Source organism: Crinia signifera, chromosome 6 (genome assembly GCF_055691185.1).
Source record: "Crinia signifera chromosome 6, ASM5569118v1, whole genome shotgun sequence".
Taxonomy (NCBI): Eukaryota; Metazoa; Chordata; class Amphibia; order Anura; family Myobatrachidae; genus Crinia; species Crinia signifera.
The window spans coordinates 20,038,295-20,175,611 of record NC_139222.1 but is presented as its reverse complement, the minus strand read 5'-3'; the positions used below and the strand labels follow the sequence as shown (position 1 = coordinate 20,175,611).

General features: G+C 46.9%; 2 protein-coding genes across 2 annotated transcripts; one reads left to right on the top strand and one right to left on the bottom strand.

Moving 5' to 3' along the window:
• Nucleotides 1–18,820: 18,820 nt before the first annotated feature.
• LOC146010059 (uncharacterized) lies at nucleotides 18,821–42,105 on the bottom strand. Its single transcript, XM_083150920.1, is given in 9 exon segments — nucleotides 18,821–19,582; nucleotides 19,584–20,484; nucleotides 24,125–24,296; nucleotides 24,425–24,522; nucleotides 25,048–25,171; nucleotides 26,698–26,889; nucleotides 37,781–37,931; nucleotides 40,105–40,389; nucleotides 41,743–42,105. Coding segments are annotated over 8 exon segments (1,998 nt in total). The 5' UTR covers nucleotides 40,203–40,389; nucleotides 41,743–42,105; the 3' UTR covers nucleotides 18,821–19,320.
• LOC146010111 (uncharacterized) lies at nucleotides 41,912–134,795 on the top strand. The gene is made up of 8 exons (XM_083151033.1): nucleotides 41,912–42,303; nucleotides 43,872–43,994; nucleotides 45,696–45,887; nucleotides 48,297–48,420; nucleotides 53,895–53,992; nucleotides 58,959–59,193; nucleotides 76,258–77,665; nucleotides 127,677–134,795. Exons 2-8 carry the CDS (start codon nucleotides 43,890–43,892, stop codon nucleotides 129,271–129,273), a joined length of 3,759 nt encoding a protein of 1,252 aa, XP_083007159.1. The 5' UTR covers nucleotides 41,912–42,303; nucleotides 43,872–43,889; the 3' UTR covers nucleotides 129,274–134,795.
• Nucleotides 134,796–137,317: the final 2,522 nt, after the last annotated feature.

Sequence of the window (137,317 nt, the reverse complement as noted above, 5' to 3'; positions counted from 1 at the left end):
TAAATTTACATGATGCAAATCAAGATGGATCCAGGTTAATTTATACGAGGAAAGGGGCAGGTAAAAGAACACTGAAGCGTTCGACACAACTTCCACCTTGGTGCATGCCCCTTTTCAACAAAAATAGGAGCAAGAGCAACTTAGACAAAAATGGAAACCAAAGCGGAGGGTTGGTGATATTTTTTTTTAAGCATGTCTTTTATACACAAATCTTTGGAAAGTGCAAAATCTGAACTTGATCTTTTTGAAGCAAACCAGCATAGAGAAAAATCTATACGTCCAAGTTCATCGTTTAGCGGCGTTATCCCAGACCGCTCCACTTGAATTCTACATAGAGGCCAGCAGGGAACACCACTATGATCTGAACACGTCATTGTACATGACCTGTAAGATCCTGCGGGCCAATAATATGGCAATACTGCAAATGGCATGGGTCGCCCTGATTAAACCATAGGGACTTTTTTCAGCCTTGTTAAGTGACAACACGAAATACGCGATTGATCGTGTTGGTATAAAAAATCTGAATCCGCTTTATCGGCCAGGTATAATTGCGTACACTAGGAATTCCATTTGTATTGCTGTGCAACAGCCGGCAGAGACAATACAATTATCACACAGGGAACACACACCCGCCGAGCTGTACAGCACCTAGATAGCCAATTCAGCGGCGCCACTGGTCATTGCAGCAGCCAGGCAGTTAACAATACAAGATGAGACCGTACATTTATCACACAGGGAACACATACCCACCGAGCTGTACAGCGCCTAGGCAGCCATTGCAGGGGAGACACAGGGGTACATATGGCTGAGTGGCACAGTTCCTAGACAGCCATTTGCAGTACCATTTTGGTCATGCTGCTCACGGGCAGCAGCAGGAAGGGCTCAACAGGCCATCTCCCCTACAGCACACTACGGGATGGAGCCTTAGACTGTAGGAGGCAGCACGTCAGGGCCCTGGCTTGGGCTAAGGTGGGGTGGAGCTCCAGTGTGCAGGGAGAGGGGGCGAAGGACAGTCAGAAGAGTCATTCAGTGAGGCCGTGGGCCAGTAGTTGGAGTCCATAGGAGTTGTTGGAGCCTGCAACAACAGGGTACGCTGGGTACTTGTGCGGCCAGAGGATTTTGTTGACCCACTGCAGCAGCAGGGGATGTCCTTAGGGCTGCCTGGTTTGGCACCTGTTCCAGGCCACCCGCTTCCTCCATACCCACCTGGGTGCATGTGCGGTGGTGGTGTGGCTTTGAGGTCTGGGGTACAAAGTCCCACTTTACGGCGCAGGGTGTCAGTGAACGTGAGTCATCCGCTTCTTTAGTCTCCTCTCACCCGTGTCACGTCTCCAGGCTGGGTGGGGGGCGGGGTGCCAAGGGTCATCCGCTTCCCTCCGTTTCAGCTCCTCCATCACCTCTCCTCGTTCTTCGCCTCCTCTCCCCCTGCATGGTACTGAGTCTCCCCCTCTCCGCTTCTCAAGTGGGGCCGGGGATGGGAGCCGGGAGCTCACGTGCATGCGACTATCCCCGGCCCCACAGGATGTGCTGTATAGCGCACCAGCAGGAAGTGGAGTATTTAATTTAGAAAATCTGTTTTTAGGCCAAGTACCAAAAACTGTTATAGCTGTGTTTGTAGACAATGAAGCGTTTTCAGGAGCCTATGACAGGAACGCTCTATGTTTTGAACATAAAAATGTACACTTTGCATCCCTTTATCTGGATGTAACCCCGCATCTGGCTAAGCCGTTTCAACCAGACTTTGAAGACGACAATATTTGATAATATCATCGAAATTAATCAAAGGTATGCTGTGCTTTACGATCTATAAATTAAATAAATTGTAATATTTTTCGCATATTTTAACAATCATCATTACACAGCAGCAAGATGAACAGATTGCAGATAAACTGCATACTGTACGCAGACCCAACGACGCAGCTATTCTTTAAAGGGACCCACTGGAATTTGATGATTTGAACAGATTCAAAGCTCGCAGAGCAGTCATAGGTAAATTGTGAGTACAGCAAAGGGCTCAAAACACAACCTTGGGGAACCCCTGTACTGACCGTCACTTCACCAGATACTTGGTCTTTTATCCTAACAGCCTGTGGCCTATTTGACAAAAAATCTAGAATCCATCTACACATACACCAGCTCAACCCAATGTTGGAGAGTTTACCAACTAGCGATGTTGGAATTACCGTGTTAAAGGCCGAACTGTAATCTATGTATAGGATACGAGCAAAAGTACCCTTTAATTCAAGGTGGGCTAGAACTCGATGTAATAAAATGAGTGCTACATCATATATGCATGCTAGTGTATATGAGATATTTTCTATATCACCTTCAAAAAGAGAAATCTTCCCTCTGGGTCTGCCCAATTTGAGAGTATTGACTAGTTAAGAGACTTTTTGAAAATGATCAAGACCCCCTGGATTTTTTTTTTTTTCCAATATGTGTTTTATTGAGAACTTTGCACATTTAAACACAATGCGTTCAATACAAACTGAATCATTTTCAGGCATCACAGTAAGGATTGTAGTGATTCGGTGATACAAGTCATTGGTGTGAAAGTTTCAACTTAAGCTATAACCATATGAATACAACAAGTCCAGTGATATCAGTAACCCCGAAGTTTTACTTAGCTAAAAAGAGAGGGAAATTGAGAGCTTAGACGAAGAAAGAGGGACTGTCAACACATGCTACATATACAGTATGTTTCCATCCGGCGGTCGGCCTGATGTGCGCAAGGTAGCATACGCTGTCTGTTAGCTACATTCAAAATAATCATGTGTCAAAATGCAACAAAATTAGAGCTTATATCTAACAGATTTTTTCTATTTTAATTTTAAACTAGTAACAATAATCATCTACTACTACTATAACCTATTGCCTACCCGCGTCCAGGAGCCGTCGATCCATCCACAGAGTATCCATCTAGTCAAGGTCAGGTGAAGGTATAGGGAAAGTCAGGGTGATCAGTCAAGAGGAATAGGATTGTGATTAGCAAGGAGTTGGTAAGAGTACCATGTAGTGTGTTGGAAACAGTTTTGTATTGCTGTTTTAGTGTGGGAGGTAGAGTCTGTATGTATTTTTCCCAGCATTGGAAAAGGGAGGGTGTTAGTTTTTCTTTATGTAAAGTCATTTCTAGCCAGTCCATAGTGAACAGGAATAGAAGCCTATTGGTTGCCATATGGACAGTAGGTGCAGAGTCATGTATCCATTGTTGTAGTATAGCTTTACTGCCCACTGCGGACAGGATGACCACAAGTTTTTTGCTATATTTTGGAATTTGGGGTTGGTCGGTCTAAAGAGTGCCCAAGAGATAGTACAGTTAAACGATATGTTCAGGGTTGTGGCGCTGTAATGACAGAGGTCGTTCCAAAATTTCTGTATGTGGTGGCAGTCCCAGAAGCAGTGTAAAATGTCTGCATCATCTGTGGAACATTTGGGGCATTTTGTCCCTTCTGCGATACCCATTAAATGTCGTTTTTTAGGTGATAAGTATGCTCTATGGAGCATTTTGTATGTCATTTCTTGGTAAGAGCTTGCTGGGATAAGTTTTAAGTTAATATTGAAGGTTTTCATGAGGGTCTCGGGGGAGAGGGATTTGAGTTGTCCATTTGGTTATCTCTAGGAGTTCCGTCTCTGGATCAAGTTCTGTACGTATCCATGAGTATATAATAGAGGTGGAATAGAATGTGGTGCGGTGTAGAGAGTCTAGAGGATTTGTAAAATCTTGGTTCTGCAGCACGGAGAAGACAGAGCGCAGATAATGGGATGCCTGAAAATATGCAAAGTTATGCTGGGGTTGTAGGTTATATTTCTGTGAAGCCTCCGCGAATGTTAATGGTTTGTTAGAAGTGTTCAGCAAGTCCCGTAGGGTCATAATGCCCGCGGGTCTCCACTCTGTGAAAGGTGTCGTAGCCAGGCCTTTTTGGAAATCTAAGTTGCCTACCAAGGGAAGGAATAAGGAATGGCGGTGTTGGAGTTTTAATGTTTTCCTAGCTATCTGCCAGGCCTGCACAGTTGTAGTCAATAATAGATTATCTTGCGTTCGGGAGCGCAGGACAGAGGGCTTGGCATGTAGCAGGTAAGTGAGGGAGAGAGGAGTACATAGTTGAGACTCTAGTGTTACGTCTGTGTATATGTTAGATGTCTTGATCCAATCTATCGCAAAGCGTAGAAGGCAGGCCAAGTTGTATTGTTTAATATTGGGTAGGTAAGTTCCTCCCCTATTGACCGTTTGTGTCATTTTCTTGTAACTAATTCTCTGCCGTTTTTTGTTCCAGATGAAACGGGAGATGGCAGTGTTCAATGTTGTGAGGTCTGATTTGGTTACTAGAAGAGGGGTCATTTGTAGGATATAGAGGAGCTTGGGGAAACTAGCCATCTTGACCAAGTTACAACGACCCAACAGGTTTAATGGCAAATCCTGCCAGAGGTTAAGTTCAGTTTGTATTTTGCGAATGATAGGGGTGATATTATGGGAGTAAAGGTCCCGGGTGTGCGGTGTAAGGGCTATGCCTAGGAAGGTGATGTTATTCGTCGCCCATTTGAAGGGAAAAGGGGTGGTCTGGGAGAACCTTGCTCGCCCGAACATGGCTAGTGCTTCCGAATTCGCAAAGTTGATCGAGAAGCCAGCAAAAGTTGAGAATCTGCTAATGGCTGAGGTTAGCTGGGGGACGTCTCGGTTTGGGTTAGACATAAAAATCAATAAGTCATCTGCAAAAGCTATAATTCGTAGTTCTCTGTTACCTATAGTTATCCCAGAATAGTCTCGCAACTGTGTGATGTGCCTAATGAACGGGTCTAATGCTAGGTTAAAAAGTAGCGGGGATAGGGGGCATCCCTGCCGTGTTCCTCTCTCCAGACAGAAAGACGAGGATAGCATGTTGTTGACCAATACTTGTGCTGTGGGATTGGTGTAAAGGGTAGAGACAAGCCTGCAAAAAGTTTCCCCAAAGCCTTGATGGCGGAGTACTCTGGTTAGGTGGGGCCATGCAATTTTGTCAAAGGCCTTTTCGGCATCAAGATTAATTAAGATGTTATTTTGCATCTGTTGGGAACAAGTATGTGTGATCGCAGCTATGGCTGCGCGGATTCCCTGTACTGACTGCCTACCCTTAAGAAATCCCAACTGAGCGGGTGAGATTAGGCGAGCTAAGGGGTCTTGTAGTCTATTGGCCATAAGTTTAGTCCGAATTTTAAGGTCCTTGGTTCAAGAGTGATATTGGGCGATAGGAACTTGTGAGCGAGGGATCTTTTCCTGGCTTAGCTATCACTATGATTCTTGCTTCGTTGAACCTAATTGGGGTGGCCCCAGAGGATAGGATGTGATTGTATAATTTAGTCAACGTGGGGGCTATTTCGCTATTGAGCATTTTGTAAAATTCCGGGCCAAAACCGTCTGGGCCAGGGCTCTTGCCATTGGGCAATGATTTAATAGTTGCCATAGTTTCTGCCTCAGTGATGGGACTATCCAGAAGATCTTTCTCTTCCTGTGTTAGTGTTGGTAAATTGGCTTCTTTTAAGAAAGGGGATCCCTCCGCTTCGTTGTCTGGGTCAGCTGTATATAAGGTTTTGTAGTAGTGCATAAATTCTTCACATATAGCAGTAGGGTTGGTGACAATCCTGTCTGAGCTATTGATGGCACTGAACCAAGTCTTGGGCTGTGAGCCCTTGGCGAGGTTCGCCAACAGCCTACCGGATTTGTTACCCCAGCTGATTGTGTTGAGTTTGAGCTTGCTCCGTAAGATAGGTGTCATCATTTTTTTTGCTGTGAGGTAAGCCTCTCTGTGGGTGGGGTCATCATGTAGTTTATAGGCTCTATAGGCCGATGTAAGCTCGGAGCTTAGACTGTGGAGTTGGGTTGAGAATTTTTTCCATTTAGAGTGAATATATGACATTATGTGTCCTCTAAGGAGAGCTTTCGAGGCCCCCCAGAACAACGAAGGGTCATCTTCATGCACTGAGTTGTCTGTCGTATAATTACGCCAGTTCTGTTTTAAGTGTAGAAGAAAGTCTTCGGAGTGTATGAGATAGGCGGGGAATCTCCAGCTCTTTGAGAAATATTGTGGCAACGTAAGGTGAAGGGTTAAAGATATGGGAGCGTGATCAGAGATAATGATATCTTTGATAGAAGTGTGGGTGATCTTAGGGAGCAAATGCTGGGAAGTAAACATGTAGTCTATTCGTGAATGAGTTGAATGCGGGTGTGAAAAGAAGGAGAATTCTCTATGTAGTGGGTGGTGTATTCTCCAGGGATCTACAAGATTCAGTTGGGAGCAGAAGGAGAGAAGAATGCTGCTGTCAGTGCCAGTGGCATGTGAGCTTACCTTGGATCTGTCTATGGATGGATCGACGACTGAGTTGAAGTCTCCCCCCAGAATCAGATTCTTGTTTCCCCAGGACAGGATCTTCTGTAGGAGTGCTGCATAGAAAGTTTTTTTAGGAGTGTTCGGGGCATATACATTAACCAACAGGTAATCTACATTGTCGATGGATGCTTCTAATAAGATATATCTTCCCTCTGGGTCTATGAATTTCTTCTTGCATATATATTGTAAGTTTTTCCGGAATATTATGGCTACACCTCTGGTTTTATTAGTGCAAGGGGCGGATATGCATTCTCCGATCCAGGGGGCTTTTAAAGAATTTCTAGGGTCTGTGGTCCAGTGCGTTTCCTGGAGGAATAAAATATGGGGTTTAAAGCGATTAAGGTGGGAAAGCACTTTCTTTCGTTTCACTGGGGTATTAAGTCCCTCTACATTCCAGGATATTAAATGATATGCTAGTAAAGGGGCATTCCCTATAGAGTCTTGGTGGGGGTTGTTACGGTCTGTTATATTAACCTATGCCAGTGGATAACATCACAGTAAAAGTGAAGAAGGTATTAAAGCAGGGCCTCTCTCCGTCCCAGCGAGCAGAGAGAGAGCACCCCGGGGTAGATCTAAGCTCCAGAGCTAGGCAGGCAAACATAACATTAACAAATACAATTACAAAAAAGGAAAAAATTAGGAGAGGAAAGGAAAAAAGGGGAAAAAATATACTCAAGGTACATTGTGTGAACATACACAGTATGCCGAAGCATATTCACAGTGTGGCCCACTGTGCAGGGTAAGATAATGACAAACAGCAGCGCCTCAAGCCAGTTCAAGTGTCAGGGCGGGAAAGATGAGCTTGCGCAGCGGCTGGGTCTCCGAAAAAGATCGGTTTTCCATTCTCGAAGATTCGCAGGCGGGCAGGATATAACAAAGAGAACTTGGTCTTGCTTTCAAATAGCTGCTTGCAGATAGGGGTGAATTCTTTACGTTTGGCTGCAACCTGGTTGGAGAAGTCCTGGAATATAAGTAAGCGTTCACCTTTGTAAGACAAGTTGGCCGTCTTGCGATAGTGATCTAAGAGCGCTGATTTATCTGCATAGTTCAGGATTCTCATGATGACGGGGCGTGGGCGTCCAGAGGTGCTTTTTCGATCCGGGCCAATACGATGCGCCCGTTCAATGGCCAGAGGTACGCCCCTCATATTCATAGCTAGTTGTTCCGGGATCCAGTTGGAAAGGAGGTCAAGTAGTTTGTGACCTTTTATCGACTCTGGGATGCCGATCACTCACAGGTTATTTCTTCGACTACGGTTTTCGAGATCGTCAAGTTTGTCGGTGAGGTTGGTGATGTCCGCGTGTTGAGTCTCGATTGTTTCTTGAGCTGTATGTAGGTCGTCTTCTAGGTTAGAGACTCTCTGTTCTAGCTCTTCTATGCGGCTAGAGTGTTGGGTTAGCTGTGTTAGTGTGTTAGTGTTAGTGTGGAGTCTATGGCCTCTTTAATACCGGCCAACTTTTCATCCAAGAGGGGGCCCAGCACCGCGGCGATGTCTGTGGGTTTCATTTTCGGTGGGCGGGTGGTAGATGTAGATTTGCGCCTACGTCTGGACCCGGAGCGAGTCGAGGATTCTCCTGAATCTGAGGAGTTGCCTCCCTGGGTGCTATCTCGTGTAGAAGAGCTAGTGGGGGTCATGGATGAAGAGACCAGGAATCTTTTCATATGGCTGAAGAGATAGGCTTTAGGATCAAGTATGTGCTTTGAGACACGGCGTAGCATGGATTATAGGTGGGCCACGACTGTGAGAATCAGTCCATTAGTTACATCATTAAACAAGAGCTGTCACTTCTTTTCCTAACTGCCAGGATATTTCTGCAGCAGGTAGTATGTTGAAGGCAGCAGCGAAGCAGTGTATATCGGGTGCACAAGTCTCTCTCTCCAAGCACAGAGGGGCACACTATGTACTGTGCTGTAGGATAAGTAGTCTGGGGGGCGAGTGCCAGTCGGCAGGTGTGCACAGGTGCTGAGTGGTTTTATGGCAGTATTTGGTTGGGACTAGTGGGGAGCATGCAGGACTTCCTGTGGTGCCTGGCTCAGGCTGATATTTGTGGTAAATGTGGCCTCATAGCCACTGCCAGTCAGGTCAGGCTATTGTGGGGTTATTGGAGATATGGGGAGGCCAGTCTGTCTGTAGTGTGGCAGCAGGTCTTAGGGGTACAGCAGTGTGTACCAGGTGCTGGTCTTTCTCTCCTGCAGGCTCTGGCAGAGCAGACAGGTGTGCAGCCAGTAAGAAAGATGGTGCCCACCCAGCGCTGTGCTGTTCTGCCGCTTCAGGCCTATATAGCTGGCATGGGGGGTGGGGGTGGGTAGCATCAGGTGGGTATGGTATGAGTCCCCCGCTTACCTTCTCGGCGGCGCCGGGCCAGGAGCACTGTGCAGGGCTGTCTGGGTGTGTGGGGGCGCAGCTTTCAAGATGGCGCCCGGCCAGTAGTATGCTGCGTCCCAGCCCCGGCAGCCACGTCTCAGCCTCCGCTGGGGGTAATGTGGAGAGGCGAGGGTGGGCGACGACAGGCGGGTGTATCCTGTGTCCCCGGCTTGCTCCGTGGCATCAGGTCTCGGCGCAGGGCCGGCGGAGTCGGTGGGGACGCAGCCTCCAAGATGGCGCCCGGTCAGCGGTGCGCCGCGTCTCAGCCCCGGGATCGGGAGCAGCGCAGCGTCTGCAAGGTTGGCGTGGGGAGGCGAGGGTGGTCGGCGTCTGGCGGGTGCTGTCCGCCGTCTTCTCTCTCCCGGCTTGTTTGCCTTCCCTCTTCCTCTCTCCTCTGGTCACCGCCTCCGGCGGATCGGGTCTAGTCTGAAATTTAGGCCGCGGCTTCAGGGAGTGGGCTAGGCCGCAACCCGCGGAGGCCACCTGGTGACCTCCCGGCTCCGCAGCACACAGCCCGGGTTGTGGGGGTGTAAGGGCAGGGTAGTTTGTAGTGGTGGTGCCTCCAGGGGCCGATGGTATGGCTGTCGAGGGGGTCAGCAGCAGGAGCTCAGCAAGCACACGTCCTGCTGCCTCCCCCCCTGGATTTTGTTAAGTATGACGCTGATCTATATTCCCCAATCCATTTATCCCTAAGGGTATTTGGATCTGTTATTTTCCCATGCGTCTCTTGTATGAATGTAATATCAGGGCTAAATGTCTTAAGATGAGATAAAACTTTTTTTATTTTTCGAAGGTGTAGTCAACCCTTCTACATTCCAGGAAACCAGAGTAAAACTAGTTTTTACTGAAGTCGTCTGTAGGTCTCTACTGGATAAATTCAAGGTCATCTTATTCCTTGTCCGGGGTACTCAGCAGCCCACATATCATCATTTTCAAATTCCCACCTATCCCAGCAAGTAGGTGGTAAACCATGTATTAAACCCTCGATTGACAATGGACTATAATTATATTTGATGTAATCTTAACACTTTAACTATCCTATAACAAACATTTCTATCAATGCATTTATATTTTAAATAAACCCAGAACAACTGCCAAAAGGCAGTTGTTGTGTCCTGTAGCAACTTTCAAGGTGAGAATGCTTGTGATATAAGTGATACTTTCATGTAAAAAATTCTTAACAACTTTCCTAATTTTCCCAAAAAGCTAAATGGAAATTCTGGTACTTGTTTCCTAGCACGGCGCCCATCGGGTCCCATCGCCTACCTTAACTTAAGGTAGGCGATGGGACCCGACCAACCCGATTTCAGGCTTTTTTTTTTAGGTTTTCCGACAAATGTAAAATCGGGTCCATGCGACCGACCCAATTTTACATTGAAAAAGAAATTGGGTTCCTCTTCTTGCTGTGTGGCAAGGGAGGGATACCCTAGGGGCGCTAGATGTGACCTGCTTCACTCAAGAGCAGCTGCAATAAAATCAGGTATGTCAGACCTGAAAATACAAACAATACAAGACAACAAAGGTTTGCAGCGCTGAAAATTCAAAATTCATAAAAAACCAGTTGGCAGTTGGATTGACTTCACAATTTTATAAGAAAAATTATCATAACAATTTAATAGGCCACATGGCCACACATATACATAAAATGTAGATAAAAAGCATGGGTATGGTAGCAGAATGGGGATAGACTGGGGTAACTGTCCGTTCCTATATTGCCTAGATTGGTGTTATTAGGACCGCCTTTGATGACCAGAGCAAATAAATATAATTACCGTCCACTTTGCTCACTTGAGGGGGGGAATGGATCCTGATGGAATAGAATTTCCCTTGGTATGTCCAAAGTCCCTTCTGAATCGAGCGTGGAGTGCGGCTTGCCACTTGGTGTTGAAAAATGCTGGTGTTCGGGTCCTTTTTAGGCTGGTTCGGGCAGTTGAATTGGCAGAAAAGGGGGAATAGGTAGAGCCAGTGCTCCTGCTTCTGCATCCAAGAATAAGTGTCCACCTGACGCGTTTCGCTTGAAACAAGCTTTATCAAAGGTATAATGGTTAAAAGGACCCGAACACCAGCATTTTTCAACACCAAGTGGCAAGCCGCACTCCACGCTCGATTCAGAAGGGACTTTGGACATACCAAGGGAAATTCTATTCCATCAGGATCCATTCCCCCCCTCAAGTGAGCAAAGTGGACGGTAATTATATTTATTTGCTCTGGTCATCAAAGGCGGTCCTAATAACACCAATCTAGGCAATATAGGAACGGACAGTTACCCCAGTCTATCCCCATTCTGCTACCATACCCATGCTTTTTATCTACATTTTATGTATATGTGTGGCCATGTGGCCTATTAAATTGTTATGATCATTTTTCTTATAAAATTGTGAAGTCAATCCAACTGCCAACTGGTTTTTTATGAATTTTGAATTTTCAGCGCTGCAAACCTTTGTTGTCTTCCAATTTTACATTGTAAGCATTGTATGTAATGTTAAATTCCTATGTAAAATCGGGTCCATTGTATTCCATTATAATGGCATACAATGCAACCAATGCGATGGACCCAATTTTACATAGGAACCAATGTTAAATGGCCCCCCATACCCAATTTTTAATTGTATACCCACCCTGATGGATAATTTCTATGTCAAATGCCCCCCCATTGTTAACGCCACCCCACGATAAACACCAACCCGAAGCGTGGTGAGTGTCCTCCGACCTTTTCATACCACTATCCACTTCGGCATGGAGTTGATTTCATATAGTGAAATACACCGGTCATACACCGAGCCCGAAGCGTGGCGAGCGGACGCGTAATACCTGTAAAGTAATGCGCGTCCCCTCGCGGGGCTCGCCACGCTTCGGGTTCACGTTTATCGTGGCATGAAAAATGGGGTCTGGGGGCCATTTAATATTAGGGCCAATGTAAAATCGGGTCTCAGGGACCATTTAACATTGGTTCCAATGTAAAAAATCGGGTCGGTTGGGTCAATCGCATTGCGATGCGATTGGCACGATTTTTGCAACCCGATTGCATACGATTAAAATCGTTGGCGACGTGCTAGGAAACAAGTACCGAAATTCCCATCCTCTTCTAAAACCTACATACTGTATATAGGCCTTTTAAATATGTAATTTTAATCATAAAGACCCAGATATTAAACCTGCATTCTCATTTTTCCTTAGCAACCTTTGTTGAACTTTGGGCAGCTGTTTTTAAGAACTGAAAAAAGTTCTGGGCCCCTTCTGGGGTATCAAAGCGATGGACCTTTCCTTCATAAATCACTCGTAATTTAGCCGGATACAATAGAGCAAATCGTATCTTCATGGAAAAAAAGTTCTTTGCACAAAGGAGAGAATTTGCGTCTTTTGGAGGAGACTTGGTATGAAAAGTCTTGAAACAGAAGAATGCGGGAGGTTTCATAATTTATAGAACTGATTTTGCGATATGCCTCCATAATTTTCACTTTATCCTGGTAGTAAAGTACTTTAAATATCACTGGCCTAGGGCGTTGTTGTTTATCTTGCCGATCAGGCCCAATTCGATGAGCTCGTTCCACGGCAACAGCCCCATTTGTTGCTATGCCCAGTTTATCCGGTAACCACTCTGAGACAAGGTGTGATAAATCCTTGTGTTTCACATTCTCAGGTAAACCAATAAGCCTCACATTGTTCCTTCTATTGTTATTTTCCATGTCTTCTACTTTTTTAAGCAGAGCTGATATGGTATTTTCATGTGATTGTATTTGTTTAGTAGCTGTGTGGCGGTCGTCTTCCAGTGTGGATATTCTATTTTCTATTTCAGACAGCCTAGCAGAGTGTTGTGAAATTTGTTCCACCATTTTATTAATTGCCTCAGTCAGTAGGGTCAATTTGGCATCCAATAAAGGTGAAAGTATATCAGAAATTTTGTTAGCCCTTTGTGCTGATGTATAGGGAATTTGCCATACTAATATTTCCTGGCAAGGAGGGGGCAGAGGTCGTGGACAGAGGTATTGCTTTATCTTTTTTATTTTGGTTTTGAGAGCCTCTAGGGCAGGCATGAGCAAAGTCCGGCCCGGTGTGCAGTGGTGAGAGGGTGACGGCAGCCACTGTTAGGCGTCTTCATGTAAGTATGTGTCCAACCCCCGTCCCCCGCCCGGGCTCCACTCCATCTTCCATCTGCAATCTCTCCACCTGCTCGCGATCACAGTATCCCAGGAGGAAGGAGCAGTATGCAGAGCAGACTCAGCAGCGGAGGGCGACGGCGGGAGCGGTGAGCACAGGCATCTGTCTCCTCTCTTTGTGGTGCCTGCTTGGCCTCTTTATCCTGTGGCTTACAGAAGGGGCCATACAGACAAAGAGGGTCAGGCAGGGGGAATATACTGTGAAGGAGCAGGCTGGGGGAAATACACTGAATGGGGGCAGAGTGGGGGACATACAGAGAAGCAGAGGGAGCAGGCTGGGGTAAATACAATGAATGGGGACAGAGTGGGGGACATGCAGAGAAGGGGGGAGCAGGCTGAGGGAAATAGATTGAATGAGGGTAGGATGGGGGACATGCAGTGAGCAGGCTGGGGGAAATACACTGAATGGGGCAGAGTGGGGGACATGCAGAGAAGGGGGAAACAGGCTGGGGGAAATACAATGAATGGGGGCAGAGTGGGGGACATGCAGGGAGCAGGCTTGGGAAAATACACTGAAAGGGGGCAGAGTGGGGGACATGCAGAGAAGGGGGGAGCAGGCTGGGGGAAATACACTGAATGGGGCAGAGTGGGAGTCATTCAGAGAAGGGGGGAGCAGGCTGGGGGAAAATACACTGAATGGGGGCAGAGTGGGGGACATACAGAGAAGGGGGGAGCAGACCTGTACTATTTACTGCAGTCAAGATCTCAGTATCACCCTTCACACTGGAGCAGGTAAGACAAGTTATTTGTTTATTCTTCTGATGTGATTAATGGTTCAGGCTGAATTGTCAGCCCCCACGCATTTTCACCTCACCAAATCTGGCCCTCTTTGCAAAAGAATTTGGACACCCCTGCTCTAGGGGCTTTTGGCACCTTTGCAACATATTTCTCCATTTTACCCCATATAGGTTCACCAATGTGATAAAGTGGAGAGAGATAAAGATAAGCAGCTTGAATAGTGCTTTTCCTTGGGACCCAAGTATTTTACCTAATCGCAGTTCACTGTAATAGTGTCAGTCCCATTTAGAATAGTATTGGGGTTCAGTTCACTGTTTTCCTATATCATATCTCAGTTTTACTTTTGCCCCAATTCACCTGTTAGCACTTTTACTCCTTTTCACATGAAATACACAGAGTACCAGCTTCTCTCTGTATATGCAACTAAGTGCAAAATATCTGTTATAATATGTCCTTAGCATTTTACAATTTATTCTTCTCTTACCCCATTCTGCAGTCCTTTGTGAGGTGTAAACGCTAGGCAGAGAGTAAAACAGAGATCCTCAGCTTGCTTCTTCTACCTCCAATATGGCCCCCGTCACTCAGCAATCTCTCCTCCTCTTGTCCCGTCTCCCCTCTACTGTAAACATGCAGAGCGTCCAACACAGCTCTCCCCACCAGTCTCCTCCGACCTCTCCTTAGCCACCAGCTCTCCCCAAACAGCCTAGAAGGATAGGTATCGCCTTTTGGAATATGTGCTACCGCACCCGCCTCTCCCAATATGGCGCTGGTTTCACCACAGCACTTATGAAAGTGCTTCAGAACTCTGGGGTTCAATTCAGCGGGGGGCCGGGATATTGACCTCCTTGCCCGCTGCTATCTCCGGTCCTCTCTCTCTGTGTCTGCTGGGTTTTTAGCCGCTCAGCAGGGAGACACAGAGAGCCCAGTATACCGCGGTCGCTAGCTGGAACAACGCCCCACCGGCAGTCCGCTGTTTTACACTTTTTATCATTAAAAACATATTGCACCATGATGTCTCTCCTATTCTTTTAAGTGATCCAACCATAACTCTGGGAAGGAAAAAAGAGGAATCCATTGCTGGAAGATTATTCCTCTCAATCAAACGCTTGTGTCTACTTTTTTTCTGTAGACTTATAATATCGTTACGAGTTGAAAACCATATTACATATTCTGCATTTGAAGGTGTTACAATATCACACTATTGTTATTTATTTCTTCTTTTTGGGGTTAACAACCTTAACGAGAGAAAAAAACATCACTCCTAGCGCTTTGGGAATGGTCTGATACCCCTGTGGTATTGTTTGTTTTGTTTGAAGTGGTTCTCCAATTATTGGACTGGTACCTGTAGCTGCTTAAAGCGCATGATACAATAGTCTGAATCCATCTATGTTAATATGGTTAAAAAAACTACCTGAGACCAAGGGTGGAATGTATCAGGACTGATGAATATATTGTCATTGCTCATTTAAGTCTGATGTCAGGTATTGTTGCTTTTGTATATAATATAATCTTTAGAAGTAAGGTGGGTGTTTCTTTCATTAATGTAAATGGTGATAGGACAAGAAGGGATATCTATATATTCCCTTATGAGCTGATAGAGGCGGTTTTAGATTCTAAAATGTTTTTCCCAATAGACAAAGGTCACTGTCTGGTTATTTTAGACTGAACTAAGTCACGTGTTTTACATAGTAGGTGAGGCTGAATAAAGACTTGTGTCCATCTAGTTCAACCTAGGTTTATAGTAGCTTATCCCTTGTTGTATAGTATGTTCTGATCTTTTAAAGACAGATTATGTTATTCATACCCGTGGATGTTTTTAACCAAAAAATGTTTATCCAACCTTATTTTAAATTTATTTATAGTGTCTGCCGACACCACTTCTCCAGGAAGAGAGTTCCAAAGTTTGACTGCTCTGACCGTAAAGAAATTTTTTCTTCCAAGGGAACAAAATCTTTTTTATTCTAATCTAAACTCGTGCCCCTGTGTCCTAGATTCCTGTCTAGTAGAAAAAATGGTGTTTGACAGTTCCTTATATTGGCCCCTAATATATGTATACATGTTGAGCATATCCCCTCTTAAACATCTCTTCTCTAATGTAAATAGTCCCAATTTGCTCAATCTCTCCTCGTAGCTTAAATTCTCCATTCCCCTAATAAGCTTTGTTGCTCTTCTTTAGATTTTTTCTAATTCTATGATGACTTTTTAATAGTGTGGGGCCCAGAATTGTACTCCGTATTGGAGGTGGGGTCTAACCAATGATTTGTACAGAGGCATAATTACTTTTGAGTCCCTAGTTTCCATGCTCCTTTTAATACATGCTAGGATTCGGTTACCCTTTTTTGTTGCAATATTACAATGGGCCCTACACCCCAGTTTTTTGTCTATTTGGACTCCTAGATCCTTTTCAAGTACTGAATTACCCAATTCCTCCCCGTTTAGGTTATAACTAGCACACTGGTTATGTCTCCCAAGGTGCATGACCTTGCATTTATCCACATTGAACCTCATCTTCCACTTTTTTGCCCACTCATCTAGATTGTCACGGTCATTTTGAAGCGTGGTGACATCTTCTGGTGATTTAATAACTCTGCTCAGTTTTGTGTCATCTGCAAAGATGGATACATTGCTGAGTAACCCCATCCCAATATCATTGATAAAAATGTTAAAAAGAATGGGCCCTAGAACCGAACCCTGTGGCACTCCACTTAGTACTGGTATCATATTGATACGGCACTGTTCACAACCACTCTTTGTTCTCTATTACACAGCCAGTTCCCTACCCATCTACAGATATTTGCCCCTAATCCCAGGTCCTCCATTTTATTGATCAACCTCTTGTGTGGTACTATGTCGAAGGCTTTAGCAAAATCTAGGAAGATCACATCTACAGCGTTTCCATTATTAAGGTTTTTGCTAACCTCCTCATAGAAACCTAGTAAATTTGTTTGGCATGAAGGATTTTTCACGAACCCATGCTGGTTAATACTGAGTAAACTATGAAGGGCTAAGTTTTCCTGGATACCGTGCCTCAAAAATCCTTCAAATATTTTACCCACTATTGAGGTTAAGCTGACAGGTCTGTAGTTAGCCTGTTCATCTTTTTTTTTTTTTATATTGGCACTACCTCTGATATTCTCCAGTCTTTTGGTACCTTACTTGATGATAGTGAATTATAAAAAATGTAATGTAGAGGGGTCGCTAGTTCCTCCCTTAATTCCATTAGTACCCTAGGATGAATCCCATCTGGCCCTGGTGATTTGTTTGTTTTGATTTTACTGAGCCTCGATATTATTTCCTCGGACGTGAAGTCAATATTGAGATCCGGCTTGTTTGCTCCTTTTGTGGTACATGTGTGTTCCACTGTCTGTTCTCACCTAGTAAACACTGATGAGAAGAACCCATTTAACAGTTCTGCTTTTCCCTTATCCTCCGTAAAACTTTTACCATTGATTAGTGGGCCTATGTTCTCTTTAATTATTCGCTTACTATTTATGTACTTGAAAAACTTCTTGGGGTTGGTTTTGCTCTCAGTGGCTATGCGTTCTTCATTCTCCCTTTGAGCTACTTTGAAAACCTTTACAAGTTTTGTTTGATTCTTTGTACTTGTTGAACTCCTCCTCATTTACGTTATTTTTATAGAATTTAAACGCTCTTGTTTTATTGTTGATTGCTGTCCTTACTTTTTTTTTCTAACCATGCTGGCTTTTTTTATTGAATTTACCCTTATTTACTTTTGGAATGTATTTAATAGTTACTGAATCGAGCACATTTTTTTGTTGTGTATCCCACATTTCCTCTGCATTTTCCCCCTCAAAAACCATTTCCCACACAATTTATTTTAGGGCTTCCCTGAATAATTCATAGTTAGCTTTTCTGAAGTTTAGTATTTTTGCAGGTCCTCTATGTTGTAGTTTACAGAAGTTGATTTCCAGTGAAACCATGTTGTGATCACTGTTCCCTAGATGTTCAATTACTTTGGTGTTTGAAACTAAATCTATGTTGTTAATACTAAGTCCAAGAGTGCCTCATTGCGAGTTGGAGCTTCTACCGTTTGTGTGATGAACTGATCTTTGAGTAAGCTTAGGAACCCACTGCATTTTGCTGTTTTACATGTTTCGTTTTTCCAATCAATGTCCGATAAATTAAAATCCCCCATAATTAATACCTGCCCCTTATCTGCCCCTTGCTTCTCAATCCTGGGACAATGCATTCACATTGTGTCTTTAATCCCGTACACCTATGTACACATTTGTCAGTACATTCATAATTAAGGCAACAGTGCCCTCTACTGTATTACTATATTACTGTCTAGCCTTTGCACTTCTAAAACAGCTTACTCAGGAGTTCTGTAGCCTCTGTAACCAGGACCCTGTCAGTGTTAGGGTAGCCTCTTTAGCCTATATAACCAGGACCCTGTGAGTGTTAGGGTAGCCTCATTCTTGGATGAACACTGACTGCAGAAGTGCCAGGAAGAATTTAAACCAACTCAGCCTCTTGATACAGGGGGCGGGGCTCCTGAGTTTGCTGATGTGTATGCTGTATTGGAAATCCTGCTGATAAATAAGTATACTTTAATAGGATTCGTACTGGCATTTGTTGAAGTACTTTTCTGGGAATCCAGCCATCTTGGTCACCTCAAAATTTAACCCACCGGTAACAGAATACAAATGGATACGACATTGGAAAACACAAATGAGAAGATGACAGATTTGTAAATGTATGGTCCATTCGTATTATCGGGTCGTACGCGGCTGATCTAATTTCTTTCCATTTGTCTCGGGATCTGCCGTATACGCCCATCTTAGTACATTCCCCCCTATGTGTCTCATGTTATATAATGGGGGCAGTTGTACAGATCCTGCCACATAGCATCAGACACCTGCACCTGCCCTGTGGGAACACATTATCTCCCAGCTCTGACCCCAGTGACAGAGTAACAGATCCCACATTATGGGGCTCATGTGGAGGTGGCCGGGAGTTGTGTCTAAGTACCGGATGCCAAATGGGATCCATAAAGCTGCATGGTGCTGGGCTCGTGGGCTGTGAGTACCACGGAACGTGGCCGGCTCGGCAATCCCAGCACATGCACCTCCTACATAGGTGCCCGGGGTGTGACAAGAGGCGCAGAGTCATAGTGATGGCCCAAATATCAGTATACACCACACACATTACAGTACAGGATCACACTGTGTATTTATTACATATATATTACAGAGAGGCTGTTATACATAAAGCACAGGTACAACAATGCGGTTATATAATGACTCAGTAATACATACACCAGCTGCTTTCCCATATACAGTCAGACTAGGAGACATGGAGTCTTATTGCACACTGATCGCTCATGTCACTGTAACCATGGGAACACATCACAGCAGCAATAGAACTGGAACATCAGCATAACTGACAGATGCGTTCAGCCAATCAGATGTGGCCGCCTGTATTACATGTGTGTAACTTGCACCAAGGGTGGAGAGGGAACCAAGAGGTTACGCTTTACACTAATTGGGAGTCCAGGTCAACATAGACAGCAAAAAATGTGAAAAACTCATGTCGACCTATTCAGGTTAAACCGTCCTAAGCTGACCTTTAGTGTCGACCTGTTGAATGTTTATCTAGACAATGTCTATCTAATAATCCACATACAATGGTTGATAGAGGAATTTAGTATCGATGCTTCCGTTTCATGTAGATCAGCTCATTGAAATTCTATTTTGTGTGTGTGAGTTTTCTGGTGTCTACGAACAGCTGATTTATCTCTAAAACATTTCCCACATTCAGAACATGAAACTAGTTTTTCACCTGTGTGAATTCTCTCATGTCTAACTAGATGTGATTTACCTCTAAAACATTTCCCACATTCAGTGCATGAAAATGGTTTCTCACCTGTGTGACTTCTCTCATGTTTAACAAGAGATGAATTCTCTGTAAAACATTTCCCACATTCAGAACAAGAAAATGTTCTCATCAGTGTGACTTCTCTTATGTCTAACAAGAGATGAATTCTCTGTAAAACATTTCCCACATTCAGAACAAGAAAATGTTCTCTCATCAGTGTGACTTCTCTTATGTCTAACAAGAGATGATTTCCTTCTAAAACATTTCCCACATTCAGAGCATGGAAATGGTTTTTCACCTGTGTGAATTCTCTCATGTCTAACTAGATGTGATTTATCTCTAAAACATTTCCCACATTCAGAACATGAAACTGGTTTTTTACCTGTGTGAATTCTCTCATGTCTAACTAGATGTGATTTACCTCTAAAACATTTCCCACATTCAGTGCATGAAAATGGTTTCTCACCTGTGTGACTTCTCTCATGTTTAACAAGAGATGAATTCTCTGTAAAACATTTCCCACATTCAGAACAAGAAAATGTTCTCTCATCAGTGTGACTTCTCTTATGTCTAACAAGAGATGAATTCTCTGTAAAACATTTCCCACATTCAGAACAAGAAAATGTTCTCTCATCAGTGTGACTTCTCTTATGTCTAACAAGAGATGATTTCCTTCTAAAACATTTCCCACATTCAGAGCATGGAAATGGTTTCTCCCCTGTGTGATGTCTCTGATGTAAAACAGAAACTGACTGATGTACAGAACTCTTACCAAACTCAGAACTGGATGATATTGTATCATCTTTATGATCTGTACTGTGTGTAGTAAGGTCTGAATGATCAGGAGAAGGTTCCTCATGACTAGAGGGACCAGATGAAATCTCTGCACTGTGAAATGTTAGGTGTGTATTGGGGATAATGGGGGTTTCCTCTGGAGAATCTCGTCTGATGTTCTTATCTTCTAGTATATAATCTGGAGACACAATGAGATCTCCCTCCGAGGTATTCCTGCTTGTGCGCCCATCTACAGGAAACAGATGAATGACAACAGACAGAATTGTTTACATTAAAAAAGCAAATGTGCATGGATGTTTTAGTACTTAAAAAACAAATTAGATACTGTATACATGCATAGAGATTTACCCCTACGCATATAGATCAGAGAGCGCCACACAATTGGATAAACAATATAAAATGTATTTAATTAATATAGACAATATAAATGGTACTTGTGTACTAGCACGGCGCCCACGATAATTAGTTGCCCGATTTTTTTATCGCATCGCATGCCATACACCCGATGACATGCGATGCGATTTTGACCCATATACGATGTTAAATTGTATAAGCACCCTAATGGGTGCTTACAATGGTTAAATGCACCCCCACGCCACCCCCCAAGTATAAACGTGAACCCGAAGCATGCCGAGCGCAGTGAGCCCGCGAGGGGTGGCGGTACGCGTCCTATGACCTTTTCATACCCCCACTTATCCACGTGGAGTTGATTTTATAAAGTGTGGCGAGCGGACGCTTATACCTGTGAAGTTCTGCGCGTCCCCTCGCCACGCTTCGGGCTCGCTGCGCTCGCCACACTTTATAAAATCAACTCCACGCCGACGTGGATAGTGGGGGTATGAAAAGGTCATAGGACGCGTACCGTTGTGCTCGCCACACTTCGGGTTCACTTTATACTTGGAGGGTGGCGTGGGGGTGCATTTAACATTGTAAGCACCCATTAGGGTGCTTATACAAGTTATAATCGCATTTTATCGCATGTATGCCATATACAATGCCATGCAATTTAAAGATATGGCCTGCGATGCGATGGGCGCCGTGATATAAATGGCTCCTGAGGTATGAGATACACCAGAGAGTGTGGAGAGGAGACTGGTCAGATCTCTGGGCTGGTAACACACAGTGACATGATGTGAGGGGGAGCAGGAATATAATAGGGGCTGATAGCTACTGATGTATGAGATACACCAGAGAGTGTAGGGAGGAGACTGGTCAGATCTCTGGGCTGGTAACACAGTGACATGATGTGAGGGGAGAGCAGGAGTATAATAGGGGCTGATGGCTCCTGATGTATGAGATACACCAGAGAGTGTGGGGAGGAGACTGGTCAGATCTCTGGGCTGGTAACACAGTGACATGATGTGAGGGGAGAGCAGGAGTATAATAGGGGCTGATGGCTCCTGATGTATGAGATACACCAGAGAGTGTGGAGAGGAGACTGGTCAGATCTCTGGGCTGGTAACACAGTGACATGATGTGAGGGGAGAGCAGGAGTATAATAGGGGCTGATGGCTCCTGATGTATGAGATACACCAGAGAGTGCGGGGAGGAGACTGGTCAGATCTCTGGGCTGGTAACACACAGTGACATGATGTGAGGGGAGAGCAGGAGTATAATAGGGGCTGATGGCTCCTGATGTATGAGATACACCAGAGAGTGTGGAGAGGAGACTGGTCAGATCTCTGGGCTGGTAACACAGTGACATGATGTGAGGGGAGAGCAGGAGTATAATAGGGGCTGATGGCTCCTGATGTATGAGATACACCAGAGAGTGTGGGGAGGAGACTGGTCAGATCTCTGGGCTGGTAACACACAGTGACATGATGTGAGGGGGAGAGCAGGAGTATAATAGGGGCTGATGGCTTCTGATGTATGAGATACACCAGAGAGTGTGGGAAGGAGACTGGTCAGATCTCTGGGCTGGTAACACACAGTGACATGATGTGAGGGGGAGAGCAGGAGTATAATAGGGGCTGATGGCTCCTGATGTATGAGATACACCAGAGAGTGTGAGGAGGAGACTGGTCAGATCTCTGGGCTGGTAACACACAGTGACATGATGAGAGGGGAGAGCAGGAGTATAATAGGGGCTGATGGTTCCTGATGTATGAGATACACCAGAGAGTGTGGGGAGGAGACTGGTCAGATCTCTGGGCTGGTAACACACAGTGACATGATGAGAGGGGAGAGCAGGAGTATAATAGGGGCTGATGGTTCCTGATGTATGAGATACACCAGAGAGTGTGGGGAGGAGACTGGTCAGATCTCTGGGCTGGTAACACACAGTGACATGATGTGAGGGGGAGAGCAGGAGTATAATAGGGGCTGATGGCTCCTGATGTATGAGATACACCAGAGAGTGTGAGGAGGAGACTGGTCAGATCTCTGGGCTGGTAACACACAGTGACATGATGTGAGGGGGAGAGCAGGAGTATAATAGGGGCTGATGGCTCCAGATGTATGAGATACACCAGAGAGTGCGGGGAGGAGACTGGTCAGATCTCTGGGCTGGTAACACACAGTGACATGATGTGAGGGGGAGAGCAGGAGTATAATAGGGGCTGATGGCTCCTGATGTATGAGATACAACAGAGTGTGTGGGGGGGAGACTGGTCAGATCTCTGGGTTGGTAACACACAGTGACATGATGTGAGAGGGAGATCAGGAGTATAATAGGGGCTGATGGATCCTGATGTATGAGATACACCAGAGAGTGCGGGGAGGAGACAGGTCAGATCTCTGGGCTGGTAACACACAGTGACATGATGTGAGGGGGAGAGCAGGAGTATAATAGGGGCTGATGGCTTCTGATGTATGAGATACACCAGAGAGTGTGGGGAGGAGACTGGTCAGATCTCTGGGCTGGTAACACACAGTGACATGATGTGAGGGGGAGAGCAGGAGTATAATAGGGGCTGATGGCTTCTGATGTATGAGATACACCAGAGAGTGTGGGGAGGAGACTGGTCAGATCTCTGGGCTGGTAACACACAGTGACATGATGTGAGGGGGAGAGCAGGAGTATAATAGGGGCGATGGCTCCTGATGTAGGAGATACACCAGAGAGTGTGGGGAGGAGACTGGTCATATCTCTGGGCTGGTAACACACAGTGACATGATGTGAGGGGGAGAGCAGGAGTATAATAGGGGCTGATGGCTCCTGATGTATGAGATACACCAGAGAGTGTGGGAAGGAGACTGGTCAGATCTCTGGGCTGGTAATACACAGTGACATGATGTGAGGGGGAAGCAGGAGTATAATAGGGGCTAATGGCTTCTGATGTATGAGATACACCAGAGAGTGTGGGGAGGAGACTGGTCAGATCTCTGGGCTGGTAACACACAGTGATATGATATGAGGGGAGAGCAGGAGTATAATAGGGGCTAATGGCTTCTGATGTATGAGATACACCAGAGAGTGTGGGGAGGAGACTGGTCAGATCTCTGGGCTGGTAACACACAGTGACATGATGTGAGGGGAGAGCAGGAGTATAATAGGGGCGGATGGCTCCTGATGTATGAGATACACCAGAGAGTGTGGGGAGGAGACTGGTCAGATCTCTGGGCTGGTAACACACAGTGACATGATGTGAGGGGGAGAGCAGGAGTATAATAGGGGCTGATGGCTCCTGATGTATGAGATACACCAGAGAGTGTGGGGAGGAGACTGGTCAGATCTCTGGGCTGGTAACACACAGTGACATGATGTGAGGGGAGAGCAGGAGTATAATAGGGGCTGATGGCTCCTGACTCCCCTACTAGGCAGATGCATCGTCCTCATTAGTTTGGTCGGACAGAGGAGAGTGTAGGATAAGAGAAAGCTGTATTGGCAGAACAATGAAAATATGTAATACGTGATTATTCCTCACCTGTGCTGATATCTGTAGGGATTTCCTCCTTCTTACACTGCTGATCACCCCTCATATATGTGTCTTCTGTGTCTGTATCCTCCTCATCTGTCACAGAAGATTCTTCTACTTCCGCCTTAAAATCAGTCACATACATTTCTTCTTCTACCTTAATATCAGACAAATCTTCACACTGAACCAAAAAAAAAAAAAATCACATTAGTAATGACTGACTATTTAACACACACACACAAACACACCCTGCAAATTATATAGTGACAGTCACTTCGGTATATTGGGGAGACCTTAAATCCCACCTACCTGATCCTCCTGTGGGGTCCTGTGAGTCTCCTCTGTACAGTGCTGGGAATACAGAGGACGGGGACATCTCTCTGGGGTATCTCTGTTACTGGGCCCATCTGTAGGAGACACGCAGTGACTGAGGACATGGTATATATGTGATTATCCTGGGAATACAGAGGACAGGGACATCTCTCTGGGGTATCTCTGTTACTGGGCCTATCTGTAGGAGACACGCAGTGACTGAGGACATTGTATATATGTGATTATCCTGGGAATACAGAGGACGGGGACATATCTCTGGGGTATTCCTGTTACTGGGCCCATCTGTAGGAGACACGCAGTGACTGAGGACATGGTATATATGTGATTATCCTGGGAATACAGAGGATGGGGACATCTCTCTGGGGTATCTCTGTTACTGGGCCCATCTGTAGGAGACACGCAGTGACTGAGGACATGGTATATATGTGATTATCCTGGGAATACAGAGGACGGGGACATCTCTCTGGGGTATCTGTGTTACTGGGCCCATCTGTAGGAGACACACAGTGACTGAGGACATATGTGATTAGCATATGTGTGTATACAGGGGGCCCTCATAACTGGTCTACCAAGTGCAATAAAATGAAGTCTCTTCTTACCCAGTGATGTGAGGGGTCGGTGATTCTCCATCATTACGTCCTTGTACAGATCCTTGTGTTCCTCTATATACTCCCACTCCTCCATGGAGAGATATACAGTGACATCCTGACACCTTATAGGAATCTGACAAACACAATGATACAGTCATCACCCAGACACATCCCCCGGTGTTACTGTATATTGTCCAATTCTCAGCAGTCACCTTCCCGGCCACATCCCTCGTGTTACTGTATAATGCCCCATTCCCAGCAGTCACCTCTGCGGTCACCTCCCCCAGTGTTACTGTATAATGTCCCATTCCCAGCAGTCACCTCTCCGGTCACATCCCCCCGTGTTACTGTATAATATCCCATTCCCAGCAGTCACCTCTCCGGTCACATCCCCCGGTGTTACTGTATAATGTCCCATTCCCAGCAGTCACCTCTCCGGTCACATCTCCCAGTGTTACTGTATAATGTCCCCATTCCCAGCAGTCAACTCTCCGGTCACATCCCCCAGTGTCACTGTATAATGTCCCATTCCCAGCAGACACCTCTCCGGTCACATCCCCCGGTATTACTGTATAATGTCCCATTCCCAGCAGTCACCTCTCCGGTCACATCCCTCAGTGTTACTGTATAAATGCCCCATTCCCAGCAGTCACCTCTCCGGTCACATCCCCCGGTGTTACTGTATAATGCCCCATTCCCAGCAGTCACCTCTCTGGTCACATCCCCCGGTGTTACTGTATAACGTCCCATTCCCAGCAGTCACCTCTCCAGTCACATCCCCCGGTGTTACTGTATAATGTCCCATTCCCAGCAGTCACCTTCCCGGTCACATCCCTCGGGGTTACTGTATAATGCCCCATTCCCAGCAGTCGTAATGCAGTCTCTTTCCCGGCGGTCGGAATGCCAGCGGTCAAAATCCCGACGCTGGAATCCCTACCGCCGAAATCCCATCACTTTGTCCCTCTGTGGTGTCCACAACACCCATAGAGGGAGAATAAATTAGTGTGCCGAGCGTAGCGAAGGCACCGTGCCCGCAGTGTGGTAAGCGCAGCGAGCCCACAAGGGCGGGAGGGAGCGATCCACGTCTACCCCTTGTCAGGATTTCGGTGGTCGGGATTTTGACCGATGGGATTCCATACCAATCCCCAGCAGTCACTTCTCCGGTCACATCCCCCGATTTTACTGTATAATGTCCCATTCCCAGCAGTCATATCCCTGGGGTTACTGTATAATGCCCCATTCCCAGCAGTCACATCCCCCGGGTTACTGTATAATGCCCCATTCCCAGCAGTCACATCCCTCGGTGTTACTGTATAATGTCCCATTCCCAGCAGTCACCTCTCCGGTCACATCCCCCGATGTTACTGTATAATGTCCCATTTCCAGCAGTCATATCCCTGGGGTTACTGTATAATGCCCCATTCCCAGCAGTCACATCCCCCGGGTTACTGTATAATGCCCCATTCCCAGCAGTCACATCCCTCGGTGTTACTGTATAATGTCCCATTCCCAGCAGTCATATCCCCGGGGTTACTGTATAATGCCCCATTCCCAGCAGTCACATCCCCCGGGTTACTGTATAATGCCCCATTCCCAGCAGTCACCTCTCCAGTCACATCCCCCGGTTTTACTGTATAATGCCCCATTCCCAGCAGTCACCTCTCCAGTCAGCAGCTGGATGATATTGTTGGTGAGTTCCAAGATCTTCTGCTCATTGTCTCTCCCATGTATCAGCGAGTGAGGTGGGGTCATCATTATAGGGATCGGTGTCCTTTTCAGTCCTTCTGACACACAGGGACAACCACTGGGTGTCTCATGCTCACTGGATGTCTTCTTCACTACTGTGTAACCCTGTGTATTAGAAAATGAGATTTATGTTTTACCTGGTAAATCTCTTTCTTCGAGGACGTCAGGGGCCACAGGGCTAACGCTGGGTAGTGGGAGTGGTGAGAGCATTCCAGCACCAGAAAGATTAAACTTCTTGCTGACTCCCAGACAGCCAGGCTCCTCCCCTCCTCTACCCCACCTCCAGGCCAAGAAGCTCAGTTTTTAACAAGCCAAGGCAGGAGACAAGTGAGAAGGAAGAGAAACACCACACAGAACACATTCTGAACATATGTGAGGTCACTCAATGGAGGAACTAATAACAGTAACATAACTAAAGCAGGCACGGCAGGGAGGGATCCCTGTGGCCCCTGACATCCTCGAAGAAAGATTTACCAAGCAAGACAAATATAATTTCTCCTTCGGGAGACATCAGGGGCCACAGCGTTACAGTGGGTAGTAAGGAGATGGGAGAGCACCAGCACCCTAGAGGTTAAACTTGAACTGCCTCCCAGGCAGCCGGGCTCCTCCTTTTGGACATGTCAGGGGCCACAAGGATAATGCATCGTAAAAGCAGCAACCTAAGGGTGGGGACGCACCTGTGCCGCAGCGAGTATACTCTGGCCAAAAGCCGAGTCTTGGGAGGCAAATTTATCAAATGCATAGAAGCACAGAAAGGTATTGGCGGACGACCAAGTCGCCGCTCTGCAAAGTTGCTCTGCTGTTGCACCGCCCCTAGCAGCCCAAGATGCACCCACATACCTGGTGGAATGAGCCCAGACCCCCGAAGGAACCGGGAGGGAGGCGCCCAAGTATGTGTATGTGTGCTTGATGACAGATCTAAGCCAGCGGGCAATTGTCTGCTTAGTAGCCGGCCAACCATTCTTTTGAATTCCATAGAGGACAAAGAGAGAGTCGGATTTCCAAAGAGCCTTAGTGCGGCACACATAGATGCGCAAAGTACGGACAACATTTAGGGAAGACTGTTTAGTTAGAGGCATCCGGTTGCTGAAAGGCAGGGACTACAATCTCCTGGTTGACATGAAATTTAGACACCACTTTGGGGAGGTGAGAAGGAACGGTATGAAGAACCGCCCTGTCAGGATGGAAGATTAGGAAAGGTGACTGACAGGACAAGGCCGTCAGGTCAAACACCCTCCGGGCCGAAGCAATTGCCAATAGAAACACTATTTTCCAAGTAAGCCAACAAAGGTCCACTGACCTTAGTGGTTCAAACAGGGGGGAACTGAAGGGCCCCGAGGACCAGGGAAAGATCACACAGAGCCACCAGGGGAACAAAGGGAGGTTGGATACGGAGGACACCCTGCATGAAAGTGCGGACATCCTGCGGAACAGGATGGACAGAGCCGAAACTTGTAATATTAAACAATCTAGCCTCCAAACCCTTCTGCAAGAACGACAGAATCCTGGCCAAACGGTAACTCCTGGGATTGAAACGGCGAGTGCAGCACCAGGAAAAGCAAGCCCGCCAGATGCAATGGTAAGCCCAAGCCGAAGGAGGCTTGCGGGCCTTAAGCATAGTTGAGATGACCCTTGAGTTAAAGCCTTTGGCTCTTAACAAGGATGTCTCAACAGTCACCCCGTCAAAGCCAGACGCTGCAGGTTGGGATGTAGACACGTACCTTGACTGTGCAGGGCTGGACGTAGAGGCAGATGGATCGGAAGGCCACTGATAGCGCCTGCAGATCCGAGAACCAGATCAGTCTGGGGCAATGTAGAGCCACCAGGATCAATGTGCTCCCTTCCGCCTTCAACTTGCGGATCACTTTGAGGAGGAGCTAGATCGAGGGAAAGGCATACATTAGAGCAAACGGCCACCGGGCTGACAGGGCATCTACCATGCAAGCCCCCAGCTCTTGAGATCTGGACCCGTACATCAAGTCCACCTCGGGTCTGCCCCAATGGTGTACTAACATTTGGAACACCTCCGGATGGAGGGCACATTCGCCGGCATCCAGAGTCTGACGGCTTAGAAAGTCTGCTTCCCAATTGAGGACCCCGGGGATAAGTATTGCTCAGAGGGCCCCCCTGGTGGTTGATATAAGCCACTGTAGTCCAATAGTCTGACTGGTCTTGCACAGGGCGACCTCTGAGCCAAGGTTCCGCCAGGCTGAGGGCCAACAAGTCAAGGACATTGATCGACAGCTGGGATTCTTGTGCATTCCATAATCCCTGTAAAGATCTTTGTCAAGGTCACCGCTCCCCAACCACGGAGGCTGACATCTGTGGTGAGGAGTCCACTGGTGAACCCAAAACGGTCTCCCTGCCGTGCGGCCGGTGACAAGACATCAGGTGGGACCAAATATTGGAGTAGGATACTGACCACTTGGCGATTCTCCCGTAGAGGGCGCAAGTGGAACTGCGCCTACTCTGTGATGTTGAGGATACCATGGAGCCTAAGACCCTCTTGCAGGAATGGACGGATACCCGCATGAGGGAGAGGAGATGCCGGACTGATGAGTCCGGCGAAGGTTCCTCTGGCAGATAGATCCACTGACGAACAGTATCCAGCTGGGCCCCCAGATGGACCATGGACTGCGCTGGAAGCATGGAGGACTTGGGCCAATTTATCATCCAGCCTTGACGTTCTAGGACTGTCACCACTGTGGTCAAATGGGCTTGGAGAACCTCCGGCGATTGAGCCAGGATCAACAGGTTGTCCAGATACGGCAGTATTCGGATTTCCTGATTGCGAAGTTTGCTACCCATCACTGCCATGACCTTTGTAAAAACCTGAGGTGCTGTGGACAGGCCGAAGGGCAAAGCCTGAAACTGGAAATGACGGTCCTGTACTGCAAATTGCAGAAACGTCTATGTTCCAGTTTGATGGGGACATGCGGGTACACGTCCAGGGGTGTCCATGGATGTAGTCCCCTGGTTGCAAGGCCAAACTATGGATCGCAAGGTCTCCATCCTGAACTTGGGGACTCAAACAAATTTGTTGAGCCGTTTTAAATTGAGGATGGGGAGGAATGACCCGTTGGGCTTCCGGACCAAGAAAAGGCTGGCGTAGAAACCTTTGCCTTGCTGAGGCGCAAGGACCGGAGCTATGACCCCGGACGACAGGAGAGAGTGAGCTTGGTGGACGATGCCAAAAGGTTATGGAGTAGCCTTGGAAGACCTCGTTCAGAACCCACACGTCTGTTGTGGATTCCAGCCAAACGTCTGAGAACTGTAGCAGGCGACCCCCCGCCCTGGGATCCCCAAGGTGGAGCACCACCCCGTCATGCTGAGGGCTTATCCTCTGGCTGGTTTGCCCAGGAAGCGAAAGGACTGGAAGGCCGCACGGGAACGTGGAGCAGGGGTGGATGGTAGAAAAGATGCCTTGGACGCAGCTACCATAGCCACAATTTTGTCTAGTTCTGACCCGATTAAGAGCCAACCCTGTAGGGTTTTCTTAGAATCAGAGTCCACCTTCCAGGAGCAGAGCCACAGAGACCGACATGCCATCACAGCCGAAGTGGATATGCGGGAGGTTAGGGTAGCTGCATCAAGTGCAGCCTCCACCAAAGAGTGCGGCCTGATGCAAGATGTCAATAGTAAGCAACAGGTCATTTGCACTCTCCCCTCTGCAGCAGAAGCTGCGAGGGCGGTAGTCCATTGCACCATGGCCTTAACCACCTAAGCAGAAGCCAGGGCAGGCCGCGCAACCGCCCCGGAAGTGGTATAAATGAGCATTAGGAAGTTCCCCAACTTTTGATCTGCTGAGGGATGCGGTTGGAATGGGGAGAGTAGATGATCGCACAATCTTAGCGACATGTGCGTCCACCCTGGGGGCTGTTTTCCAGCGGACCCTGTCTTCCTGAGGGAAGGGGTAAAGGGTGGCAAACCATCAAGGAGGCATAAACTTCCTATTGGGTATCTCCCAGTCCTCCGAGAGGGTATCCTTAAAGTCCTTCGACTTGGAAAAGAGAGCCAGGGTCCGCTTAGGACGTTTAAAAGTAGGCCCAGAGGACCTGGGCGGCTCAGCAGAGTCTTGTAAATTCAGGAATTATTTTACAACTGTAACCAAGGCCGCCACATCAATGTGTGACGAGGCGTCCCCCCCTAGTGGGGTAGTCATTGTCCTTGTCGTCTACCAGTTGCCCCTCCTCCTCCGAATCAGTATTCTGATAGAGGAGGGGCAGGAAGGAAGAGTCCGCCCTGACTGGAGCCTTGCCCTGTAAAGTTTTTTTGATGCCCTGGACGGAGGCAGATAAAGCATGCACCCAAGGGGGTTTCACCACAGGGGGGGGCAATGCCTGTGATGGGGATGGCCTCGCAGGCTGCAGGGACAGTGAAGATGAGAGCTTTTCTACTAACTGCGCCATTATCTTAGGGATTTGGCCCAAGCAGGCTCCTGAGAGGAGGCCATAGCTGTGGCAGCTTGTGCAGAAAACCCTGATAGGCCCGTATTACAGGATGTACACAACATTAATGCAGGGGCCCCAGTATCACTGACGCTGCTTTCACTGAAAGAAATTAAAGCCTTCTTACTGAAACAGGCAGCTTAAATAAACACAGTTAACACAACATATGTGATAGTGTTAAAACAGTACACAAGATACAGCAAGCATACAAAGGCAGACAATGCAAAGAAAAAATGGCACTCAGCTCCTTTAAGCAGCTATGGCTGACTGGAGCATAAAACTCTGTAACCTGTGTCCTTGGAGGAGGGGTACAGGGGGGACTTGCTCAAGTGCCCTGACAGTGGAGTGGAACCCTGGGTGGCTGTGAGCTCCCCATGTCCCTCCACACATGCAACAGGAAGGGAGAGCAGTGGCGGAAACCTGTATGGGCATGCCTTCCTCGGGGGGAGCCCACTCCCCCTGCTAACAAATGGCCGCCCAGGGAAGATGACCTCACGCGGCGCCGGTAAAATGGCGGGTACCCGGCACGTGACGGGCGGCTCCACTTACCGGTGCCCACACACTGTATCCGTGGTGGTCCAAGTGGGAGTGGGTGGGGTACCAGCCATTTGCTTGCTAGTGCAGCGTGGCGGTCTCCCCCCGGTCTGGCTGTTACAGCTGCTAAATGTGCGTGCGCTCCCAGCAGGCAGCACATTACCTGTGTCGGTGCCCGGTCGCGGCTGTGGCCTCCCGAGTGCTCTGGGCCAGCTGCGGTCACTCACCAATGTGTGGTGTGCAGCTACCGGGCCCGGGTGTTTAACAGACCCCCAGTGCTGCTGCCCTGTCACTGACACAACGTCAGTGTAAAAAAATAGAAAGAAAAAAACAGCGGATTATACTTCCAATAATTCATTTTCTTCGGAATACTTCATGGTAGCCATAATACTGGGTTTGAATCCCTCCTCCTCATTATAGACAGGTAGGTTTTTACCCTAGGATCCGCCCACACCGCGCATAAAGGTACGCCCCACCCTTCTCCCCTTAGTCTTTGAGTGTCTCCTCCCTTGATCCTAGGAAAAAACATAAACAGGAAGGGCAATTCATAGGCTTGAATGGAGGTGCCATAAGGATAACTGAGAACCAAATTAAGATCCCATTGAGGAAGGAATTAGTTTACCCGGCTTCTTGTCCAGGAATACACTTAAAGCTGAAATATGCACTTTTAAAAGGTAGCAACTGCTAATCCCTTTGCAAACACATCACATAAGAATTGAAGAACTTGTGGGCTTTAAGTGCCTCACATCTGCCCTTTGACCACTTGCAGAAAGTTTCTAAGACCCTATAGTATGTGCTGGAAGAAACCTTTTTTCTGGCTTGAAGAAGTACATTAACTACTTCTGATGATAAACCCTTGTCTTCCAACAATCTCCTCTCAATCTCCAGGCCATTAAACGTAGCCTTTGAGGATCCAGAAACTGGAGTGGGCCCTGAAACAACAGGTTTGGAGATATTGGCAACATTGGTGGTTCCTCCACAGCCATTTTCAGCACCACAGGGAACCAAGGTCTTCTTGGCCAGAATGGAAGCACAATTACTACTTGAGCCTCCTCCTCCAAAATCTCTGGGAATCAATGCAAATGGGGGGAAAATGTACGCCAGTGTGAAGTCCCATGTTTGTGGCAATGCATCGTGATGCTTGGAGAAGAAACGAGAGAGTTTCTTTTTGTTGGATGATGCCATGAGATCTATCACTGGAGTTCCAAACCTTCTTACTATTAGACGAAAATTCCCATTCTCCTGCCAAAACCTGCATCTAATTTACCACCAAACAGAAAGGAACCTTCAAACAGCATAGCAACTTAATATGTTTTTAGAGTGCTTGTCTGCTGCCCGGGCTTTAACCACAACGCCCTTCTGGCCACAATGCCAGCACATCCAGAGAAGCCTTGAAGATGTAATCAATGGCCATCTGAATAGTAGAGAGGCCCCTACAGATTTGATCTCTAGAGGATTTCTCTTGAATATCTTCTTGTAGGGATGCACACCATAGTCTAAGAGCCCTCGAAATAGAAGCAATAGCTACTCCGGACTTAACCTCTACAGAGCTGGAGATATGTAACCTCTTGAACGCGCTCTCCATTTTTTAGCCATAGCATCCTTCAGCGATGCACCTGAAAAGGGGATTTTTGTAAGAACTTACCGTTCTAACCCCTTTCTCTGAGTCCAGTCCGGTGACACAGCTAACCTTGGGATGTAGGAGGGTCTGCAGGAGCCAAGGCACCTATAGCTGAAGCTTTTCCTCTGGCTGCAGGCTCCTCCCCTTCTGTATCCCCAGCATGCTCCAGTTCAATCTTAGAAAGCACACTAGGATACACAACTCAGAACAATGCCCAACATCTTATATGCACAATCATCTTACCATAACATGATGCACATGAACGGTATTACTTATTGAGCGTAGGGGAGGGATCGCTGTGTCACCAGACTGGACTCAGAGAAAGGGGTTAGAACGGTAAGTGCTTACAAAAATCCACTTTTCTCTTTCGTCCAGTCCGGTGACACAGCTAACCTTGAGACGTTCACGAGCCGGTACTATGGGAGGGCACGCTCAGACTGCCAGTTCTCATCACTGCCTGTCCGAATGAAGCGTCCTCCGACGCGAACTCATGGAACCTGTAAAATTTGGTAAAGGTGTGAACAGAGGACCAAGTGGCAGCCCTGCACAACTGCTCCGCTGTAGCCCCATGACGCACAGCCCAAGAGGAAGCAACTGACCTGGTGGTATGTGCAATAATCCGAGAAGGAACAGGTCTACCCACCTTGGTGTAAGCAAAGTCAATCACTGACCTAAGCCACCTGGCAATGGTCTGCTTAGAAGCAGGCCACCCTCTCTTATGCACATCATAAAGAACCAACAAAAGATCTGTTTTGCGGATATCCTTTACCCTGTCCGCGTAAATTCGCAAGGCGCGAACTACGTCCAACTTTTTCAATTTGTCCCTATGTTTGGCTCCTTCAGGAGGGGAAAATACCGGGAGCACAATCTCCTGGTTCAAATGAAAAGAGGAAACCACTTTTGGTAAAAACTTATGTACTGTTCGAAGCACAGCCCTATCCTTATGAAAAACTAAATGCGGAGATTTACAGGACAACGCTACTAACTCTGAAACACGCCTTGCTGAAGCAATGGCTAACAAAAACACCAGTTTCCAAGACACATACTTAAGGTCAGATGACCGTAAAGGTTCAAAAGGAGGACTCTGAAGTACAGACAGAACTAAAGATAAATCCCATGGTGCCACCGGTTATCTATACGGTGATTTTAGCATGGTAACACCTTGTAAAAAGGTCTGAATCTCAGGCAGAAAAGTTATCCTTTTCTGGAAAAAGATTGAAAGTACAGCTTTCCGCTTTATCTAAGACTGTAAACCCAGTCCCGATGAAAAACCATCTTTTAAGAACTCCAATAACCTGGATACCTTGAACCTGAATGTGTGTACTCTCTGGCGCTCACACCACCTGATGTAAATCTTCCAAACTCTGTGATAATTTGCAGCTGAGACTGGCTTACGAGCCCTAAGCATAGTCTGAATCACCGCATCAGAGAGACCTTTGTTTTTAAATAAGGTGGTCTCATAAGCCATGCCATCAAACTGAGCCGAGCGAGGTCCTGGTGAAGAAACGGTCCTTGTCTTAGCAGGTCTTGACGAAAAGGCAGAGGCCAAGACTCCACTGACAACCTCAGAATGTCTGAGAACCATGACCTCTTGGGCCAGTTTGGTGCTATCAGAATGGTTTATACCTGCTGAGACCTCACTCGTTTCAACACCCTCAGTATCATTGGGAACGGAAGGAAGATATATACCAGATGAAACTGCCACTGAACCGTCATGGCATCCACCGCCCAGGCGGTTTGGTCCCTGGTCCTGGAACAGAACTTCGGAACCTGACAGTTGTTCCTGGATGCCATTAAGTCCACTTCTGGAAGTCCCCAGAGATTCACCAGTTCCTGGAATACCTCCAGATGTAAGCACCATTCCCTCTCCGGCAGATCCTCCCTGCTGAGGAAATCCGCCTCTACATTCCAGATCCCCAGAATGAAGACAGCAGACAGAACCGGAATGTTGATTTCTGCCCAGGAAAGTATCCCAGACACTTCCCGCATCGCCATCCTGCTGCGAGTCCCACCCTGATGATTCAGGTAGGCCACAGCCGTGGCATTGTCCGACTGCACTTGGATAGAAAGACCTTTCAAACTCCCCTCGGCCTTTTGAAGAGTCATCCAAACTGCACGAAGCTCCAATATATTTATTGGAAGTCTGGATTCCCGCTTGGACCAAAGATCCTGCAACCGATGGTGAAGCGCAACTGCCCCCAACCCCTGAGACTGGCGTCGGTCGTTATCACCACCCAGTTCCAGGAGCGAAGGGACCGCCCTAGCTGCAATGTCTCTATGTCCGTCCACCAAAGTAAGGACACCTTTGTCTCTTGAGAGAGAAGCAAACTTTCCTGTTTCATGTTCTTTGGGTTTCCCGACCAGCAAGACAGAATGTTCCACTGCAAACTTCTGGAATGAAACCTGGCAAATTGAAGCGTCTCGAAAGTCGCCACCATCTTGCCCAGGAGTCACCCCTTGCCAAACTGTAGGTCTGTGAGCCTGCAGTAACAGTAGGACAAACTGACTAATGTCTTTTGCTTTGGATTCTGGATGGAAAACCCTGTGTAAATGGGTGTCCAGTATTACCCCCAGAAAAAGCTATTTCTGAGATGGAATTAAATGGGATTTGGACATGTTCAAAACCCATCCCATGTCCTGCAAAAACTGTGTTGCTATGGACAGGTTTTCCACCAACTTGGTCTCCGACTCTGCTTTGAATAGCAGGTCATCTAAGTAAGGGATGATCACTATCCCCCTGAGTCTCAGTGATGCAGCCATAACCGCCATCACATTTGTAAATACCCTTGGCGCTGTGGCCAGACCAAAGGGTAGGGCCTGGAACTGCAAATGGGTCTCCCCTATTGTGAAGCGAAGAAGAGACTGATGTTCCTTGCAAATTGGTATATGTAGATATGCATCCTGGATGTCCACGGATGCTAAAAATTCCCCTGGCACTATGCTGCCAAGCACTGAGCGGAGAGACTCCATTCGGAAATGATCCACCCATAGCTGTCGATTTAGTGATTTCAGATTTAGAATGGGTCTGACTGATCCATCTGGTTTGGGTACCAAAAAGAGTATGGAATAAAAACCCTTTTTGTGTTCCTCCTGAGGGACCGAAACCACAACGCCCTTCTCCACGAGAGACGAGGCCGCTTCCAGAAGACCCGTGCGTGCCCTGGCCTCTCGAGGCAAAGGGGTTGGCAGAAATCTCTTTGGAGAATTTCCCCTGAGATTTCCCACAAACCTTAATCCAGCCATGTCCCTGTGTTATTATAGATATAAGTGATGTCACAGTGACGCTCCCAGATCCCCTCACCTCCCCAGTCACATCCCTGTATTATTACTATAGATATGTGATGTCACAGTGACACTCCCAGACCCCCTCACCTCCCCAGTCACGTCCCTGTATTATTACTATAGATATAAGTGATGTCAAAGTGACGCTCCCAGATCCCCTCACCTCCCCAGTCACGTCCCTGTATTATTACTATAGGTATAAGTTATGTCACAGTGACGCTCCCAGATCCCCTCACCTCCCCAGTCACATCCCTGTATTATTACTATAGATATAAGTGATGTAACAGTGACACTACCAGATCCCCTCACCTCCCCAGTCACGTCCCTGTATTATTACTATAGATATAAGTGGTCACAGTGACACTCCCAGATCCCCTCACCTCCCCAGTCACGTCTCTGTATTATTACTATAGATATAAGTGATGTCAAAGTGACGCTCCCAGATCCCCTCACCTCCCCAGTCACGTCCCTGTATTATTACTATAGGTATAAGTGATGTCACTGTGACGCTCCCAGATCCCCTCACCTCCCCAGTCACGTCCCTGTATTATTACTATAGATATAAGTGATGTCACAGTGACACTCCCAGATCCCCTCACCTCCCCAGTCACCTCCCTGTATTATTACTATAGATATAAGTGATGTCACAGTGACACTCCCAGATCCCCTCACCTCCCCAGTGACGTCCCTGTATTATTACTATAGCTATAAGTGACGTCACAGTGACGCTCCCAGATCCCCTCACCTCCCCAGTCACGTCCCTGTATTATTGCTATAGATATAAGTGACGTCACAGTGACACTCCCAGATCCCCTCACCTCCCCAGTCACGTCCCTGTATTATTACTATAGATATAAGTGATGTCACAGTGACACTCCCAGATCCCCTCACCTCCCCAGTCACGTCCCTGTATTATTACTATAGATATAAGTGACGTCACAGTGACACTCCTAGATCCCCTCACCTCCCCAGTCACGTCCCTGTATTATTACTATAGATATACGGGATGTCACAGTGACGCTCCCAGATCCCCTCACCTCCCCAGTCACGTCCCTGTATTATTACTATAGATATAAGTGATGTCACAGTGACATTCCCAGACCCCCCTCACCTCCCCAGTCAGCAAGTAGATGATCTCCAGGGTAAGACTTAGGATCCTCTCAGTTATGTGACTCTGGTCCTTGTCCATCCTCGGGGAATCAGTGATGTGTCTCATCCACACGTGATGTCTAGTAAACACTGTTTCCTCACCACTGCGTTGTCTAGGAATAAATATAATTACAATAAACACCACACAATACACATGTGACATATTAGGTAAAAGGTAAGAGAAATCCACATATACATATATTCACCAATGAGCATACACTTCAAATTAGGACATTGGAAAATGTGTGCGCTATACCAAGTTACCAAGGGGCACCTCGTTGTTAACTATGGACGTGTGTAGTTTATACAGGTCCATCCCACAATATCAGGGCATTAGTACAATGAAAGCTTTCCTGGAGCAACGTAACATCCATTAGACCAAACACTGTTCCTGCAGTTGCTTAATTTGACCTTGATAAAGGAACTATTTCATGTACAATGGGACATTTTATGAACAAATCAAAGGGTGCGCGATGGGAAGCAACATGGCACCAAGCTATGTGTTTGCCGGAGAAAACAAAGTTATTCTTTAATAACCCGAATATCAAGCAACATATTTTGATATACACCCACTTTATTGATGATCTGTTTCTCCTGTGAAAAGGGGAACAAGCGGATTTGGAATCTTATATGAAACCTACTAATGGCCGTGACCCATCAAATATACGTACAATATCCAACCAAAAGCCATAAATTATCTGGACGAGGATGGACACAGGGGTTTTCTACTCCCCCCCCCCCCCCTCCCAAATAAAACAGATAGGAATACCCTATTACTTTCCTCTAGTCACCACCCAAAACCATTGAAAAAGGGCGTACCCAAATCAAGACTTGGAATTTCTCGCACCCATGAAGCGGCGGTAGAAAGGACCAGTGCAGTAGTGGATACATTCTATTACAGGGGATATGACTTACGCACACTACAAAACCTTCAGGAGGGAAGTCCTGGCTATGAGGTAGGTTAGATCCTAAACCCCAAAAATCAGGAGAAATACGAGGCTGGAGTGAAAAGTAATGCCCCCATGGCTAGAAGTATTTTATCTGTGAACACGTTCTTTGTACATGACTCAGTTGATCCTCTATGTAATGCTCAATTCACTTTTCAACATAGCCACCATCCCTTTCCACCCATGTGCGCCAACGCTTTCCGAGTCGGGCAAACCCGTCGGAGAGGAAAGCTGGTGGTTGTTGTCGACACCAGGACCGAACGGCAGCTTTCACCTCGTCGTCAGAGTTGAAGTGTTGACCATTAAGGTGCTCTTTCATCTTTGGGAAGAGGTGAAAGTCGCAGGTCGCAAGGTCGGGGCTGTACGACAGGTGTGGCAAAACCTCCTTGATCTGCAGGCGCTGCAACCCTCTTCCCAAAGATGAAAGAGCACCTTAAGGGTCAACACTTCAACTCTGACAACGAGGTGAAAGCTGTCGGTCAGTCATGGTGTCAACAACAACCACCGTCGTCAATCATTAGCGCACATGCAGGGAAAGGGATGGGGACTACGTGGAAAAATGAATAGTGCATTACATAGAGGATAAACTGAGTTATCATGTACAATAAAAAGTGTTCAAATGTGTTCACAAATAAAATACTTACAGCCATGGAGGCATTACTGTTCACTCCAGCCTCGTACTACTTTGGAAAACCGCAATACTCCACTTCGAGCGCAGTAGTCCAGAGGGCAACCAAGGCCTTGTGGCCGATAATTAAGAGAGAAAGAGCTTTACCCAGCAACAAGACCAGACCTACGGTGTGTTACACAAGGGGCAGAAATATGAGGGATATAGTGGTTTACACTGATATCACCAACTGTGAGAGTACGACAGTAACAGCTACCCCATTCCTCACAAAACAATCGGGATGTTACCGTTCCCGCAAGTGTAAGAATATGGTAGTGTGCAGAAGCGATATATACTTGCTCCAAGTTTATATAGTATTTAGCAATAAAGGTTGGACTACATCTACTGTATTAGGCATGTAGGGGAAAAATTATATTGGTCCGATATATTCGAGTAATAAGTAGCTAGATAGTGGTGCGAATAAGTGTTAGTACTTTTTACCTTTTGTCTTTTTGTTGTACTATTTAGTTTCATTTTTATATATTTTTTGATCGGTTATCCTTTTATTTTTTATTCATTAGTTATAAGTTTGGCACCCTGATATTGTTGGACTACTTGGTATAGCGCACACATTTTCCAACGTCACAATGTAAAGTGAATGCTCGTTGGTGAATATTGTTGTAACAGTGTCTGATTGCTATGCGCTACACTGATGCGCTCAGTTGTCCTGACCTGTGTCGACCTTTTTGTTCCTTCTGAGCGATATTAGTCATAATATCGGCCAGTGTGTATGCTACGTATGACCATGCGCGGTCCCGACGCGCTTTCATCAAGGTTGTTGCAAGCCATTTTGGATATCTGTCACACAAAGGTACAGAGCCTTGTTAGAGCGTTCCACCCATTGCTCAGTGTATATGGACAATATCGTTCCTCCAGGACATTGGGGAAGTTCAAGGGAAAATGGTCACCAATATCGTGTAGTCTGTATGCACCTGAAGATGTCAGAGACCGGTAACCCTGGGAGACACGGAAACAATTCAGATTGTGCTGTGATTCAAAAAATTTGGAAACCGCAGTCTAACTAGTCATTAAGGGGGGTGTCCACAGGGGTTCTGGACCAAGTCCTAACAATTATACCCCAAAACAGGGATTATCCCCAACTTTTCACCTGCTCCGAGTAGGTGAAGAGGACCTAGTGTTCATTCTAGCACCCGCCATCTTTGAAAACCCACGCAGTTCCTCTTCCCTGCCTAGGGTGTCGCTGTATGCTGTAGTGCTTCTAGCACAGTGTAGTCTGTATATCAGCACTGATATGCAAACCAGACCTGTGCTAGAAACACCACAGTAGACAGCAGCACCCCAGGCAGGGAAGAGGAACTGCATGGGTCTTCAAAGATAGCGGATGCTAGAATGAACACTAAACCCCTATGGAGAATTATCAAATGTGAATTATAAAATAGCTGCCATAAAGTGGATTGTGGAAAATACACATTTACACTATTTTTACAAGGAAAATGGGTTATCGTATCTAATAGCATATCCCCATAATATTAATAGACTACAGCCTGCTCCCCCTGTATAGTAGTAACTGGACAACAGAGGCCGCTCCCCCTGTATTGTAGTAACTGGACAGAGGCTGCTTCCACTCTATAATAATACCAAAAGGACACCACAAGCTGCTCTTTGCATTATAATCATCATCAACCATAATAAACCACAGGCCGATCCCCCTGTAAAATGGGAAGCCACAGGCCGCTCCCCCCCTGTATAACGGGACGCCACAGGCCGCTCCCTCTACATAACGGGACGCAACAGGCTGCTTCCCCTGTATAACGGGATGCTACAGGCCGCTCCCCTGTACAGCAGGACACCACAGGCCGCTCCCCCTGTATAACAGGACGCCACATGCTGCTCCCTCTGTATAATAACACCAGGGCAGCACAGGCTGCTCCCCCCTGTATAACAGGACACCACAGGCTGCTCCCCCTGTATAACAGGACGCCACAGGCTCCTCCCTCTGTATAATAACACCAGGGCAGCACAAGCTGCTCCCCCATGTATAACAGGATGCCACAGGCCGCTCCCCCTGTATAACAGGACGCCACAGGCCCCTCCCCCTGTATAACAGGACACCACAGGCCGCTCCCCCTGTATAACAGGACACCACAGGCCGCTCCCCCTGTATAACAGGACACCACAGGCCGCTCCCCCTGTATTACAGGACACCACAGGCCGCTCCCCCTGTATAACAGGACGCCACAGGCCGCTCCCCCTGTATAACAGACCAGCACAGGCCACTCCCCCTGTATAACAGGACACCACAGGCCACTCCCCCTGTATAATAACACCAGGGCAGCACAATACCATCACCTGCTGCCAGATACAGCAATGTCTTCTCTCGGTCCCCCGTAACTTAATCAGTGAGAGGCCTCAGGTTGGTAAGATCAGCAGAGCTGCCCCAGCAGGGAGCCGAGATGCTGCAGCCACTGAACGCGTGGATTGGTCTTCGGGAAAATGGCCGCCGCTCCCTCACACAGGGGACAATTGTTATGGAGTCTTACTAGTCGTATTTAGTATATGGAATCTATCAGCTACCGGGGACCTCACATCACAGAACTCTCTCTATAAATTCACAGTGGCGGCCATTTTCTTGTGGATTGTACTCAGCTCCCAGACTCTTTCGCGGCTATAACAATGGTACAGTAGCTGATATACGACTAGTAATGCTCCATAACAATTGTCCCCTGTGTGAGGGAGCGGCGGCCATTTTCCCGTAGACAAATCCCTGCGTTCAGTGGCGGCAACGTGTCTGCTTCCTGTTTCTGCTGGGGCAGCGGCGCTGCTGATCTTACCTGAGGCCTCTTACTTCCAGCAGCCGCGGTGATTAAGTTACTGGGGACCGAGAGAAGACATTGCTGTATCTGGCAGCAGGTGATGGTATTGTGCTGCCCTGGTGTTATTATACAGGGGGAGCAGCCTGTGGTGTCCTGTTATACAGGGGGAGAGGCCTGCAGCGTCCTGTTATACAAGGGGAGAGGCCTGCAGCGTCCTGTTATACAGGGGGAGCGGCCTGTGGTAGTGTCCTGTTATACAGGGGGAGCCGCCTGCGGTGGGTCCTGTTATACAGGGGGAGCCGCCTGCAGTGGCGTCCTGTTATACAGGGGGAGCAGCCTGCGCTGGCGCCCTCTTATACAGGGGGAGCAGCCTGCGCTGGCGCCTGGTTATACAGGGGGAGCAGCCTGCGCTGGCGCCCGGTTATACAGGGGGAGCAGCATGTGTTAACCTTTTACAAATGTAATGCAGGGGGAACAGCCTTTGGTGTTTTTTTTTATTATTTTTTATAATTATTACTGTATTTTATTTTCAGGGGTACCAGTCTCTGATATATTATTATTATTATTATTATTATTATTATTATTATTATTATTATTATTATTATTATTATCATCATCATCATACAGTGGGAGCAGTCTTTGGTGCCCTATTACATTTCACTAGAGACAACCATTCACTGCAGTGGATATTGCGCTATTATTTTCTATAGCGCTTACACTATACATGTACCCGTTGTTCTCTGTATGATATATATTTATATGTGCAGACACATTAGAGGCTGCTGTTAGGGGGTGTGTGGGTAAAAGCCAGAATCAAAGTAGATGCATTAAAAAAGCCGGAAACCATGTAAAGTGTATTAGAAAAGCCGGAAATCATAGTAATGATTTCAGGCATTTTCAATACATTTACTATGATTTTCAGCTTTTTCAATACATTTACTATGATTTCTGGCTTTCTGATACACTTTACCTGTGTGTTGTATATGGTCCCGACAGTCATTAGCCCGACGTCGGGATCCTGACTGGCCGGACTCAGACAGCGGGGCGAGCGCAACAAAGCCCCTTGCGGGCTCTCTGCATTTGTCACGCTGCGGGCACGGTGGCGAGCATTACGCTCGCCACCTATTCTATTCTCCCTCTATGGGGGTCGTGGACTCCCACGAGGGAGAATAGCCGGTGGCCGTCGGGACCCCGAGTGTTGGGGTTTTGACTGTCGGGAAACTGTCCGGCATCCCTTTACCTGGCTTCCAGCTTTTTCAATGCATTTGCTATGATTTCCGGCTTTTCTAATACACTTTACATGGTGGCTGGGTTTTTGAATGCATTTATAATTATTTCCGGCTTTTTCAATACATTTATTATGATTTCCGGCTTTTCTAATACACTTTGCATGGTTTCCGGCTTTTTCAGTGCATTTACTATGTTTCCGGCTTTTACCCTCTTCCGCTGTTGGGCCTCTGTCTGGATTTCTCTTAACCCTTTTAGTGATAAGTGCTTATTTGTCTGCGTCTTATTGGCAGTGTTGTCCACATCGCAAGGCAAAATTGTATGTGCAGGCAGGAATTATTATACTACATCGTGTCTAGTTCATATCTCACAGTGTGTGGGCATATATGTTACCTGTGAACTGTGTGGTGTTAATGGTAATTATTATTTTTATTCCAGGACAACAGAGCGGTGAGGATGAGACACGTCACTGATTTCCCGAGGATGGACAAGGACCAGAGTCACATGACTGAGAGGATACTAAATCTCACCCTGGAGATCATCTACCTGCTGACTGGGGAGGTGAGGGGATCTTGGAGTGTCACTGTGACATCACTTATATCTATAGTAATAATACAGAGACGTGACTGGGGAGGTGAGGGGATCTGGGAGTGTCACTGTGACATCACTTATATCTATAGTAATAATACAGGGACATGACTGGGGAGGTGAGGGGATCTGGGAGCGTCACTGTGACATCACTTATATCTATAGTAATAATACAGGGTCGTGACTGGGGAGGTGAGGGGATCTGGGAGCGTCACTGTGACATCACTTATATCTATAGTAATAATACAGGGACATGACTGGGGAGGTGAGGAGATCTGGGAGCGTCACTGTGACATCACTTATATCTATAGTAATAATACAGGGACGTGACTGGGGAGGTGAGGGGATCTGGGAGCGTCACTGTGACATCACTTATATCTATAGTAATAATACAGGGACCTGACTGGGGAGATGAGAGGATCTGGGAGTGTCACTGTGACATCACTTATATCTATAGTAATAATACAGGGACGTGACTGGGGAGGTGAGGGGATCTGGGAGCATCACTGTGACATCACTTATATCTATAGTAATAATACAGGGACGTGACTGGGGAGGTGAGGGGATCTGGGAGCGTCACTGTGACGTCACTTATATCTATAGTAATAATACAGGGACATGACTGGGGAGGTGAGGGGATCTGGGAGTGTCACTGTGACATCACCTATATCTATTATAATAATGCAGGGACGTGACTGGGGAGGTGAGGGGATCTGGGAGCATCACTGTGACATCACTTATATCTATAGTAATAATACAGGGACCTGACTGGGGAGATAAGAGGATCTGGGAGTGTCACTGTGACATCACTTATATCTATAGTAATAATACAGGGACAGGACTGGGGAGGTGAGGGGATCTGGGAGCGTCACTGTGACATCACTTATATCTATAGTAATAATACAGGGACATGACTGGGGAGGTGAGGGGATCTGGGAGTGTCACTGTGACATCACTTATAGCTATAGTAATAATACAGGGACGTGACTGGGGAGGTGAGGGGATCTGGGAGCATCACTGTGACATCACTTATATCTATAGTAATAATACAGGGACGTGACTGGGGAGGTGAGGGGATCTGGGAGCATCACTGTGACATCACTTATATCTATAGTAATAATACAGGGACGTGACTGGGGAGGTGAGGGGATCTGGGAGCATCACTGTGACATCACTTATATCTATAGTAATAATACAGGGACAGGGCTGGACTAAGGTTTGGCAGGGGCAATAAATTAGAGTTGCCACATACTGCCCCCATTATGCACTCCTATTCACCACTGTGCCCCCACTATGGCAGACACATCCTGCTTAGCTCCCCTGTTAATCCTGCTTTGTGCATAGACATGACTGGAGATGTGAGGAGATCTGAGTGTCAGTGATATCACTGATAGATGTGACCTGACTGGTGGATCTTGGAAGTGACATCACATAGCAATAATAGAGGATCTTGGGCCAGATGCACTAAGCTTCAAAAGTGATAAAATGGAGAGTGATAAACAACCAACCAATCAGTTCCTGCCTGACATTTTCCAAACACAGTCTGTGACATGGCAGGTAGGAGCTGATTGGCTGGCTGTTTATCACTCTCCATGTTATCACTTTTGAAGCTAAGTGCATCTGGCCCCTTCACTGGGAAAGTATGTGGTGATAGTATATTTTTCCAATACACAGGGTTACATAGTAGTGAAGAAGACATCTGGTGAGCATGAGACAACCAGTAGCCATTACTGTGTGTCCGGAGGACTGAAAAGAACCCAGAGTTCCATCACAGTGCCCCCACCTCACTCACTGATACATGGGAGAGACAAGGAGCAGAAGATCCTGGAACTCACCAACACGATCATCCAGCTGCTGACCGGAGAGGTGACTCCTGGGAATGGGACATTATACAGTAACACCGGGGGATGTGACCGGAGAGGTGACTGCTGGGAATGGGACATTATATAGTAACAATGGGGGAGGTGACCGGAGAGGTGACTGCTCGGAATTGGGCATTATACAGTAACACTGGGGGATGTGACCGGAGAGGTGACTGCTGGGAATGGGGCATTATACAGTAACACGGGGGGATGTGACCGGAGAGTTGACTGCTGGGAATGGGACATTATACAGTAACACCGGGGGATGTGACCGGAGAGGTGACTGCTGGGAATGGGACATTATACAGTTACACCGGGGGGATGTGACTGAGGAGGTGACTGCTGGGAATGGGACGTTATACAGTAACACCGGGGGATGTGACCGGAGAGGTGAATACTGGGCATGGGACATTATACAGTAACATCGGGGGATGTGACTGAGGAGGTGACTGCTGGGAGTGGGACGTTATACAGTAACACCGGGGGATGTGACCGGAGAGGTGACTTCTGGGAATGGGACATTATGCAGTAACACCGGGGGATGTGACCGGAGAGGTGACTTCTGGGAATGGGACATTATACAGTAACATCGGGGGATGTGACCGGAGAGGTGACTTCTAGGAATGGGACATTATGCAGTAACACCGGGGGATGTGACTGAGGAGGTGAATGCTGGGAATGGGACATTATACAGTAACACCGGGGGATGTGACCGGAGAGGTGACTTCTAGGAATGGGACATTATGCAGTAACACCGGGGGATGTGACCGGAGAGGTGACTTCTGGGAATGGGACATTATACAGTAACATCGGGGGATGTGACCGGAGAGGTGACTTCTAGGAATGGGACATTATGCAGTAACACCGGGGGATGTGACTGAGGAGGTGAATGCTGGGAATGGGACATTATACAGTAACACCGGGGGATGTGACTGCTGGGAATGGGACGTTATACAGTAACAGCGGGGGAGGTGACTGCTGGGAATGGGACGTTATACAGTAACAGCGGGGGATGTTACCGGAGAGGTAAATGCTGGGAATGGAACATTATACAGTAACACCGGGAGGATGTGATCGGTGAGGTGACTGCTGGGAATGGGACATTATACAGTGACCGCTACAGAGGTGACTGCTGGGAAAGTGGCATTATACAGTAACACCAGGGGATGTGACTGCTGGTAATAGGAGATTATACAGTAACACCAGAAGATGTGACCGGAGAGGTGACTTCTGGGAATGGGGACATTAAACAGTAACACCGGGGGATGTGACCAGATAGGTGACTGCTGAGAATGGGGCATTATACAGTAACACCGGGGGATGTGACCGTAGAGGTGACTGCTGGGAATGGGACATTATACAGTTACACCGGGGGATGTGACCGGAGAGGTGACTGCTGGGAATGGGACATTATACAGTAACACCAGGGGATTTGACCGGTGAGGTGAATGCTGGGAATGGGACAATATACAGTAACACTGGGGGGAGGTGACTGCTGGGAATAGGACAATATACAGTAACACCGGGGGAGGTGACTGCTGGGTATAGGACAGTATACAGTAACACCAGGGATGTGAATGGAGAGGTGACTGCTGGGAATGGGACGTTATACAGTAACACTGAGGAATGTGACCGGAGAGGTGACTGCTGGGAATGGGGCATTATACAGTAACACCAGGGGATTTGACCGGAGAGGTGAATGCTGGGAATGGGACATTATACAGTACAGGTCGAGTATCCCGTATCCGAGTATCCGTTATCCAAATTATTCCGAAATACGGACATTCCAGAAAGTGGAAAAAAAAAAATTTTTTGCTAAAAACTGACTGGGGACATTTGTAACAGCATCACTGGGGACATGATATGTAACTGGCACTATATATGTGCAAGACAATGATTGCTTGGCATTCAAATTCAGTGCTGAGATAGTACACACATTTTGTTTCACGTTTTGAAACCTTGTTTTTTGAACAATTAAAATATATTTGTGTGTATTTTATGTGGTAATAAAATATATTTGTGTGTATATTATGTGTTTATACAGCATAAATGCAATAAACTTCAAAATACATCATTGAAATATTAAAATATTCCGAAATACGGAATAATCCGTTATCCAAAATTCTCCTGGTCCCGAGCATTTTGGATACGGGATACTCAACCTGTAGCACCGGGGGATGTGACTGCTGGGAATAGGGCATTATACAGTTACACCGGGGGATGTGAGTTTCGGAGAGGTGACTACTGGGATTGAGACATTATGAAGTAACACCGGGGGATGTGACTGCTTGGAATGGGACATTCTACAGTAACACCAGAGTTGTGGCCGGAGCGGTGACTGCTGGGAATGGGGCGTTATACAGTAACACTGGGGGATGTGTCTGGGTGATGACTGTATCATTGTGTGTGTCAGGTTCCTATAAGGTGTCAGGATGTCACTGTCTATCTCTCCATGGAGGAGTGGGAGTATATAGAGGAACACAAGGATCTGTACAAGGATATAATAATGGAAAATCAGCAGCCCCTCACATCACTGGGTAAGAAGAGACTTCATTTTATTGTACGTGATATTGTTCACTTATCATCTGCTAATCACACATGTATTCAATGTCCTCAGTCGCTGTGTGTCTCCTACAGATGGGCCCAGTAACAGAGATACCCCAGAGAGATGTCCCGTCCTCTGTATTCCCAGGATAATCACATATATACCATGTCCTCAGTCACTGTGTGTCTCCTACAGATGGGCCCAGTAACAGAGATACCCCAGAGAGATGTCCCCGTCCTCTGTATTCCCAGGATAATCACATATATACACTGTCCTCAGTCACTGCGTGTCTCCTACAGATGGGCCAGTAACAGAGATACCCCAGAGAGATGTCCCCGTCCTCTGTATTCCCAGGATAATCACATATATATCATGTCCTCAGTCACTGTGTGTCTCCTACAGATGGGCCCGGTAACAGCGATACCCCAGAGAGATGTCCCGTCCTCTGTATTCCCAGGATAATCACATATATACCATGTCCTCAGTCACTGTGTGTCTCCTACAGATGGGCCCAGTAACAGAGATACCCCAGAGAGATGTCCCCGTCCTCCATATTCCCAGGATAATCACATATATACCATGTCCTCAGTCACTGCGTGTCTACTACAGATGGGCCCAGTAACAGAGATACCCCAGAGAGATGTCCCCGTCCTCTGTATTCTCAGGATAATCCCATATATACCATGTCCTCAGTCACTGTGTCTCCTACAGATGGGGCCAGTAACAGAGATACCCCAGAGAGATGTCCCCGTCCTCTGTATTCCCAGGATAATCACATATATACAATGTCCTCAGTCACTGCGTGTCTCCTACAGATGGGCCAGTAACAGAGATCCCCCAGAGAGATGTCCCCGTCCTCTGTATTCCCAGGATAATCACATATATACCATGTCCTCAGTCACTGCGTGTCTCCTACAGATGGGCCCAGTAACAGTGATACCCCAGAGAGATGTCCCCGTCCTCTGTATTCCCAGGATAATCACATATATACCATGTCCTCAGTTACTGTGTGTCTCCTACAGATGGGCCCAGTAACAGAGATACCCCAGAGAGATGTCCCCGTCCTCTGTATTCCCAGGATAATCACATATATACCATGTCCTCAGTCACTGTGTCTCCTACAGATGTGCCCAGTAACAGAGATACCCTAGAGAGATGTCCCCGTCCTGTATTCCCAGGATAATCACATATATACCATGTACTCAGTCACTGTGTGTCTCCTACAGATGGGCCCAGTAACAGAGATACCCCAGAGAGATGTCCCCATCCTCTGTATTCCCAGGATAATCACATATATACCATGTCCTCAGTCACTGCGTGTCTACTACAGATGGGCCCAGTAACAGAGATACCCCAGAGAGATGTCCCCGTCCTCTGTATTCTCAGGATAATCCCATATATACCATGTCCTCAGTCACTGCGTGTCTCCTATAGATGGAGCCAGTAACAGAGATACCCCAGAGAGATGTCCCCGTCCTCTGTATTACCAGGATAATCACATATATACCATGTCCTCAGTCACTGCGTGTCTCCTACAGATGGGCCCAGTAACAGAGATACCCCAGAGAGATGTCCCCGTCCTCTGTATTCCCAGGATAATCACATATATACCATGTCCTCAGTCACTGTGTCTCCTACAGATGGGCCCAGTAACAGGGATACCCCAGAGAGATGTCCCCGTCCTCCATATTCCCAGGATAATCACATATATACCATGTCCTCAGTCACTGCGTGTCTACTACAGATGGGCCCAGTAACAGAGATCCCCAAGAGAGATGTCCCCATCCTCTGTATTCTCAGGATAATCCCATATATACCATGTCCTCAGTCACTGTGTCTCCTACAGATGGGGCCAGTAACAGAGATACCACAGAGAGATGTCCCCGTCCTCTGTATTCCCAGGATAATCACATATGTACCATGTCCTCAGTCACTGCGTGTCTCCTACAGATGGGCCAGTAACAGAGATCCCCCAGAGAGATGTCCCCGTCCTCTGTATTCCCAGGATAATCACATATATACCATGTCCTCAGTTACTGTGTGTCTCCTACAGATGGGCCCAGTAACAGAGTTACCCTAGAGAGATGTCCCCGTCCTGTATTCCCAGGATAATCACATATATACCATGTCCTCAGTCACTGCGTGTCTCCTACAGATGGGCTCAGTAACAGATACCCCAGAGAGATGTCCCCGTCCTCTGTATTCCCAGGATAATCACATATATACCATGTCCTCAGTCACTGCGTGTCTCCTACAGATGGGCCCAGTAACAGATACCCCAGAGAGATGTCCCCGTCCTATGTATTCCCAGGATAATCACACATATATACCATGTCCTCAGTCACTGCGTGTCTCCTACAGATGGGCCCAGTAACAGAGATACCCCAGAGAGATGTCCCCGTCCTCTGTATTCCCAGGATAATCACATATATACCATGTCCTCAGTCACTGCGTGTCTCCTACAGATGGACCCAGTAACAGAGATACCCCAGAGAGATGTCCCCGTCCTCTATTCCCAGGATAATCACATATATACCATGTCCTCAGTCACTGCGTGTCTCCTACAGATGGGCCCAGTAACAGAGATACCCCAGAGAGATGTCCCCGTCCTCTGTATTCCCAGGATAATCACATATATACAATGTCCTCAGTCACTGCGTGTCTCCTACAGATGGGCCCAGTAACAGAGATACACCAGAGAGATGTCCCCGTCCTCTGTATTCCCAGGATAATCACATATATACCATGTCCTCAGTCACTGCGTGTCTCCTACAGATGGGCCCAGTAACAGAGATACACCAGAGAGATGTCCCCGTCCTCTGTATTCCCAGGATAATCACATATATACCATGTCCTCAGTCACTGCGTGTCTCCTACAGATGGGCCCAGTAACAGAGATACACCAGAGAGATGTCCCCGTCCTCTGTATTCCCAGGATAATCACATATATACAATGTCCTCAGTCACTGCGTGTCTCCTACAGATGGGCCCAGTAACAGAGATACACCAGAGAGATGTCCCCGTCCTCTGTATTCCCAGGATAATCACATATATACCATGTCCTCAGTCACTGCGTGTCTCCTACAGATGGGCCCAGTAACAGAGATACACCAGAGAGATGTCCCCGTCCTCTGTATTCCCAGGATATTTATTATTAATTTATTATTAACAGTTTCTTATATAGCGCATACATATTACGCAGCGCTTTACAGAGAATATTTGAACATTCACATCAGTCCCTGCCCCAGTGGAGCTTACAATCTATATTCCCTACCACATGTACATGCACACACAGACATTCTAGGGTTACATTTTGTTGGAAGCCAATTAACCTATCTGTATATTTTTGGATTGTGGGAGGAAACCGGAGTACCCGGAGTAAACCCACGCAAGCACGGGGAGAATATACAAACTCCGCACAGTTAGAGCCATGGTGGGGATCGAACCCATGACCTCAGCGCTGTGAGGCAGTAATGCTAACCATTACACCATCCGTGCTGCCCTGTAACAGAGATACACCAGAGAGATGTCCCCGTCCTCTGTATTCTCAGGATAATCACATATATACCATGTCCTCAGTCACTGCGTGTCTCCTACAGATGGGCCCAGTAACAGAGATACACCAGAGAGATGTCCCCGTCCTCTGTATACCCAGGATAATCACATATGTACCATGTCCTCAGTCACTGCGTGTCTCCTACAGATGGGCCCAGTAACAGAGATACCCCAGAGAGATGTCCCCGTCCTCTGTATTCCCAGGATAATCACATATATACCATGTCCTTAGTCACTGCGTGTCTCCTACAGATGGGCCCAGTAACAGAGATACCCCAGAGAGATTTCCCCGTCCTCTGTATTCCCAGGATAATCACATATATACCATGTCCTCAGTCACTGTGTGTCTCCTACAGATGGGGCCAGTAACAGAGATACCCCAGAGAGATGTCCCCGTCCTCTGTATTCCCAGGATAATCACATATATACCATGTCCTCAGTCACTGTGTGTCTCCTACAGATGGGCCCAGTAACAGAGATACACCAGAGAGATGTCCCCGTCCTCTGTATTCCCAGGAGAATCACATATATACCATGTCCTCAGTCACTGTGTGTCTCCTACAGATGGGCCCAGTAACAGAGATACACCAGAGAGATGTCCCCGTCCTCTGTATTCCCAGGATAATCACATATATACCATGTCCTCAGTCACTGCGTGTCTCCTACAGATGGGCCCAGTAACAGAGATACCCTAGAGAGATGTCCCGTCCTCTGTATTCCCAGGATAATCACATATATACCATGTCCTCAGTCACTGTGTGTCTCCTACAGATGGGCCCAGTAACAGGGATACCCCAGAGAGATGTCCCCGTCCTCTGTATTCCCAGGATAATCACATATATACAATGTCCTCAGTCACTGCGTGTCTCCTACAGATGGGCCCAGTAACAGAGATACCCCAGAGAGATGTCCACGTCCTCTGTATTCCCAGGATAATCACATATATACCATGTCCTCAGTCACTGTGTGTCTCCTACAGATGGGCCCAGTAACAGGGATACCCCAGAGAGATGTCCCCGTCCTCTGTATTCCCAGGATAATCACATATATACAATGTCCTCAGTCACTGTGTGTCTCCTACAGATGGGCCCAGTAACAGAGATACCCCAGTGAGATGTCCCCGTCCTCTGTATTCCCAGGATAATCACATATATACCATGTCCTCAGTCACTGTGTGTCTCCTACAGATGGGCCCAGTAACAGGGATACCCCAGAGAGATGTCCCCGTCCTGTATTCCCAGGATAATCACATATATACCATGTCCTCAGTCACTGCGTGTCTCCTACAGATGGGCCCAGTAACAGGGATACCCCAGAGAGATGTCCCCGTCCTCTGTATTCCCAGGATAATCACATATATACAATGTCCTCAGTCACTGCGTGTCTCCTACAGATGGGCCCAGTAACAGAGATACCCCAGAGAGATGTCCACGTCCTCTGTATTCCCAGGATAATCACATATATACCATGTCCTCAGTCACTGTGTGTCTCCTACAGATGGGCCCAGTAACAGGGATACCCCAGAGAGATGTCCCCGTCCTCTGTATTCCCAGGATAATCACATATATACAATGTCCTCAGTCACTGTGTGTCTCCTACAGATGGGCCCAGTAACAGAGATACCCCAGTGAGATGTCCCCGTCCTCTGTATTCCCAGGATAATCACATATATACCATGTCCTCAGTCACTGTGTGTCTCCTACAGATGGGCCCAGTAACAGGGATACCCCAGAGAGATGTCCCCGTCCTGTATTCCCAGGATAATCACATATATACCATGTCCTCAGTCACTGCGTGTCTCCTACAGATGGGCCCAGTAACAGAGATACCCCAGAGAGATGTCCCCGTCCTCTGTATTCCCAGGATAATCACATATATACCATGTCCTCAGTCACTGTGTGTCTCCTACAGATGGGCCCAGTAACAGAGATACCCCAGAGAGATGTCCCCGTCCTCTGTATTCCCAGCACTGTACAGAGGAGACTCACAGGACCCCACAGGAGGATCAGGTAGGTCGGAATTAGGGTCTCCCCAATATATCAAAGTGACTGTCACTATATGAATTGCAGCAGGTGTGTGTGTATGTCAGGGCTGCTGAGAGGGTGGGGGAGGGGGTACTAATTACCTGGGCTTGCTGGTGGGGCCCGGCGGAGGCCCTGGTCCGGCCCCTTTCCCCTCCATCCCTCCCGGGCGGCAGCAGCAGCACACACATTCAGCATGTGCTGTGCTGACAGCATGCTCAGGATGCTTGACTCCATTACAGCATGTGAGAGTTCATGCTGAGCCTGCTGTAAGCAGAGCACATGCTGTAGGTGTGTGCTGCTGAGGGGGTTGACACACAATACTAGGTGACGGGGGGGGGGGGGGGGGTTGGGGGGCAACTAGACACTATGAGACCTGTAGCTAGACTAGTAGGAGCAGGGGTAAGGATCAATTTGGGGGAGGAGAAGGGGGGGGAGGACAGAGTTACAGGCAAAGTCAGGGGAAACGTGTGTAATTCCCAGGGTGCTTCAGGAATGCTATGTGATAACAGTTATGTTACCTCTTTACAGCTCTTAGGTACAGACGATCTTAGAGTAAGGGAATGCGAGAAGGACACAGGAATTGGTTTCAAATCTGTATAGGTCAGGCGGTGGACATGGTGCGGAGGGCTGTAGAGAGTATATTGAGGGGGAGGTGGGTACGAGGAAATTAGCAAGGAATACAAATAAATAAGTCTAGGGGAGAAATTAAATATAATGTTTAAAATAAACATAAACTAAAATGCCTACTGGCTAATGCAAGAAGCTTAGCAGTTAAAATCGGGGAACTAGAAACCGTGGTCACTAGGGACGATTATGACATTATTGGTGTTACAGAAACATGGTGTAATGGCATAACTGGGCCCTAAGCATGGAGGGATATACACTCTACAGAAAAGACAGGGAAAGTAGAAGGGGCGGGGGGGGGGGGGGTGCCTATATGTAAAAAATAATTTAACATTGTGCGAGAAAGTAATGAGCACAGGTACAGAGGATGATAACACTGAGGCCGTGTGGGCAGAGATAACCGACAACAAAAAACCTAATAACAACATTTTAATAGGGGTATGTTATAGACCACCGAACATAAACAAAAGGGACGAGTCTCTTCTTTTAAACCAAATCAAACAATTGTCAGATCAGGGACAGGCATTAATTATGGGGGATTTTAATTTACCGGACATTGAGGCAGATGTATTAAGGTTTAACAAGAGATAAATGCAAGGGTGATCAGGAAAGATAAACATCCAGCCAATCAGCTCCTTGCTGACTTTTTTCAAACACAGGCTGCAACATGGCAGTTAGCAGATGATTGGACGTTATCTCTCCTTATCACCCTTGCATTTATCTCTTGTTAAAGCTTAATACATCTGCCCCAATGATTGGAAAAACGAAATATGTAAAACAGCAAAATGCAGTGTGTTCCTAAACTTACTCAAAGACCAATTTATCACTCAAATGGTAGAAGCTCCAACCCACAATAAGGAACTATTGGATTTAGTATTAACAAATAACATCGACATATTCTCAAACACCATAGTAATTGAACAATTAGGTAATAGTGATCACAACATGGTTTCACTGGAAATCAACTTCTGTAAACTTCATCATAAAGGATCGGCAAAAATACTAAACTTCAGAAAAGCGAACTTTGAATTATTCAGGGAAGCCCTAAAAGGAATTGTGTGGGAAACGGTCTTTGAGGGGAAAAATGCAGAAGAAATGTGGGATACTCTAAAAAATGTGCTAGAATCATTAACCGTTAAATAGATTCCTAAAGTAAATAAGGGTAAATTTAACAAAAAAAAAAGCCACCATGGTTGGACAAAAAAGTAAGGTCAGCAATCAACAATAAAACAAGAGCATTTCAATTCTATAAAAATAACTTAAACGAGGAGGCATTCACCAAGTACAAAGAATCAAACAAAACTTGTAAAGGGGTAATCAAATTAGCTAATAGGGAGTGTGAAGAGCGCATAGCCACTGAAAGCAAAACCAACCCCAAAAAGTTTTTCAAATACATAAATAGTAAACGAATAATCAAAGAAAACATAACCGATACCAATGGTAAAAGTTTTACGGAGGATAAGGGAAAGGCAGACCTGTTAAATTAGTTCTTCTCATCAGTGTTTACAAAGGGTGAGCAGACTGTGGAAAACACAAGTACAACATATATGTATGAACAAGCCGGATCTCATTATTGATTTCACGGCCGATGAGATAATATTGAGGCTCGGCAAAATTAAAACAAACAAATCGCCAGGGCCAGATGGGATTCATCCTAGGGTACTACTGGAGATAAGGGAGGTACTAGCGACCCCCCTGCACTATATTTTTGATAATTCACTATCATCGGGTAAGGTACCAAAAGACTAGAGAAACGCAGAGGTAGTGCCATTATTCAAAAAAGGGAAAAGGGAAAATCCCGCTAATTACAGGCCTGTGAGTTTAACATCTATAGTGGGTAAACTATTTGATGGATTTTTAAGGGATGGTATCCAGGAATATTTAGATCTTCATAGTGTAATCAGTATTAATCAACATGGGTTCGTTAAAAATCGTTTATGCCAAACTAATTTACTAGGCTTCTATGAGGAGGTTAGCAAAAACCTTGATAATGGAAACGCTGTAGATTATCCTAGGTTTTGCTAAAGCTTTTGATACAGTTCCACACAGGAGGTTGATAAATAAAATGGAGGACCTGGGATTAGGGGCAAATATCTGTAGATGGGTAGGGAACTGGCTGTGTAATAGAGAACAAAGAGTGGTCGTGAACAGTGCCGTATCTAATATGATACCAGTACTAAGTGGAGTGCCACAGGGTTCGGTTCTAGGGCCCATTTTATTTAACATTTTTATCAATGATATAGGGATGGGGTTACTCAGCAATGTATCCATCTTTGCAGACAGCACAAAACTGAGCAGAGTTATTAAATCATCAGAAGATGTCACCACGCTCCAAAAATGATGTTGACAATCTAGATGAGTGGGCAAAAAAGTGGAAGATGAGGTTCAATGTGAACAAATGCAAGGTCATGCACCTTGGGAGACATAACCAGTGTGCTAGTTATAACCTAAGTGGGGATGAATTGGGTAAATCAGTACTCGAAAAGGATCTAGGAGTCCAAATAGACAACAAACTGGGGTGTAGTGCTCAATGTAATATTGCAATAAAAAAGGCCAATAAAATTCTCGCATGTATTAAAAGGTGCATGGAAACTAGGGACTCAAAAGTAATTATGCCTCTGTACAAATCATTGGTGAGACCTCACCTCGAATACGCAGTGCAGTTCTGGGCCCCACACTATAAAAAGGACATCATAGAATTAGAAAAAAATCCAAAATTCGTGGAGCAGACTGTGCCGAGTGTGTTGATGCAGCACCTAGTGTGTGTGCGATGCTTGTTTAGATGTCCAACGTGTTTCGGCTTATGGAAGCCTTTTTCAAGGCCGAAACGCATTGGACATCTAAACAAGCATCGCACACACACTAGGTGCTGCATCAACACACTCGGCACAGTCTCCTCCGGAGTGAGTTACAACGCACCGGCACTCAAGCGACATCACCCGGGGAATCGCCGCTGGTCTCGCGAGACCCGGAAGTGACGCCTCGGACAGTGCAGGCGGGGCCGGGCACCTAGGACGCACTCGGGGAGTTAGACGCTGTGGCTGCAGCACTACCCGGGCATCAAACTTCACAACCAGTCACTCGCCAGGGAGAGGTCAAAAACGGACTTCCGGACAGGGTAGCCCTGCACGCCCGCATCGAGATTAACCACCGGGAGCACCCATAGTGCGGCTGCACTTGCAAACACCATCGTGCCACTCCCCTACGTCGACAGGGTAAGAAGCGGGTCGCCGCTCCCTGCTTATCCCCATCTTCCACGCTGTACACCCTTACCACCAAAGGGGATCATCACAGCACCAATACAGAGACTTCCCCCAGAGGAAGCCCCAGGACATACAAACTATTCTGCAGAGAGACAGAAGGGAAAAGGGATCCGTTGATGCCCTTATTCCCCATGGGGCTCTCAGCATCCACACAGATGAGCCCACCACCCACCTTTTACCCCCAAACTTTTTGCATTTTGTTTATGTAACATGCACCTATGTAAATAAAGCACTTTATACCAAACATTATCCACTCCCTTTACTCAACTCATACATAAGCAGCGCTTTAGCCCATCTCCTCCTTTCCATTTATGACCCACAGGGGGCACGGGACACCCCTGAGGCAAAAGCAGCGCCAAACAACACCACCATAGGTGAGCGCAGTATAGCACCCAAATATTTCTACAAACTGCTACGAGGAGAGATGAAGCAATTTGGGACTATTTACACTAGAGAAGAGACGTTTAAGGAGGGACATGCTTAACATGTATAAATATATTAGGGGCCAATATAAGGAACTGTCAAAACACCCTTTTTTCTGCTAGACAGGAATCTAGGACGCGAGGGCACGAGTTTAGAGTAGAAGAAAAAAGATTTTGTTCATCTGGAAGAAAAAATTTCTTTACAGTCAGAGCAGTCAAACTTTGGAACTCTCTTCCTGGAGAAGTGGTGTCGGCAGGCACTATAAATATGTTTAAAATAAGGTTGGATAAACATTTATTGGTTAAAAACATCCACGGGTACATAGAAGAAACACAATCTGTCTCTAAAATATCTGTTATAACCATAGGTTGAAATAGCTGGACCCAAGTCTTTATTCAGCCTCACCTACTATGTAACAATAAACACCCCCCCCCCCTTGAATTTTAGAGTGTTTTTTCCTCCCCCTCTGAACATTTTGGGGGTGGCCTAATCGTGGGAAGTGGCACGCCTCCCGCAAGTAGGCCACGCCCCAACACATTTACTGGGGACCAGCATACCTCTTTGCGGCCCTGGTTTTATACACTGATATTCTACAGTGTAATCTCAATAACCTCAGACATTCCTAATGTGGTATTATTTAGGTTCAGTGTGAAGATTTGTCTGATATTAAGGTTGAAGATATAAAGGGAGAAGAGACGGATGTGACTGATATTAAGGCAGAAGATACAGAAGAAGAAGAAGATACGAATGTGACTGATAGGAAGGTAGTAGGAGAAGAATTGTATATGACAGATAAGAAAGAAGAGACAGAAGACACATATATGAGGGGTGACCAGCAGTGTAAGGAGGAGGAAATCCCTGCAGATATCAGCACAGGTGAGGAATAATCACGTATTACATATTTTCCTTGTTCTGCCAATACAGCTTTCTCTTATCCTACACCCTCCTCTGTCAGACTAAGGTAATGAGGACAATGCATCTGCCTAGTGGGGGAGTCCAGAGCCATCAGCCTCTATAATACTCCTGCTCTCCCCCTCACATCATGTCACTGTGTGTTACCAGCCCAGAGATCTGACCAGTCTCCTCCCCGCACTCTGGTGTATCTCATACATCAGGTGCCATCAGCCCCTATTATACTCCTGCTCTCCCCTCACATCATGTCACTGTGTGTTACCAGCCCAGAGATCTGACCAGTCTCCTCCCAGAACTCTCTGGTGTATCTCATACATCAGGAACCATCAGCCCCTATTATACTCCTGCTCTCCCCCTCACATCATGTCACTGTGTGTTACCAGCCCAGAGATCTGACCAGTCTCCTCCCCACACTCTCTGGTGTATCTCATACATCAGGAGTCATCAGCCCTATTATACTCCTGCTCTCCCCTCACATCATGTCACTGTGTGTTACCAGCCCAGAGATCTGACCAGTCTCCTCCCCACACTCTCTGGTGTATCTCATACATCAGGAGCCATCAGCCCCTATTATACTCCTGCTCTCCCCTCACATCATGTCACTGTGTGTTACCAGCCCAGAGATCTGACCAGTCTCCTCCCCACACTCTATGGTGTATCTCATACATCAGGCGCCATCAGCCCCTATTATACTCCTGCTCTCCCTCACATCATGTCACTGTGTGTTACCAGCCCAGAGATCTGACCAGTCTCCTCCCCACACTCTCTGGTGTATCTCATACATCAGGAGCCATCAGCCCCTATTATACTCCTGCTCTCCCCTCACATCATGTCACTGTGTGTTACCAGCCCAGATATCTGACCAGTCTCCTCCCCACACTCTCTGGTGTATCTCATAGATCAGGAGCCATCAGCCCCTATTATACTCCTGCTCTCCCCTCACATCATGTCACTGTGTGTTACCAGCCCAGAGATCAGACCAGTCTCCTCCTCACACTCTCTGGTGTATCTCATACATCAGGAGCCATCAGCCCCTATTATACTCCTGCTCTCCCCCTCACATCATGTCACTGTGTGTTACCAGCCCAGAGATCTGACCAGTCTCCTCCCCACACTCTCTGGTGTATCTCATACATCAGGATCTATCAGCCCCTATTATACTCCTGCTCTCCCCTCACATCATGTCACTGTGTGTTACCAGCCCAGAGATCTGACCAGTCTCCTCCTCACACTCTCTGGTGTATCTCATAGATCAGGAGCCATCAGCCCCTATTATACTCCTGCTGGAGTAGAGGTAACCAGTGACTAGGACATGATGCTAGTGTAGTGACTCCCCTCGGTCTGCATGTCCCTGTGGCTGGGTCTATGCAGTCTGCATGTCACTGTGGCTGGGTCTATGTAGTCTGCAGGTCACTGTGGCTAGGTCTATGCAGTCTGCTTGGTGATTACATTGTATTGTATATGAAATGGCAGCCAGTGTGGGGCCCGTAGGAAGGGGGGGGGGGGCAGGAGCAGTCAGGTTGGAGATGGAGGATGTAGATGGATGAGTGCGTTAATGGGGAGGATTAGGGTCTGGAAGGAATGGGAGCCAGTGTAGGGCCTGTAGGAGGAGGGAGGCAGAAGCAGTCAGGTTGGAGATGGAGGATGTAGATGGATGAGTGCGTTATTGGGGAGGATTAGGGTCTGGAAGGAATGGGAGCCAGTGTAGGGTCTGTAGGAGGAGGGAGGCAGAAGCAGTCAGGTTGGAGATGGAGGATGTAGATGGATGAGTGCATTATTGGGGAGGATTAGGGTCTGGAAGGAATGGGAGCCAGTGTAGGGCCTGTAGGAGAGGGGGGGCAGAAGCAGTGAGGTTGGAGATGGAGGATGTAGATGGATGAGTGCATTATTGGGGAGGATTGGGGTCTGGAAGGAATGGGAGCCAGTGTAGGGCCTGTAGGAGAGGGGGGGAGCAGAAGCAGTGAGGATGGAGATGGAGGATGTAGATGGATGAGTGCATTATTGGGGAGGATTAGGGTCTGGAAGGAATGGGAGCCAGTGTAGGGCCTGTAGGAGGGGGGGGGGGGGGGACAGGAGCCTTCAGGTTGGAGATGGAGGTTGTGGATGGATGAGTGCGTTATTGGGGAGGATTGGGGTCTGGAAGGAATGGGAGCCAGTGTAGGGCCTGTAGGAGGGGGGGGGGGGGGGGGGGGCAGGAGCAGTCAGGTTGGAGATGGAGGATGTAGATGGATGAGTGCGTTATTGGGGAGGATTAGGGTCTGGAAGGAATAGGAGCCAGTGTAGGGCCTGTAGGAGAGGGGGGCAGAAGCAGTCAGGTTGGAGATGGAGGATGTAGATTGATGAGTGCGTTATTGGGGAGGATTGGGGTCTGGAAGGAATGGGAGCCAGTGTAGGGCCTGTAGGAGAGGGGGGGGGGGGGGGGGGCAGAAGCAGCCAGGTTGGAGATGGAGGATGTAGATTGATGAGTGCGTTATTGGGGAGGATTAGGGTCTGGAAGGAATGGGAGCCAGTGTAGGGCCTGGAGGAGAGGGGGGGCAGAAGCAGTCAGGTTGGAGATGGAGGATGTAGATTGATGAGTGCGTTATTGGGGAGGATTGGGGTCTGGAAGGAATGGGAGCCAGTGTAGGGCCTGTAGGAGGGGGGGGGGGGGCAGGAGCAGTCAGGTTGGAGATGGAGGATGTAGATGGATGAGTGCGTTATTGGGGAGGATTAGGGTCTGGAAGGAATGGGAGCCAGTGTAGGGCCTGGAGGAGAGGGGGGGCAGAAGCAGTCAGGTTGGAGATGGAGGATGTAGATGGATGAGTGCGTTATTGGGGAGGATTGGGGTCTGGAAGGAATGGGAGCCAGTGTAGGGCCTGTAGGAGAGGGGGGGGGGGGAGGCAGAAGCAGTCAGGTTGGAGATGGAGGATGCAGATCGATGAGTACGTTATTGGGGAGGATTAGGGGCTGGAAGGAATGGGAGCCAGTGTAGGGTCTGTAGGAGAGGGGGGCAGAAGCAGTCAGGTTGGAGATGGAGGATGTAGATGGATGAGTGAGTTATTGGGGAGGATTAGGGTCTGGAAGGAATGGCAGCCAGTGTAGGGCCTGTAGGAGAGGGGGGGCAGAAGCAGTCAGGTTGGAGATGGAGGATGTAGATGGATGAGTGCGTTATTGGGGAGGATTAGGATCTGGAAGGAATGGGAGCCAGTGTAGGGCCTGTAGGAGAGGGGGGGGGGGGGGGGCAGAAGCAGTCAGGTTGGAGATGGAGGATGTAGATGGATGAGTGCGTTATTGGGGAGGATTAGGATCTGGAAGGAATGGGAGCCAGTGTAGGGCCTGTAGGAGAGGGGGGGGGGGGGGGCAGAAGCAGTCAGGTTGGAGATGGAGGATGTAGATGGATGAGTGCGTTATTGGGGAGGATTAGGGTCTGGAAGGAATGGGAGCCAGTGTGGGCCTGGAGGAGAGGGGGGGCAGAAGCAGTCAGGTTGGAGATGGAGGATGTAGATGGATGAGTGCGTTATTGGGGAGGATTAGGATCTGGAAGGAATGGGAGCCAGTGTAGGGCCTGTAGGAGAGGGGGGGGGGGGGCAGAAGCAGTCAGGTTGGAGATGGAGGATGTAGATGGATAAGTGCGTTATTGGGGAGGATTAGGGTCTGGAAGGAATGGGAGCCAGTGTGGGCCTGGAGGAGAGGGGGGGCAGAAGCAGTCAGGTTGGAGATGGAGGATGCAGATGAATGAGTGCGTTATTGGGGAGGATTGGGGTCTGGAAGGAATAGGAGCCAGTGTAGGGCCTGTAGGAGAGGGGGGGACAGAAGCAGTCAGGTTGGAGATGGAGGATGTAGATGGGTGAGTGCGTTATTGGGGAGGATTAGGGTTTGGAAGGAATGGGAGCTAGTGTAGGGCCTGTAGGAGAGGGGGGGGGGGGGTGGGGGGCAGAAGCAGTCAGGTTGGAGATGGAGGATGTAGATGGATGAGTGCGTTATTGGGGAGGATTAGGATCTGGAAGGAATGGGAGCCAGTGTGGGCCTGGAGGAGAGGGGGGGCAGAAGCAGTCAGGTTGGAGATGGAGGATGTAGATGGATGAGTGCGTTATTGGGGAGGATTAGGATCTGGAAGGAATGGGAGCCAGTGTAGGGCCTGTAGGAGAGGGGGGGGGGGGGGCAGAAGCAGTCAGGTTGGAGATGGAGGATGTAGATGGATGAGTGCGTTATTGGGGAGGATTAGGGTCTGGAAGGAATGGGAGCCAGTGTGGGCCTGGAGGAGAGGTAGGGCAGAAGCAGTCAGGTTGGAGATGGAGGATGTAGATGGATGAGTGCGTTATTGGGGAGGATTAGGGTTTGGAAGGAATGGGAGCTAGTGTAGGGCCTGTAGGAGAGGGGGGGGGGGGCAGAAGCAGTCAGGTTGAAGATGGAGGATGTAGATGGATGAGTGCGTTATTGGGGAGGATTAGGATCTGGAAGGAATGGGAGCCAGTGTAGGGCCTGTAGGAGAGGGGGGGGGGGGGCAGAAGCAGTCAGGCTGGAGATGGAGGATGTAGATGGGTGAGTGCGTTATTGGGGAGGATTAGGGTTTGGAAGGAATGGGAGCTAGTGTAGGGCCTGTAGGAGAGGGGGGGGGGGGTGGGGGGCAGAAGCAGTCAGGTTGGAGATGGAGGATGTAGATGGATGAGTGCGTTATTGGGGAGGATTAGGATCTGGAAGGAATGGGAGCCAGTGTGGGCCTGGAGGAGAGGGGGGGCAGAAGCAGTCAGGTTGGAGATGGAGGATGTAGATGGATGAGTGCGTTATTGGGGAGGATTAGGATCTGGAAGGAATGGGAGCCAGTGTAGGGCCTGTAGGAGAGGGGGGGGGGGGCAGAAGCAGTCAGGTTGGAGATGGAGGATGTAGATGGATGAGTGCGTTATTGGGGAGGATTAGGGTCTGGAAGGAATGGGAGCCAGTGTGGGCCTGGAGGAGAGGTGGGGCAGAAGCAGTCAGGTTGGAGATGGAGGATGTAGATGGATGAGTGCGTTATTGGGGAGGATTAGGGTTTGGAAGGAATGGGAGCTAGTGTAGGGCCTGTAGGAGAGGGGGGGGGCAGAAGCAGTCAGGTTGGAGATGGAGGATGTAGATGGATGAGTGCGTTATTGGGGAGGATTAGGATCTGGAAGGAATGGGAGCCAGTGTAGGGCCTGTAGGAGAGGGGGGGGGGGGGGCTGAAGCAGTCAGGCTGGAGATGGAGGATGTAGATGGATGAGTGCGTTATTGGGGAGGATTAGGATCTGGAAGGAATGGGAGCCAGTGTAGGGCCTGTAGGAGAGGGGGGGCAGAAGCAGTCAGGTTGGAGATGTAGGTTGTAGATGGATGAGTGTGTAATTGGGAAGGATTAGGGTCTGGAAGGAATGGGAGCCAGTGTGGGCCTGGAGGAGAGGGGGGGCAGAAGCAGTCTGGTTGGAGATGGAGGATGTAGATGGATGAGTGCGTTATTGGGGAGGATTAGGGTCTGGAAGGAATGGGAGCCAGTGTAGGGCCTGTAGGAGAGGGGGGGGGGGCAGAAGCAGTCAGGTTGGAGCTGGAGGATGTAGATGGATGAGTGCGTTATTGGGGAGGATTAGGGTCTGGAAGGAATGGGAGCCAGTGTAGGGCCTGTAGGAGAGGGGGGGCAGAAGCAGTCAGGCTGGAGATGGAGGATGTAGATGGATGAGTGCGTTATTGGGGAGGATTAGGGTCTGGAAGGAATGGGAGCCAGTGTAGGGCCTGTAGGAGAGGGGGGGCAGAAGCAGTGAGGTTGGAGATGGAGGATGTAGATGGATGAGTGCGTTATTGGGGAGGATTGGGGTCTGGAAGGAATGGGAGCCAGTGTAGGGCCTGTAGGAGAGGGGGGGGGCAGAAGCAGTGAGGTTGGAGATGGAGGATGTAGATGGATGAGTGCGTTATTGGGGAGGATTGGGATCTGGAAGGAATGGGAGCCAGTGTGGGGCCTGTAGGAGAGGGGGGGGCAGAAGCAGTCAGGTTGGAGATGGAGGATGTAGATGGATGAGTGCGTTATTGGGGAGGATTAGGGTCTGGAAGGAATGGGAGCCAGTGTAGGGCCTGGAGGAGAGGGGGGGCAGAAGCAGTCAGGTTGGAGATGGAGGATGTAGATGGATGAGTGCGCTATTGGGGAGGATTGGGGTCTGGAAGGAATGGGAGCCAGTGTAGGGCCTGTAGGAGGGGGGGGCAGAAGCAGTCAGGTTGGAGATGGAGGATGTAGGTGGATGAGTGCGTTATTGGGGAGAATTGGGGATGTAGATGGATGAGTGCCCTTATTGGGATTCGTCCCATTCTGCATATTAGTGGGACACACTGTGTTACTATAAAGGAGCACCCCCTCATTGTATACAGTTGGCCGTGAGTGCATAATCTACAAGATATATATATATATATATATACACACTAGGTGGTGGGGTGGGGGGGGAGGGAGGAGGTGAGGGGTGTCCGCGAATCACGGGGGGTCGTAAAATCCCATTATTTATTTATTGATTATTTGAATGTTAAGGTGAGTTAGTTTGTTGTAGTGAGTGCTGGGCCCCCTGTGTTTGTATTTACTAGAGTGTGTGGTCACAGGCCAATGCACCCCATCCTGGGAAGTGGGTGCTGTTTGCACCCTATTCTTAGAAATGGCGAGTGTGCTGGTACTTCTGTATCTATATATTTGGGTTGATTTTTAATTAACCTCTGTTACTGTGATCATAGCTTTCTCATGCACCCTTGATAAGCTCATTTACCTGAAACCTGTGACAGCTGCCCCTTTAATACAAATTCAGGTGCTGTGTTTGGGATTGTCTCACCTTATAAAAGCCATGTTACTTGGCAGTTGAGCATTAACCCAGAAAAAAAACACATGTTCATTTTAGCTATGATGTGTAAGCAGGTGCCAGGTTCCTAAGAAAATCAGTTGCTAGTGTAGGACTTGCAGTGAAATGGGGTCCCTTAGCGATGGGCTGCAAGCTTAAATGCATTGATCAATTCATGAACTAAAACCCCATTATTTATTTATTTATTTATTGATTATTTGAATGTTAAGGTGAGTTAGTTTGTTGTAGTGAGTGCTGGGCCCCCTGTGTTTATATATAATCTATACATCTATACATATACAAAATGGGGGGGACCCCTTCCTGCGCTAATAGAGTGGAAGCAGCACCTCTGAAGGGTCCTCTGCTAGACTAGACCCAAACAATAGAAATGGAAAAAAGGGGGGATCAGAGTGCGCTAGTGTACAATAAATGCAGCTTAGAAAATTAGGTATTTAATATAAAATGTACACATATACATAATGTACAGAAATAAAACAAACCCTTAATAGGTTATCACAGATACACAAATGGTGAACATATACAATAATTGCTCAATTCAGGAGTTCTTGATCACAGATAGAAGGCCCAACGCGTTTCGTCAAATCATGACTTCATCAGGGGCAAATATTGCAAACGGCAGTAACTATATGTGTTCTATACACAAAATCTCTGGAGCTTGGTGTATCAGAAACAATCCGGTACGTTTCCAACAATCGGAATAGTGCAAGGAATGTTCCTAGTATAGCATATGTGATCAAAGATTTTGCCAGATGAAACAGAATCGTCAAACAAATTAGCAGAGAGTTTTAGAAGCAGTCACAAACAGCAGGGGTTCTCACTCTAATACATTTACATTCACATTGTTTCCCGTATAAGAAAAAAGTGTCCTGTGCCGTAGTTAGAGGTATAATAATTATTTGCGTCACCTGTTGGATTAGCTGGGTGTTTGTATCCAAAAAGGGCTAAGATCCTTTGTTATTAAGGCAAATTTATATCCACTTTATATGCGTTTTTATTGGCTTATAGAATGATGATACTTCAGGCTAAAGAAGGTTCTCCGTTTGTAGAGGGTATCCAGAGTAACCAAGGTTGGTTCTCACGGGCGGCTCAAGCTCACCTGAGCGGCTGCCGCTGCTTGATGTTGTACTGCTAGATGTTGTTGCAGACAGGGAGCGAGTCGTCTGTCTCCGCTTCCGAAAGCCGCCGTGTAAGTGGACTCGCCGGGAGGATCAAGTTGCCAGTTTGTTGTAAAGGAGTGTAAACCCTAAGGCAGGCATGTCCAACGTTGGCCCTCCAGATGTTTTTTTTTTTTTTTTAATATTCAATTTTTATTGTAAATTTTTCAAAAACATAAACAATGTAGCAGGGAGGTACAGAAAGATAAAAAAGAAAAGGAGGGGAGAGATAATACATAGTAAACGTCATTGTCTCACTTAGAACAACAAGTCAGAATAATACACCGATATTATAGTCTGCATCCATTTTAGCCGGAAAACATCACTAGACAAGATAAAAGGGAACTACTGGGAGTTTAGTACCGATAACTCTGGAGTGCTGCTGTGCATGGTCGGGTGGTCTGTCCCTTCCAAAAAGACAGACCATCCGAGCCACTTCATGCATAGCGAGTTTGTAGATGAGGAGTATTTGGCGTTGGTTGTTTCATAAATAAAATGTTTGTGCACCTTGTTTTGAATACATTCTATAGACGGTACAACCTCTGATTTCCACCCTTTAGCTATACAGGCCTTGGTGGCTATTAGGACGTGTCCAAGGATATACCTGTCTGCAGCAGAAAGTTGTAATGGGAAAACATGAAGAAGCGCTATAGATGGGTCGGTTCGAAATTGAGCTCATAAGATGAAATACTTCCCCCCAGAGAGACCGCAGTAGTGGGCATGCCCAGAATATGTGGAAAATGTCCCCAATATTACCGCATTTTCTCCAGCATAGGTTAGAGGACGTAGGCCAGATCTTGTGTAGTCTGGCTGGGGTAAAGTAGGCCCTATGAATGAGTTTAAAGAACATTTCGGAGTGGTTAATGCAGCGGGAGATCTTGAAACAGGTTCTATAAATATTCTCCCAGTCCTCTTCATTGAAAGATTTGTTCTAATCTCTCTCCCATAGGATTTGAGGTTTCAATTTGGACTTACTGTCTATGGAGAGTAAGTAAGAGTACCACCATGATATGCCACCTTTATGTGAATAGTCACAGGTCTTTGTTTTAAGAAAGGCTGGAAAGTTTGGCTTTTTATAAGGTGTACCAAGGTGTGATTGTAACCAACTTCTGATTTGAAGATAAATGAAAAAATCCTGTTTGGGAATATGGAATTTCTGCTGTAGGTAACTAAAGGGAACGAGATTATCCTCAACATACAGATCCCCCACTGAATTGACTCCTTGGTTAATCCCTCTCTGTAGCGGTAGATTGGGAATTAGGGATTTGAGAGCTTTAAAAGATAGAAAGGGAGCCAGAAGGGCTATCTTAGCTATGGAGGCTTTCATTTTATAACAAACATCTAAGGTCGCTTTGATAGATTTGCATAAAACTGATGGTTTCCTGGACTCACTTGGTGGGAGCCATAGCAGGTCCACAATAGGGGTAGGGTGGGCAAAGGTACTCTCCAGTAGAACCCAGGGTTTGGGCTCTTTAAGATTGAACCAATCCCTAGCCTGGTTTAACACACATGAGGCGTAATAAAGTTCAATGTCTGTATACGCCACACCCCCTTCTGTTTTAGACCGAGCTAATACTTTCTTTGCTATTCTAGGTTTAGTCCCTCTACAGATATATTTAGCTAAGAGTTGATTAAATTTATTAAACCAATGTTTTGGGGGCTCTCGGGATGGAACGAAATAAATACATCAATTTCGGCAAGAGGACCATCTTGGCTGCAGCAACTCTCCCCAGCCAAGACACATCCTGCATCATCCAGTCTCCAGTCAGCCCTGCGAACGCCCTCAACAGTGGGCCGTAGTTACAATCAAACAGGTGTCGTTCTGCCGCCAGGTTTATGCCCAGATACTTAAGTGACCGATTTTTGCCACGAGTAGTTGTATTTTGCTTTTAATCTGTCAACGGCCTCAGAGGAAAACCCAGAGGGAGGGCTTCTGTCTTACTGGTATTTAACTTCTAAAATAATATTTCAGAGTAGTCCTGCAGCACTCCATGAAGAGCTGGCAGGGAGACGTCGGGATCTAAAATATTCACAAGAATATCATCAGCGAAGAGGCTGATTTTATGAGATGAGTTGCCTATTATCGGGCCCCTGATATCTTCATTGCGCCTAATATGTTCAGCCAGAGGCTCGACCGCCAGTGCAAAGATTAAAGGAGAAAGCGGGCATCCCTGTCGGGTACCGTTAGTTATCTTGAACCCCGAAGAAGTACAACCATTTGCAAACACCCTGGCTGATGAGGACGAGTAGAGGGCTAAAATGGAGTCAAGTATCCGGCCATAAAAGCCAAATTTTTCCAAGGTAGCTTTCATGTACCCCCAGTGAAGTCTATCAAACGCCTTTTCGGCATCCAACGATAGGACTAAGAGGGGAATGTTCTTTGAAGAGCAGTATTCAATCACCCCCAACTCTCTGCGTGTATTATCTGGGGCTTGTCTATCCATGACAAAACCAACCTGGTCATTTTTAATGAGGGAGGGGAGTAGAGGACTAATGCGGTTAGCCACTAATTTGGCGTACAGTTTCAGGTCAGAGTTAAGAAGTGCAATAGGTCTGTAATTCTGAACTGAAGTTGGAGGTTTTCCCGGTTTAGGGATAGTAATGATACGGGATTCTAACATTTCAGGGGTGAAGCTTTTGGCCAAAGAGGCCTCGTTAAAGACTTGGAGTAGCACCGGGGATAATTGGGCTTTAAAAGTCTTATAGAAGTTGGAGGGGAACTTATCTGGCCCAGGGGCTTTATCAGATGGAAGGGAATCGATACTGGTTTGGACCTCTTTCAGCGTCCAAGGGGCATTAAGGGACAGGTAGGACTCTGGGGATAAGCTAGGAAGGTTGATTTTATCCAGAAAATTAACTATCTTCTCATGATGGGGCTGGCAGATGGATGGGTCATCTTTCAAGTTCTAGAGTTTAGAATAGTAGTCAGAAAAGGCGTTGGCTATCTCGTTTGGGTCATATATTTTTAATCCCCAATCAGAATGGATCATACAAATTTTTTCCTTTGCTCTCTTTCTCCTCAGTTTCCTCGCCAATAGCCTACCTTCCCTATTTCCAAGTTGGTAGAATTTCTGGTTTAGCCTGTTTACATTGCGCTGGACTTCTGCCAGATAAAAGCTGTTCACCTTATCTCTAGCTGCATTCAATCGCTTACACAAGGCTTTATCTGCTGGGTTAGACTTGTGCGCAGCCTCTAGAGTAGAAAGCTCAGATTCGGCTTGTGCTAAAGATTTTGCATACTCTTTTCAGCTTGGCTGCTATTTGTATGGCAGATCCTCTAGCCACTGCCTTAAGGGCACACCAGTGAGTAAAGGTTGTAGTGTCCTCGGGGGAGTTCTCCTGTAGATAGTAGTCTATTGACGAGCATATAGCCTGTCGAGCCTCCGGCTGAACTGGCGACCCAGGCGCCACGGGCCCGGGGCAGTTGTTCTACGCATTATTTCCCACTCAATATATATATATATAGGGGAATGATCAGACCAGGATCTGGGAAGAATACTGATTTTCTTAAAGGAATCCAGGGACCATTTATCAGACAAGGCTAGATCGATTCTTGAGTAAGTGCCGTGCACATGGGAGTAAAAGGTATAATCCCGTACTGAAGGGTGTCTGACCCGCCATACATCAAAAAGGTCATATTCCGCCAGGAGCTGGCGAAGACCTATAGAGGGGCCACAGGGCTGACTGGAAGACCGAGACACTTTGCGTGAGCTATCCAAAGATGGGTCTGGGACCAAGTTGAAGTCACCTAAGAGCAGCAATGCTCCCCTGGCCAATTGCTGAATTTTGGTACAAAGCTTTCTACAAAATTGGAGTTGCTTAGTATTAGGGGCATAGCATGACACTATAGTCACTTCTCGATTTTCAAGAGAACCAGTTAAAACCAGGTATCTACCTTCAGGGTCCGAGTATTGGGATGAGAGGGAGAAAGCGCAGTGCTGCGATATAAGAATCGCAACTCCGGCTTTTTTAGATGGACCGTTAGCCATGTAGCAGTGCGGGTAGTTCCTATCAGAAAATAACGGGGGAGCTGAGTCTAAAAAGTGTGTTTCTTGAACAGCAGCAATTTGTATTTTATGTTTGTGGAAATATCTAAGGGCCAACCTCCTCTTATTGGGAGAATTGAGACCCTTGGCGTTTATGGAGATGACATTAACCATTATCGTCTATTTGGAAAACAGCTTGACACAACAGAGTCAGACAAAAAAAAAATTGTATTAGAGACAGTGCGTGTAAGTATCCAATTAGGGCCTAGGGAAAAAACAAGAAAAAGGGGAAGGGGAAGGGAAGAGGGAGGAAAAGAGTGGACCCCCGTATGGGGGTAAAGTTGGGCGCCGTACCATGGCGGCACACTAAGGCGGCGTGGGGGTAGTGGTAACATACTCACACCCGGAACAGTAACCAAACATTACTAAGATCTAGTGTAAATATTATCGATGGCCATTACTCTCAATAGTTTGTCCCATCAACCCCCAAGATAGCCCGGGGGGACAGAACCCAGAAAGCTGAAGGTGAATTTTCTAGGCCCGAGAGTACATACAAAGAAAGCATACCCCCTGAACAAACAGTAGAAAGACTGACAAAACGGTAGGATAGCAACCATCTACATATAGATAACAACAAAAAGAGAGCATTTGAGCAACTTCAATAGCGAAAGCAATAGAAACGGTTCTCTAGACCGCTTAATACGTCGATTTAAATCTAAACAATATCATTTAAACTGTAGGCAAGCAGTGTGAAGAGAAATAAAAGTTTTCTAAACATAACAGGATCACTGGTTCGACCCTGATGCAGACCAGTCCAGCTGGAGTCCGCGCTCAGGTGACGGGGCAGTTGAAGTGCTCGCTGGAGTTAGTGTTGATATCAAGCGTTTTCCTTCGTCAACTGAAGACAAAACAATCGTAGAACCCTCTCGATTGATTAACAGCTTCGTGGGGAACCCCCATCTGTACAGAATATTTTCTTTACGTAGAACAGAGGTTATGGGGTAAAAGGAGCGTCTCTTGGCCAAGGTAGCTTGAGATAGGTCACCGTATATTTGGAGCTGATCTAAAATTCTTGATGAATCTTCGGACGGTCTGGCAGCCTTGAGAATCGCTTCTTTCACATGGAAGAAACGTATCCGCATTAGGACATCTCGCGGGGCATCCGTGGGGGCACCTTTAGCCTTGGGCAGTCTATGGATCCTGTCTATCAGAAAGTCTGCAGAGGGTCTGTTAGGAAGAAGCTTTTGGAAGACATTCACAGCAAAATCGTTTAAGCTACTATTTGAGACCGATTCTGGAATTCCCCGCATTTTAATGTTGTTCCGTCTCGATCTGTCCTCCAGGTCTGAGACTTAACCTCGTAAGGCAGCAACTTCCGCTTCCAGGGCCTCATGAGAAGAGATTAGATAGTTATGAGAGGAGACAACCTCCCCCATCTTGGATTCAATATGGTCATCAATTGACTTCTTGCAGTCCCGAAGCGTTGCTTTAAACTCTTCGGAAACATCCTGTTTAAATTGTGACAGAAGTAGTTTCATAGAGCCTACAGTAAGAGCTTGACTATCTTCCAACGCATTGGCGGCTGGTGCAGAGCTGTTAGATGTGATGCATCCAGCCTCGAGGGGTTAGGCAGGTTTTTCTTGGGTGGCTGTTCACCAACCTCGTCCAATGTTTTGGGTCTTGCTGGGGAAGGTTTAAAAAAAGGCTACCTGGGGGACAGGTTTGGGAGTTTTGGTGTGTTTAGTAGGCATAATTCGGACAGGAGCCTCGCCAATATCGAAATGCAGATCAATAATTTGTGCGGCTGAAACAAACAGATGAGGGTGCTGTTGTTTTGATAAGTGTCAGTCTGCTTTGGTTACATGTCCGGGTGAATAACGTGGAGTGTGTCAGATCATCTCCTTTAACATTCACAGGTATATGGAGAAGAAGTTATATGGCTAGAGGCCACAAGATGGAGCCACAGGCACAGTAATAGATTATAGGCATGTAAGACTTCTTTGAGTCTGGTCAGGTATAGAAGAGAGTAGCAGGGGGCTGGAAATGGCTGCAGCCTTTCTATAGCGTCAATTTCACAATAGCTCTAGATAGTCTGCTGTAGGGCAGCCCGATTGGTATTTATTAGATAAGATAATGCCAATAATAGTATGGCTGCCTCAGAAAACCCAAGTAGCTGTGGCAGGTCCACTGAGAGCAGTAAATCTTCAGGAGTACTTGGGGCTGTTAAAGCTGTGTCCCCTCTGTGGAGAGACAGGGGTCCACCTAGCCTTCCCCAGGGACTCAAACCTGGTGACAAGTAGGATCCAGGCTACTCAGGGGGAGAGGAGACACTGTGGCAGGGGGAACTCAGTGTATGGTGTGCGGAGGTACTCACAGGGTGGTCTGCGTGCAGCTGCTGGCTCCAGTCACCCCGCCGGCTCCAATGCTGCAGTCTCTCACCGGGACCACGGAGGAGGCAAGATGGCGGGCGCCGCTGACTGACCGGCGGCCGGGGAGTCCGTCCTCCAGCGCCGGGCTGCCGCTCGGGAGTGCGACAGTCGTTCCCCCAGTGGGAAGCCGCCGGGAGAGGATGTAAGTCGCGCCGCGACTCAGGAGGTACCGCACGACTGTGTGGCCGGGCCGCTAATCCAGGTCCCGGCTTGCAAGGCAGGGACAGGCCGCAACCCGCAAGGAGACCTAATGTCTCCCCCGATTCCGCCGGCTCTGCCCTGAGTGTAGTCGGAGTGTGCCTGGGGCTCCCCTGATGTAGTGGGGAGTAGATTTTTAGCCAAATAGGGTGGATTCAGTAAAGGCAAGGCTATGGGAGTAGAGAGCTCGCAGCAAGTGCGTCTTCCACCATTGCCTGCCAGGCCACGCCCCCTCCTCCAGATGTTTTGAAACTACACATCCCAGCATGCTTTGCAATAGTTTTAGCATTCTCTAATAGCAAAGCATGCTGGGATGTGTAGTTTCACAACATCTGGAGGGCCAACGTTCGACCCTAAGGGGTCTCTGGAAATAATTACACTCCTTGACAACACCACTTTCCCGGTCTTATGACAGATCCCGGCTGGCTTTTGTCCAAAATACTTTGCGGCTACAATTGAACTGGCAACTTGATCCTCCCGGCGAGTCCACTTACACGGCGGCTTTTGGAAGCGGAGACGGAGGACTCGCTCCCTGTCTGTAACAACATCTAGCAGTACAACATCAAGCGGCGGCAGCCGCTCAGGTGAGCTTGAGACAACCGTGAGAACCAACCTTGGTTACTCCAGATACCCTCTACAAACGGAGAACTTTCTTTAGCCTGAAGTATCATCATTCTATAAGCCAATAAAAACGCATATAAAGTGGATATAAATTTGCCTTAATAACATAAAGGATCTTAGCCCTTTTTGGATACCAACACCCAGCTAATCCAACAGGTGGCGCAAATAATTATTATACCTCTAACTACAGCACGGGACACTTTTCTTTCTTATACGGGAAACAATTTGAATGTGAATGTATTAGAGTGTGGTTTCCAGTCACTATATTGTACCACATAATTCTTAACTATTGTTATTGAAATTGTAAATTGAATTAAATTTACGCAGCTGTGTGGTGCTGTCTTGTAAAAGGGAATTTGTGTGTGACCATAATTTCACACTCATCACTATCCTTTATATAGGTTGGAGAGGAGCCCTGGACAGAGATGGAAGTTTGGGAGGACAAATAGGAGCAGGTTACAGTTAACCCAGTGTAGAGATGGCCAGTGGATGAGGGTCTTAGTTGTCTCCAGGGTGAGAGAGGGTCTGATCCTGGAAGCTGCCAGTACTGGGACAGGGACTGAATGTGGGGATTGTAAGAGAGGGTTGAGGTAAGGATGGCGCTAAGGTGGCCAATCCCGGGATTTGGCCCAATAAATGGCAGGATTTTGATAAACTCCAATCCCGTGGTTTTCCGATTAGACTGCATGCGCAGTCTAATGCCGGGCAGGGTCTCAGCACTCGCTCACAATGTGCCTGGCTGTTTCTGATGTCTGCAGCACTGCGCAGTGTGACGGTCAGAGGTCACGCTGCGCAGGTCGAACAGCCGCACTGCCGGAGGACGTACAACCGCTCTGCCCGCCCACAGCCGCACTGCATGCCCCAGCCCTGCTCTCAGACGCACCTCCAGCTCCCCAGCGCCCGGCCATGCCTCCAGCAGCACAGCATCTCTCCCCGGCCCGACTCCCAGCCACCCACCGGCACCCTGCCATAAAGGTAATGCCGGGGCATTTTTTTTTTATTTTATTAGGGAAGCCAATCCAGGGATCCTGGGTATCTCGGTATTGGGAATTTTTCAATCCCGAATTCTGGGATGGAGAGAATGCCCCGGGATTGGCATCCCTAGATGGTGCTAAAACAGCGGCCTTGCAGCATCGTTGGTGAGGTGTCAGTAGATAGTAAAATCATGGTAGGCGAGGGGGGACCCCAGAGTGTGTGGGGAGGCAATCTGCTCAGTCCTAGGGTTTATTTACTAAAGGTCCATTTAAAATTCAATATTAATCGATGTTGTGCTTTTAGTGCTAGAACACACATTTACTGACAGTTGGATTTTCATATTCATTTTTAAATGTTAGTAAATGTGTCCTAGCCCAGGAAGTCCAGCATCGATTAAGAGCGAGTTTAAAGCAATCAATATTGTCCTTTCGTAAATATATTCCTCAGGATGGGTATATACTTATAGATATATCTGTAGATATATCTGTGGATGGATTGGGCAGCGTGTTCTCTATAAACCCTGCCCAATCCATAGTAACCAATGTCACAACTGGGCGGGTGTAATTACATGCGCGGGCCAATTCAGCTGTAGATCTCCACTGCCTACTGCAGCGGGTGTACGGGGGGTCAGGAGATCGCCCATGCACCATCTAGCTTTAGGTATGTTGACCATCGGCTGTGTTGCAGAGCTGACACAATATGTCTCACCGACGTCATTCACAGACCAGCGATATATTGGCCAGTGTGTACGCAGCATTAGACATGTTACGTTTAAGTGCTAAAACATCCATGAACATTTGCTTCTCAATGTAAACCATTCTGTCTGTTGTCATTCATCTGTTTCCTGTAGATGGGCGCACAAGCAGGAATACCTCGGAGGGAGATCTCATTGTGTCTCCAGGTTATATACTAGAAGATAAGAACATCAGACAAGAGTCTCCAGAGGAAAACCCCATTATACCCAATACACACCCAACATTTCACAGTGCAGATATTTCATCTGGTCCCTCTAGTCATGAGGAACCTTCTCCTGATCATTCAGACCTTACTAAACACAGTACAGACCATAAAGATGATACAATATCATCCAGTTCTGAGTTTGGTAAGAGTTCTATACATCAGTCAGTTTCTGTTTTACATCAGAGACATCACACAGGTGAGAAAACATTTCCATGTTCTGAATGTGGGAAATGTTTTACACATAAATCAGATCTTGTTAGACATGGAAGAGTTCACTCAGGTGAAAAACCATTTTCATGTTCTGAATGTGGGAAATCTTTCACATGGAAATCAAATCTTGTTGCACATGAGAGAACTCATACAAGTGAGAAACCATTTTCATGTTCTGAATGTGGCAAATGTTTCTCACGTAAATCAAATCTTGTTACACATGAGAGAACTCATACAAGTGATAAACCATTTTCATGTTCTGAATGTGGGAAATATTTCACACGTAAATCAAATCTTGTTACACATGAGAGAACTCACACAAGTGATAAACCATTTTCATGTCCTGAGTGTGGGAAATGTTTTAAAGATAAATCGTATCTAGTTAAACATGAGCGTAGTCACACAGGTGAGAAATCATTTCCATGCTCTGAATGTGAGAAATATTTTACAGGTAAATCATCTCTTTTAAAACATGAGAGACTGCACACAGGTGAGAAACCATTTTCTTGTCCTGAGTGTAGGAAATGTTTCCTAAATAAATCAGCTCTTGTTCAACATAAGAGAAGTCACACAGGTGAGAAACCATTTTCATGTCCTGAGTGTGGGAAATGTTTTAGACAAAAACAGCATCTAGTTACACACGAGAAACTTCACACAGGTGAGAAACCATTTTCATGTCCTGAGTGTGGGAAATGTTTTAGACAAAAACACAATCTAGTTAGACATGAGAGACTTCACACAGGTGAGAAACCATTTTCATGCACAGAATGTGAGAAATGTTTTAGACAAAAACACAATCTAGTTAAACATGAGAGACTTCACACAGGCGAGAAACCATTTTCATGTCCTGAGTGTGGGAGATGTTTTAGACAAAAAAACAATCTAGTTACACACGAGAGACTTCACACAGGCGAGAAACCATTTTCATGTCCTGAGTGTGGGAAATGTTTTAGACGAAAACACAATCTAGTTAAACATCAGAGACTTCACACAGGGGAGAAACCATTTCCATGCTCTGAATATGAGAAATGTTTTAGACAAAAAGACAGTCTAGTTACACATGAGAGACTTCACACAGGGGAGAAACCATTTCCATGCTCTGAATGTGAGGAATGTTTTAGACAAAAAGAGTCTAGTTATACGAGAGAGACTTCACACAGGCGAGAAACCATTTTCATGCTCTGAATGTGGGAGTTGTTTTAGAGATAAATCAACTGTTGTTAGACACCAGAAAACTCACACACAAAAAATATAATTTAAATGAGCTGATACATGAAATGGAGCTTAGATACTGAATTCCTGTATCATCCGTCGGCTGTGGATTATTAGATAGACTATGTTTAGATGGACAGTTAATAGATCCCCTTTCCATGCCCCCTATCACTCCCCTTTGTACGCCCTTTTGATATGAACTGGAGATGCTTTGATATCATTTCATATAAAAAAGATAGTTGTTTTGAATCGAACGTTGCACGTCAAAACAAGAGGCTGAAAGAAGCCTATTATGACGTATTAAAACAAAGGCAGTTATTGCGGTGTTGATAAATATTATGAAGCAGTTAAAAATGTATTTCAAATATCCCACGTAAGAAAATGTTTAGAAGAGCAAAACACATACACATTGTACAAGTCGTTGAGAAAACTGAAAGCCACATGGTTTGCGTATGATTTTGGTTTCGCTCATAGACCTGTCAAAGTACAACGACGGTATTAAATATATATGAACCATCATCGATATATTCAGTAACATGGTCTGACCGCTACGACAGGCGCTAATGATTATTGAAAAAGTATTCCAGCAGGTGGCCGTGCCAAAGAAGCTAAAAACTGATAACGGTAAAGAGTTTCTAAACTAAGGGCAGTATTCAATGAGAAAAATTTGCCGTGTTTTATGTCGAGTTTGTGCTATTTTCGTGTTGGAAGGAGCATTTTGCTCTCCAAAAGTGAACCACCCTATTCAATGTGATATTTTCGCCATCTTTCTAAGTGATTTTCCCCGTGTCTCTCCGTGTAGCAATTCTCCATCTTTTCATGGAGAAGTGGAATGTGAACTTTTAAACTAAAAGTTTTTTTTTTTTAATTTTGGTGTCAAAAAATTTAGGAATATTTCTCTGTGAAAGGGCATGTTATTTTTATTCATGTGCTTATAGCACATGAATATATATTTAATTTAAAAAAAAATATATTTTTATTTTTTACACAGAGCAGCCAGCAGGGGGCTCATTAGATATTCATATATTCACTGCACCCGATCATTACATATGCACGATCGGGTGCAGTGAATACGGAGTCCCCCGCTGGCTATAGGGGGGGGCAGCATGTGCTGCCTGGGTCCCGGGGAGCCCACCTCCCCTCCACATATGTTCTGGGGCAGCCAGGGAGACTTTAATCTCCCTGGCTGCCACCGGCTCCCTGCCGCGGACGCTCATCCGCTGTAGGGGTTAAGACTCGCCGCGAGTCTTAACCACATTGAATAGTGGGAGCAGGAGTGGCAGCGAGCCCTCCGGAACAGGGCGAGTGCATGGCGAGAGAAAAAATCTCTCGCCATGCACGGAGAATAATTCTCATTGAATACAGCCCTAAGTCCTAAAAAAAAAGGTATTAGAAAAGTACGTTATACAGCATTTTACAACCAATACTGATGTGAAAGCGGCAGTTATAGAGTGTTTCGATAGGACTTTAAAAACACAAATGTGGCGCTATTTCACGGCGAAGATTACCTACAGATATAGAGATATTTTACAAGACTTTATACGCGGCTATAATAACGCTTTCCATAGAATGATAAAGTGCGTTCCAAGCTCTGTGAATTACTCTAACGCTTTGAGGGTCTTTAAGACGACGTTTTACATTATAAGTAAGAAAATACCTGTTTGTTTAGGAATCGGTGACCACGTCTGTATTTCCAAATATAAGGACATTTTTTCATAAAGGCTACAGTGTAAACACTACAGGTCTTAAGCCGCTTTACAAGCTGGAGGACCTCTACGATGAGACTATAACAGGCAGTTTTTACCCGGATGAGCTACAAAACATACCAAATAACTATAATGAGGTTTACAAAGTGGAAAAGATTTAAAAAATAAGGCTGTCAGAGGTCGGAAATAAGTGTTAGTTAAGTGGCGAGGATACCCCTCAAAATTTAATAGTTGGGTTGAGGCATCGGAGGTAAAAGATATATATAAAAAGAGGGCGATGGATAATAAATCATGCTATATAACGCTGCCGGGCTACGCCTCAGCCAATACATTTCCGTATATGACAAAACTATATACTAAACTGGCTATGCTGATAGACTTAGACTTCAACCGCAAATGGGAAATAGCTCTTACAGAAATACAGTACCGGCACCCCTGGAATACAATCGAAGTACGTGACTGTGGCTGTCACGAGGGTGTGCGTTAAACCAGGTTTTTATGAAACTGTTGAAGGGCTAATCCAAGTATTCAATGCCGAAATGAATCTGCATAAACTGTATGGTGGTGTCAGGAGCAGCCACGGCGCACGGCGGGTCCATTACTCACCCCTCCGTGTTTGCCGATGGCTCTCCTGTGGTGCAGCGGGTCCCGGGTGACAGCGGCAGGACTGTGTCTGGAGGGTCCAGTGGGAATTGCAGGTCCCGGCGGCAGCAGTGACTCTGGTATGGTGGCGAGGCTGGCACCACCATCTTTGATGAGGGCAAAAGCTCCATTGGGCCAGCCAGGTCTGTTTCCGCCCCTCTGAGATGGTCAGCAAATGGCAGTTGCTCCCTAGGGATTTAGAAGTCTTTCTAGCTAGCCACAGCTGAAGACTCCTGGCTATCTGGCTCATTCCTGCTCCTTTGCCTGATAGTCCTTTCCGATCCTGGAATCTGCTTATATTATCCCAGTCCAGCCCTGTGGCCCGCCGCCACTTCACCAGCTGGGTTAATCGGGCCCCTGTACCATCCACATCCACTCTTCACAGCTATAACCTTAGTCACACTTCTCATTCAATTTGGTCTTCAGTTTTACCTTTCTCTCAACTTCCTTACAGTAACCAGTCCGACCAGCCACAAGTACTGTCTTAACCAGTATCTACCATTGGTCAAGCTCTCCTCCTACTTCTCAGAAACTCCTCCCTAATTATTACACCCAGGGGCGTGATCTCCAGTTATAAGACTTTCATTAACAGACTTTCAGTTTATCATCGACTCTAAGAAGTATTAGAGCACTATTGCTTTGCAAGTTTTGTTTCTTAAAGGGACGCTATCTTATTTGTGTTTTCTTATGTAACCTTCTATCATTAAACCAGCATGATTTAACCCTACCTCTGCGAGTCCTAGAGTGGTTCCTGAGCACCACACGAACCCTCACAGTCCTCCATCCGTGAAAGGTGGATTAAAGCTATGGTACGACTCGCTTGAACGAGCTGTGGTCATCAACAATAAGACAATGTAACATATATCAGCTGCCTCTAAGCTGATGAGAATACTGGGATCTCCAGTGATACGAGAAGAATCTCTGCTTCCAGTAATATGGAACGGCAGCTCTCACTGCTACCCACAACCTTTATGTGATAGTTACATACAACCACCCCACTTGATTCTAGAACCTGTCAACAAGGTCCCACCTTCAAAGGCTGTCAGGGCTTCCCAACACACCAGCCGTGACACAGACATTAATCGAGCACCAGAGGGTCGGCGACAATTATGTACCACTGTTGCGGACTGTTGAAATAAGGGGTCATAACAATGAGATGATCACTATACGGTATGAGAAGTCCAATTTTGTGCCATTGTGCAAAGCGCATTTTGACACGATAGCCATAGAGATAAACGCCCAAAACGAGAACATCGCATTTAAGTTCCGGAAAGCAAATGCCAGATGTCGCAAAGCCAAACTTTAGTAATTGGCAAGGTCGCCATAAAAAATTGTGGCAATCCGGTTCTCTACGTGCAATGTTATAAAACTCAAGCCAGTAACGGATTACCCGGCTTTCACGGCAGTGCGTACATGTACGGTTGCGGGTTAGGCACCATTTTTCGATGCCTGGTCAGAAATGCGGTTCCTCTTTTCTAAACAGGTCTGGAGTTGGCAAAACCCCACATGAAGAAAGCAGCACGCAATCGAAAAAGCCACAATTGCTGTTGTGAATAAATTTACATGATGCAAAGCAAGATGGATCCAGGTTAATTTATACGAGGAAAGGGGCAGGAAGCGTTCGACACAACTTCCACCTTGGTGCATGCCCCTTTTAACCAAAAATGGGAGCAAGAGCAACTTAGACAAAAATGGAAACCAACGTTGGTGACATTTTTTTTTTAAGAATGTCATTTATACACAATGATACCAGCATAGAGAAAAATCTATATGTCCATATTCAACCTTTAGTGGCATTATCCCAGACTGCTCCACTTGAATTCTACATAGTGGCCTGTGGCGAACACTACTATGATGTGAACACGTCGCTGAACTGTAAGATCATACATGCCGATAATATGGCAATACTGAAAGTGCCATGAGTCCCCTGATTTAATTACCCCATAGCAACTTTATTCAGCCAAGTGGATGTTTCTTTGGGCCCGCTACACTGCAACCTTTGTCATCAACATAAGCTAACGTTTAAATGCTGTTGATCTGGAAATGAAACTCACAGAAACAAAGACTCATTCTGCTTAATGTTGGTAGAGACAGCGTCCCTGTTTGTGAAAAGAGTCCAGGTCTCGCTAGCCGTCCGGATCAGACATGCTCAAGCCTTGTTAAGCGGCAACGCGAAAGACGCAAATGATCGTGTTGGTATAAAAATCAGAATCTGCTTTATTGGGCAGGTATACTTGCATACACTAGGAATTTGATGTGTATTGCTGTGCAACAGCAGGTAGAGACAGTACAATTATGACACAGGGAACACATACCAGCTGAGTTGTACAGCGACTAGGCAGCCAATTCAGCGGCGCCACTGGTCATTGCAGCAGCCAGGCAGTTAATATAAGATGAGACAGTACAGTTCTCACACAGGCAACACATACCCACCGAGCTGCACAGCGCCTAGGCAGGCTCCAGTGGTCATCGCAGCAGCCAGGCAGGGAATAAGAGACAGTACAGTTATAGGTTGCTATGCAGTGTACGAGACAGGGGAGACACAGGGGTACATATGGCTGAGTGGCACAGTTCCTAGGCAGCCATTTGCAGTGCCATCTTGGTCATGCTGCTCATGGACAGAAGCAGGAAGGGCTCAACAGGCCATCTCCCCTACAGCACACTACGGGATGGAGCCTTAGACTGTAGGGGGGGGGGGGGGGCAGCCTGTCAGGGCCCTGGCTGGAGCTAAGGTGGAGTGAGCTCCAGCATGCAGTGCAGGGAGAGGGGGTGAAGGATAGTCAGAAGAGTCAGTCAGTGTGGCCGTGGGCCAGTAGTTGGAGTCCATAGGAAATGAAGAAAAGACGATTGCTATTCGCACAGGACTCTCATTAATATTTAGGATAATGGTTGGACCCCTAGTGAATATATGCACTAGAATTTCTAAGATATACACAGGTAATGAAGGAGTCCATTGGAGTTGTTGAAGCCTGCAAAATGTGGTGCGCCGGGTACTCGTGCGGCCAGGGGATTTTGCTGTCCCGCTGTAGCAGCCTGGTTTGGCGCCTGTTCCGGGGGAGGGGGGCTGCCACATCGGGGGCTGCCCGCTTCCTCCGTACCCACCTGGGTGCACATGCGGTAGTGGTGTGGCATGGAGGTTTGGGGTACAGAGTGTCATTGTACTGCGCAGGGTGTCAGTGAACATGAGTCGTCCACTTCTTCCATCTCCTCTCACCCGCCTGGCGTCTGAGCGCCCCGTCTCCTGGCTGTGGTGGTGGTGGGGGGGGGGGGAGTGCCGAAGGTCATCCGCTTCCCTCTGTTTCAGCTCCTCTGTCCTCCATCACCTCTCCTCGTTCTTCGCCTCCTCTCCCCCTGCATGGTGCAGAGTCTCCCCCTCTCCGCTTCTCCAGCTGGGAAGGGGATGGGAGCCGGGAGCTCACGTGCGTGCGACCATCCCCGGCCCCACCATATGTGCTGTATAGTGTACCAGATGGAAGTAAAGTATTCAATTAAGAAAATCTGTTTTTAGGCCAAGTACCAAACACTGGTATAGCTGTGTTTGTAGACAATGAAGCGTTTTCAGGAGCCTATGACAGGAACTCTATGTTTTGAACATAAAAATGTACACTTTGCATCCCTTTATCTGGATGGAACCCCACATCTGGCTAAGCCGTTTCAACCAGACTTTGAAGGTTACAGTGCAGTTCGTGAGTACATGTCACTCATACAGATAACAAATAAGGAGAAATCAGATTCAGGTATACTAATTGACCATGAAGAGTACCTCGACAATTTCACGCTATTTGCTTTTGATCTGTCGTCTGAACAGGAATGAGCTGAGCACCTATCGTGAATCAGAACGGGCAATCTACGCACTGAGTCCCACTTTGCTGAAGCACTAGATCGGACAGTCAGTGTCATAATTTATGCATTATTTGATAATATCATCAAAATTAATCAAAGGTATGATGTGCTTTACGATCTATAAATTAAATAAATTAATATTTTTTGCATATTTTAACAATCATCATTACACAGCAGCAAGATGAACACATTGCAGATAAACTGCATACTGTACGCAGACCCAACGGCGCGGCTATTCTTTAAAGGGACCCACTGGGAAGCACTGATTGGCTGTTTATTGTTTTCAATACATAAGCATCACCAATGTCCCTATGCATTTCCTGTAGAAATGATATATCAGGTTTAAGACGTTTCAAGTGTGTAAGTATCTTACATCTCTTAACAGGGGGGTTCAACCCCTCCACATTCCGTGAGATGAATTTCAGTGAGGACTGTACTCTAGTGGAGTTAGTAGATGAAATGGTCATGTCTATCCAATACCCGTCCTAGGCAAAACAACCACACTAAACAAAGTGTGTAGAGTCTATCCACCTGTCCCAGAGAACAGGTAAAAAAAAAAAAAATAATGACAACAAAGATAGAATGTTCCTGAATACAAAATAAAGAACTCAAATAATCAAAACTGAAAAACACAAACATTTTGGGAGAAATTTCAGAACCCAATAAAGCAGCAACAAGAATGGAAATGGGTTTGTTTCAACAGTTGTTGTGGAAAAAAATCTGACCCTTGGATGTATAATTTTAAAGGGGGTCAGCGACCAGATTAGATAATAAATGTTATTTGAATGGATGTCATAAAAAATACAGCTGCAACCCATTAAAATTCCATTTAATCTCTAACCGAACCCACCATTTGACCTTAAAAGCTACAAATATTCCTGATGTTTTCAGATCGTAGTTTCATCGTGATCTCTGACTTGTTTAACAGTAACTGCACACGTGTGGGTAAATACAATACAGCTATTAGTGCTTTAAAGAGATGCAGATGTCTGTCTGGTATGCTTGACAAATGTAAACATTAGCTGAAAAATGCGTGATGCTGTAATGGCACACTGGTCTGAGACACATAATTTTGTAACCAGCCCTGTGATTGTGTACTTGGTCTGAACATATGAATATTATTATATTTAAAACCTGGGTTATGTCAGTTATTTACATATAATGTGCTTTTTGGTACTTCTGTAGTCTCACGGCGCCACGTTACGCGACGTTGTCAGCGTAGGCCAATGGCTTCCCAGCATAGTGTCCCCGCGGCAGCCCTGCATAGTCAGCGTAGTCACCGTACTGTCCCCACGAGCTGCAGCTCTGTCCCCGGTGTCCCTGACAAACCTAGTGAGCGCCTCTAATAGATCCCCGGCGGAGACTTGCTCCATTGCCTAGCATCTTGTACGCAAGTTCGTCTCAGTAATTCGTGCGGCTGGGTACGGCAACCCTGCCCGTGTCTGCTTCAGGGAGACGGTTAGGGCTTTGGGCGCGTGCGTCTCGTGAACAACGGGGGTGCGGGTGCAAGTGCGTCTCATGCACAATAAGGGACACATTTGCCAGTGCTCCATGTTACATACTGGCAAATGCCTCCATTTAAAACCCCCACTTTCCACGTCAGTCTGAAGCGCTGTGAGCGCAGCGGAACGCATCCTCCCGACCTGGTCATACCCCACTATCCACGTCAGCGTGGAGTTTATTTTATAAAGTCGGGAGGACGCGTCCCACATGCGCTCACCATGCTTTGGGCTAATGTGGATAGTGGGGGTGTTTCAGGAACACATTCACACCTGTCATGTTATCAACCTGAAACAATAATGATGGTTCCCACACAATGTAATCAGCGGTGACACAACTCTGACTAACTGCGTAAGCTCCGGTTACGTAAGTTGCGCTGTGAAACTACACAAGTACCTGCTTTTTTCTCTACTGATTTTGTCTTGTTTTGACGTGCAACGTTGAACAACATTCTCTTCAAAACAACCCAATATGAAATGATATCAAAGCATCTCAAGTTCTTATCAAAAGGGCGTACAAGGGGGAGTGAGGGGGGCGTGGAACCTGTCACATTTAGTTTGATAAATCCTGGAATTATACATACTAGGTCAACATGAGTTTTTCACATTTTTTTGGTGTCTGTGTTGACATGGACTCCCAATTAGTGTAAAGCGTAACCTCTTGGTTCCCTCTCCACCCTTGGTGCAAGTTACACATATGTAATGCCGGGGGCCACATCTGATTGGCTGAATGCATCTGTCAGTTATGCTGATGTTCCAGTTCTATTGCTGCTGTGATGTATTGCCATGGTTACAGTGACATGAGCGATCAGTGTGCAATAAGACTCCATGTCTCCTAGTCTGACTGTATATGGGAAAGCAGCTGGTGTATGTATTACTGAGTCATTATATAACCGCATTGTTGTACCTGTGCTTTATGTATAACGGCCTCTCTGTAATATATATGTAATAAATACACTGTGTGACCCTGTACTGTAATGTGTGTGGTGTATACTGATATTTGGGCCATCACTATGACTCTGCGCCTCTTGTCATACCCCCGGCACCTATGTAGGAGGTGCATGTGCTGGGATTGCCGAGCCGGCCACGTTCTGTGGTACTCACAGCCCACAGGCCCAGCACCATGCAGCTGTTATGGATCCCATTTGGCATCCGGTACTTAGACACAACTCCCGGCCACCTCCACATGAGCCCCATAATGTGGGATCTGTTACTCTGTCACTGGGGTCAGAGCTGGAAGATAATGTGTTCCCACAGGGCAGGTGTCTGATGTTATGTGGCAGGATCTGTACAACTGCCCCCATTATATAACATGAGACACATAGGGGGAAATGTACTAAGATGGGCGTATACGACAGATCCCCTTACAAACTGGTATGAATGAGATCTGTCATATACAATCCGAATGGAGAATACAACTAATTTCATCATATTATCCTCATTCATATTTTCCAATGATGTAGCCATTCGTATTCTGTTACCGGTGGGTTAAAGTTCAAAGAGACCAAGATGTCTGGATCCCAGAAAAGTACTTCACCAAATGACTGTATTATTAAAGTATGAATTTATTAAAGTATACTTGTCTATGGTTATCTATGGTTGTTGTCAGCAGGATTTCCAGTACAGCATACACATCAGCAAACTCAGGAGCCCCGCCCCTGTATCAAGAGGCTGAGTTGGTTTAAATCCTTCCTGGCACTTCTACAGTCAGTGTTCATCCAAGAATGAGGCTACCCTAACACTGACAGGGTCCTGGTTATATAGGCTACAGTGACTACCCTAACACTGACAGGGTCTTGGTTATAGAGTCTACAGAGGATACCATAACACTGACAGGGTCCTGGTTATATAGGCTGCAGAGGCTACCCTAACACTGACAGGGTCCTGGTTATATAGGCTACAGAGGCTACGCTAACACTGACAGGGTCCTGGTTATATAGACTACAGAGGCTACCCTAACACTGACAGGGTCCTGGTTATATAGGCTGCAGAAGCTACCCTAACACTGACAGGGTCCTGGTTATATAGGCTGCAGAGGCTACCCTAACACTGACAGGGTCCTGGTTATATAGGCTACAGAAGCTACCCTAACACTGACAGGGTCCTGGTTATATAGGCTGCAGAGGCTACCCTAACACTGACAGGGTCCTGGTTATATAGGCTACAGTGACTACCCTAACACTGACAGGGTCCTGGTTATATAGGCTACAGAAGCTACCCTAACACTGACAGGGTCCTGGTTATATAGGCTGCAGAGGCTACCCTAACACTGACAGGGTCCTGGTTATATAGGCTGCAGAACTCCTGAGGAAGCTGTTTTGGTACTTATGTGTTATCTGGGCTCCCATGTTAAATGCACCCCATTTTTTCATACCCCTACTATCCAACTACGCATGGAGGTGATTTTATATAGTGTGGCGAGCGCAGCGAGCCACCGTGCCCGAAGCGTGGCGAGGGGACGCGGTCTCATAAGAAAAACGGGAGCCCAGATATTACATAAGTACCGCTGTTTTATATATGCAGAGTCTAGACTGTAATATTATCTTAATGCAAATAAATGCATTAATAATAGAAGTGGAAACTGATATATTGACAAAATGTGTACATAGGATTACATGGACTAGAGTTGTGAGAACAAAGCAGCTGGGAATGGACACCGGACAGCAGGGGGATGGTTCCCGCACCTGCCCACATATGTGGAACACAGTTAGAATCTAATAGCTGGTATTGTCTCTGACCTGATCCGTGGCGCTGAAGGTGCAGGTCCTACAACTGACCCAAGGAACTCCATATTCATCATAAGTGGATACATATTTGGATACAATAAAAGACCGACTTGTTACTTGAAATTGGATTAATTACTAACAGAAAAAGCTGTTTAGTCCATTATACCAAATCTTGAATACAAGACTAGGGTGGCCAATCCTGGATCCTGAGATTTGGCTCCAAAATGTCCGGGATTTCAATCCTGGGATTGGAGTATCCAATTTCGGGATTAATTTGCGCATGCGCAGCCTAATGCCGGACGGCTTCTGAGCACCCGCTCAGAATCCGCCCGGCTGTTCCCAACCCCGGCATGCGGCCTGTGACCTCTGACCGTCACGCCGTGCAGGCCACGGTGTCCTGCCACAGCTGACCGCTCCCGGCCCCACTGTAACTCCTGGCCTCCCCTCCTGCCCAGCTGATGCTGCTGCTACCACTGGCACCAGGCAGGCACCCCCGCAGCGCTGCTCTCTGCCTCACTCCCGGCCGCCGCCTGCCCCTGTAAGTATATCTGTGGGGTGGACAGGGCGTGATTTTTTTTTTTAGGGATGCCAATCCTGGGATCTCGAGAATCCCAGGATTGAGCATTTTTTCAAACCCAGAACTCGAGATTGGCATCTAGGATGTATAGAGATTCCCTGGCATCCCGATACAACACTAACACGACTTTGTGAATGTAAAATGCTTTAAAATCAGCATTTCTCCATACAGGTGGTCACTAGTTGCTTAATCATGGTGCATAATTATGTGGTGTAATTACTGTATGAACCATTATAATATATAGAGGAGCATACATAAACCAATTATTGTCAATATTATTTATTTTTTATATATTCATTACTGTTGCATATATCAATGTTATTTATGTGTACTGTGACTTTTTTATGTTTATTCTTAGCATTTAATAAATAATATTTCTTAATTTGCACTTGGTGTGGGAGGTTGATTCAGACACATTGCACAGATGGGTTTTTGTAAGTGAAACCGCACTTGACTTAATTAGCACAGTACCTCACTATCTATGTTTTTACAATCTAAGACTGCCTGGCAGGGGAAGTAGAAGGGGAGGAGTTGGACACCCACACACCTACAACATAAAGTGCCCATCCTCTCTGTAGTTGCCCTTCTATTCCCCACTAATACTCCAGTGACACCTAGTGGACGAAGGAGAAATATAAAATTTTAGGAAAGCTAACTTTGAATGGTTCAGTGAATCTTTGGTACTTGTGAGTTATCCGGACGCCCGATTTCAAAATCGGGTCGGATCGGGCACATCGCATCGCATCGCATGCGACCATCGGATGCGATGCGATGCGATGACCCGATTTTTCCATAGGAATCAATGTTAAAATGGACTGAGTCCATTTTAACATGGAATTCAATGGGAAAAAGGGGTCCTTTTCATACCCCTACTATCCAAGTGGGCATGGAGTTGGATATAAACCTGTGGCGAGCGTAGCGAGCCACCGAGCCCGAAGCGTGGCGAGCGTAGCGAGCCCCGCGAGGGGACACGGAATACCGTCCCCTCGCGGGGCTCGCTTCGCTCGCCACGCTTCGGGCTCGGTGGCTCGCTACGCTCGCCACAGGTTTATATCCAACTCCATGCCCACTTGGATAGTAGGGGTATGAAAAGGACCCCTTTTTCCATAGGAATCATTTTAACATTGATTCCTATGGAAAAATCGGGTCATCGCATCCGATGGTCGCATGCGATGCGATGCGATGCGATATCGCATCGCATCGCATCTGATTGTATGCCTTAACTTAAGGCATACAATCAAAAAATCGGGCGTCCAGATAACTCACAAGTACCGAATCTTTAAACAAGAAACTGAGGCGAATCACTGCACTAGCCTAGCGAGCAAGAAGGCCCGAATCAGGCCCTGAGTATGACGTGTTATTTGAGGGAAGAAATGTGGGAACCTTAAAAAATTTGCTCAAACACTAACAATTAAATGTAGAAAGCATTGAGGACAATATCAACAGGAAAAAGCCACCATGAAATATGAGGCTGGAGTGAAAAGTAATGCCCCCATGGCTAGAAGTATTTTATCTGTGAACACTTTCTTTGTACATGACTCAGTTGATCCTCTATGTAATGTACAATTCACTTTTCAACATAGCCACCATCCCTTTCCACCCATGTGCGCCAACGCTTTCCAAGTCGGGCAAACCCGTCGGAGAAGAAAGCTGGTGGTTGTTGTCGACACCAGGTCCGAACGGCAGCTTTCACCTCATCGTCAGAGTTGAAGTGTTGACCATTAAGGTGCTCTTTCATCTTTGGGAAGAGGTGAAAGTCGAAGGGCGCAAGGTCGGGGCTGTACGACGGGTGTGGCAGAACCTCCTTGATCTGCAGGCGCTGCAGCCCTCTTCCCAAAGATGAAAGAGCACCTTAAAGGTCAACACTTCAACTCTGACAACGAGGTGAAAGCTGTCGGTCAGTCATGGTGTCAACAACAACCACCGTCGTCAATCATTAGCGCACATGCAGGGAAAGGGATGGGCACTACGCGGAAAAAGGAATAGTGCATTACATAGAGGATAAACTGAGTTATCGTGTACAATAAAAAGTGTTCAAATGTGTTCACAAATAAAATACTTACAGCCATGGAGGCATTACTGTTCACTCCAGCCTCGTACTACTTTGGAAACTGCAATACTCCACTTCGAGCGCAGTAGTCCAGAGGGCAACCAAGGCCTTGTGGCCGATAATTAAGAGAGAAAAAGCTTTACCCAGCAACGAGACCAGACCTATGGCGTGTTACACAAGGGGCAGAAATATAAGGGATATAGTGGTACACACTGATATCACCAACTGTGAGAGTACGACAGTAACAGCTACCCCATTCCTCACAAAACAACCAATCTGTTACCGTTCCCGCAAGTGTAAGAATATGGTAGTGTGCAGAAGCGATATATACTTGCTCCAAGTTGATATAGTATTTAGCAATAAAGGTTGTACTACATCTACTGTATTAGGCATGTAGGGGAAAAATTATATTGGTCCGATATATTCGGGTATTAAGTAGCTAGATAGTGGTGCGAATAAGTGTTAGTACTTTTTACCTTTTGTCTTTTTGTTGTACTATTTAGTTTCATTTTTATATATATTTTGATCGGTTATCCTTTTATTTTTTATTCATTGGTTAAATGTTTGGCACCATGATATAGTTGGACTACTTGGTATAGCGCACACATTTTCCAACGTCACAATGTACATTGCATGCTCGTTGGTGAATATTGTTGTAACAGTGTCTGGTTGCTATGGGCTATACCAGGGTTGGCCAAAAGGTCGATCGCGATCTACCCGTCGATCGCGGAGGTCCTGCGGGTAGATCGCGATCAAGTTCCATTGCCTGCACACGCATAGCTGCTGAAGCCTCTGAAATCACAGTGGCTTCAGCGTTACCATGGATGCCGTGCGCGGGTGACGTCACCCGCGCACTGCAAGTGAGAGCCGACTGGAAGGCTCAGCGTCGCGTCGCGTGGGACAGGGGCCGCCAGGCTGGGAGCGCTCAGTGGTGCAGACACTGGAGGCTCAGCAGTGGCAGGAAAGGACTCGGAGCGCAGCTGGCACTGGAGGGACTGGAGGCTCAGCAGCAGTGGGACGGGACTCAGAGTGCAGCGCACAGTGGGAAGCTGCACTCAAACGGCAGGAAGCACAGTAAGTTCTACTTAAGTGCCCTGCATGTGAGGGCATAATTGTCCACAGGTTTTTGTTTTCAGTGTTATGTATTGCGGTGGGGGTGGGAGGGGCTCTGTTTACAAATATAAGTTCATCCCAGTTGCTGCTTGTGATGAGTTGTGTGCCCCCTTACAAAAACATTTAAAGAAATTATATATATATATATATATATATATATATATATATATATATATATATTTTTTTTTTTTCTTTAAATGTTTTTTAAAGGGGGCACACAACTCCATCACAAGCAACAACTGGGATGAACTTTTGTAAACAGAGCCCCTCCCACCGCATAAAAGAAGTTTGCGTCATTCCATGTGCCATAATGTGAATTTTAAAACATTCCGTGTGGCAAAATGTAAAGGTTACTGCTCATTCCCTTTGTCAGTGTGTGAATTTCGGGCACATTCCCTGTGTCAGTATGCAGGGGCGTAACTATAGAACCGCAGCCCCCGCGGTCGCGGCGGGGGGGGGCGCCCCAAACCAAGCTACGCCACTGTCAGTATGTGAATTTTGGCTCATTCCCTATGTCAGAATGTGAATTTTGGCTCATTCTCTGTGTCAGAATGTGAATTTCGGGCACATTCCCCGTGTTAGTATGTGAATTTCGGGGACACATTCCCTGTGTCAGTTTGTGAATTTCGGGCACATTCCCTGTGTCAGTATGTGAATTTCAGGGACACATTTCTGTGTCAGTATGTGAATTTTGGGCACATTCCCTGTGTTAGGATGTGAATTTCGGGCCCATTCCCTGTGTCAGTATGTGAATTTCGGGCACATTCCCTTTGTTAGTATATGAATTTCGGGCACATTCCCTGTGTCAGTATGTGAAATTCGGGCACGTTCCCTATGTCAGAATGCGAATTTTAGCTCATCATATGTGGCATACTGCAGGGCCGTAACTAGGGGGGGGCTGGGGGGTCACGCGCACCGGGCGCTGGAGGTGAGGGGCGCTGTTAGGTCCGGTGACAGGTATGTCTGTCCATCTCCTACTAGCGCGGCTGCAGGAAGCGCTGATGACTTCGAAAAGACTTGCCGGACGCTGATTGGCTGAATTCAGCCAATCAGCGTCCGGCAAGTCTTTTTGAAGTCATCAGCGCTTCCCGCCGCAGCGCTAGTAGGAGATGGACGGACCAACATACCGGCGGCTTCAACGGTGAGAGGACTGTGCCGGGAGGGGGGGGTCTCCGGCGCCAGGGTCAAGGCGTCATTTGGTCGGTCCCCCCTGTCAGCTGCTAACTAAGCAGCGGGGAATAAACGCTGTGCGCATGCGCACAGCGTCTATTCCTGCAGCCAGGGGGCTGGGGGCATGGCTAGAGGCTCACAGAGCCTCTGGGTCATGCCCCCATAGCGGCAAAATGGGGGCGTGGCCTCGCGGGGGAGCAGCGATTATAGGCCACGCCTCCAAATTAGGCCACGCCCCCCGAAAATTTCGGCGCGCCTCCGGCGCGCAGCAGTATCACTAGGGGAGGGGCACCAAAAGACTGCCTTGCCCCGGGCGACGGAAACCCTAGTTTCGGCCCTGCATACTGTAATGTTAAGTTTGTCTCATTACATGTTGCATAATGTGTAGAGGACGGGGTATATTTTACACAGGGGTAGATGCCGGTAGATCCCGGGTAAGTAAGTGTACAAAAAGTAGATCCCGGGTTGTAAAAGTCCGGCCACCCCTGGGCTATACTGATGCGCTCAGTTATCCTGACCTGTCGACCTTTTTGTTCCTTCTGAGCGATATTAGTCATAATATCGGCCAGTGTGTATGCTACGTATGACCATGCGCGGTCCCGACGCTCTTTCATCAAGGTTGTTGCAAGCCATTTCGGATATCTGTCACACAAAGGTACAGAGTCTTGTTAGAGCGTTCCACCCATTGCTCAGTGTATATGGACAATATCGTTCCTCCAGGACATTGGGGAAGTTCAAGGGAAAATGATCACCAATATTGTGTAGTCTCTAAGCACCAGAAGATGTCAGAGACCGGTAACCCTGGGAGACACGGAAACAATTCAGATTGTGCTGTGATTCAAAAAATTTGGAAACCGCAGTCTAACTAGTCATTAAGGGGGGTGTCCACAGGGGTTCTGGACCAAGTCCTAACAATTATACCCCAAAACAGGGATTCTCCCCAACTTTTCACCTGCTCCGAGTAGGTGAAGAGGACTTTGTGGTAACCCCTAGTGTTCATTCTAGCACCCGCCATCTTTGAAGACCCATGCAGTTCCTCTTCCCTGCCTGGGGTGTCGCTGTCTGCTGTAGTGCTTCTAGTACAGTGTAGTCTGTATATCAGCACTGATATGCAAACCAGACCTGTGCTAGAAACACCACAGCAGACAGCAGCACCCCAGGCAGGGAAGAGGAACTGCATGGGTCTTCAAAGATAGCGGGTGCTAGAATGAACACTAAACCCCTATGGAGAATTATCAAATGTGAATTATAAAATAGCTGCCATTAAGTGGATTGTGGAAAATACACATTTACACTATTTTTACAAGGAAAACGGGTTATCGTATCTAATAGCATATCCCCCATAATATTAATAGACTACAGCCTGCTCCCCCTGTATAGTAGTAACTGGACAACAGAGGCCGCTCCCCCTGTATTGTAGTAGCTGGACAGAGGCTGCTTCCACTCTATAATAATACCAAAAGGACACCACAAGTTGCTCTTTGCATTATAATCATCATCAACCATAATAAACCACAGGCCGCTCCCCCTGTATAACAGGACGCCACAGGCCGCTCCCCCTGTATAACGGGACGCCACAGGCCGCTCCCTTTACATAACGGGACGCTACAGGCTGCTTCCCCTGTATAACGGGATGCTACAGGCCGCTCCCCTGTACAGCAGGACACCACAGGCCGCTCCCCCTGTATAACAGGACGCCACATGCTGCTCCCTCTGTACAATAACACCAAGGCAGCACAGGCTGCTCCCCCCTGTATAACAGGACACCACAGGCTGCTCCCCCTGTATAACAGGACGCCACAGGCTGCTCCCTCTGTATAATAACACCAAGGCGGCACAGGCTGCTCCACCCTGTATAACAGGACACCACAGGCTGCTCCCCCTGTATAACAGGACGCCACAGGCCGCTCCCCCTGCATAACAGGACACCACAGGCCGCTCCCCCTGTATTACAGGACACCACAGGCCGCTCCCCCTGTATAACAGGACACCACAGGCCGCTCCCCCTGTATAACAGGACGCCACAGGCCGCTCCCCCTGCATAACAGGACACCACAGGCCGCTCCCCCTGTATTACAGGACACCACAGGCCGCTCCCCCTGTATAACAGGACACCACAGGCCGCTCCCCCTGTATTACAGGACACCACAGGCCGCTCCCCCTGTATAACAGGACACCACAGGCCACTCCCCCTGTATAATAATAACACCAGGGCAGCACAATACCATCACCTGCTGTCAGATACAGCAATGTCTTCTCTCGGTCCCCCGTAACTTAATCAGTGAGAGGCCTCAGGTTGGTAAGATCAGCAGCGCTGCCCCAGCAGGGAGCCGAGATGCTGCAGCCACTGAACGCGGGGATTGGTCTTCGGGAAAATGGCCGCCGCTCCCTCACACAGGGGACAATTGTTATGGAGTCTTACTAGTCGTATTTAGTATATGGAATCTATCAGCTACCGGGTACCTCACATCACAGAACTCTCTCTATAAATTCACACAAGGCAATTACAGTGGCGGCCATTTTCCTGTGGATTGTACTCAGCTTCCAGACTCTTTCGTGGCTATAACAATGGTACAGTAGCTGATATACGACTAGTAAGGCTCCATAACAATTGTCCCCTGTGTGATGGAGCGGCGGCCATTTTCCCGTAGGCAAATCCCTGCGTTCAGTGGCGGCAGCATGTCTGCTTCCTGTTCCTGCTGGGGCAGCGCTGCTGATCTTACCTCAGGCCTCTCACTTCCAGCAGCCACGGTGATAAAGTTACGGGGGACCGAGAGAAGACATTGCTGTATCTGGCAGCAGGTGATGTTATTGTGCTGCCCTGGTGTTATTATAGAGGGGGAGGTGGCATGAATGGCATGGGGTGTCTTGTTATGCAGGGGAGCAGCCTGTGGTGTCCTGTTATACAGGGGGAGAGGCTTGCAGCGTCCTGTAACTGTTATACAGAGGGAGCAGCCTGCGGTGGTGTCCTGTTATACAGGGGGAGCAGCCTGCGGTGGTGTCCTGTTATACAGGGGGAGCAGCATGTGTTGACCTGTTACAAATGTAATTTTATTTTCAGGTGTACCAGTCTCTGATATCTTATTATTATTATTATCATCACCATCATACAGTGGGAGCAGTCTTTGGTGCCCTATTACATTTCTCTATTGACAACCATTAACTACAGTGGATGTTGTGGTATTATTTTCTATAGCGCTTACACTATACATGTACCCGTTGTTATCTGTATTGCTGTGTACACACGGTGCAATATGATTGCTGGCGATATATCGCTAGCAATATATCGCCAGCAATCCTATTGCTCAGTGTCTCCTTTTCATCAGCGATGAAAAGGAGACACTGCTACAGGGGGGTACAGAGACGAAGGCAGGAGGAAGGGAGGGAGAAGCGGCACGGGGCGGGGCAGCTTTCATGGTATGGATCCGCCTTCCCCGTGACGTATGCTGGGGGCGGGGTGTATCGGGTACACACTGCCGCCAGGTTATTATCATGTTATTACAGACATGCCCCCCGTACGTTCCGTGCACGCAGCAGCAGCCGCCGCTGTGTATGTGTCACGGGGAAGGGGGGAAGAAGCAGCAGCGCTGATCTCTCAGGCGCTGACATCCTGCTCAGCGCCGGGGGAAGTCGCTGGTCGCAGGAGCATGCTCCTGCGACCAGCGACCATTATGGAGTGAAAGCCGGAAACCATGTAAAGTATATTGGGTATGTATCTTTGGATAGACAGCAACTAGGTTGACACAACTAGGTCGACTTGACTGAAGGTCGACGTGCAAGAATGTCGACATGACTGAAGGTCGATGTGGGTTAGGACGACAGTCAAAAGGTTGACATGGGGTTTTTCACTTCTTTTTTTTTTTTTTAGCCCGAAATTCGACACAGTCGACATGGACACTGAAGTGTAGCACCGCGTCCCGTCATATGGCTCGATGCGCTCGCCGTGCTTTGGGTGCAGAGCCTCGCTGCGCTCAGCACACTATTTTATTCTACCACCACGCCTGGTGGATGGTAGGGCATGAAATACCGCCTGTCGGCACATGTCGGCTCAAAACAAAAAGGTGAAAAACCCCATGTTGACTGTTGACCTTCCCCATGTCTACCTAATGACATGTTGACCTAACCCATGTTGCGTTTCAGTCATGTCGACCTTCCTGCATGTCGACCTTCCTGCATGTCGACCTAGTGGTGTCGACCTAATGCTTTTAGACCTAGTGACTGTATACCAGTGTTTTAGAAAAGCCGGAAATCATAGTACCGTATATACTCGAGTATAAGTCGACCCGAATATAAGCCGAGGCACCTAATTTTACCACAAAAAACTGGGAAAACTTATTGACCCGAGTATAAGCCTAGGGTGGGAAATGCAGCAGCTACTGGTATATTTCCCTGTATAAAAATAGCAGGACACCACAGGCGGCTCCCCCTGCCTAATAGCAGGACACCACAGGCGGCTCCCCCTGCCTAATAGCAGGACACCACAGGCTGCTCCCCCTGCCTAATAGCAGGACACCACAGGCTGCTCCCCCTGCCTAATAGCAGGACACCACAGGGGGCTCCCCCTGCCTCATAGCAGGACACCACAGGGGGCTCCCCCTGCCTAATAACAGGACACCACAGGCGGCTCCCCCTGCCTAATAGCAGGACACCACAGGCTGCTCCCCCTGCCTAATAGCAGGACACCACAGGCTGCTCCCCCTGCCTAATAGCAGGACACCACAGGGGGCTCCCCCTGCCTCATAGCAGGACACCACAGGGGGCTCCCCCTGCCTAATAACAGGACACCACAGGCGGCTCCCCCTGCCTAATAGCAGGACACCACAGGCTGCTCCCCCTGCCTAATAGCAGGACACCACAGGCTGCTCCCCCTGCCTAATAGCAGGACACCACAGGGGGCTCCCCCTGCCTCATAGCAGGACACCACAGGGGGCTCCCCCTGCCTAATAGCAGGACATCACAGGCTGCTACTCCTGCATACAAACAGGACACCACAGACCACAGCCCCTGTACAGACGCTATTTCCTGATCTCAACGCCAGACACAGAGGCTGCAGCACTAGCGGGAAGTAGGAGGAAAGCGCATGCAAGGGACACCACACACGGAGGGGGGAGGGAGCAGTCACCGCTTACCTCCTCCATCATCCGACTCCAGGGTGTTTAGGGTGCGCCGCTGACAGGCTCCACGGGGGGGGGGGGTACGCGGCCGCCGCCACTGCCCTGCCGTCCACTTCGCTGCCCGGCTCCACTTTGAAAAAAGGCGCGGCTACGGCAACATGGCCGCCGGCCTCCTGCACTGAGGACATGTATAGTGCAGGAGGCCGGCGGCCATGTTGCCGTAGCCGCGCCTATGTTTAAAGTGCAGCCGGGCAGCGAAGTGGATGGCTGGACGCAGGAAAGAAGCCACTGACTCGAGTATAAGCCGAGTGGGGGCTTTTTCAGCTAAAAAGAAGGCTGAAAAACTCGGCTTATACTCGAGTATATACGGTAAATGCAGTGAAAAGGCCGGAAACCATGAAAAGTGCATTAGAAAAGTCAGAAATCATAGTTAATGCATTATAAAGATGGAAACCTTGTAAAGTGTATTGAAAAAGCCGGAAACCACAGGTGTGGCCCCATCTGGGGTGGGTGGAATGGGGCCATGGATGTGCGATTGCATCATTGTAGCCTCACCCACCGCACCCCATTTTCGTTGCTACATGCATCCCGGAGATGCAGCCTGCCCCCGGAGACTGCCCTGCTTGCAGTGCTGGTTCCTACACAGGTACAGGAGCTGGGTGCTGCCGGGAATATTACAGTGCAGCACCCAATACAAAGCAGTACAATTGATGTGCATGTTGCTCCTTCATCAGCAGTTATGGAAAAGGCAGGGACCTTACAGTAGGATTTTGATAATATTTTTGCAACTTAGCTGACATTCGTGACCCTGGCCTATACAATAAACATATTTGTTTTTCTCTAGCCAATGTTATATACAAGAAGCTGCTGCTGCTCAAAACAACGGGGCTCATTTACCATAGATTGCATATGCTTTTTCAATACATTTACTATGATTTCAGGCTTTTTCAATGCATTTACTATGATTTCAGGCATTTTCAATACAATTACTATGATTTCAGGCTTTTTCAATGCATTTACTATGATTTCTGGCTTTCTGATACACTTTACCTGTGTGTTGTATATGGTCCCGACAGTCATTAGCCCGACGTCGGGATCCCGACTGGCCGGACTCAGACAGCGGGGCGAACGCAACAAAGCCCCTTGCGGGCTCTCTGCGCTCGCCACGCTGCGGGCACGGTGGCGAGCATTACGCTCGCCACCTATTCTATTCTCCCTCTATGGGGGTCGTGGACTCCCACGAGGTAGAATAGCCGGTGGCCGTCGGGACCCCGAGTGTTGGGGTTTTGACTGTCGGGAAACTGTCCGGCATCCCTTTACCTGGTTTTCGGCTTTTTCAATGCATTTGCTATGATTTCCGGCTTTTCTAATACACTTTACATGGTGGCTGGGTTTTTTTTTTTTTTTTTTTTAAATACTTTATTAATTTTTCCTTCCAATGAAAAATATAAAATTATACATACAGTGATGCATAAAATTGATACATGATAATATAATCATTTCGACATATTATACAGACATTATCTTACGTCCTCCTCATCTATCATCATAATTGTCATGTGTATTTTACCTCCCCACTTTCGTTTATTAGCTGTTTTTATCCAGGAGCCTCTACCATAGTATCCTGGCTACGCTTTTTCTTCTCAATTTAAAATGGGTTCCTGCCCAACCGTATTGTTTCTAGGTTATACCAGGTAGTTGTTTTTATTGCCTGTCTTAGGGAATCTCTTGTTATTACAGTAAGATTTTTAATATATGGTGACCAAATGGAGTAGAATTTCTCCACTTTCTTTTCTTTGTTTAATGACATTTCAAGCCAATCCATATGGAACAGATACGAAATACGAGGTTCTAATAAGGCAATACTTAATGTGTTATTTGACACCCACTGTGATAGAATTGTCTTCCGGGCTGCGGCCGCTATTTTTGCTAAGAATATTTTTTTCCCTTGGGATAGATTCCTTTCCCTTGTCTGTATATTTATGTCCCACAAGGCCCATTCTGGAGTGGGTGTTATGTTGATCCCGTATCTGTTCCATATGTGGCTTCCAATTGTCTGCCAAAATGTGTTGACCTCTATACATTGCCACATGCAATGCATTAGGTCTGCCTCGACCGTTTTGCATTTGAAGCACGCTGAGTCTGGTGTTAAACCCATCTGCCACCTTCTTTTTGGCGTATAGTATGCACGGTGCAGCATTTTATACTGCATCTCTGCATATGTTGCAGAAATCAATGTTTTATTCAATCGCGTAAAAGCCTTTAAAATTATTTGAGGTGTTGTACCCGGGAGGTCTCTTGACCATTTCGAAAACACCGTATTGTCCCCCTCCAGAGTTATTTGTTTTTTGATATGTCGATATATCGATGAGGTCGTAATTAATCTATTTCTCGTGCTCCTTATCAGGTTACTTAGATTTTTCCCAGTTTCAAGTACTGGTATTTTTTTTATAGTACTCTGGATGTAGCTTCTTAATTGAAAGTATACGAACCTGGGGATCGATACATCAACATATTTTTCACATAACAATTGATGTGGCAGTATAGCTGTACAATTTTCATTCATAGCGTGGTGTAACAATCTCATTCCTGCTTTATCATAGTTTTTGATCAGTTTATTATCTTGGAGGGTTGGCGAGTCTGTTTCGGTGTTATACAGTAGTGATTGGAATAGAGTGTTATACGAGGACATTCCTAATCTAGCATGAGCTAGCCTCCATGCTTTGCATGTTGCTACTAGCATCGGGTTACTTGCTGCCTTTAGTGGGTATTTTGACGGCTTCATATGTAGCAAACTTGTTAATGGTATATCGGGGCAGTAGGCCTGGTCTATGGCTAGGTTTACATAATTTTCGGTTGCATATATCCAGTCTATTGCATATCTAAAATTTGCTGCAATTGTGTAGCTCTTTATACATGGTAAATTCATACCTCCCAATGAAGTTTGTTGGGTTAGTTTATACATTGAGATTCGGGGCTTTTTCCCTTCCCATATGAATCTGCTTATCTCTTTATTTAATATCTGAATGTCAGAATCTTTAGTTAACAAGGGTAGTGTCTGTATGACGTATAATAATCGGGGGAAAGATATCATCTTTACCAGCTGACATCTTCCAATATAAGATAGTGGTAGGGACCGCCACGTCCGAAAATCTGTTATTATTTTTTTAATTATGGGTGTATAATTCGCCTGATATAGTCCTGCTGGGTTTGCCGTTATAGTCAGCCCTAGATATGTAATATAATGGTCCGCCCACCGGAATCGAAAATCATATGTCCACCCCATTCTTGCCTCTCTCTGGAGTGCCAATGCCTCCGTTTTTGCTTTATTCACCATGAATCCCGATATACTTTCAAATTCCCTCAATAACGCCAGAAGGCTCGGGAATGCTTTTTGTGGGTTTGTGAAATATAACAGAAGGTCGTCAGCATATGCCGATACCTTCAGTTCCGTTTCCCCTAATTGTATCCCCTTCCATTCTATTTGGGAGTGAAAGCTTCTGATGAGTGGATCTATGGCCAAGTTAAATAATAGGGGGGATAGTGGGCATCCCTGTCGGGTCCCTCGGGCCAACTTAAACCTAGACGTGTTCAGACCATTTATTGTTAAGTAGGCCATTGGTGAGGCATATAAGTTCCTGAAAAAAGTAATAAATCCCACCCCTAGCCTTTGCATGTGGAATACCCTTAGCAAGTGTGCCCATGAGACTCGATCAAATGCCTTGACGGCATCGCAGCTCACCAGTAGGGATTTACCCCTAGCTAGTGAGTGCGTTTGTACCAGGGCCGCTATTGCTTGTCTGATATTATGTATTGAGGATCTACCTCGTAAAAAGCCCGTCTGTGATGGGTGGATCAGTTTCGGTAATACCCGCTGTAATCTATTAGCTATGATGGTTGTTAATATTTTAAGATCCTGATTTAATAATGAAATTGGTCTGTACGATGTCACTTGATTTGGGTCTTTACCTACTTTCCTTATCACAATTATTCTTGCCTCATTAAACCCCACCGGGGGTGGATTCCCCTTGATGGTAGAGTTAAATAGGGCAAGCATATGTGGCATCAGTTCCTGTTGTAGCAGTTTGTAATATTCCGCACTTAGACCGTCTGGCCCTGGGGATTTTCCTTTTGCTAATTTCTTTATTACCTGTTTAAGTTCTAACTCCGTTATTGGATCTATTAATGCGTCACTTTCTAACTGTGTTAGAGTAGGCAATTTAGCTCTTCTCAAAAATTCCATTCCTAGCTTGGGTTGATCTTGGGGTGATAAGTATAAGTCTTTATAGTACCTTAAAAAGGCATCTGCTATTTCTTCCGTATTTTTATTCTGTATCCCCCCCTCCGAAGTTATACTTGTAATACGTGTTGCTGGTCTATATCCTCTAGCTACAGATGCTAATAATTTCCCTGCTTTATTACCCCATCTGAAATACCTATGTTTTTGAAGGTCTAAACCGTACTGGGCTTTTTCGGTGCATAGAGTGTCGTATAATGCTTTTGTTTCCATAAACATCTGGCGGCTCTCCCGAGTATTGTTACTTAGCATCGCTGCATATGATGTTGACACCGCCTTGCTGAGTTCTGTATATCGTTTCTGTATTGCTTTTCTTTTTGCCGCTACGTATGCTATTATACAGCCCCGCATGACGGGTTTTGAAGCAGCCCAGAATAGATTTGTATTATCTAGATGCTGGATGTTATCCTCCACATAATTTTGGAGATGTTGTTTCAATGCTGCACAAAACTCAGGGGAGTCCGCCAGATAAGTAGGAAATCTCCAGTTGCGAGACTGGGCAGTTGGAGATAGCAGTGATAATTTAAACCAAGTTGGTGCGTGGTCTGAAATTACTATTGGTTCTATTTTAGATTGGATCACTCTTGTTAATAGTGTATTTTGTATGAGCCAGTAATCTATTCGTGTTGAAGTGTGATGTGGATGAGAGTAAAAAGTGTATTCCCTATCTGCTGGGTGCTGGTGTCTCCATGGATCTGCCACATCCAGGGAGCTCATCAGCAGACGCAGAGCTGGGGGAGGCATGTTCCTATTGTCATCATTGGACTTGTCCAATGATTGACATTGTGTTGTGTTAAAATCTCCTCCTATTATTATTTGTCCCTCCGCCCAATCCTGCAATTGTACATATAGATTAGTGAAGAATTCCGTATTAGGGCCTGTGGGGGCATATATAGTGGCAATCGTGAATAATTGGCTGGGTTTTTTAATGCATTTACTATTATTTCCGGCTTTTTCAATACATTTATTATGATTTCCGGCTTTTCCAATACACTTTGCATGGTTTCCGGCTTTTTCAATGCATTTACTATGTTTCCGGCTTTTACCCTCTTCCGCTGTTGTGTGCGTCTTATTGTCAGTGTTGTCCACATCGCAAGGCAAAATTCTATGTGCAGGCAGGAATTATTATACTACATCGTGTCTAGTTCCAATCACACCTAGTACACATCTCACAGTGTGTGAGCATATATGTTACCTGTGAACTGTGTGGTGTTAATTGTAATTATTATTTTTATTCCAGGACAACAGAGCGGTGAGGATGAGACACGTCACTGATTCCCCGAGGATGGACAAGGACCAGAGTCACATGACTGAGAGGATACTAAATCTCACCCTGGAGATCATCTACCTACTGACTGGGGAGGTGAGGGGATCTGGGAGTGTCACTGTGACATCACTTATATCTATAGTAATAATACAGGGACGTGACTGGGGAGGTGAGGGGATCTGGGAGTGTCACTGTGACATCACTTATATCTATAGTAATAATACAGGGACGTGACTGGGGAGGTGAGGGGATCTGGGAACGTCACTGTGACATCACTTATATCTATAGTAATAATACAGGGACGTGACTGGGGAGGTGAGGGGATCTGGGAGCGTCACTGTGACATCACTTATATCTATAGTAATAACACAAGGACGTGACTGGGGAGGTGAGGGGATCTGGGAGCGTCACTGTGACATCACTTATATCTATAGTAATAATACAGGGACGTGACTGGGGAGGTGAGGGGATCTGGGAGCGTCACTGTGACATCACTTATATCTATAGTAATAATACAGGGACGTGACTGGGGAGGTGAGGGGATCTGGGAGCGTCACTGTGACATCACTTATATCTATAGTAATAACACAAGGACGTGACTGGGGAGGTGAGGGGATCTGGGAGTGTCACTGTGACATCACTTATATCTATAGTAATAACACAAGGACGTGACTGGGGAGGTGAGGGGATCTGGGAGTGTCACTGTGACATCACTTATATCTATAGTAATAATACAGGGACATGACTCGGGAGGTGAGGGGATCTGGGAGTGTCACTGTGACATCACTTAAATCTATAGTAATAATACAGGGACGTGACTGGGGAGGTGAGGGGATCTGGGAGTGTCACTGTGACATCACTTATATCTATAGTAATAATACAGGGACATGACTCGGGAGGTGAGGGGATCTGGGAGTGTCACTGTGACATCACTTAAATCTATAGTAATAATACAGGCACGTAACTGGGGAGGTGAGGGGATCTGGGAGTGTCACTGACATCACTTATATCTATAGTAATAATACAGGGACGTGACTGGGGAGGTGAGGGAATCTGGGAGCGTCACTGTGACATCACATATATCTATAGTAATAATACAGGGACGTGACTGGGGAGGTGAGGGGATCTGGGAGTGTCACTGTGACATCACTTATATCTATAGTAATAATACAGGGACGTGACTGGGGAGGTGAGGGGATCTGGGAGCGTCACTGTGACATCACATATATCTATAGTAATAATACAGGGATGTGACTGGGGAGGTGAGGGGATCTGGGAGCGTCACTGTGACATCACTTATATCTATAGTAATAATACAGGGACGTGACTGGGGAGGTGAGGGGATCTGGGAGTGTCACTGTGACATCACTTATATCTATAGTAATAATACAGGGGCGTGACTGGGGAGGTGAGGGGATCTGGGAGTGTCACAGTGACATCACGTATATCTATAGTAATAATACAGGGATGTGACTGGGGAGGTGAGGGGATCTGGGAGCGTCACTGTGACATCACTTATATCTATAGTAATAATACAGGGACGTGACTGGGGAGGTGAGGGGATCTGGGAGTGTCACTGTGACGTCACTTATATCTATAGTAATAATACAGGGATATGACTGGGGAGGTGAGGGGATCTGGGAGCGTCACTGTGACATCACTTATATCTATAGCATTAATACAGGGACGTGACTGGGGAGGTGAGGGGATCTGGGAGTGTCACTGTGACATCACTTATATCTATAGTAATAATACAGGGACGCGACTGGGAGGTGAGGGACCTGGGAGTGTCACTGTGACATCACTTATATCTATAGTAATAATACAGGGACGTGACTTGGGAGGTGAGGGGATCTGGGAGCGTCACTTATATCTATAGTAATAATACAGGGACGTGACTGGGGAGGTGAGGGGATCTGGGAGCGTCACTGTGACATCACTTATATCTATAGTAATAATACAGGGACATGACTGGGGAGGTGAGGGGATCTGGGAGTGTCACTGTGACATCACTTATATCTATAGTAATAATACAGGGACGTGACTGGGGAGGTGAGGGGATCTGGGAGCGTCACTGTGACATCACTTATATCTATAGTAATAATACAGGGACATGACTGGGGAGGTGAGGGGATCTGGGAGTGTCACTGTGACATCACTTATATCTATAGTAATAATCAGGGGCGTGACTGGGGAGGTGAGGGGATCTGGGAGTGTCACTGTGACATCACTTATATCTATAGTAATAATACATGGACGTGACTGGGGAGGTGAGGGGATCTGGGAGTGTCACTGACATCACTTATATCTATAGTAATAATACATGGACGTGACTGGGGAGGTGAGGGGATCTGGGAGCATCACTGTGACATCACTTATATCTATAGTAATAATACAGGGGCGTGACTGGGGAGGTGAGGGGATCTGGAAGCGTCACTGTGACATCACTTATATCTATAGTAATAATACATGGACGTGACTGGGGAGGTGAGGGGATCTGGGAGCGTCACTGTGACATCACTTATATCTATAGTAATAATACATGGACGTGACTGGGGAGGTGAGGGGATCTGGAAGCGTCACTGTGACATCACTTATATCTATAGTAATAATACATGGACGTGACTGGGGAGGTGAGGGGATCTGGGTGTCAGTGATATCACTGATAGATGTGACCTGACTGGTGGATCTTGGAAGTGACATCACATAGCAATAATAGAGGATCTTGGGCCAGATGCACTAAGCTTCAAAAGTGATAAAATGGAAAGTGATAAACAACCAACCAATCAGTTCCTGCCTGCCATTTTCCAAACACAGTCTGTGACATGGCAGGTAGGAGCTGATTGGCTGGCTGTTTATCACTCTCCATGTTATCACTTTTGAAGCTTAGTGCATCTGGCCCCTTTACTGGGAATGTATGCAGTGATGGTATATTTTTCCAATACACAGGGTTACATAGTAGTGAAGAAGAGATCCAGTGAGCATGAGACAACCAGTAGCCGTCCCTGTGTGTCAGGAGGAGGAAGCAGGACCCAGAGGCCTATAACTGTGCCCCCACCTCACTCACTGATACATGGGAGAGACAATGAGCAGAAGATCCTGGAACTCACCAACAAGATCATCCAGCTGCTGACTGGAGAGGTGACTGCTGGGAATGGGACGTCATACAGTAACACCGGGGGATGTGACCGGAGAGGTGACTGCTGGGAATGGGACATTATACAGTAACACTGGGGGATGTGACCGGAAAGGTGACTGCTGGGAATGGGGAAGTCATACAGTAACACCAGGGGATGTAACCGGAGAGGTGACTGCTGGGAATGGGGCATTATACAGTAACACCGGGGGATGTGACCAGAGAGGTGACTGCTGGGAATGGGGACGTCATACAGTAACACCGGGGATGGGACCGGAGAGGTGACTGCTGGGAATGGGACATTATACAGTAACACCGGGGGATGTGACTGGAGAGGTGACTGCTGGTAATGGGACATTATACAGTAACAGCGGGGCTGGGACCGGAGAGGTGACTGCTGGGAATGGGACATTATACAGTGACACCGGGGGATGTGACCGGAGAGGTGACTGCTGGGAATGGGATATTATACAGTGACACCGGGGGATGTGACCGGAGAGGTGACTGCTGGGAATGGGACATTATACAGTGACACCGGGGGATGTGACCGGAGAGGTGACTGCTGGGAATGGGACATTATACAGTAACACCGGGGGATGTGACTGGAGAGGTGACTGCTGGGAATGGGACATTATACAGTGACACCGGGGGATGTGACCGGAGAGGTGACTGCTGGGAATGGGACATTATACAGTGACACCGGGGGATGTGACCGGAGAGGTGACTGCTGGGAATGGGACATTATACAGTAACACCGGGGGATGTGACCGGAGAGGTGACTGCTGGGAATGGGACATTATACAGTGACACCGGGGGATGTGACCGGAGAGGTGACTGCTGGGAATGGGACATTATACAGTGACACCGGGGGATGTGACCGGAGAGGTGACTGCTGGGAATGGGACATTATACAGTGACACCGGGGGATGTGACCGGAGAGGTGACTGCTGGGAATGGAGCATTATACAGTGACACCGGGGGATGTGACCGGAGAGGTGACTGCTGGGAATGGGGCATTATACAGTAACACCGGGGGGATGTGACCGGAGAGGTGACTGCTGGGAATGGGGCATTATACAGTAACACCGGGGGATGTGACCGGAGCGGTGACTGCTGGGAATGGGGCATTATACAGTAACACCGGGGGATGTGAACGGAGCGGTGACTGCTGGGAATGTGACATTATACAGTAACGCCGGGGGATGTGACCGGAGAGGTGACTGCTGGGAATGTGACATTATACAGTAACGCCGGGGGATGTGACCGGAGAGGTGACTGCTGGGAATGGGACATTATACAGTTACACCGGGGGATGTGACCGGAGAGGTGATTACTGGACATGGGACATTATACAGTAACACCGGGGGATGTGACTGCTGGGAATGGGACGTTATACAGTAACACCGGGGGATGTGACTGCTGGGAATGGGACATTATACAGTAACACCGGGGGGATGTGACTGAGGAGGTGACTGCTGGGAATGGGATGTTATACAGTAACACCGGGGGATGTGACTTCTGGGAATGGGGCATTATACAGTAACACCGGGGGATGTGACCGGAGAGGTGACTGCTGGGAATGGGACATTATACAGTAACACCGGGGGATGTGACCGGAGAGGTGAATGCTGGGAATGGGACATTATACAGTAACACCAGGGATGTGACCGGAGAGGTGACTGCTGGGTATGGGGCATTATACAGTAACAGCGGGGGATGTGACTGCTGGGAATAGGACATTATACAGTAACACCGGGGATGTGACCGGAGAGGTAAATGCTGGGAATGGAACATTATACAGTAACATCGGGAGAATGTGATCGGTGAGGTGACTGCTGGGAATGGGACATTATACACTGACCGCTACAGAGGTGACTGCTGGGAAAGTGACATTATACAGTAACACCAGGGGATGTGACTGCTGGGAATAGGACATTATACAGTAACACCAGAAGATGTGACCGGAGCGGTGACTTCTGGGAATGGGGCATTATACAGTAACACCGGGGGATTTGACCCGAGAGTTGACTGCTGGGAATGGGACGTTATACAGTAACACCAGGGATGTGACCGGAGCGGTGACTGCTGGGAATGGGACGTTATACAGTAACACCGGGGGATGGGACTGCTGGGAATGGGACATTCTACAGTAACACCAGGGATGTGACCGGAGCGGTGACTGCTGGGAATGGGACGTTATACAGTAACACTGGGGGATGTGTCTGGGTGATGACTGTATCATTGTGTGTGTCAGGTTCCTATAAGGTGTCAGGATGTCACTGTATATCTCTCCATGGAGGAGTGGGAGTATATAGAGGAACACAAGGATCTGTACAAGGATATAATGATGGAAAATCACCGACCCCTCACATCACTGGGTAAGAAGAGACTTCATTTTAGTGTACGTGATATTGTACACTTATCTGCTAATCACACATGTATTCAATGTACTCAGTCACTGTGTGTCTGCTACAGATGGGCCCAGTAACAGAGATATACCAGAGAGATGTCCCCGTCTTCTGTATTCCCAGGATAATCCCATATATAAAATGTACTCAATCACTGTGTGTCTCCTACAGATGGGCCCAGAGAGATGTCCCCATCCTCTGTATTCCCAGGATAATCACATATACACAATGTCCCCAGTCACTGTGTGTCTGCTAAAGATGGGCCCAGTAACAGAGATACCCCAGAGAGATGTCCCCGTCCTCTGTATTCCCAGGATAATCACATATATACCATGTCCTCAGTCACTGCGTGTCTCCTACAGATGGGCCCAGTAACAGAGATACCCCAGGGAGATGTCCCCGTCCTCTGTATTCCCAGGATAATCACATATATACAGTGTCCTCAGTCACTGCGTGTCTCATACAGATGGGCCCAGTAACAGACATACCCCAGAGAGATGTCCCCGTCCTCCGTATTCCCAGGATAATCACATATATACAGTGTCCTCAGTCGCTGCGTGTCTCCTACAGATGGGCTCAGTAAAAGAGATACCCCAGAGAGATGTCCCCGTCCTCTGTATTCCCAGGATAATCACATATATACAATGTCCTCAGTCGCTGCGTGTCTCCTACAGATGGGCCCAGTAACAGAGATACCCCAGGGAGATGTCCCCATCCTCTGTATTCCCAGGATAATCACATATATACAATGTCCTCAGTCACTGTGTGTCTCCTACAGATGGGCCCAGTAACAGAGATACCCCAGGGAGATGTCCCCGTCCTCTGTATTCCCAGGATAATCACACATATATACCATGTCCTCAGTCACTGTGTGTCTCCTACAGATGGGCCCAGTAACAGAGATACCCCAGAGAGATGTCCCCGTCCTCTGTATTCCCAGGATAATCACATATATACCATGTCCTCAGTCACTGTGTGTCTCTTACAGATGGGCCCAGTAACAGAGATACCCCAGAGAGATGTCCCCGTCCTCTATTCCCAGGATAATCACATATATATACCATGTACTCAATCACTGCGTGTCTCCTACAGATGGGCCCAGAGAGATGTCCCCATCCTCCGTATTCCCAGTATAATCACATATATACCATGTACTCAGTCACTGCGTGTCTCCTACAGATGGGCCAGTAACAGAGATACCCCAGAGAGATGTCTCCGTCCTCTGTATTCCCAGGATAATCACATATATACCATGTACTCAGTCACTGTGTGTCTCCTACAGATGTTCCCAGTAACAGAGATACCCCAGAGAGATGTCCCCGTCCTCTGTATTCCCAGGATAATCACATATATACAGTGTCCTCAGTCACTGCGTGTCTCATACAGATGGGCCCAGTAACAGAGATACCCCAGAGAGATGTCCCCGTCCTCCGTATTCCCAGTATAATCACATATATACAATGTCCTCAGTCGCTGCGTCTCCTACAGATGGGTCCTGTAACAGAGATACCCCAGAGAGATGTCCCCGTCCTCTGTATTCCCAGGATAATCACATGTATACCATGTCCTCAGTCACTGTGTGTCTCCTACAGATGGGCCCAGTAACAGAGATACCCCAGAGAGATGTCCCCGTCCTCTGTATTCCCAGGATAATCACATATATACACTGTCCTCAGTCACTGTGTGTCTCCTACACGTGGGCCCAGTAACAGAGATATCCCAGGGAGATGTCCCTGTCCTCTGTATTCCCAGGATAATCACATATATACCATGTCCTCAGTCACTGCGTGTCTCCTACAGATGGGCCCAGTAACAGAGATACCCCAGAGAGATGTCCCCGTCCTCTGTATTCCCAGGATAATCACATATATCCCATGTCCTCAGTCACTGCGTGTCTCCTACAGATGGGCCCAGTAACAGAGATACCCCAAAGAGATGTCCCCGTCCTCTGTATTCCCAGGATAATCACATATATACCATGTCCTCAGTCACTGCGTGTCTCCTACAGATGGGCCCAGTAACAGAGATACCCCAGAGAGATGTCCCCGTCCTCTGTATTCCCAGGATAATCACATATATACCATGTCCTCAGTCACTGCGTGTCTCCTACAGATGGGCCCAGTAACAGAGATACCCCAGAGAGATGTCCCCGTCCTCTGTATTCCCAGGATAATCACATATATACCATGTCCTCAGTCACTGCGTGTCTCCTACAGATGGAGCCAGTAACAGAGATACCCCAGAGAGATGTCCCCGTCCTGTGTATTCCCAGGATAATCACATATATACCATGTCCTCAGTCACTGCGTGTCTCCTACAGATGGTCCCAGTAACAGAGATACCCCAGAGAGATGTCCCCGTCCTCTGTATTCCCGGGATAATCACATATATACCATGTCCTCAGTCACTGTGTGTCTCCTACAGATGGGCCCAGTAACAGAGATACCCCAGAGAGATGTCCCCGTCCTCTGTATTCCCAGGATAATCACATATATACCATGTCCTCAGTCACTGTGTGTCTCCTACAGATGGGGCCAGTAACAGAGATACCCCAGAGAGATGTCCCCGTCCTCTGTATTCCCAGGATAATCACATATATACCATGTCCTCAGTCACTGTGTGTCTCCTACAGATGGGCCAGTAACAGAGATACCCCAGAGAGATGTCCCCGTCCTCTGTATTCCCAGGATAATCACATATATATATACCATGTCCTCAGTCACTGGGTGTCTCCTACAGATGGTCCCAGTAACATAGATACCCCAGAGAGATGTCCCGTCCTCTGTATTCCCAGGATAATCACATATATACAATGTCCTCAGTCACTGTGTGTCTCATACAGATGGGGCCAGTAACAGAGATACCCCAGAGAGATGTCCCCGTCCTCTGTATTCCCAGCACTGTACAGAGGAGACTCACAGGACCCCACAGGAGGATCAGGTAGGTGGGAATTAGGGTCTCCCCAATATATCAAAGTGACTGTCACTATATGAATTGCAGCAGGTGTGTGTATGTCAGGGCTGTTGAGAGGGTGGGGGAGAGGGTACTAATTAACTGGGCTTGCTGGTGGGGCCCGGCGGAGGCCCTGGTCCGGCCCCTTTCCCCTCCATCCCTCCCGGGCAGCACCACACACATTCAGCATGTGCTGTGATGACAGCAGGCTCAGGATGCATGACTCCATGACAGCGAGTTCATGCTGAGGCTGCTGTAAGCAGAGCACATGCTGTAGGTGTGTGCTGCTGCTGAGGGGGTTGACACACAATAGTAGGTGACGGGGGGGGGGGGGTGGCCCTAAGCATGGAGGGATATACACTCTACAGAAAAGACAGGGAAAGTAGAAGGGGCGGGGGCGCCTATATGTAAAAAATAATTTAACATTGTGCGAGAAAGTAATGAGCACAGGTACAGAGGATTATAACACGGAGGCCGTGTGGGCAGAGGTAACCGACAATAACAAAAAACCTAATAACAAAATTTTAATAGGGGTATGCTATAGACCAGCGAACATAAACGAAAGGGACGAGTCTCTTCTTTTAAACCAAATCAAACAAGTGTCAGATCAGGGACAGGCATTAATTATGGGGGATTTTAATTTACCTGACATTGGGGCAGATGTATTAAGCTTTAACAAGAGATAAATGCAAGGGTGATAAGGAGAGATAAACGTCCAGCCAATCAGCTCCTTGCTGACTTTTTTCAAACACAGGCTGCAACATGGCAGTTAGCAGATGATTGGCTGGACGTTATCTCTCCTTATCACCCTTGCATTTATCTCTTGTTAAAGCTTAATACATCTGCTCCAATGATTGGAAAAACGAAACATGTAAAACAGCAAAAAGCAGTGTGTTCCTAAGCTTACTCCAAGACCAATTTATCACTCAAATGGTAGAAGCTCCAACCCGTAATAAGGAACTATTGGATTTAGTATTAACAAATAACATCTACATATTCTCAAACACCATAGTAATAGAACATCTAGGGAACAGTGACCACAACATGGTTTCACTGGAAATCAACTTCAGTAAACTTCATCATAAAGGATCGGCAAAAATACTAAACTTCAGAAAAGCTAACTTCGAATTATTCAGGGAAGCCCTAAAAGGAATTGTGTGGGAAACGGTCTTTGAGGGGAAAAATGCAGAAGAAATGTGGGATACTCTTAAAAAATGTGCTAAAATCATTAACAATTAAATAGATTCCTAAAGTAAATAAGGGTAAATTCAACAAAAAAAAAAAAACCACCATGGTTGGACAAAAAAGTAAGGTCAGCAATCAACAATAAAACAAGAGCATTTCAATTCTATAAAAATAACTTAAACGAGGAGGCATTCAACAAGTACAAAGAATCAAACAAAACTTGTAAAGGGGTAATCAAATTAGCTAAAAGGGAGTGTGAAGAGCGCATAGCCACTGAAAGCAAAACCAACCCCAAAAAGTTTTTCAAATACATAAATAGTAAACGAATAATCAAAGAAAACATAGGCCCATTAACCGATACCAATGGTAAAAGTTTTACGGAGGATAAGGGAAAGGCAGACCTGTTAAACGAGTTCTTCTCATCAGTGTTTACAAAGGGTGAGCAGACAGTGGAAAACACAAGTACAACATATGTATGAACAAGCCGGATCTCATTATTGATTTCACAGCCGATGAGATAATATTGAGGCTCGGCAAAATTAAAACAAACAAATCGCCAGGGCCAGATGGGATTCATCCTAGGGTACTACTGGAGTTAAGGGAGGAACTAGCGACCCCTTCCCCTGCACTATATTTTTGATAATTCACTATCATCGGGTAAGGTACCAAAAGACTAGAGAAACGCAAAGGTAGTGCCATTATTCAAAAAAGGGAAAAGGGAGGATCCCGCTAATTACAGGCCTGTGAGTTTAACATCTATAGTGGGTAAACTTTTTGATGGATTTTTAAGGGATGGTATCCAGGAATATTTAGATCTTCATAGTGTAATCAGTATTAATCAACATGGGTTCGTTAAAAATCGTTTATGCCAAACTAATTTACTAGGCTTCTATGAGGAGGTTAGCAAAAACCTTGATAATGGAAACGCTGTAGATGTGATTTTCCTAGGTTTTGCTAAAGCTTTTGATACAGTTCAACACAGGAGGTTGATAAATAAAATGGAGGACCTGGGATTAGGGGCAAGTATCTGTAGATGGGTAGAACTGGCTGTGTAATAGAGAACAAAGAGTTGTGAACAGCGCCGTATCAATTATGATACCAATACTAAGTGGAGTGCCACAGGGTTCGGTTCTAGGGCCCATTTTATTTAACATTTTTATCAATGATATAGGGATGGGGTTAGTCAGCAATGTATCCATCTTTGCAGACAGCACAAAACTGAGCAGAGTTATTAAATCATCAGAAGATGTCACCACGCTCCAAAAATGATGTTGACAATCTAGATGAGTGGGCAAAAAAGTGGAAGATGAGGTTCAATGTGAACAAATGCAAGGTTGTGCACCTTGGGAGACATAACCAGTGTGCTAGTTATAACCTAAGCGGGGATGAATTGGGTAATTCAGTACTGGAAAAGGATCTAGGAGTCCAAATAGACAACAAACTGGGGTGTAGTGCTCAATGTAAAATTGCAACAAAAAAGGCCAATAAAATTCTCGCATGTATTAAAAGGGGCATGGAAACTAGGGACTCAAAAGTAATTAATCCTCTGTACAAAGCATTGGTTAGACCGCACCTCGAATACGCAGTGCAGTTCTGGGCCCCGCACTATAAAAAGGACATCATAGAATTAGAAAAAAATCCAAAGAAGAGCAACAAAGCTTATTAGGGGAATGGATAGTTTAAGATACGAGGAGAGGAGGAGATGGGCTGCCTTTGTATGAGTTGAGTAAAGAGAGTGGATAATGTTGGGTATAAAGTACTTTATTTATATATGTGCATGTTACAAAATCAAAATTCGTGGAGCAGCCTGTGCCGAGTGTGTTGATGCAGCACCTAGTGTGTGTGCGATGCTTGTTTAGATGTCCAATGTGTTTCGGCTTATGGAAGCCTTTTTCAAGGCCGAAACGCATTGGACATCTAAACAAGCATCGCACACACACTAGGTGCTGCATCAACACACTCGGCACAATCTCCTCCGGCGTGAGTTAGAACGCACCGGCACTCAAGCGACGTCACCCGTGGAATCGCCGCTGGTCTCGCGAGACCCGGAAGTGACGCCTCGGACAGTGCAGGCGGGGCCGGGCACCTAGGACGCACTCGGGGAGTAAGACGCTGTGGCTGCAGCACTTCCAGGGCATCAAACTTCACAACCAGTCACCCACCAGGGAGAGGTCAAGAACGGACTTCCGGACAGGGTAGCCCTGCACGCCCGCATCGAGATTAACCACGGGAACACCCATAGTGCGGATGCACTTGCAAACACCATCGTGCCACTCCCCGGCGTCGACAGGGTAAGAAGCAGGTCAGCGGGACCCCACTCCCTACTTATCCCCATCTTCTACGCTGTACACCCTTACCACCAAAGGGGATCCTAACAGCACCAATACAGAGACTTCCCCCAGAGGAAGCCCCAGGACATACAAACTATTCTGTAGAGAGACATAAAGGAAAAGGGATCCGTTGATGCCCTTATTTCCCCAGGGGCTCTCGGCATCCACACAGATGAGCCCACCACCCACCTTTTACCCCCAAACTTTTTGCATTTTGTTTATGTAACATGCACCTATGTAAATAAAGCACTTTATACCCAACATTATCCACTCCCTTTACCCAACTCATACATAAGCAGCGCTTTAGCCCATCTCCTCCTTTCCATTTATGACCCACAGGGGGCACGGGACACCCCTGAGGCAAAAGCAGCGCCAAACAACACCACCATAGGTGAGTGCAGTATAGCACCCAAATATTTCTACAAACTGCTACGAGGAGAGATTAAGCAATTTGGGACTATTTACACTAGAGATGAGACGTTTAAGGAGGGACATACTTAACATGTATAAATATATTAGGGGCCAATATAAGGAACTGTCAAAACACCCTTTTTTCTGCTAGACAGGAATCTAGGACGCGAGTGAACGAGTTTAGAGTAGAAGAAAAAAGATTTTGTTCATCTGGAAGAAAAAAATTCTTTACAGTCAGAGCAGTCAAACTTTGGAACTCTCTTCCTGGAGAAGTGGTGTCGGCAGACACTATAAATACGTTTAAAATAAGGTTGGATAAACATTTATTGGTTAAAAACATCCACGGGTACATAGAAGAAACACAATCTGTCTCTAAAATATCGGAACATATTATGCAGCAAAGGATTAGCTGTTATAACCATAGGTTGAACTATATGGACGCAAGTCTTTATTCAGCCTCACCTACTATGTAACTATGTAACAATAAACACACACACACACCCCTCGACTTAAGAGTGTTTTTCTCCCCCTCTAAACATTTTGAGGGTGGCCTAATTGAGGGAAGTGGCCACGCCTCCCACAAGTAGGCCACACCCCAACACATTTACTGGGGACCAGCATACCTCTTAGCGGCCCTGGTCTTATACACTGATATTCTACAGTGTAATCTCAATAACCTCAGACATTCCTAATGTGGTATTATTTAGGTTCAGTGTGAAGATTTGTCTGATATTAAGGTTGAAGATATAAAGGGAGAAGAGACGGATGTGACTGATATTAAGGCAGAAGATACAGAAGAAGAAGAAGATACGAATGTGACTGATAGGAAGGTAGTAGGAGAAGAATTTTATATGACAGATAAGAAAGAAGATACAGAGACAGAAGACACATATATGAGGGGTGATCAGCAATGTAAGGAGGAGGAAATCCCTGCAGATCCCAGCACAGGTGAGGAATAATCACTTATTACATATTTTCCTTGTTCTGCCAATACAGCTTTCTCTTATCCTACACCCTCCTCTGTCAGACTGAGGTAATGAGGACAATGCATCTGCCTATTGGGGGAGTCCAGAGCCATCAGCCCCTATTATACTCCTGCTCTCCCCTCACATCATGTCACTGTGTTACCAGCCCAGATATCTGACCAGTCTCCTCCCCGCACTCTCTGGTGTATCTCATACATCAGGAGCCATCAGCACCTATTATACTCCTGCTCTCCCCCTCACATCATGTCACTGTGTGTTACCAGCCCAGAGATCTGACCAGTCTCCTCCCCACACTCTCTGGTGTATATCATACATCAGGAGCCATCAGCCCCTATTATACTCCTGCTCTCCCCCTCACATCATGTCACTGTGTGTTACCAGCCCAGATATCTGACCAGTCTCCTCCCCGCACTCTCTGGTGTATCTCATACATCAGGAGCCATCAGCACCTATTATACTCCTGCTCTCCCCCTCACATCATGTCACTGTGTGTTACCAGCCCAGAGATCTGACCAGTCTCCTCCCCACACTTTCTGGTGTATCTCATACATCAGGAGCCATCAGCCCCTATTATACTCCTGCTCACCCCTCACATCATGTCACTGTGTGTTACCAGCCCAGAGATCTGACCAGTCTCCTCCCCACACTCTCTGGTGTATATCATACATCAGGAGCCATCAGCCCCTATTATACTCCTGCTCTCCCCTCACATCATGTCACTGTGTTACCAGCCCAGATATCTGACCAGTCTCCTCCCCGCACTCTCTGGTGTATCTCATACATCAGGAGCCATCAGCCCCTATTATACTCCTGCTCTCCCCCTCACATCATGTCACTGTGTGTTACCAGCCCAGATATCTGACCAGTCTCCTCCCCGCACTCTCTGGTGTATCTCATACATCAGGAGCCATCAGCACCTATTATACTCCTGCTCTCCCCCTCACATCATGTCACTGTGTGTTACCAGCCCAGAGATCTGACCAGTCTCCTCCCCACACTTTCTGGTGTATCTCATACATCAGGATCCATCAGCCCCTATTATACTCCTGCTCTCCCCCTCACATCATGTCACTGTGTGTTACCAGCGCAGAGATCTGACCAGTCTCCTCCCCACACTCTCTGGTGTATATCATACATCAGGAGCCATCAGCCCCTATTATACTCCTGCTCTCCCCCTCACATCATGTCACTGTGTGTTACCAACCCAGATATCTGACCAGTCTCCTCCCCGCACTCTCTGGTGTATCTCATACATCAGGAGCCATCAGCACCTATTATACTCCTGCTCACCCCTCACATCATGTCACTGTGTGTTACCAGCCCAGAGATCTGACCAGTCTCCTCCCCACACTCTCTGGTGTATATCATACATCAGGAGCCATCAGCCCCTATTATACTCCTGCTCTCCCCCTCTCATCATGTCACTGTGTTACCAGCCCAGAGATCTGACCAGTCTCCTCCCCACACTCTCTGGTGTATATCATACATACCATCCGAGGAGGGGCGGATACAAGGCAAGAAGGGGGCAACCTAATTTTTAATTTATCCGATCACATACTCACCTCTGGAGAAACATCACTCCTGTCACTTGGTCTGTCTTTTGTGCCCTCGACGCGACATAACAGCTTTAACTTCGAGATTGACCATTATAAATGTGGTCGCAAGATGCGACTCAGGGAGTTTTTTGCTGATAAAATGACCAGCAATACCCCTTCCACGGCCAAAGCCCTTCTTAGACCCAGCCTTTTTGACCCACCTTCGACTAACCCCAGCATACGTACCTACCAGCGGCTGGTACATCAGGATGTGTGCAACGACAAACATGACAAACATTACAGTAACCTGACGGCTGCTCAGAGACAAGCGATAACCACCCTAAAAGCATATTCTAACCTGGTAATTGTCGCGGCAGACAAAGGTGGCTCGATTATGCTGCAGAACAAATCTGCTTATGATTTAGAGATCTGCAGACAACAGCACCTATGAGCTTTGTTCTACCAACCCCATCCCACGAATCAAACGGCGGGTGGATGTCACCATTCTCTGGGCTGTACAAAATCAGTGGATCACAGAGGGCTTGGCTAAATATCTCACTGTTGATCACCCCATCTGCCCCACGATATACACCTTGCCAAAGGTGCACAAGACCCTGGACAATCCCTCGGGATGTCCCATCATCTCGGGGAGGGGATCCTTGTTGCAACCTTTGGCAGTATTTATCGATGGGTTTCTGCAAAAGCTCATGCCCCTGATTCCTAGTTACATCAGGGACACAGGGGATTTTCTTGATAAACTAGGCCTAATACCTGATATAGGCCCAAACACATTGTTGGCTACTCTTGATGTATGCGCCCTAAGGCAATACGTGAGCTGCTCTGCGTTGGAGCCCACCGCGATCCCCCCGTTGAATTTGTGGTCGAACTATTGGAAACTTATCCTGACACACAATCACTTTATGTTCAACAACCAATATTATGTCCAGCGGGTGGGGACCGCGATGGGCTCCAACGTAGCGCCATCCTATGCCAACATATTTATGCATGGGTACGAGCAGCAATACATCCTTCCCTTCTATGGTAATCATATTGTTTATTTTAAATGTTTTATTGATGACATTTTTATTTTATGGAACGGCACATCCAGTGAATTTGATGAGATGGTCAGTGAATTAAACAATCTACCCACCACCATCAGGTTTACTGGACAGGTCGATCCCCAGTCCATCAATTTTTTGGATGTTACTATATTCAAATGCGAAAATAAACTAGGCAGCACCCTGTTCCGCAAAAATACAGATCGCAACTCCTTATTGTATGCAACTAGTAACCATCCACCTGGGCAAAAAGATAGTCTACCGATATCGCAATTCATGCGGGTTTTCCGCAACAACACCTGCCCTGAACGCACTGAGTTACAGCTGCTCGAAACGAGGGACAGATTCCTCGAAAGGGGGTACCAGAAAAAGCTCATGGATGAGTGCTTGACGAAAGCTCGCTTAAAAATGTGTACTCCAACTTCCAAAACTGGTCCTACCAACATTTACGTCACTCAGTTTGATGACAAATCTATGACCATTGCCAGAGCCATTCGCCAACACTGGCCAGTTGTAGCCACAGATCTGACTCTACCTGACAAACCTATCGTGGCATACCGAAGGGGCAGAAACCTCAATCAGCTGCTTAAACACAAGGGACAAACCAGCACCGGTGACACGACCTGGCTACACACCCGTAAACCGGGATGTTTTAAATGTGCTGGATGCACCACGTGCAATTCCATGATTCCAGGAGCCAGCTACCCACACAGCGGGATTCCCATAAAAATTAAATTCAAATTGCACTGCTTAATGGATCATATCATCTACCTGCTTCATTGTCCCTGCGGACTGACCTATGTGGGTCTCACTACCTGCTCCTTTCGCTAAAGGATGGCGAACCACAGGAGTGCCATCAATAAGGCACTCACTAAAGGCAGTTCTGACAAACCAGTGGCACAACACTGTATGCTACACAAACATCAGGTTGCATCGATCAAATGTCGGATCATCGACTGGATCCCACCCCCACCTAGGGGTGGTGACAGAGCCCTCATTCTCAAAAAATGCGAGTCAAAATGGATCCACCGACTAAATACGGTGGCTCCATTCGGCCTCAACGAACACAACCCGCTGAATATCTTTTTACGATAAACATCGACATCGAGGACAAGGCCATTGTTCTCATCCACTGGACACTTATGATTCATCTGAATTTTTTCAGTTCTGTACAATTGGACACTAGGTATATAAATATATACATCATCCACCAACGGCAAGCCTAGTCATACACCAGTGTCCCCGATCATATTGTTCCATTTTTCCCATATTTTTTACTATGCTGATTTTTCATGGTGGTGCTCTGGATTGTACTTTTTCACTGAAGACCTCCTTTTTGTTTTTCTTTTTTATGCATGCATTGTCATGCATGCCTTGTCATGCCATTTATGGTATGATCTAGTTGTATATAGTGTTGTAACTTTATTGTTCATATTGTCCACGTCTTGTTTGTGTGTATTTGTGACCCCCTGTGTAGCTGTCAACACAGCGCCTACATCACGCTATTTCTAGCTCAATTGCTGTCAACATACATCAGCACATACGGTTCCGGGTTTCTAGGAACTCCGGTTCACTGGGCGTGTTCCTACACGGACCGCATTTAGTATATTGTGGTCCCCGGCCCGCCGCTAATCAGCGCACCTTCCGCTTCCTCCGGCTCCGTCTGGATTTTTATGAAAGCACAGTGCTTGGTTTGAGCCAACACACTCAGCCCCGCGGTACCGGCTAGTGTTTGTTTATTGGTGCTACACCATTGCTATATTTAGTGCCATATTTAGCCCTTTTTACTACCATCTATGAATCCGGAAGTGATGTCATATGCGGTTCACCCTGGCACGCGGAAGTAATTATCCCAATCCTTCTGATTTGAGTTTTTGGCGCCCTTTTGACACACACTGGGGGTATATAAATCACAGGACCTACAGTGGTTCCTTGCTGTAGGAACCTGCTGTGTGGTCCACGCTGTGCTTCACCTTTCATGGATGCATTTGATGTACAGTATGTTACTGTATACATCCTTGCTGGCGGGTCGCCAGAACGTACGCGCTGGCGACCCGCCAGCAGCCTCGCCAGCGAGGAGACTGAGACGCGCGTGCGTCTCAGTCTCCGTCGCTAGCGCGACGGAAACCCTGTCCGTCTCCGCCTCAGGGAGACGGACAGGGTTAGGGGGGGTTAGGGGGGGGTGCGGGCAGGCGGCGGGGACCCCGGGTTACCGCCGGCAAGCCGGCGGGGACCCGGGGGAACGGATCGAAGCGCCGTCGGAAGGGGACGCGCGCGCCCCCTTCTCACCATCGCCATGGCGCTGGCGGGGGATGGCGGCTGGCGACGCCAGCGCCATCCCCTGCAAAGATGGAACCTGACCCATCTGTATAACTCCTGAAGACGGTCCTGCTAGGACTGAAACGCTAACGTTGAGTACTAATCTTTCATTGTTGCTTATGTAAAATATAATACACAGCTGTTTTTATTTGCATGAAATTCGTCTGGAGAGCGAGTCTTTTTTCTGTTATATATATATATATATATATCGCCTATATATTTGGCTACATCTGTCACTCAAAGTGGGTGTCTGTGTCTATAACGCTCTGTTCCTGGACTTTCCTCTTAATGTGTGATTGCCTTCATCTGTGCTGAACACTTTTCTGAGAAATTAACCTGTTTAAAACAGGTGATGGCAATCATACATTAAGGGGAAGTCTAGAAACAGAGCATTGTGTCCCTCCTGGAGAGGGTCATGTTGGGAGGTATGTGATAGAGAACCAGCCCAGTGAGCCCACAGACAGTGCCAGACACCCACTGACTTCCCATGTTGCCCAGCACTGCTACTCCACAGCCACCAGGTGAGCGCCCCCCTCCCGCGATTTGCGGCAAAACCTCCCCCCCCCGCGTGCCCCCCCCCTCCTGCGATTCGCGGCAAAAACACCCGCGACCCCCCCTACCGCGATTCGCTGCAAAAAGAAACCCCCCCACGACCCCTCCTGCAATTCGCGGCATAACCACCACCCCGCGACCTCCCGCGAATCACGGCAAACCCTCCCCCGTGACACCCCCCCCCCCCCCCCGATTCGCGGAAAAAACACCCCCCCCCGCGACCTCCCTCCCGCGATTCGCGGCAAAAAGAACCCCCCCGCGACCCCCCCTTGCACGATTGGTGGCACCCCCCCTGCGACCCCCCTCCCGCGATTCGCGGCACCCCCCGCAATTCGCAGCAGCCCCAGGATTCGCGGCACCCCGGCATCCCCCCGCGACCCCCCCCCTCCCGCAATTCGCGGCAACCCCCCACCGGAACCCCGTGAACCCCGCTCTCCCGCGATTCGCGGCACCCACCCCCCGCAACCCCCCCCCCCCTCCCGCAAATTGCGGCACCCCCCGCGATTCGCGGCAGCCCCAGGATTAAATGGCACATGCAAAACACTGGCACGGCTATGGTCGACAATGAAAAAGGTTGACATGAGTTTTTGAAGATTTATTTTTTATTTTTTGAATGTTTTCATATTCATTGTCATGTGTCAACATGGACACCGATGAAGTGGCACACTTATGTCAACATTTACATGTGTTGACCTTTCTGTGTTGATTTTTTCTTGTGGCGATTCGCGTCACACCCCCCTGCAACCCCCCCTCCCGCGATTCGCGGCACCCCCCGTGATTCGCGGCAGCTCCAGAATTAAATTGCACATGGAAAACACTGACATGGCTATGGTCGACAATGAAAAAGGTTGACATGAGTTTTTGAAGTTTTTTTTTCATTTTTTGAATATTTTCATATTCATTCTCATGTGTCGACATGGACACCAATGAAGTGCCACACTTATGTTAACATTTACATGTGTTGACCTTTCTGTGTTGATTTTTTCTTGTGGCGATTTGCGTCACACCCCCCCCACAACCCCCACTCCCGCGATTCACGGCACACACACACACACCTCCCCCGCGATTCTCGGCACCCCACCCCGTGACCCCCCCTCCCATGATTCACGGCACACCCCCGCGACCCCCCCCCTCCCATGATTCGCCGCAACCCCCGCCCCGTAACCCCCCCTCCCGCGATTCGCGGCACCCACCCCCGCGACCCCCCCTCCCGCAATTCGCGGCACCCCCCCGCGATTCGCGGCAGCTCCAGAATTAAATTGCACATGAAAAACACTGACATGGCTATGGTCGACAATGAAAAAGGTTGACATGAGTTTTTGAAGTTTTTTTTTTCATTTTTTGAATGTTTTCATATTCATTCTCATGTGTCGACATGGACACCAATGAAGTGCCACACTTATGTCAACATTTACATGTGTTGACCTTTCTGTGTTGATTTTTTCTTGTGGCGATTCGCGTCACCCCCCCCCCCCCCCGCAACCCCCACTCCCGCGATTCACGGCACACACACACCCCCCCCCCCCCCCCCGCGATTCTCGGCACCCCACCCCGTGACCCCCCCTCCCGTGATTCACGGCACACCCCCCGCGACCCCCCCTACCATGATTCGCCGCAACCCCCGCCCCCGTAACCCCCCTCCCGCGATTTGCGGCAACCCACCCCGCGACCCCCCTCCCGCGATTCTCTGCAATCCCTCCCCTCCCGCGATTCGCAGCATCCACCCCCCCCACAACCCCCCCCTCCTGCAATTCGCGGCGACCCCCCCTCCTGCAATTCGCGGCACCCTCCGCGACCCCCCCTCCCGCGATTCGCGGACACCTAAGTTGCAATACAGGGCATCTTTCATACAATTCTAACCATATTTCTCATATACAAACGTTCACAAATTAAGGGGGCGCAGCCCCTTACGACGGTGTGAAGAGCGCCCGTAGGGCGCGATGAATCACCTAGTATATATATATATATATTCGGCAGCTCCCAATAGCAAACTGGATTTTTGACAAAATTACAACAAATATAAAGGATAGGGATGTGCACGAAATTATGGTCACACACAAATTCCCTTTTACAAGAGAGCGCCACACAGCTGCGTAAATTTTATTCAAATTACTATTTGCATATTAATCAATTACATTTCTATATAAAATTCAAATAACAATGAAAACAATAGCTATGAATTATGTGGTACAATATAGTGACTGGAAACCACACTCTAATACATTCACATTGTTTCCCGTATAAGAAAGAAAAGTGTCCCGTGCTGTAGTTAGAGGTATAATAATTATTTGCGGCGCCTGTTGGATTAGCTGGGTGTTGGTATCCAAAAAGGGCTAAGATCCTTTATGTTATTAAGGCAAATTCATATCCACTTTATATGCGTTTTTATTGGCTTTATAGAATGATGATACTTCACGCTAAAGAAGGTTCTCCGTTTGTAGAGGGTATCCAGAGTAACCAAGGTTGGTTCTCACGGGCGGCTCAAGCTCACCTGAGCGGCTGCCCAGCTAGATGTTGTTGCAGACAGGGAGTGAGTCGTCCGTCTCCGCTTCCAAAAGCCGCCGTGTAAGTGGACTGGCCGGGAGGATCAAGTTGCCAGTTTGTTGTAAAGGAGTGTAAACCCTAAGGGGTCTCTGGAAATAATTACACTCCTTGACAACACCACTTTCCCGGTCTTATGACAGATCCCGGCTGGCTTTTGTCCAAAATACTTTGCGGCTACAATTGAACTGACAACTTGATCCTCCCGGCGAGTCCACTTACACGGCGGCTTTTGGAAGCGGAGACGGACGACTCACTCCCTGTCTGCAACAACATCTAGCAGTACAACATCAAGCAGCGGCAGCCGCTCAGGTGAGCTTGAGCCGCCTGTGAGAACCAACCTTGGTTACTCCGGATATCCTCTACAAACGGAGAACCTTCTTTAGCCTGAAGTATCAGCATTATATAAGCCAATAAAAACGCATATAAAGTGGATATGCCTTAATAACATAAAGGATCTTAGCCCTTTTTGGATACCAACACCCAGCTAATCCAACAGGCACCGCAAATAATTATTATACCTCTAACTACAGCACGGGACACTTTTCTTTCTTATACGGGAAACAATTTGAATGTGAATGTATTAGAGTGTGGTTTCCAGTCACTATATTGTACCACATAATTCTTAACTATTGTTATTGAAATTGTAAATTGAATTAAATTTACGCAGCTGTGTGGTGCTGTCTTGTAAAAGGGAATTTGTGTGTGACCATAATTTCACACTCATCACTATCCTTTATATAGGTTGGAGAGGAGTCCTGGACAGAGATGGAAGTTTGGGAGGACAAATAGGAGCAGGTTACAGTTAACCCAGTGTAGAGATGACCAGTGGACGAGGGTCTTAGTTGTCTCCAGGGTGAGAGAGGGTCTGATCCTGGAAGCTGCCAGTACTGGGACAGGGACTGAATGTGGGGATTGTAAGAAAGGGTTGAGGTAAGGATGGCGCTAAGGTGGCCAATCCCGGGATTTGGCCCCAAAAATGGCAGGATTTTGATAAACTCCAATCCCGTGGTTTTCCGATTAGACTGTATGCGCAGTCTAATGCCGGGCAGGGTCTCAGCACTCGCTCACAATGTGCCTGGCTGTTTCTGATGTCTGCAGCACTGCGCAGTGTGACGGTTAGAGGTCACGCTGCGCAGGTCGAACAGCCGCACTGCCGGAGGACGTACAACCACTTTGCCCGCCCACAGCCGCACTGCATGCCCCAGCCCTGCTCTGAGACGCGCCTCCAGCTCCCCAGCGCCCGGCCATGCCTCCAGCAGCACAGCATCTCTCCCCGGCCCGACTCCCAGCCACCCACCGGCACCCTGCCATAAAGGTAATGCCGGGGCATTTTTTTAATTTTATTAGGGAAGCCAATCCAGGGATCCTGGGTATCCCGGTATTGGGCATTTTTCAATCCCGAATTCTGGGATGGAAAGAATGCCCCGGGATTGGCATCCCTAGATGGTGCTAAAACAGCGGCCTTGCAGCATTGTTGGTGAGGTGTCAGTAGATAGTAAAATCATGGTAGGCGAGGGGGGACCCCAGAGTGTGTGGGGAGGCAATCTGCTCAGTCCTAGAGTTTATTTACTAAAGGTCCATTTAAAATTCAATATTAATCAATGTTGTGCTTTTAGTGCTAGAACACACATTTACTGACAGTTGGATTTTCATATTAATTTTTAAATGTTAGTAAATGTGTCCTAGCCCAGGAAGTCCAGCATCGATTAAGAGCGAGATTAAAGCAATCAATATTGACCTTTCGTAAATATATTCCTCAGGATGGGTATATACTTATAGATATATCTGTGGACGGATTGGGCAGCGTGTTCTCTATAAACCCTGCCCAATCCATAGTAACCGATGTCACAACTGGGCGGGTGTAATTACATGCGCGGGCCAATTCAGCTGTAGATCTCCACTGCCTACTGCAGCGGGTGTACGGGAGGTCAGGAGATCGCCCATGCACTATCTAGCTTTAGGTATGTTGACCATCGGCTGTGTTGCAGAGCTGACACAATATGTCTCACCGACGTCATTCACAGACCAGCGATATATCGGCCAGTGTGTACGCAGCATTAGACATGTTACGTTTAAGTGCTAAAACATCCATGAACATTTCCTTCTCAATGTAAACAATTCTGTCTGTTGTCATTCATCTGTTTTCTGTAGATGGGCGCACAAGCAGGAATACCTCGGAGGGAGATCTCATTGTGTCTCCAGATTATATAATAGAAGATAAGAACATCAGACAAGATTCTCCAGAAGAAAACCCCATTATCCCCAATACACACCCAACATTTCACAGTGCAGATATTTCATCTGGTCCCTCTAGTCATGAGGAACCTTCTCCTGATCATTCAGACCTTACTGCACACAGTACAGGTCATAAAGATGATACATTATCATCCAGTTCTGAGTTTGGTAAGAGTTCTATAAATCAGTCAGTTTCTGTTTTACATCAGAGACATAACACAGGTGAGAAAACGTTTCCATGTTCTGAATGTGGGAAATGTTTTACACAGAAATCAGATCTTGTTAGACATGAAAGAGTTCACACAGGTGAAAAACCATTTTCATGTTCTGAATGTGGGAAATCTTTCACATGTAAATCAGTTCTTCTTAAACATGAAAGAGTTCACACAGGTGAAAAACCATTTTCATGTTCTGAATGTGGGAAATCTTTCACATGGAAATCAAATCTTGTTACACATGAGAGAACTCATACAAGTGAGAAACCATTTTCATGTTCTGAATGTGGCAAATGTTTCTCACGTAAATCAAATCTTCTTACACATGAGAGAACTCATACAAGTGAGAAACCATTTTCATGTTCTGAATGTGGGAAATGTTTCACACGTAAATCAACTCTTGTTATACATGAGAGAACTCACACAAGTGATAAACCATTTTCATGTCCTGAGTGTGGGAAATGTTTTAAAGATAAATCGTATCTAGTTAAACATGAGCGTAGTCGCACAGGTGAGAAATCATTCCCATGCTCTGAATGTGAGAAATATTTTACAGGTAAATCATCTCTTGTAAAACATGAGAGACTGCACACAGGTGAGAAACCATTTTCTTGTCCTGAGTGTAGGAAATGTTTCCTAAAGAAATCAACTCTTGTTCAACATAAAAGAAGTCACACAGGTGAGAAACCATTTTCATGTCCTGAGTGTGGGAAATGTTTTACACAAAAACAGCATCTAGTTACACACGAGAAACTTCACACAGGTGAGAAACCATTTTCATGTCCTGAGTGTGGGAAATGTTTTAGACAAAAACACAATCTAGTTAGACATGAGAGACTTCACACAGGTGAGAAACCATTTTCATGCACAGAATGTGAGAAATGTTTTAGACAAAAACACAATCTAGTTAAACATGAGAGACTTCACACAGGGGAGAAACCATTTTCATGCTCTGAATGTGAGAAATGTTTTGCAGAGAAATCCGCTCTAGCTGTACATATGGGAAGTCACACAGGCGAGAAACCATTTTCATGTCCTGAGTGTGGGAAATGTTTCTTACAGAAATCAGCTCTTGTTACACATAAGAGAAGTCACACAGGTGAGAAACCATTTTCATGTCCTGAGTGTGGGAGATGTTTTAGACAAAAACACAATCTAGTTACACACGAGAGACTTCACACAGGTGAGAAACCATTTTCATGTCCTGAGTGTGGGAAATGTTTTAGACAAAAAAACAATCTATTTAGACATGAGAGACTTCACACAGACGAGAAACCATTTTCATGCACAGAATGTGAGAAATGTTTTAGACAAAAAGACAGTCTAGTTAAACATGTGAGACTTCACACAGGGGAGAAACCATTTTCATGTCCTGAGTGTGGGAAATGTTTTACACAAAAACACAGTCTTGTTACACATGAGAGACTTCACACAGGGGAGAAACCATTTCCATGCTCTGAATGTGAGAAATGTTTTAGACAAAAAGACAGTCTAGTTACACATGAGAGACTTCACACAGGCGAGAAACCATTTTCATGCTCTGAATGTGGGAGTTGTTTTAGAGATAAATCAACTGTTTTTAGACACCAGAAAACTCACACACAAAAAATATAATGAGCTGATACATGAAATGGAAGCTTAGATACTGAATTACTCTATCATCCGTCGGGTGTGGATTATTAGATAGACTATGTTTAGATAGACAGTTAATAGATCCCCTTTCCAGGCCCTCTATGACTCCCCCTTGTACGCCCTTTTGATATGAACTGGAGATGCTTTGATATCATTTCATATAAAAAAGATAGTTGTTTTGAATCGAATGTCGCGCGTCAAAACAAGAGGCTGAAAGAAGCCTATTATGACGATTTTGGTTTTGCTCATAGACCTGTCAAAGTACAACGACGGTATTAAATATATATGAACCATCATCGATATATTCAGTAACAGGGTCTGACCGCTACAACAGGCGCTAATGCTTTTTGAAAAAGTATTCCAGCAGGTGGTCGTGCCAAAAAAGCTAAAAACTGATAACGGTAAAGAGTTTCTAAACGAAGTCCTAAAAAAAGGTATTAGAAAAGTACGTTATACAGCATTTCACAACCAATACTGATGTGAAAGCGGCAGTTATAGAGTGTTTCAATAGGACTATAAAAACAGAATGTGGCGTTATTTCACGGCGAAGAGTACCTACAGATATATGGATGTTTTACAAGACTTTATAGGCGGCTATAATAACGCTTTCCATAGAATCATAAAGTGCGCTCCAAGCTCTGTGAATTACTCTAACGCTTTGAGGGTCTTCAAGACGACGTTTTACATTATAAGTAAGAAAACACCTGTTTGTTTAGGAATCGGTGACCACGTCTGTATTTCCAAATATAAGGACTTTTTTTTATAAAGGCTACAGTGTAAACACTACAGGTCTTAAGCCGCTTTACAAGCTGGAGGACCTCTACGATGAGACTAAGGCAGTTTTTACCCGAATGAGCTACAAAACATACCAAATAACTATAATAAGGTTTACAAAGTGGATGAGATTTAAAAAATAAGGCGGTCAGAGTTCGGAAATAAGTGTTAGTTAAGTGGCAAGGATACCCCTCAAAATTTAATAGTTGGGTTGAGGCATTGTAGGTAAAAGATATATATAAAAAGAGGGCGATGGATAATAAATCATTCTACATAACGCTGCCAGGTAACGCCTCAGCCAATACATTTCCGCAAAATAAGATTTCTAACTATATGACAAAACTGGCTATGCTGATAGACTTAGACTTCAACCGCAAATGGGAAATAGCCCTTACAGAAATACAATATCAGCACACCTGGAATACAATTGAAGTATGTGAATGTGGCTGTCACGAGGGTGTGTGTTAAACCAGGTTTTTATGAAACTATTGAAGGGCTAATCCAAGTATTCAATGCCGAAATTAATCAGGACCAGGTCTGTTTCCGCCCCTCTGAGCTAGTCAGCCAATGGCAGTTGCTCCCTAGGGATTTAGAAGTCTTTCTAGCTAGCCACAGCTGAAGACTCCTGGCTGTCTCTGGCTCATTCCTGCTCCTTTGCCTGATAGTCCTTTCCGATCCTGGAATCTTCTTATATTATCCCAGTCCAGCCCTGTGGCCTGCCGCCACTTCACCAGCTGGGTTAATCGGGCCCCTGTACCATCCACATCCACTCTTCACAGCTATCACCTCAGTCACACTTCTCATTCAATTTGGTCTTCAGTTTTACCGTTCTCTCAACTTCCTTACAGTAACCAGTCCGACCAGCCACAAGTACTGTCTTAACCAGCATCTACCATTGGTCAAGCTCTCCTCCTACTTCTCAGAGACTCCTCCCTAATTATTATACCCAGGGGCGTGATCTCCAGTTATAAGACTTTCATTTACAGACTTTTAGTTTATCATCGACTCTAAGAAGTATTAGAGCACTATTGCTTTGCAAGTTTTGTTTCTTAAAGGGACCCTCCCTTATTTGTGTTTTCTTATGTAACCTTCTATCATTAAACCAGCATAATTTAACCCTACCTCTGCGAGTCCTAGAGTGGTTCCTGAGCACCACACGAACCCTCCCAGTCCTCCATCCGTGAAAGGTGGATTAAAGCTATGGTACGACTCGTTTGAACGAGTCATCAACAATAAGACAATGTAACATATATCAGCTGCCTCTAAGCTGATGAGAATACTGGGATCTCCAGTGATACGAGAAGATTCTCTGCTTCCAGTAATATGGAACGGCAGCTCTCACTGCTACCCACAACCTTTATGTGATAGTTACATACAACCACCCCACTTGATTCTAGAACCTGTCAACAAGGTCCCGCCTTCAAAGGCTGAGTCAGGGCTTCCCAACACACCAGCCATGACACACATTAATCGAGCACCAGAGAGTCGGCGACAGTTATGTACCACTGTTGCGGACTGTTGAAATAAGGGGTCATAACAATGAGATGATCACTTTACGGTATGAGAAGTCCAATTTTGTGCCATTGTGCAAAGCGCATTTTGACACGATAGCCATAGAGATAAACGGCCAAAATGAGAACATCGCAATTAAGTTCCAGAAAGCAAATGCCAGATGTCGCAAAACCAAACTTTAGTAATTGGCAAGGTCGCCATAAAAATTGTGGCAATCCGGTTCTCTACGTGCAATGTTATAAAACTCAAGCCAGTAACGGATTACCCGGCTTTCACGGCAGTGCGTACATGTACGGCTGCGGGTTAGGCACTATTTTTCGATGCCTGTTCAGAAATGCGGTTCCTCTTTTCTAAACAGGTCTGGAGTTGGCAAAACCCCACATGAAGAAAGCAGCACGCAATCGAAAAAGCCACAATTGCTGTTGTGAATAAATTTACATGATGCAAAGCAAGATGGATCCAGGTTAATTTATACGAGGAAAGGGGCAGGTAAAAGAACACTGAAGCGTTCGACACAACTTCCACCTTGGTGCATGCCCCTTTTAAACAAAAATGGGAGCAAGAGCAACTTAGACAAAATGGAATCAGTCCCCTGATTTAATTACCCCATAGCAACTTTATTCAGCCAAGTGGATGTTTCTTTGGGCCCGCTACACTGCAACCTTTGTCATCAACATAAACTAACTTTTAAATGCTGTTGATCTGAAGATGAAACTCACCAGAAACAAAGACTCATTCTGCTTAATGTTGGTGGAGACAGACGCCTATAAAATACAGATTGTCGCAGCATCCCTGTTTGTGAAAAGAGTCCAGGTCTCGCTAGCCGTCCGGATCAGACATGCTCAAGCCTTGTTAAGCGGCAACGCGAAAGACGCGAATGATCGTGTTGGTATAAAAATCAGAATCCGCTTTATTGGGCAGGTATACGTGCATACACTAGGAATTTGATTTGTATTGCTGTGCAACAGCAGGTAGAGACAGTACAATTATGACACAGGGAACACACACCAGCTGAGCTGTACAGCGCCTAGGCAGCCAATTCAGCGGCGCCACTGGTCATTGCAGCAGCCAGGCAGTTAATATAAGATGAGACAGTACAGTTCTCACACAGGGAACATATACCTACCGAGCTGCACAGCGCCTAGGCAGGCTCCAGTGGTCGTCGCAGCAGCCAGGCAGGGAATAAGAGACAGTACAGTTATAGGTTGCTATGCAGTGTACGAGACAGGGGAGGCACAGGGGTACATATGGCTGAGTGGCACAGTTCCTAGGCAGCCATTTGCAGTGCCATCTTGGTCATGCTGCTCATGGACAACAGCAGGAAGGGCTCAACAGGCCATCTCCCCTACAGCACACTACAGGATAGAGCCTTAGACTGTAGGAGGCAGCGTGTCAGGGCCCTGGCTTGGGCTAAGGTGGGGTGGAGCTCCAGCGTGCAGGGAGAGGGGGCAAAGGACAGTCAGTAGAGTCAATTAGTGAGGCCGTGGGCCAGTAGTTGGAGTCCATAGGAGTTGTTGGAGCCTGCAACAACAGGGTATGCCGGGTATTCGTGCGGCCAGAGGATTTTGCTGTCCCGCTGCAGCAGCAGGGGGTGTCTTTTGGGCTGCCTGGTTTGGCACCTGTTCCAGGCCGCCCGCTTCCTCCATCCCCACCTGGGTGCATGTGCGGTGGTGGTGTGGCATTGAGGTCTGGGGTACAGAGTCCCACTTTACGGCGCAGGATGTTAGTCATCCGCTTCTTCAGTCTCCTCTCACCCATGTGGCGACTGAGCGCCACGTCTCCAGGCTGGGGCGGGGACAAGGGTCGTCCGCTTCCCTCCATTTCAGCTCCTCCATCACCTCTCCTCGTTCTTCGCCTCCTTTCCCCCTGCATGGTGCCGAGTCTTCCCCTCTCTGCTTCTCCAGTGGGGCCAGGAGCTCACGTGCGTGCGACCATCCCCGGCCCCACAGGATGTGCTGTATAGCGTACCAGCAGGAAGTGGAGTATTTAATTTAGAAAATCTATTTTTAGGCCAAGTACCAAAAACTGTTATAGCTGTGTTTGTAGACAATGAAGCATTTTCAGGAGCCTATGACAGGAACTCTCTATGTTTTGAACATAAAAACGTACACGTTGCATCCCTTTATCTGGATGTAACCCCGCATCTGGCTAAGCCGTTTCAACCAGACTTTGACTAATTTTGATGATATTATCAAATATTGTCGTCTTCAAAGGTATGATGTGCTTTACGATCAAAAATTAAATACATTTTAATATTTTTTGCATATTTTAACAATCATCATTACACAGCAGCAAGATGAACACATTGCAGATAAACTGCATACTGTACGCAGACCCAACGACGCAGCTATTCTTTAAAGGGACCCACTGGAATTTGATGATTTGAACAGATTCAAAGCTCGCAGGGCAGTCATAGGTAAATAGTGAGTACAGCAACAGGCTCAAAACACAACCCGGGGAACCCCTGTACTGACCGTCACTTCACCAGATGCTTGGTCTTTTATCCTAACAGCCTGTGGCCGATTTGACAAAAAATGTAGAATCCATCTACACATACACCAGCTCAACCCAATGTTGGAGAGTTTACCAACTAGCGATGTTGGAATTACCGTGTTAAAGGCCGAACTGTAATCTATGTATAGGATACGAGCAAAAGTACCCTTTAATTCAAGGTGGGCTAGAACTCGATGTAATAAAATGAGTGCTACATCACATATGCATGCTAGTGTATATGGGATATTTTCTATATCACCTTCAAAAAGAGAAATCTTCCCTCTGGGTCTGCCCAATTTTAGTATTGACTAGTTGAGAGACTTTTTGAAAATGATCAAGACCCCCTGGATTTTGTTAAGTATGACACTGATCTATATTCCCCTATCCATTTATCCCTAAGGGTATTTGGATCTGTTATTTTCCCATGCGTCTCTGGTATAAATGTAATATCAGGGCTAAATGTCTTAAGATGAGATAAAACTTTTTTTATTTTTCGAAGGAGTAGTTAACCCTTCTACATTCCAGGAAACCAGAGTAAAACTAGTTTTTACTGAAGTCGTCTGTAGGTCTCTACTGGATAAATTCAAGGTCATCTTATTCCCTGTCCGGGGTACTCAGCAGCCCACATATCATCATTTTCAAATTCCCACCTATCTCAGCAAGTAGGTGGTAAACCATGTATTAAACCCTCGATTGACAATGGACTATAATTATATTTGATGTAATCTTAACACTTTAACTATCATATAACAAACATTTCTATCAATGCTTTTTTATTTTAACCCCTTCCCGACATTTGACGTATATATACGTCATGGCCAGGATGTACTTCCCGACACATGACGTATATATACGTCATGACTTTAAACTGTCCCCGCGTCTATAGACGCGGTGACAGTTTAAACATGTCTGCTGTCCCTGACAGCAGACATGTCCCAGCATGTCCAGGGGGGGCGGCGATGCCTCCCCCCCGTCGACGATCGCTGTGATTGGCTGTTCAATGTGAACAGCCAGTCGCAGCGTTTTCCTGTGATACCGGCGAATCAGACGCTCGGTAACACAGGTGTCAATCACCGCCGGGTGTGAGGGGGTCACCGGTGATGACCACACCTCACCGCACCTGCCCCCAAGGCTGTGATTGGTCCGTCGGACCGACGGACCAATCACAGCCATAGCGCGTGATTTAAACTAACGGTGACTGCGCTGCAGACGCCATTCCGGTCTGGAATTGCGTGCAGAGCGGTCACCGGCCAATCTGTCGTGATATACATACCTGATCCTTGCCTGATACTTACCTGATCACCGCTGGTAGCGTGCTGCCAGCAGCTGGATGCTTCCTGGATCTTGTCACTTCCTGTGTGCTGCTGCTGCAGTGTCATAGAGTGACAGAGAGTGATAGAGAGTGCTATATTTTGTGTCTGCTGCACCCCCTTTTGTGCTGATCAGTATATCTGTGCTGATCAGCAACTTTTTGGGGGTGCAGGGGTTATTTTTTTTATATATATACCTGTCAGTTGCACCAAAGCTTGTGCTGCCTGTGCAACTGACTGCTGCCCCCCTGCTGCCCCTCCTTTTGTGCTGATCAGTATAAATTAACTGATCAGCAACTTTTTGGGGGTCCAGGGTTTTTTTTTTATATATATACCCTGTCAGGTTGCACCCACAGTTGTGTGCCTGCTGCCCCTCACTGCTAATCAGTGTTGCATCACTGATCTGCAGTTGTTTTTTTTTTGGAGTGCAGTGGGGTTTTGTTTTTACACCCACGTTGCTTTTGTGGGTGTCCTGTGGCCGCTGAGCGCTGATCAGTGACGTACATCACTGAACAGCATTTTTGGCACAGGGTTGATATAATTTTTTTCTGCAGTTTTTTTAAATTGTTTTTTTTTTTGGAGAGTGCAGTGGGGTTTTGTTTTTACACCCACGTTGCTTTTGTGGGTGTCCTGTGGCCGCTGAGCGCTGATCAGTGACGTACATCACTGAACAGCATTTTTGGCAGAGGGTTAATATAATTTTTTTTCTGCAGTTTTTTTAAATTGTTTTTTTTTTTGGAGAGTGCTGTGGTTTATTTTTTTAAAATTGTTTTTACACCCACGTTGCTTTTGTGGGTGTCCTGTGGCCGCTGAGCGCTGATCAGTGACGTACATCACTGAACAGCATTTTTGGCACAGGGTTGATATAATTTTTATTTTTTTTTTGGATCAAATTCCTGTTGCCTTTGAGCGCTGTTCAGTGACGGACGTTACTGACCAACATCTGTGCTCAATTTTTGGCGCAGGACCTTTTTTTTTTTTTTTTAACCCCTTCAATTTTTTTTTTTATTGGGATCAAATTCCTGTATAAAGTATTTTTTTTTCTGCACTACATACACACTACACACTACATACCCCCTGTGTTGAAATAAAGTTTGTACCCCCCCTACACTATACACGTGTTGAAACATTACACTTACAGAAACACAAAAATAAAAATGGCATCCCAAATGTCATCCCAAATGTCATCCCAGTCATCCAGAAGAATGTATTCAGCGGAGGAGGCATATGCCATGCTTGCCTCTGACTCTGACACAGCCAGTGATGCAAGCGGGGAATTTGAAGGATTCGTCTTAAGCTCCTCTTCCTCCTCTAGTGATGAGGGACCCCCTCAAAGATGCCCCCGTAGAGCAGCTGAGACCCCCCCCCAAATGATTGATCCCGTATGGACCCCACCACCAGACAATTTAGAGCCCCAGGTTCCTGAGTTTTTGGCCATCCCAGGAATCCAATTTGATTCAACAGGTCTCAGAGAAATTGACTTTTTCAAATTATTTTTCTCTGATGATTTTATAAATTTAATGGTGGACCAAAGTAATTTATATGCCCAGCAGTTTATTGCTCAAAACCCCACGTCATCATTTGCTAGGTGGACCCCTGTAGATGCAGTAGAGATGATGACGTTTTGGGGTCTGGTGTTACATATGGGCATAGTAAAAAAGCCAGAAATTAGGCAATATTGGAGTACAGATGTTCTGTACAGCACCCCACTTTACCGTATGGCCATGACTCGGACTCGTTTTGAGATAATCCTTAAATTTTTACATTACACCGATAATGCACAGTGCCCACCCAGAGATGATCCCACCTTTGACCGGCTATTCAAAGTCAGGCCGGTCATTGATCATTTCAGTGCCAAATTTGCAGAGTTGTACATCCCTGAAAAATTTATTTGTATCGACGAGTCCCTTATACATTTTAAAGGAAGGGTTAAATTC

What these genes read in the sequence shown, in the direction of transcription:
- LOC146010111 (XM_083151033.1), top strand. Translation starts at nt 43,890, where the DNA reads ATGAGACACGTCACTGATTTCCCGAGGATGGACAAGGACCAGAGTCAC. An exon ending in GCAGCCCCTCACATCACTGG is followed by an intron (nt 48,421 to 53,894) that starts GTAAGAAGAGAC and finishes TGTCTCCTACAG; the next exon opens with ATGGGCCCAGTAACAGAGAT. An exon ending in CTTCACACAGGGGAGAAACC is followed by an intron (nt 77,666 to 127,676) that starts ATTTCCATGCTC and finishes AGGTGAGAAAAC; the next exon opens with GTTTCCATGTTCTGAATGTG.